Genomic DNA, 142,956 nt, shown 5'->3' with positions numbered 1-142,956 from the left:
GCTGGGGGTTGGGGGTTGGAGACTGGGGAATAGGATGCTCTCTCTTGTTCTGTACCACAAACCACCTTGTAGGACCCTTTGGGGACAAGGCTTCTCTCTTTCACAAAATGAGTCCTTACTTATTCTTCCCCACAGTGCTTAGTCTGGTGCCTGGTAATGAGAAGGTGCTCCAGTAACATGGATTCAAATGAATTGTGTTGCATTTGAATGCAATTAGACCAGGTCTCATGAGGGAGAGAGAAAGCAGGGTGATTGAGTGAGGACAAATCCAAATCCTAGGAGGCATGTGTTGAGCAATTAGAGATGTTTAATTTGTGGCAGAAAAGGCTAGTGGACTGCAAACAGGAAAAGGGAATCTGATGTTCTTTGTGGCTAAGAGAATCAAGTGTGGCATCATACTAGGAACATTGTGTCAGACCAGCTCACAGACATACTGGGTTGTTTGTAAGGCTCCCTGTTTGGGAGGTGTGCAAGCAGTGACCAGGGGCCACACAGTTGCTGTTCAGGCATCGTATGAGGGGGTTGGGCTAGATGACCTGCAAAACTTGCAGCTGGGAATGTCTAAGTCTATGCTGTTATTTATTGGTGCAAACTAGATAAAAATGTTAGTCAAAGTTCTAGATATTAATGAGACCTCTCAGAAACCTTGGCCATGTGTTCTGAAATAAATATCAGACAAAGCGCATCCATGGAATAACTGTTATGATTTATCATTTCAGTTTTTATTATACAGTTTTATTAATGTTGGATGGAGTTTTAAGAAAAGCTTTTTTTGTCCTAAAAAATGTTAATGGGTTGCCTGTCAGCTTCAAAAGAAGAAAAATCGCTAACAAGAAAATTGTGCAGTTACAGGGTTGACCCGGAAGTGGAAAGAAGCAGCAAAGTTCCAGCAGAGGGTCTGGCATGTGCTCAACACATGGACATGTCCTGTTCTTTCCCTTTTTACAGCCTGCCCAAAGTCACCAAGAGGATAAAATCAAGATGACACCAGGCCAGCTTGAAGAATCCAGTGGGAGCTTGTTGTCTGCGTGATACCAGCTAACTGAAGAGAGAGACACAATTTTCCAAAGTTGTGTGTGGAATAAGAAGTCCCTCTGCCCCATATTGATGTCTCCACTGGTCCCCTGCCAGTGCTTCCACCACCATAACAATCTGTGCCCTGAATAAGCAAGCTGATCTCAGAAGAGGCAGAAGAAAGTGAAGAGCTGAAGGGCTCTTTGGGGGTTTCATCCTGCTTCTATCTTCTTCTTGGGCATTATGGCATCTTGGTGTTTGCCAGTAAGCCAACCCCAGGTAAACCCAGCCATCAAGCAGGCATGTAATTCCATGTATTCAGCTTCCAAGGGCCATATATCAAAGTCAGAGAAGCATCTACATGGCAAACAAATGATTAAGGATCCTATCCCCAGACAAATACCTACAACTATAGGTTTTTTTTTTGTTTTTTGTTTTTTAACCTGGGCTATAGGAGCTTTTAAAAACCCATTACCCTACATCTAAAACCATTAGAATCAGAATCTCTGGGGGTAGGACATACATATCAGGATTTTTACCTTTAAAAAAATAAGATATACTTTACATACCTCTGAAATATATAGATCTTAACTACACATCTTAATGTATTTTAGCAAATGCTTAGACCCATGGAGCTGCCCCTATCAAGATAGGGAACATTTCCATCACTTCAGAAAGTTCCCTCCCGTCCCTTCCTAATCAATCCCTATCCTCAGACCTCAGGGTGAAACTATTGTTCTTATTTTCCAGCCCTGGATTATTTTTGCTCATTCCAGAATTGGAATTCTATGTTATGTCTATCTATCTATCGATCGATCTATCCATCCATCTATATGATGGAATTCTATATTTTATATATACACACACATATGTTGGAATTCCAGAATTGGAATCATTCTATAGATAGAATGATACAGTATGAACCCCTTTGTGTCTGGCTTCTTTTAATTAGCATAATGCTTTTTAGATTCATCCATATTTTCTAAGTATCAGTAGTACATTCCTTTGTCATTACTTATATTCCATTATATAGATTTATACAATTCATTTCTCCATTCAGCATTTGATTTTGGTTGTTTCAGGTTTCACATACAAGTCTTTGTGACGACATGTTTTTCTTTCTCCTGGTTAAATTAAGTATTCAGGAGTGAGATTGCTGGGTTATATCGTAACTATATGTTAAGTTTATAAGAAACTTCCAAACTGTTTTCCAAGGTATCCCATTTGACATTCCTACCAGCGATGGAAGAGAGTTCCAATTGCTCCACATTCATGCCAGCACTTGTTATGTCACTTGTTTTAGATCTACAGAAAAATCCAAAGGTAGTAAAAGACAGTTCTTGGGTATCCTGCATCTAGTTTCCCTTATTATTAACACCTTACATTGGTATGACATATTTGTTACAATGAGTGAACATTATTAGTACATTTTTATTAACTAAAGTCCATTCTTTACTGAGATTTCTTTAGTTTTTACCTAATGTCTTTCTTCTATTCCAGAATTCCACCCATAATACCGCATTACATCTAGTTATCATGTCTTCTTAGGCTTGCTTCCCTTGGCTGTGATGACAAACTTGAGTTTGAGTTTGATGACAAACTTTGAGTTTGATGACAAACTTGAGTCTCAAGTTTGACAAACTTGAGAAGTATTAGTTATTTTCTAAGATGTCCTCAGTTGGGATTTGTATGATTTTTCCTCAGTATTAGACTAAGGATTTTGGAAAAGAGGACCACAGTGGTAAAGTATCATTCTCATCACATTGTATCAAGGGCACATACTGTCACCATGATTTATGACTGTTAATGACCTCAATCATCTGGCTAAGGACAGAGAAAAAAAGTATTCAACATAGCCACATATTTATTTACCAATTATTTACCAATTCCTTCTGTAGGGTCCAATCTGCTTTATCCAATCCAGTGAATTTTTAATATTTCAGATGTTTTTCAGTTCTAGAATTTCTATTTGGTTCTTTTTTGTCATTTCCATTTCTCTGTTGAGATTCTCCTATCTGTTCACTCATCATGTCCATTTCTTCCTCTATTTTTAAACCTACAAATTGATTTAAAAATCTAGATTTTTGATTTTGGCAGCCCAGGTGGCTCAGCGGTTTAGCGCTGCCTCCAGCCCAGGGCCTGATCCTGGAGACCAGGGATAGAGTCCCATGGTGGGCTCCCTGCATGGAGCCTGCTTCTCCCTCTGCCTGTGTCTCTGCATCTCTGTGTGTGTGTGTGTGTGTGTGTGTGTGTGTCTCATGAATAAACAAATAAAATCTTTAAAAAATAAATAAAAATAAAAATCTAGATTTTTAAAAAAGATATTTATTTATTTATTTATTTATTCATGAGAGACACATAGAGAGAGAGAAGCAGAGACATAGGCAGAGAGGCAGAGAGAGAGAAGCAGGCTCCATGCAGGGGGCCTGATGTATGACTCTATCCCGGGACTCCAGGATCACACCCTGGGCTGAAGGCAGGCACTTAACTGCTAATCCACCCACGTGTCCCCTAAAAACCTGGATTTCTAAGTGTATTTTTATATCAGAGATACATTCAAAATGTACGTATTGATAATAGCTATGTAAAGATTTTATCTACTAATTCTATCATTTTATCAACTCTAGGCCTGTTCTTACTAAGTGTTCTTCCTTCTAGTCTGGTGCACATTTCCCTGCTTTTTTTATGTTTCCAGTAATTTTTGTTTGTTTGCTAGACACTGTTGATATTATGGTGACAGTCTGGATTGTTACCTTCCTTTAAAGAGTGTCATGTTTTTTGTTTCATTTTGTTTTGTTTGTTTTGTCTGGCAGGGAGTTAGCTTTATTTTAAAGAGAGAAAGGCACAGACTTCCTGGGGTCTCAATTGCCTGTCCAGGGGATTGAGTGAGGGCTCCCTAATACAGCTAGGCAGAAATCCAGTAGCCATGAGCACTGTGAGACTACCAAAATCTCTGTTGACCTCATAGCCCTCTGGGAGCTGTTTCCTGCCAGGTTTCTCAGAATCTCACTCTGTGCATATATAGCTTACTTCTCAGCAAAAGACTTAAAGGGACTCCATGAACATTTCACATTAGTGTTTTTTAAAGTTCCTTTAGTGATTACAACACACAGCCAAGGTTGAGAACATTGACCATTATTAACTCCCTAATTGTGAAGGAAATGGGGGAAAAAAATGCTCTGCTACCAAAGAAAATGCAGGACACCTCAAGGTGAACTGGTCTGGGACGAAGTCCTAAAGGATGGTGATAAAGGAGCTCTACTCTCAAATGACACTAATCTGGGATGCCTGGGTGGCTCAGTGGTTGAGCATCTGCCTTCGGCTCAGGGGGTGATCCTAGAGTCCTACATCGGGTTCCCTGCGGGGAGCCTGCTTCTCCCTCTGCCTGTGTCTTTGCCTCTCTCTCTCTCTCTCTCTCTCTCTCTGTGTGTGTGTGTGTGTCTCATTAATAAATAAATAAATTTTTTTAAAAAATAATAAAATAAAATGATGCTAATCTGGGAGACATAAAAGCACAGAATCTAAGATAAATCAATGAGAAAAGTTCAGTGTACTTCCTGCTCTAATAGGAGTAGCTGTGATACTCTTGCTCTGCCTCAGTAGTCTCCTTTAGGACTTTCCTAATCACCAAAAATGTAGACAGTAAAGTGATATCTGGTTTGTTTCTTTGTTTTTTTATTATTTTTTTCTTTATTTATTTATGATAGTCACACAGAGAGAGAGAGAGAGGCAGAGACACAGGCAGAGGGAGAAGCAGGCTCCACGCACCGGGAGCCCGACGTGGGATTCGATCCCGGGTCTCCAGGATCGCGCCCTGGGCCAAAGGCAGGCGCCAAACCGCTGCGCCACCCAGGGATCCGTGATATCTGGTTAAAATGAATTCTTGATGCACTAAACCCATCAGGTAGAGGAATTTCCATCAACTCTTAGTGAATTCCTATCAGTCACCAGGTTCCAAGCTCAGAGGATATAGAGAAGTCTAAGAGGTCATTCCTGCCCCTAAAGTAGTTCCCAATCTAGTTGAAATCCCAGTATAGGGGATCCCTGGGTGGCGCAGCGGTTTAGCGCCTGCCTTTGGCCCAGGGCGCGATCCTGGAGACCCGGATCGAATCCCACGTCGGGCTCCCGGTGCATGGAGCCTGCTTCTAACCTCTGCCTGTGTCTCTGCCTCTCTCTCTCTCTCTCTCTCTCTCTCTCTCTCTCTCTCTCTCTGTATGTGTGTGTGACTATCATAAATAAATAAAAATTAAAAAAAAATAAATCCAAGAAATCCCAGTATATAGAGAAGTACATTTCAGACTGTGATATATCCGTGGCACGGTAGAGATACATTCAAAGCACTTTTAGGAGTGTAGGTTTCTAGCTCTGGGTCTGAAAGTCTTCACAAAGGAAATGGTTTTAAGCTGAGTTCCATTAAGGACAAGAAGGATGAAGAAGGTGGGGAAGCAGGGAAGGGAAGGATATTCTAGGCAAAGAGAACATAACATATTCAAGGGAGAATAAATAGAACATTAGGGGAAATTTGGGAAGTTCCGAGTAGAAGCATAGTTTATAGAAAGGCAGAAAGAAGATGCCATCACCCTCCCCATGGGGTGAAATGAATCAAATTTAGGAAGTCAAAAATAACTTAAAAAGAGTTCCTGCTGATTTATAATGAATCACACCTCACTTAGCAGATCCTTAGTAGAAGTTTCACAAAGGTCTGTTGTAGCGGGGGACATCTGAACAGTGTACACAGAACCAGAGGTGTCTGACCATGTGAATCTCATCCGAAGAATGTAACCTCACTGAAGCCACACATCACATTTTAGCCTAAAACTGGAGAGCGATCATTACACCTGGCTGGTGCTCCATGTGTATTGGCAGAGGCAAAATCTCTGGGTGGACTGGGAGGCTCAAGGATCAAAGACACTGGGCCATCGTGCCTCGGAGAACTCTCCTGGTCAGTGATTGGGAGTCTGAGGCCTGCGGCTCCCATCTACTGCAAGTCGTAAAGTCCTGGGGTTCCTCCAAGCCTCAGTCCCCTCCTCCGTGAAATGGGCACATTAAGGCCTGCTCATTTGCTGTCTCATGGGATTCCCAGGAAAGACCAAAAGACCTTCTTTGTGTGGAAAGGCCTTGTAAGGTTTAGAGCCCAATTGTGATGCAAGGAGTTATTATTACTAATAATAAACAAGAAGAATGTGTGACAATGACCAGAACTTCCTGTTGAGACAACAACTCCATGAAACCATTAAGAGAGGTAGGATGTTTGTCGATTCCACAAAGAGAGTTATGCGCTGGTATTGTTTCAACGTCTCCAGGGAATAAAGGGTTTGACAGCAATAAAGAATGAGCCACTTTGTCCCAAAGATTCTTGTCCTCTTTGCAATCATTTCAATAGCTTTCGGTGCCTCCCCCGGCCTTCCCCAGGCCTGTGCTGCCATGACTGAAGAGAATTGAGCAGTACTCAATTAATTTTTTTCTTAACATTTTGTCTTTCCTTGGGCTGGTACTCACATAATTCAAGTCTGTGGCTACTCCTCCCCTCCCCCAGGCAGCCCTCAGACACAGTGCTGGGGCCCTGCAGAACATCGGGTTCCTCAATGGCCTCCCAAGCTGCTTCTACTTACCAAGAAGAGGGAAATGCGTGCCTGACACCAAACCAGTTTGCCAGAACCCCATCATTCCCTTCTATCAGCTCAAGATGAGATGCTTTCATGTGGATCCCAGTTGGCATTTTCAATTTGTTAAAGAAAAGAGTGTGGACAAAGCCTCCTGGGGAACACACGCTGCCCTTCAGAAATACAACAGAAAGATTCTTTCTTGTTGGTCTAATGATGCCTGGTGGTGATTTTGATGACCTTTGGGATGTCTTTTTCATGTCATGGATTCTTTTTTTTTTTTCCTAAGATTTTATTTATTTATTCATGAGAGAGAGACACACACAGACACAGGCAGAGACATATGTCACGGATTCATACACAGTAGCTGACTGCCTTCCCCTACACCCTGTTGTTGAGGGAGCAGAAGGCTAGCTGAGGACAAAACAAACTGACACCCTGCAACCTACCCATCCTTCCACCCACCCACCCCACTCCTGGGTGGGATATGTGTGACATTTCTCCAGGAAGCTCCCAACTGTCTCAATGCTAATGCCTTGCTAGAGGGAAAAACAACCTTAACTTGACAAAGGCAAGGCCTCCAGTGTCTTGTAGGTCCTCTTTAGCACATGAAAGTTCTTTTGAGGGGCACTTGGGTGGCTCAGTGGTTGAGGTGTTGCCTTCTTTGGCTCAGGTCATGATCCTGGGATGAATCCTGCATCAGGCTCCCTGCAGGGAGCCTGCTTCTCCCTCTGCCTATGTCTCTGCCTCTCTCTGTGTGTCTCTCATGAATATATAAAAAAATATTTTAAAACAGAAAGAAAACTCTTGTGAAAATCTCCCTTTTCCTTACCTCTTCCAATTCCCAAGTATCTAATCAGCCACACCTCACAACTCCAGGGCAGCAGCTCTTTCTGTCCACAGGTCCTGTCCTAATAAACCACCTTTTTGCACAAAAGACGTCTCAAGAAATCTTTCCTGGTCTCAAGAAATCTTTCCTGGTTCTAGACCTCATCCACCCCAAACCTCACCTATATTCCAAAACTACATCACTGTTACAAAGAGTTGGTGGGTTCTGGTCCCATATGGTTGATATAGGAAATAAAGGCAGAAGGAACTATAGATAAAATTAAATGTCCTTATAATATACAGCCCATTGACAAAAACTCGAGGCAAGCAGAATATAATGTTCTTCCTGGAAGTTCCCACTGTCTTATTGTAAATGCCTTGCTAGAGGGAAAACAACCTTGGTTTAACAACAGGAGGACCTCTGGTATCCTGTGAGTAATCTTTAGCAAATTAAAATCCTTTTGAAATTTCCCATATCTTTACTTCCCCCAACCTCAAAGTGTATAATTAGTTGCCCCTCAATTCCAGGGCAGCAGTTCCTACAGCCCACAAGTCCTGTTCCCTGTGCTTTAATAAGACAACCTTTTCACATCGAAGACATCTCAAGAATTCTTTCTTGGCCATCAGCTCCAGACCGCACTCCACCAATACCCACACACCAACATTCAAAATCTACATCATGGTGATCCAAAGCCTTTTCCTGAACTTCTTCCAAATTGACACTAAAATAATCAAACTCCTATAATAATGGGGAAAGTCTGTATCACCACTAAGTATTTAGAAAGCGTTCCCTCCTGGCTAGAATTTTATGACACTTCTCAAATTTTAATGGGCCTGCGAATCATCTGGGAATCTTTTAAAAAGCATTTTCTGGGGATGCCTGGCTCCATCATTAAGCATCTGCCTTCAGCTCAGGTCATGATCTCAGGGTCGGTGGGATCGAGGCCAGGTGTTGGGCTCTCTGCTCAGCAGGGCATCTGCTCCTCCCTCTCCTGTGCTCTCTCTCTTAAATAAATAAAATCTTTTTTAAAAATACAGACTCTGACTCAGTAGGCCTGGGATGGGGCCCAAGATTTTGCATTTATAACAAACTCCTGGATGATGCTCATACTGCTGGGCTCTGGACCACGCTGTGAAGAGCCAGAAGTCAGAAGACAAATTCTGAGCAGCTCTCTCAGAACTCAAAGGAAGTGGTTTAAGAGACACACATGATGAAAGAAGAATTGAAAAGGGAGCCAAGAACTACAACGGATCTTCTACATATAGAAAAGAACAGAGGAGATTGAGAAGAAGGATGGAAGTTGCACGTATGCTTCCACTGCAGAAAAACTTACTCATGTAATTCCGCATATTACTCTAGCAAAGCAGAAATACCACACAATTATTTTGATAAATGACCAAAATCATTTGAGATTTTTCAACACTCCATCCTCCTCTTCCTCTCCCTCCTCCTCATCATCATCACTGCCAGAGGATGAATTATTAGAGGTTAGAGGAGAATTTATTTATTTATTTATTTACTTGTTTGTTTATTTATTTGTGAGAGGCACAGAAAGAGAGAGAGGCAGAGGGAGAAGCAGGCTCCCCACAAGGAACCTGATGCGGGACTCGATCCCAGGACCCCGGGATCATGCCCTGAGCCAAAAGCAGACACTCAACCAGCTGAGCCACCCAGGCGTCCCAAGGAGAATGTTTTCTTAAAGTGATAAATGTACTCTGGGTAAAATCAAGTCCAGCAGGATGCTTACTGGTGAGATCCTAGAGCCATTCCCATTCACGTCAGTAATCAAAAAGATGTCCGTGCCCTTCGGTGTGATTAACATTATTCTGCAAATCCTAATCCAGAGAGCCAAATATGAAACTGAAATTAGGTGTGATATTATGGGGGTGATACTCAGTTTCATGTGATCATGGCTTGAACAAAATAGAAGTGTCTTCCTCTCTTGCCTAAATTGGAGGGAACAGAGCAGGATGGCATAGCTGCAATCCTAAGACTCCAGAGACCCAGGCCTTTCTGGTTCTCTGTTCAGTCTCCAACAGAAGAGGCTCTCCCACTGCAGCTCTGCTCTAGTTGGCACACATATTTAATATCTAGACCTCATGAATATGTAGTGCTTCCTTGGTCCTTCCAGCTCTCTTATGCTCTGCCTACTTTACCTAGAATGTGTCACACAGCTACTTGGTTCTATTGTTCTCTAAGGCAGAACACAATTTTTTAAATAACATAGAAATACATGTCACATGAAATCTATTACCTTAACAGATAAAGCTACACAAAAATAAGAAACATATGATAATAACCAGGCCTTTTTTTAAATGAGTGATAATATAAAATTATCCTAACAAATATGAAATTGTATCATAAAAGAATAAGAAATTTACCAGTGTGCTAGACAGATCCATACAGAAAAGAAAGGTCAGAAATAGTCTTGACTATAATTAGAAAGTAGGAGATGCTAAGGCTATTGTTTTCAAATCAATGAGAAACTGCACGGAAAAAAAACAAAATTAGGTGCTTACCTCACACCATTTATAGATTCCAGATGAATAAAAGCTATAAATGTAAAAATGAAACTATGAAGATAGGGCAGGAAAATCTGTGTATGTCTTTAAAAAATCTTGGGTTGAAAAATGATTTTTAAATCTGCCAGCAAAGATGGAACAAAAAATGAAAATGTCAATTGATTTGATTCCTAAACTTCTGGTTTTTTTAAGATTTTATTTTTACGTAATCTCTACACCCAATGTGACCCCAAGATCCAGAGTCATGTGCTCCATTAACTGAGCCAGCCAGTCTCCTGGATTCTTAATTTTAAAGATGTGCATGATTCTTGTAAAGGGCCAAAATTGAACTGGAGTAATGATGTAAAAAGGATCTGGAACAGTCCTTTCTAGACTAGGCTAGTGCTTCACCAAGTCCATGAAGAAGTGTGGATAGGTCACACCAAATGGACACTCTAGTTTTTTCTGTATACTAGCTGAAAGTTGATACACATATATAATTTTTAATTGTTCAAAAAGTATATGATCAGCATGGGTGAATCTTGAAAACAGTACTCTAAATGAAAGTCAAACCTGATAGGCCACAGGTCATGGGATTATTTTTTTAATGAAAATTCCAAAATAAGCAAAACCATAGAGACAGAAAGCTGATTAGTGTTTGCTGAGACTGAGGAGGGAGGGAGTGGGATGGGGTGTGATGCTAATGTATGTGGGGTGCCTTGAGTATGATGAAAACGTTCTGGAATTAGTGGCGATGGTTGCATTAACTTGGTGAATATACTAAAAACCATGAATTGTATACTTTAAAAGGGCACGTTTTATGCTATGAGAATGATATCTCAATAAAAAAAAATGTATATGCTACAATTCACTACCAAGAGTGGATTCGGTTCCTCTTGACTGATCCTCTCACCTCTATAATACAGTGAGTTAAAATAACTCCCTTACATTTACTAAGACTTGGTGCCTGAGCAAGGCTCGCTGAATTTCAGAATTTCAGAATTTCAGAATTTCGCTGAATTTGGCTTGATGGCCAGGGTGGCTAGCTGGGGACATGCCTCCTCACTTGATGATGTGGGCCTCATATAAGATGAGCCAATCCATAAACCCACTAAATCCAATAAACCCACTGGCCAGGTAGATCTAGCCATACATCCACTAAACAACTCAAAAAACTCTGCTTTTAGTTTACACATTTGAGTAATTATGTCTGAACTTCCAGTGGGTGGATTTGGCCATCTGTGGTTTCAGAGCATTTCTGAACTTTTGGTTCCAAAACCATGGCCTTGAACTCATGAGGATTGGGATCCACTCCCAGAATTCCATCCACATCATTGTCCAGCAACTCCATGTCAGTGGGCCTTTTGTCCGTCGGATATTGTGTAAGTTACAGACGTGGCTTATCAGAGCCGGAAGGAAACTCAGACATAATCAGTCTGACTACTCTAAATCCCGCCTCCTACAATTACATTGAATGGATGAGGTCCAGAAAGGAGAAGGAGCCATCCACAGTTTACCCCCACAAATAAGTGAGGAAACTAGAATTAAGTTAAATTTCTGTGTCCCAGTCCCCAAAGCCCATGTGGTTGTATATCCAATTATTTCTGTTGCAATATTGGCCTCAGTAACTCTAATTGCAATTAAATAGTCTCCCACACAGTGAAAAGCAAATGGAATGGCACAAGCCCAGCATCAAGACAAGGGTCTTAACCCTTTCAGGATGCTCTTGACAATATAGCAATGTGAAATCCAGGCTCAGGACACGCCCCCTTACACAAACACTGTGAGAACATATACCTTCTCCAAGTTCCTAGGACTCAGTAAAAATATCCTTGTTCATAGCTACAGATGGTATTAATAGGAGGGACCCAAGTACCTGCAGAGCACATCTGATAGTCTCATAAAATCCTACTATAGAAAGGAAGCATTTTCCTCCATCTCCCCCATCAATGTAGAGGTTTCTTCTATGATGCCAGATATCCATTCATTCATCCATTCCACCAACACACATTTTCTAAACATCCACAGTGTGCCTGGCCCCATGTTGGACACTGAGACATGGAAATGGATCAAGCATAAGCCTGCCTTCAAGGAGCTCCCAATCTATTGGGAGATGCTCCTATATGACCAGCCCTGATAGAAGGGAAAGGCAAGAATCAGAGAGTTTACACAAAACACCATAGAGACACAGGAGAGGTCATGATTTTGACTCACGGGTCAGGAAAGCTTCACAATTTGGATGACATTTAAGACGCGTCTAGAAAGTCTTCAAATGACAGAGTTGGGGGAAGCTCTTATGACATAGGGAACAGATGAGCCAAGGCACAAACATGGGGAATATGGGGAGCTCAAGAAAGGGGAAGAGACTGGGGTCCCTGGAGCTGTGGTATGCTGACCTGTTCCCAGTGAGTCTCTATCACTAAAATATGGGTTTCTTGGGGTCAGCCAGGGACTACACATTATCCCCTGCCAAATCTCCAACACCTGGCATAGTTTCTAGTACCTAATCAAAACTCAGCAAACTTTTTCCAAGTGAGTAAGAGCAAAGAAGAGGTAATATGCATTAGCCACTAACTATATGGCAGGCATTGCAGCAAACGCTTTACATACATGAAATAAACCTTATGAACTTGTATTTCTATTATTACCCCCTTTTAACACAGAACATGATAAAGACACAGAGGTTCCCAAAGCTAGTGAGAGGACTGTCTGGTCTTCAGATCCAGGTATCTGCTAGATGAATGTCCCCTCCTGCTTTGGGTCTGTCTCTATACTACCCCACAGACAAGGCTGCATCTAGTTCTTGGACTTCTCTCTCTTAAATGCTGCTCTCTCACTGTAGGGGGGATGAATGGTAGAAGAGGCAGGCAGGGGCCAGGTCATAAACAGCCTTGACTGCCAAGTACAGTGGGAGCTTGGATTGGACCTTAGAGATGGTGGAAGGTTCAACACAAGCCAATACACGTGCCCAGTCGTTTCAGTACTTAGCATGAGTCTTGCCTTGGACTCTGAAGCCAGTACAGATTTCCTAGGAAGAAGGAAATGAAACCCTAAATTCCTTTGTTCTGTGTCATGGCAACACAACCAGATATCCGAGAAGTGGTGAGTGGGACAAAAGCTCCCATGGGTTAAGGCTTTCTCCGCGTGATAGTCTCAAACATCTGGCTCTTTCCTATGCTTTAAATTTAGAACGACTAGATATCTACTTCCTCCTAATCAAGATAAGCCCAGGGCTGAGAATCCAGACAATTGTGCTAGGTCATTTAATTGCCTTCCTTTTGGAAACCTTGAGCCAGCCATAGGGAAATTCTCTGGTCAAAGCAAAGAATAAAGGTCAACACCATGTCGTATCCTGATGTCTTTTACAGACCCCAGGAGCCACGGGAGAAATAAATTCCAGTCAAACGAGTTTTGAATTTTTGTTGTTTTCTTTTTTTTTTTTTTTTTTGAGTGGAGCCAATATCTTAAGATTCTCCAGGTAATGGAAAAATAGACACTAAGAACATGAGAACAACACTGTCTCCAACAGCACAAGGTTTACTTCTCATTGTTGTCTAAAGAAAACCAGGCCAATTCCATCAGGGGGCTGTGTTCCTGAACCCACCATTAAATGATGTGTTATGAAACACTAATGGAAAAAATAGTATTACAAGTTATTCCTACTTTTCCTGGCCGCCCACAATTTTGTTATTAACCGTGCTTGCTTTCGTAAAGCTTTTTTTTTTTTTTTTTTTTGTACTATGAAAGTAATAGATACTTATTGTTGAAATTCTGGAAAATAAAGAGAAAACCAAAAAAATACAAATCACTGCAACCCTCTATTAACAAGTTGTTTTTTATTTTTATTTATTTATTTTTTAACAAGTTATTTTTTTAAACAAAAATTGAGGTCACCCTGTATATAAAATCTGAAGTACTTTTTTCATTTGTCTTTTATAAGAAACATAATCCTACACATCCAGTATTGTTCAAATACATCATTTTTAGCAGTTCTGTGAGATCGCTCAGTGCAGAAGTGCCATAATTAATTTAACTAATTACCACCCTAGGGATACTCAGGTTGCTTCTAGTCTTTTGATTTTTACAAATGAGTGTGTGAATGTTCTTATATAAATGGCTTCATCCTTCTCTTCAAGGGTTTCTTTAGGAAGTAGAATTCCTAAACCGAGGGGTATGACAAACCTAAGGTTCTTGACAGATATTGCCAAATTGCCTCCCATTCATTCATTCGACACATATCCATTGGGTGTTTAAATGCCAAGCGTGTTTCTGGGCATGAAGTGAACGGGAAACCTAACTTCCTGCCCTCAGGATCTATATTCTAGTGAGGTACCAACTTAGCTTCCCACCTATGAGTAAACCTGGGGTAATTGGATAGTCTAAAAATGTTCTTTTTTAATTATGGATTTAATTTGCTAGCTTTTAATTAACATGCTTTCCCATCTAGATGGCAATTATCTTCATTCACATGTGTGAATCGCGTGCTCATGCTCATTTTGTATGAAGATGTTTGCCTCCTCTCATTGGCCAAAGCTTGTCATAAATTCTAGACATTAACTTGCTGCCTACCATTTTGTACAAATACTTTTATCTGCATTCTGGATATTTATAGTGCTAATTTTCACTCATTTGGCAAATCCTGAGTGCCTACCAGCATGAGGGATGGAGAGGTGGGCAGACATAGACATGGTCTCACTGGGGAAGACAAACTGCTTCATGAGAGAGTAAGGCAAAGGACTGAGGGAAGGCCTCCTCTTATGATTGAGGGCATGAATCTTGGGGACAACTCCTGAGAAGCAGACGCTGAGACATGGGGCTGGGGGTATCCAGGGAGCACTCTTGGAGGAGGGGGTATCTAGAGGGACAGAGGAAGGCAGAAAGGGAAGGGAAACACTGGCACAAGAATGTGTTGGCCTGTGAAGTCACTCTTGGTTGGTCCTGATCCCTGTGGGCTCCATAGTAAAACCTGCACAATAGAGATTGTCTCCCTGAGGTGAGGGTGGGTGGTCTTTTGTGAATCCAGCCACCAAGTCAGACACTTGGTAATGAGATGCTTCTGAAGGAAGAGAAAGTGGCCTCCTGGGTAGGTAGCCCCAGAAGCAGCAGCTGGGAGCACCAGTGGTCAAGGCTGCTACAGCTGGAAATGGGTGCAGGGGCCTGGAGAGGGGGATCTGGGTGGGGCGCCGTGGTATGTTCCACATGTGTCAGAGAAGCTGAAAGTTCTGGGTGGCAGGAAGGGTGTGACATGGGCAACAAGATCAGTGTTGCAGTTCATAGAGATCAGTTTGGCTTCAGTGTAAAGAATGGGCTGGGAGAGAGGGCAGAGACGGACTGCAGGGTGCAGTGAGTTTGGGGCTTGCACAATACACAAGCCTCCCCACCAATGCCTGGAGTCACTGGGCCCATGATTAGCATGCCAAAGCCTCCAAGAAACCCACAAAACCAAAACTTGATTAACTTCGCTCAAACCCACAATTCTCAAGAAATCACAGAGGAACAGATGAACAGAAAGGACAGCATGACAATACAAGGGGTCAACCCCAATATAAAGAGACTGTGGCCTGGACTACAGGAGGCCAGAACTACAGAGAAGTGGGTGTGGTGAAAGCATATTTAGGAATTAAAGACCACAGCACTTAACTGAAGATTGGATATGGAACAAGAGGGAGAGAAATGTCAAGGATGACTCCTATGTTTCTAATTTGAGCATCTGGATGGTGATGACACATCACTCTTGGAGAAGGTTCGGGTCTGAGATCGAGTGGTAGGGGGGAGGACCGTGCATTTGCAGAGAGATGTTACCCTTAATGTTTAAGTTAGTAAATTCCAGCAAAATGTGGCACATGGGCAGAGCCCTGTATGCAAGACTTGGGTTCTCCATCCAGCTCTACCAACAAATGACTCTATAACCCTGAGCAGGTCCCTTCACCTCAATGAGTCTCAGTTTTCCCGCCCAAAAAAATGGAAAAAAGCCCTATTCTAACTATCTCATACTGCTGTCATTTTGATCAAATAAAAAAATAGATATAAAAATATGCCCTAACTTGTAGAATGCAACCCAAACAGGAGTGGTGTTATGATTGCTACTAGCAATCTTTAGAGGGCACCCCAGCTGTAACACCCCAAGGAATTAAGTCAGAGCAAGCCATGAGGTCAACAGACCCAAAGACATAAATCTAGGAGGTGGTTAAGTTATAAAACTAATTACATAGATTGACTTAGAATCATCCTCACCATTTTGTCAGGCAGGAAACAATTTTCTCCTCTGTCACTAATGTCTCTCCCTCTCTCATTCTCACTCAACCAGTCCTTTCAAGCAGGGTCACCTACACCATGCCCTCCCCGCCATCAAAACCTGTTCTCAAGGAATCACCCACTGACTGGAGTTAAACAGAGAGTGCCAGTACAACCCGGAGCGTGTTCTTCCCCACGGATGCTTGCCCCTCCTCAGCAGAGAAGCAAATTCTCTGACAAAGGCCGGGTTCTGAATAATGGAATTGGGGCCCAGGCAGCCCACTCAAAGAAGTCCTGAGGGTGCAGTGAGCTATCACAAAGGACAAACACTGGAGGAGTCCCCTTATATGACATATCTAGAGCAGTCAAATTCATAGAGACAGAAATTTGAAGGGTGGCTGTGGGGTGAGGGTGGGGGAAGTGCGAAGAATAGAGGGTCAGCGTTTAATGGGGACAGAGCTCTGGATGTGGATGGTGGTGATGGTTGCACAATAACACGAATGTATAACTATCGCTGAGCTGTACACTTAAGAATGGTTAGGATGGTAGATTTTGTGTGTATTTTGCCATAATAATAATAATAATAATAATAATAATAATAATAATGTATTGAGGAGGTTCAGGGTCACATCATTATAAACTTGTCAAACCCATCGAATGTACGATAGAAAGAGAGAAGCCTCATGTAAGCTAGGGACTTTGGGCTATGGAGGTCTCCCAGTTGCAACAAATGTCACGCTATGGAGCAGGAGAGGCTGCGAAGGCGTGGAGGCGTGAGGTTTATGGGAAATCTCGATTCCTTCTGCTCAATTTTGCTGTGAACCAAAAACTACTCTAAAAAATAAAAGTATTTTTAAAATTAATAATAATAATAATAGAGAGGCACGAGGCAGTTTGTCCTGGTACTGAAGCAATCATTAGGCAGAGGGAGCTGCTACCACACATGCACACATGCACACACACACACACACACACACACACACACACACACACATACATCACGGACATGCACACAGCCCTGCCCAGCCTTCTCCCTCAGCTGGGTGAGGGGAGCTGGTCACAGTCATTTGGACTCAGTTTGGGGCTCACTCTGGACCTTTGAATATTCAAAGGAATCTTTGTTCTCGCCGTGGAGCCATTCCTCATCCTCTTTCACTCTTACATTAGACATGCTTTGGATCTGATATATGGGGGAAAAAACCATTACCCATTTTACTCATTTTGAATAAACTAAAAATAACGATCCTCCCTAAAAGGAGCCAATAAGGACTCCTTGGAAAGAACAGAGGAAAAAAAGACATGGAATATGAAAAAGAACCCAAGGCTGCACATACAGAAGCCTGGGTTCAAAACCTGGCTCTGCCCCTCATCTGCTGTGTAAGTCGGGCAAGTCCCTGTCCTTCTCTGGGCCACAGGTGCCTCATCTACCGAATGAGGGGATTGTGCTGGAACCTCTGGCCTTTGAGATTCCCTTGGTTCTGACCTACTTTTCTGTGAAAAGTAAGATGGAGAGTTGAGGCATCTTATTTTGCTAGCCATCCAGCAGATGAATCATTTTTATTATTCAGAAACTTTTCCAAATTAATTTTGACGCGATCCTGTGTGGTAAGAAACAGCCAATGTCATCTCTCCTCCCATTCCTGTTCTCATGTCTAGAAATAGCCATTAATACTCACAGTCTCCACTTCCTCCACTCCCGCTACCCACCCTGCAGTCCAGCTCTTGACTCCCCAGCCCTTTGAAACTGCTCTCGTCAAGGTCACCATAACCTCCTGTGGTGGAATCAACACGCATGTCCCAGGTCTTCACTTCCTCCCTCGACCTCTCAGAAACACTTCGCCCTAAGTGCCCACCTCTCTTTCTTGAGATCCTCTCCTCCCTGGGACTGAGAGGGAAAACTCCCTCCGGAGCCCTGAGAGCCAATGCCAGGGTTGGAACCCATGTTATTACCGAAGCCTGGGCCTCCAAGGGGTACATACCACGTCAGTGTTTGTAGGGATTTGCTATCCCCCGGGATTATTTTACCACCAGATTCGGATTCTCTGGGCGATTCATTCATTTACTCATCTTTCAATTATTTGTCAAGAGCCAACTCTTTTCCAGACACTATATAATACAATGGGGGTAGAGCAAGGCTAGCATGACCCCTACCCTCTCAGCATTTATACCTCAGTGCAAGAGTCAGTCATTCAACAGGTAAGTACAAGAGACATGTATGGCTCCAAACACGGTGAGTTCTCTGAAGGAAAATACCAAATGCTGTGAGCAATGGGAACAAGGTGCACCGATAGGAGGTGGGCAAATGCCATCTGGAGAGAGTGCCAATGACAGGAGAAGGAAATGGCAGGATAGAATGGGTGGGAGGGTGGGAGCACTCCAGGCAGAGGGAACAGCACACCCCTCATTGGGGTCTGGCTAGGGGTGGCATCTCAAAAGTGGTACCCAGGGGACTTGACCTTGTCATGTACCAACAACCTCCTGCTTTTACTTACATGGAGGTTTCTGGGGTCACTTGGGGAATCAAATGAAGACTCTGGAGGGATGCCTGGGTGGGTCAGTGGTTGAACATCTGCCTTCCACCCAGGGTGTGATCTGGAGTCCCAGGATCGAGTCCCACGTTGGGCTCCATGCATGGAGCCTGCTTCTCCCTCTGCCTATGTCCCTGCCTCTCTCTGTGTGCCTCTCATGAATGAATAAATAAAATCTTAAAAAAAAAGAAGAAGAAGAAGAAGAAGAAGAAGAAGAAGAAGAAGAAGAAGAAGAAGAAGAAGAAGAAGAAGAAGAAGAAGAAGAAGAAAACTCTGGAGGACCTATACCCCCATCACCACCCCACCCGAGCCCTCCCTTGGCATCGCCGCTGGGGCCAGGTCCAAAGGAGACTGCGGCTGGACCATCTCAGGGCCAACCAGGGGCCGGAGTGAGTGAGAGGGCAGAGCCATGGACGGGGGGCAGGCAGGGCTGGATCCCACACAGCCCGGGGGACACCCTGAGGAGCAACCAGTTCCTGCTTCAGAAAAAATACTCTGCTGATCTGTGGAGACTCTGTGGGGAGGTGAGGGAGCGGTGGGGGCAGAAGGGTAACTTGTAGAGGCCAGTTCTTTTATAGGATCCTGCTTATTCCCAACAGGTGTAGAATCAGAAATATTTTGCCATGGAGGGAGGAACAAAGGCCTTTTCCTCAGCTCCCTTGTGGAGGGCAAGCACTCCTATCGTTCGGAAGCCCCACAGGACCCGAGGAGGTGCCCTGGTCCCCCTCCTTAGTGCATAGATAAGGAAACTGAGGCCAGGCAGCCACAGGGACTCCCAGGAAGGATCCTCCCCCTTGGAAGCCACCTGGAGTGGCTGGCTCTGTCCTACAGACCAGGAAGGGGACAGTCACGGGCTGGAGCCCCAACCCCAGAGGTCTGACCCTGCTCTTGCCCGTGCTCCAAGCTGCCTCCTTTGGGATGGCCAGAAGAGTAGAGGCCAAAAGCACGCAGTTGTGGACAAAGCGTGTCCCCAGCAGTGTCCCTGTGGCGGGGAGCAGCCCATGACCCATGCAGAGAGCTGCCTTCCCCCCCAGCAGCTGGCGTGGGAGCTGGAGCCACGGCCAGTGGGCCCTTCTCCCAGGAACATCCAGCTCAGGAAGGTGGGGGGAGCCCGTGGGAACTGTCCTGCACTCCCCCTCTCCTGAGCCCACAGCCACTGCTGATGCTCCTGGAGAAATTCTGGCCCAACATCGGTGGTGGTAGTGGGGTGCAGGGAGCTGGAGCCACCAGGGGCCCACCACGAGTCCCCCCGGGGCCGGGGCAGGGCCCTGCACCCATAACCTTGTGGAGACGGCAGTGCCCGGAGTGCACGTTCCGAACCTGGAAATCTGGAGCGAGTTCTAGGGGAATTTTTTTTTTTAAGATTCTATTTATTTATTTATTTATTTATTTATTTATTTATTTATCTATCTATCTATCTATTCATTCATTCATTCATTCATTCATTCATTCATTCATGAGACACACAGAGAGAAGCAACAGAGACACAGAGGGAGAAGCAGGCTCCCTGCAGGGAGCCCGATGCGGACTTGATCCTGCAACCCCTGGGATCACACCCTGAGCCAAAGGCAGAGGCTCAACCACTGAGCCACCCAGGTGTCCCAAGTTGGGGGAATTTAGACAGATGTTGCTCTTTCCACTTTCCTGCAGAAATTCAGCAAAACCAGGAGGCATCTCACTCTGGGGAGGAGATGAGACATGAGAGGTACAGGAAGAGAAGAAAGACAGGAGGCGTTTGTTTGCAAAGCAGTTGTCCCTCCCTTGCCGGGGGCTCCCCAGGAGGAAGTGGGCCTCCAGGAGGGCGCTGGGCAGCGAAGCTAGCCCTCGGCCAGCCCCGGCTTCCAGCCTCACCCCCGGGTGCCCACAGCGGGGAGCCAGCTCCGCACACGTGGTGCTGGCCCACTGCCGAGCCCTCCCACAGGCCGTTCCTCTGTTTGCAATGCCCTTCCCTCCCTTCTCCCTCTGGAGAGCCTCTACTCAGCCCTCATGGACTGAGCCGGGCTCCCTGCCTCCCACCTGGCCAGGCCACCTGTCACCGGGAAACACCTCCACAGCACAATCCGGCCATGCCACTTGGCTTGGGAGGCAATTAGCATGTCCTCTTCCCCCCCCCCCCCCCCGAGCCCGTGACAAGTGCTCTACCTCAACTGTCTCCCATCCACTGGGCCAAGCAGAGGGCCCGGTGCAGAAGAACCCTCTAAGTCTTGGAGGATAGATGTGGGGAGAAAGAGATGGAAGGAGGGAAGGAAAGACGTAGGAAGGAAGAAGGAGGAAATATGGATTTCTTCAGGAAATTTGCCAATGCCTAATGCTTCCCGATGGACTTGAGCCAACAACACCTGCTTCTCAGAATTAACATGCCTCCAGAAAATTCCTCCATGAGGCTGGAATAAGGCTGAGCTGAGCACCACAAATCATAATGGCTTAAAGGAGACAGGAGATCATTTCTCACTCACATGAAAGTTGTCCTGAGCATGGAGAGGCTGTTCCTTGAAGTCATCATGCGCCCAAGCCCCTCCGTCCTGTTGCTCCAGGGGTGTTGCACTCGTACTGGTGGTTCAAGACGGTGCACTACCACGTCCCCAGTTGGAGGGGCAGAGGGCAAGGAAGGCACACTCCGCCTTGCAGAGCACGACTGGATTTTGAGTGCCTGGCTCCCCTCACTTCCCAGGGTCACACCTTGTGCAAGAGAGGCTGGGATTTGTGGTCCTGCGTGGAGCATCTGTGTGCTGAGGTGAAAGTTCTATTTCAGTGTAAGAGAGGGGAAATGGATTTTGGAAACAACCAGAAATTTTTTCCAAAATAATAATTGACAGAAAGGGTTTTATTTTTTTTATTTTTTTTTATTCTACACATTTCAAAAAATGCCCCAGCATTTTCATTCTATATTTGTCCATCCCAACAAACCTGGGAGGAAACTGCAGGTCAGGGGTGGAAATGCCTTTGGGTGAGGGCGCTTTGAGCAGTGAAGGAATGGGACCAAACCTGAATATAGGCTCTAACATGGCATTTCAGTTCACAACCGCCCAGATACTAGAAGGGAGAAAACGAAGTTATGGCTGGGCAGATGCTTAGAAGGAGGCGATCTGGGGGTCTGAGGTCAACCCCAGTTCAGTGAATCTGCTGTTACATGTCTGTCCTCAGAGCTACTTTAATTGAGGCTAATGTCAGAACAAATAGGTGGGTGGTCATTCTTCCCCGACCTGGTCAAACTGTACCTGGAATGCTGTGTTCCAGAAGCCAGCCCTCAGTGGGAACACTGAGTTACAGAAAGACGTCTGGGTGCTAGACAGACTGCAAAGGGTCTGGACACCCTGTCCCGTGAAGAAAGAATCATAGCGGAACACCATGGAGAAGAGCAAAATCTGGGGGATGTAATTCCTTATCTTCTCATCTCACCACAGTGAGATGCCTTCTGGGTGGCTCTGAGGAGCAGGACAAGGATCAGGGGGAGAAGGTCACTAGGAGGCAGAGCCCGTGCAAAGAAAAGGAGGTAAAGAGAATGGAGCAGCAGTGCAGGTGGGGCAGGTGGGCCTGGTGTGGCAGGTGTAGCAGGTATGGCTGGTGTGGCAGGTGGTGAGGCCTCACTGTCAGAAGGCTCTCGACCAGGGATGGAGATACTACAGAAAGGATTCTTCTAAGGCAGGAGTTTATACCTGGAAGCTCCGGAGGGCATGTACAGTCAGGTGTGTACATGTGCAGGGCAGTCGCATGCATGCACACATGTGTGCTTGTCATGGACAGGGGTCATAGCTCGCTTGAGATTCCCTAGTCTATGACCCAAGTAAGATTCAGCAGGCTGGACCACGAGGCACCTCCGGGGCCCCTGCCTGCTGTAAGATCCCCTACCCTGATGTCAGTGCACAGACATCCCCAGTGAGGAGGGATAAAGAATTCAGTGGCAGGGACGCCTGGGTGGCTCAGAGGTTGAGCATCTGTCTTTGGTTCAGGGCGTGATCCTCGGGTCCTGGGATCGAGTCCCATATCGGGCTCCCTGCATGGAGCCTGCTTCTCCTTCTGCCTGTGTCTCTGCCTCTCTCTGTATGTGTCTCTCATGAATAAATAAATAAAATTAAAAAAAATAAATAGAACCAAGACAACAGAAATGGGGAGGGGAGGAGATTGCCCTGGAAAATGGCCAGCAGGACTGAGGGCCTTTTGATACTCCTCAGATGTGGGGAGTGGATCTGGAGGTGACCCTTTTTTCTTTTAAGATTTTATTTATTTATTAGAGACAGAGAGAGAGACAGAGACATAGGCAGAGGGAGAAACAGGCTCCCCACAGGGAGCCCAATATGGAACTCGATCCCAGATCCCGAGATCACGCCTGAGCCTAAGGCAGATGCTCAACTGCTGAGCCACCCAGGTGTCCCAAGTTTTCTGGCTTAAGTGGCTGAATAAGTGGTACTGCCATTCAGTGAGACAGGTGTAGCAGAACACTTGGTAACACCTGGCTGACCTTGGTGATAATCAAACTGACCATTACGAAAAGTAACAGGGGCAGCACTGGCTCCTACGCCTGAACGATGTGAGGGTAGATTTCACTCACTTAAGTCACACCTGGATCCAGGGCCCAAATCATATCATCAAGTATATTCTCTCTCCTCTTGGCTCAGGCACTCCGTGCTGACTGTTCTTGATGGCTCTTCTTGCATTGTCACAGGCTGACCACCAGCCTCACGGTCACAAGAGGGCTGCCAACACCTCTCTGAGCTATATCCCTCTAGGTTTAAATCAAAAAGAAATCAAGCATGGGCTTGCGTGTAGCATCTCCCTGAAAGTGCTGAGAGTCACTCTGGTTGGACCAGCTGAGATCACATGCTCGCCCCGAACCAGTCCCTGCGGTTGTGCTCACTGGCTGAGACCTAGGACATGAGCTCTGCTTGGAACCACATGGACCACAGAAACAAAGAGGGGAAGGGGTAGATCCCAAAGAGACACTGTGGCTCTTGCCAGAGTAAAGGGAAACAGATGTCAAGAAGACAAACCACATCTAGCTTTGTGAACAGCAGGGGAAGAATAGGATATGAGTCTGGGCCAGAATGAGTTGTGTAGCAGCACTGGTGCAACCAGAGAGAAACGCTCCCCAGGCGGCAGGGTGGGGGAAGACCCAGGCCGCAGAGACCTGCAAGATCCCGGGGTGCGGGGGGGTGAGAGACGGGCTGAAGAGGGCAAATAATGCCTTGGACTCTGGAGTCATTCTGGACTCCCTGCCTCAGGAACAACAAGCCCAGCCCTAGTGAAGGCCTCCTCTCCCTCCCTGGCGCGTCAGGACCTGGCACTGGAGCAGCCCCTGACGTCCTGCTCCGAGCCACACCCCAGCTCCATCTTTCAACACTAGATTGCCTTGCACCTTCCTCTGCCCTAGTCGTTATCAGGACACGAACATATTTGCCAGTGATAGGAGCCACGGATGCTGCAGAGGAACAAGACCCGCGCCAGGCCCTGGTGGGAGGCCGAGACGTGACACAGCCAGGGTCCTTAAGGGGTGCGAGCGTGTGCTGGGAATGGCAGGCCAACACCTCACTAGGAGTCAGAGGGACAAGTGACCGCGAAGGCGGACAGTGTTGGGGACTCCTCCAGCCTCTCATCAGCAGGAAGGTCTTTTACTCCTTCTCTTGACCCTTCTTTTCCCCTTGAATGAAGACAGGCCAAACGCGGTGGTGAGATGCAGGGACACCGGGAGGAAACTCTGCAAGGGATTTAGTATATGAGAGGCCCTTGACCTTGGCAGGAGAGGTTCAGTGCAGCGTTGGGGACAGAAGCCAAACCACACAGTGTGATAGAATCCCAGCCCTCTCGTGGGGGTTGGGTGCCTGGGGAGGGATGATGCAACGGGAGGAAGTGGCTCTGCGGCCAGCTGCCGTCCTGTCTGTCCTGCCTGCAGAGACCATTCCCCTTCCTCGCCTGCAGGATGAAGTCTCATCTCTTCAGCTTGGCATCCAAGCCCGCCGAGATAGGGCCCCAGCCAGGGCGAGCCTCACCCTCCCAGCCTCCCTTCCCCCGCATTCCAGCAACACCACTACCCACCATTCCTGGCCCTGCCACCCTCCCCTTGGAGCACCCCCCTCACCAATCCATGGCCTGCTCAGCCTCTCAAGGTGGCACAGATGTCACCCTTCTCTGACAAAGATGGGATCATTCCTTTTTTAGGCTCCTTCCTTCTTTCTGCGTCCACCTTGAATCATAATCGCCTGGGTCCGGGTGGGTTTTGCCCACCCAGGTAGGGATGGTGTCTGGTTGTCTGGTGCATGGAGGGGCGAGTAGCCTTGGTGAGTTGTTCTGGGCCGGTGACCGTACGCCTTCTATGGAGCTCCCAGGTCAAGGGGCACATGTGGGCATTCTCAGGTCGCCATCTGTCCCTTCCACTCCCACAGAGCTGGCTTGGGAGAGCTCAGGAAGGAAGCAGAGCAATCAGCAGAGAAGCACAGAGCTTTCTTCCCTTCTCCTCTCTGGAGACTTCCCAGAGGGCAGCTGCATCCTTTCTCTCATTTTAGAACAAGAAGATGCGATTGTGACCAAATTTAGAAAATAACCAAAAATTAAAATAAAATACAACCCATATTTTAAAATCCATTTTGACAGCTCCACCCTGCTACAAGGAGTGTCTCTTCGGAGCCACATGGGTGAGGCATCAGCAGCAGAAGTAGCAGCAAGGCAGGCTGTGATGTCATGGGCTTGGAGGCTGCTGGGGAGCAGAGGGTCTTCTCACCAAAGACACACAGGCTGCCTCACCAGCCCATGGGTGGGATGGGGAGACCCCAGGGGAAGGTGGGGCCCGGCATAGGGCAGAAGCACCCCCACTCAAGGAAGCATCTTCTTGGCTTCTTATTTCTGCTAATAGCTGGGGAGGAAGGATGCTTCTGGAAGCCACCTCAGAGACCAACCACAGTGGATGGGCCCCTCCTTAGCACAATGCTACTTTTAGCACATTCTTCTGCTGTGTTTTGTGGGGAACAGAGGGGAACCCAGGGAACCAAACAAATAGTGTCACTTACCTCATATAATAATAATAGCAACCAGGTATTGGGTGAATAGTATGTGCTAGGAGCTGAACTAGGAGGTTGGTTGGTTGGTTGTTGTTGGTTTGGGTTTTTTTTAAACATTGTTGCCAGGAATTCTACATGAGTTATGTTGCCCCAGACTGATTGTTATAAGGAAAAACAGGTCTTCGTGAGACAATGAAGATGAATTTGTCAGGAACAACGGTAAGTCTTGCTTTGCATGGATAGCATTCCAAAGGCAGTTTCAGTATGGTTGTCAGGAAAGCTACTGTGTCCTCTGGGTATATTAATAAAGACAAAGAGGCCAGATTAAGGGAGGTGATAATCTGAATTTAGTTCCCATCAGCCCAAATGAGACCCATAATCTCTGAGCCTCAGTTTCTTCCCCGATAAATTGGACCTAGAAGTTATCTCCTTTGAAAGGTTGTTGTAAAGTTTTAACAGAGTAATGTATGAAAAGCAACTAGTATAATGCCTTGCAAGCAGCTCACACTTAATAAATGGCAATGATCATACTTGTAATTATAAACCCTGGCATTTCAAAATGGAGTTTAGGTTTTCTCCCAGAGGTAGGGAGAATCTGTGGCTACATGCTGTCTTCACACATCTGAACTCTGGTATAGACAGAGGAAGGAGACTAATTTTGCATTTCCTCAAAAGACAGAACCGTGTTCACTTGGCAAAAGCGAATATTGAGCCAATTTCAACCTAATAAAAGGGACGATGGTAACAAAAAAAGAACTGCAAGGAAATAGTTCAAATGGTACTGTCTCTGGGTAGTGAGAATTGAAGCAATTTATTTTTTTTTTAATTATTTATTCATGAGAGATACAGAGAGAGAGAGAGAGAGAGGCAGAGACACAGAGGGAGAAGCAGGCTCCGTGCAGGGAGCCCGATGTGGGACTCGATCCTGGGACTCCAGGATCACGCCCTGGGCCAAAGACAGATGCTCGACCACTGAGCCACCTAGGCATCCCTAAGCAATTTCTTTATATTCTTGCATAGTTTCTAAATTTTCAGCTAAGCATATATCTTTCTAATAAAATGGAAAAAGTGAAATGTTGGGGGAAGAGACATTGCATGTCAGGAATACGATAGCAGAGAAGGGAGCCTAGACTTCATTTGAGATTCTACCAAATATGAATCTCATTTCCAGGCCGCAAAAACCTGAAATCCTTTCCCAGCGGGGGCAATGCAGCAGGGGAGCATCCTCTCGTGCTCTCATCCTGTGGCACAGAGACACCACTGAGTCCGGCTACAGGAGTGTAGGGCCCAATGGCTCCAAGGGAAGGTCCCAGAGGCCCATGTGGTGGGGAGGGAGCTCTTCACTCCAGCATTCTGGTGGGTCCGCTAGGTCTCCCTTTGGGGCAAGTCACCATCAGAGTGCGGCAGGGTGGAGCCTTCCCTCAACTGGCAATTAAGGAAGCAGCCTGAGTTGGATCTAAAAGGCAAGTGAGCAAGTGCTGGTGATGGGACAGGCATTGGAGCTCGCAGCAACAGATGTGGGTTCCGGCCCCAGTCTCCTCTCCTCTCGCTGTGTGATGCTGGGTAAGCCCCTTCCCTCCCTGGCCCTTGGGGTCCCCATCTACAGTTTCGAGAGGCTGGACACAATGGGTTCTAAACTGTTTTTCAGCTCAGAATCGGCAGCTGGAAGCCCCAGGCTCTTGGCCACACTTTCTCGAAGTCTCCATGGCCCAATGGACCTCAGAAAGTCTTTCAACCCCACTGTTCTATCCCTGCCTTTAATAAAGCCACATCTGGAGTGTATCTCCTCTGATCCGTGTTTTGTACAGTTCTTCACAGCTGGATCCCCATAAATCAATTTGTTCTGCAGACGAGTTCCCAGAACTGTCCAGAATCTTACCCAGAAAGGGCAGTTTTATTTCCCTTTAGCTTCTGGTTCCAAAAGGAGTTTGCTCAGTCCACTCCATGTCAGGACAGGCTCCCCAGGTCTCCCTAGTCCCATGGCCTGCTGGGGTTTTGCAGAGCGGCCCAGGCTCACACTTCTGTCCCCTACCTGTGGGCACAGAGGATGAACCAGCCTGGGGGCTCCCTTCCCAGCCCCTCTTAGGAAGCGGTGCTCTGACTATACAGTGAAAAGACTGGACTAAAATGACCCCCCCAAGTCTCCTGCAGTTCTTGAGTTCAAAGTTTTCCCACAGATGAATAATTACAAGAAGAGACAAGTTGAAAAGTTAACTTCCCTACAGATGGAGAAGGAAGGAGCCTGGGAAGCCTCCAAGGACTTCTTTTGCTCATTTGTTCAGCCACAAGGCCGCAAACAACACAGAATCTGACTTTTATGAAGAGCAACTGTTCCACAGGCAGAGGTCTGAGATGCTCCTTGTTTCTGATGGCTGCCCTGGTACCCAGGATATCTCTTCGCACAGGCAACTCTGAATCTTTGGTCTGTTCTACTGTTCTGAGCACCTGTTCTACTGGATGCTCTATGCTCCCAGCTTTGGCCACTTCATCTCATGTAATGTTCACAACCCCTTAGAATCATGTATTAGGATTGCCTCTATCTTACAGAAGAGGGCTTGCAGTTCAGAGGGGTTAGGTATTTTGCCCAAAGTCACACAGCTGGCAAATGACCAATCAGAATTTATATCCAGATCTGTCCTACAAATTCCAACCTCTTTTAAATCTGGCCTGCTAAATAAAGCCGAATCTAGGTCCCTAATTATTTCCCTCCTAACAAGAATTTGGACTGAGACTCCACTTGGAGGAATTTTTAAAGATAATTTTTACCAAATGTACTTAGTTAGCTTAAGTACATGTATTTTGCTTAAAAAGCCTAATAACATTCAAGGTTTATAATAAAATCAGTGGTCCCCTGCCCACCCATCCCCATCCCATCTAGATCTGGCTCCCAGGAGAGCCTCTACTCAACATTTCAAGTTATTTTTTCCAGTATTTGCTTCTGTATTTCAAATAATATGTCAATCCTGAAATTTTCTGTGATTTTTTTTTTTTTTTTTTAGATCATCATTACTGACTTTCTATTATGGAAAACGAAGTTTCCCTCACTACGTCTCTCCCAGTCTGGCTCCCATACAGATACACACAGACACACAGGTACACACATGCATGCACGGAGATACACTGCCCCTTCCTGCCCCTCAGCCCCCCAGGGCCATTTTATTGCCCTCAGAGCATCTGGGAGTAGCCTAAACTAGCTTTGACCTCTCTGCAGCAATGAGGAATGGAGTCATTAACGGAATGACCTTTGGTTAATGGAGTAGATTTTTTTTTTTTTTTTTTAAGATTTTATGTATTCATGAGAGACACACAGAGAGAGGCAGAAACACAGGCAGAGGGAGAAGCAGGCTCCATGCAGGAAGCCCGACATGGGAGTCCATCCCGGGTCTCCAGGATCAGGCCCTGGGTTTAAGGCAGGCACCAAACCACTGAGCCACCCAGGGATCCCCTAATGGAGTAGATTTAGTGCAAATTTCTATCTTCCCTGCTCCCAGAGCTCCAGTGAAAACCATATTCCCTAAGAATGGTTTGAAGAAATGAAGCTGGCTGGCAGAGAAGGCTCAGACGCGTATTCCCTCTCGAGTCTCTGAGGGGCAGGGCAAACACACTGGGTGGCCTCCTGGGGGGATCCAGAGCAATGAGGGAGGCTTCAGGGAGATGAATTCCAGCTTCACCAGCCATTCGAGAACAGAACAGACCGCCTAAAAAGGGAGGAGCATCCCTCCCAGTGGTAGTGGACAAGCTGGGGTCCCCTGACCATAGATTGGGGACAAGGAAGGATTCCTGCCTCAGGAGCAAGTTGAATATATGACTTCTAAAGTCCCTTCCAATTCCATAACTCAGTAGTTTGCTTCCTTTTATAACAGTTGGCAGACTCCAGTGCTGCTTTGCAATCACTCTTGAGTTAAAAACCAGAGCTGCCCAATAGACACACCCTTCTGGCAATTTCTTTTGGGGATACTGAAACAACTGTCTTAATTCTAATGAGCAATCAGTTCCACTGACCCTTGCCTTGTAAAAGAAGGTTCGAGATGATTCACAGAGGAGTCATGACATGGCAGATGGGACAAAATTCTTTGTCCCACGGGTTTTAAACACTCTGAAGGCAGATAAATGCTGGATGAAGCAATGGCAATTGACCTGGCCAAGGCCTGTGGGCCTCCCTGGCTCCGCAGCAAGAATCTCGAGGGAGAGACAGCAGAACTAGATCCCAAGCCCTGCCTTCTCATTCTTGCCTCGTTTGGAAGAAAGAGGGCAGACTGTGGGTGTGGGCAAAAGGGGACTGTGCCCGGACAGCTGCCCATCAGGGAACAGGTCAGAACCTTCGGCCATTCTGCACTTGGGGCACTGCCCCCAGTTGTGCTCCGGACTTGGCGCTTTGGAAAGAAATGTGCCTGCCCGGAGACAGGAGGAGCCCACCGGGGCCTGCCGCACCTCCAAGCGGGCCTGGCTCAGAAACCCCCGGGCCCTAACTGGCAGTGTGGCTAAACCAGACTAAGAGTGAGGGGCCGCTGCGGGCAGGGGGGTGCACTGTAGGCCTGGGCGGTGGTCCCCGGCCCTCCAGGAGGTGGGGCGGACGGAGCCCTTATCCCTGAGCTCTGGCTAAGACCGGCTGCGCTCAGATCCCAGCCCTGCCATCGATTAGCTGAGTTCCCTAAGCTCTGAGTCTCCTTGTCCTGCCTTTAAAACGGTGGGGTAGAGGGGGTGGGGAGGAGGATTAACACCTTCCTCACTGGGTGTTTTGAGAATTAAATTAGATCATTTACATGAATGCCTAGAGCACTGCCCAACTCATGGAATAATAATAATGATAGTAATAATAATAATAATTATATATTGTTTTATATATTACCATTATATTTATGTATATTATATATTGTATATTATATATAATATTATACTATACTAGTAATAATAGCAGTATTATACTATACTTTTTTTAAAGATTTTATTTATTTATTCATGAGAGGCACATAGAGAGAGAGGCAGAGACACAGGCAGAGGGAGAAGCAGGCATCATGCAGGGAGCTTGATGTGGGACTCGATCCCGGGTCTTCAGGATCATGCCCTGAGCCGAAGGCAGATACCAAACTGCTGAGCCACCCAGGCGTCCCTATACTATACTATTATATATATTGCTATTATATTACATAATATAATAGCAATATTATACTATAACTATTAATATTAGTAATATACTATACTATTAATTTTTATATTTTTAAGATATTTTATTTATTTATTTATGAGGGACACAGAGAGAGGCAGAGACACATGCAGAGGGAGAAGCAGGCTCCCTGCAGGGAGCCCGATGTGGGACTCAAATCTGGGACTCTGGGATCACACCCTGAGCCAAAGGCAGACACTCAACCACTGAGCTACCCAGGCGTCCCTATACTATACTATTAATGATAATATTATTATACTATACTATTATATATACTATTATATTACATAAATGTAATTATTATAATATAGTAATAATAATTATATATTACAATTATTATACATACTTATACAATTACAATTATTATTATTAGCAGCAGCAGCAGCAACAGCAGAGAGGAGATAGCAATCCTCATCTGGTTGACTTCACAGGATCAAACAATATAAAACCCTTGAAAACAAAACTAAAGTTGTGTAGAAGTATGAGAGATGTACTGCATCGTGTATTATCCCTCACAGATATCAGGAGACTGAAGAGGCCAGTATTTCCCACCCCACTTGTTAAATAAACACTGTGACCGTGATACAACAAGCCATGTGGCCAGTCTTTAAAACTTTCTATCAAGGTTGGTAACTCATTTTATTTCATGATTTTAAGGAAGATAGAAAAGCCAAATTTTGAAGATATAAGAATACTCTCAAGTATCACTTCCAGATCTGCCTCCTGTGGACCCATTTTGGAGGATTATTTAGACCAGTAGACTTGGCCTCAGTGAAAGCCCTATTGTGTTTTCTGAGCTGACAACACCATCTGCCGTGAGTGTGAGGGTAAGACACCAGTCACTAGCCAACCTGGAGCCTACTTCTTTTTCCCACTTGAATATCTGGCCACTCAAAATACAGTCCACAGACCAGCAGCATTGGCATCATCTGGGAGCTCGTGAGAAATGCATAATCTCAGTCTCCACCCTGGACCTACCAAACATGAATCTGCCAGGTGATCCTATGCACATTCAAGTGTCAGAAGCACTGCTCTCATAGGAGGGAAAAAGGAAGCTAGTTGGTGTGAGCAATTTAAGTTTCACACATACTCAACACATAAAGAAATTCAGAATTGACTCATATGAATAAAACAAATCCTTCCCAGTTGATATCTAAGGAGCTCTTAATGTGACAAAGGTTTCATTTCTCGGGAATTTTTACAAGTTTTTGAAAAGGAACCTTCTTGAATGGTAAGTAGACCTCTGATGACAATGGTGGCATCCCTGAACTTGATTTTCAAATGCACTTGCATTGTCTACATTGTCGTTGAGGTAATAATCACACTGAGGAGCACGCTTCTAGAAATTCAACATGAACTCTGTCACTCTCTCCTTCTGCCCCTCTCTCACTCATGCTCTCGCTCTTTCTCAAATAAATAAATCTTTTAAAAAAGGGAAGGGGGGTGCCTGGGTGGTTCAGTGGTTAAGCGTCTGCCTTTGGCTCAGTTGTGATCCTGGGGTTCTGGGATCAAGTCCCACAGAGAACTCAGCCAAGCAATGCTCAGGCTAATGACCTACAGGTAAATAAGGGCTATTGTAAGCTACTACGTTTGTGGCTATTTGTTTACACAGCAATAGGAAACTAATACGGATTTTGGTACCTGGAAGTGAAATGCTGCTGTAACAAATACCTAGCATGGGGAGTGGCTTTGACATTGAACAGTGGGAGAAAGCTGGAGGAATTTTGCAGAACATGAGAGGAAAGGTTAAATTTCCTTGAACAGACTATTTATAGAAATGTAGATGTTGAGGACACTGTTGGTGAAGCATTAGAAGGATTGTTTTGGAGAAAGTGAGGACCACGTTATTGGAAGCAAGAGTGAGGGGACCCTTGTTCCCTGTGGCAGAAAGCTTCGCAAAACTGCCTCCAGTTATGTAGAATTAATAAAGGCTGACCCTGTTCTATAGTGGAGGAGATATCCAGGCAGTGCCCAAAATCGGCCGGTGCCTCCCCGCTGGTCACAGTAGAATGCAAGAGAAGACAGATAAATAGTGGGAGAGTGCCCACTGCTGATTCTTATGAAGAAGTAAGACTGAAGTAGAAAATGAAGTAGGACTAAATGATCTAGAAAATTCTCAGCCTCTCTAGATGACAAAAGATGCTAAAACTCAGAATGGCTGCAGAATGTGTGGCACAGAGAAAAGGCCACATGTGTGACTGCACTACCTTTTGTTAGAACCTCAAAGTGATCAAAAGGTCAAACTGTCCAGTCACCCCGAGAGCCCTTTCAAGAGTTGAGGGTGTGGGCTTTTCAAACATCTCCTCAACTGAACCAGGGGCATCTAAGGAAGTTTGCAGTCATTATCCTTCAGGCATTTTTAAAAATTTATTTATTCATGAGAGACACAGAGAGAGAGAGGCAGAGACACAGTCAGAGGAAGAAGCAGGCTCCATGCAGGGAGCCCGATGTGGGACTCGATCCCAGGACCCCGAGGATCATGACCTGAGCCGAAGGCAGATGCTCAACCACTGAGTCACTCAGGAGTCCCTCCTTCAGGCATCTTAAGTGGAGTCTAACAGAGAAAAGAGATTCGTTTGAAAAGATCTATGGATGTGGCTTCTGTCTAGTGGAATGAAAAGCAGTGATTTCATACAAGATGCCCAAAGTTCTCGAGAAAACTATTTCAGCAGAAATCCTGCCAACCTGGACTTATAAAGGGACAGAGAGAGTATGAAATGAAAGGAGACTCTTAGATCCCCTCCCTCAAAACTCCACTGCAGGAAGCTGACTGGTAAAACCACTCAGTTGCAGCCATGTTACCCTTTGTAAAAAAAAAAGGGGGGGAGGAAGGAGTGTAAAAAAAAAAAAGGAAGGAAGGGGTGAGGAGAGCTGTGCGCCTGGAAGAAAGAGGCAAGAATCCCAGAGGATCATTCCCAGGTCTTGAAACTGAATTCAGAGAAGTGAAAATTCACCTGGCTAGATTTCGAAAGTAATATGGACCCAGGGCTCCATCTGACCTTCATTTCCCCCTTTCGGAGATGGAATGTCTGTACCCCTCACCCAGGTCCACAGCTGGAGGGGAGCTGTGTCCTTGCAGCCCCAGCTGCTGGAGGACACCCAGGAGCCTCCGGCTGGACCTGCACCTGCCTCAGGCTTTGGACTTTTAGCTGATGAGATTTAGATTTAGATGATGAACTTTGGACTTCGAACTCATACTGGAATGAGATGAGACACAGGAACCTGGGGGAGGCCCTGAATGTATTTTCCATGTGGTAGGAGTGTACGCTGGGGAGGGGGGCTTGCAGAATGCTAAGATGAGCTCCAAGTGTCCCACCTCCTGGCGAACATGCTCGGTGCCACCGCCTCCCTTTGAGCCTGGGCAGGACCTGGGAATATGACGGGGTAACGCTCCACTGAAGAAATTGTGTGGATGTAATTAAAGTCCTGAATTAGATGACTTTCAAGTTATGGGATGGGCCATTATCCTGGGTCAACCTGACCTAATCAGGTGAGCCCTTAAAAGAGATGAGAATCAGCAACAGGCACTCCCCTACGGGCCTTAAAGAAGCAAATGGTCCTGTTGTGGAGAAGGCCACACTGCAGGGAACAGTGACCTTCTAGAACTGAAGTCCTCTGTTCTCTGGCCCCAGGGAATTGAATTCCACCAACAACCAGTGAGCTTGGAGTGAAGTGGGAGAGCTAGGTTCTTGTCTCACGGAGTCAAAGAATGGATCTCGTGGACAAAGGAGAGTGAAGCAATAGAAGTTTACTAAGCAAAGATACAGAGAAGTTCTCAGGAGTAAGCGGGGTCCCGACAGGGTTGCCACTGGGAGCCTGTAGGGTTGGTCTTTTATGGAAAGCCACCCAAGGAACCTAAATCCTTTTAACATCTCTAGTGATAGCACCACTGAGTAAGGACCAGTGATGATAACACCTTCAATGGCTTATTTCCTTTTAAGGGTCCCGTAATTCTCTGTTGGTACAGGTAACTATTATAACAAGACCCCACCTCTGACACCTGGGACAGGATGATCTGGTTTGTTCATCTCTGGTTTCATCTCCATTTTTTGGGATTTTTGTGAGCCTGATTCCGTGGGCCCCTACCTAACCCTGTCTGTCCCTTACTCAGGAGGAGGACCCTGAGTCTCAGATGAGATCCCAGCCACGGTGAACACCTTGACTGCAGCCTTGGGAGCCCCTGAGCAGAGAATCTAGTCAAGGAATCTAACCTACAGAAACTGTAAGATGATGTATTTAAAGTTTTAAGTAGCTACAGTACAAAGGCTTCAAAGCAGTTAATAAAAATACATTCAAAAACCTTTAAAAACTATATTCAAAGAACTAAAGGAAAATGTGTTTGTAACAATGAATCAATATACTGGAAATCATTATTTCTTCACATTATTTTTTTCTGCCCCTCTCTTCTTCAAATTGGATAATGTCTGATAATGTGTCTTCTTTCACTTTATTTGATTTCTGCTGCCATCTCAAACTTGCTACTGAGCTTACAGTCATTTTTATTTCGGTTATTATACTTCTCACCTCTGAATATCCATTTGGTTCTTTTCTGTAGTGTCTGAGTGTCTGTAGTGTCTAAGATCCATCTTAGATGAAATATCAAAGAAAGTCCCCTAAAGAAAGACACCAGAGGGGACTCAGATTCATAGATAGTAATGAACAGCATGGAAATGACACAGATGTGGGTAAATAGGAAATATAAGAGACTGTGTGTGTGTGTGTGTGTGTATTTCTCTTTTATTCTCTTTAAATAATTAAAATAATTTAAAGTAATAATTATACCATTCGATTGAGTTTATAAGATATACGTATGTCCACAATAGCACAGAGGAGGGGATAGGAAAGGGAGCTATATGAATACAAATTTGTTAAATTTTACTGGCATTAACTCGAAACTCTGCTGAAGAAAATTGTGCTAAATTCAGGAAGCATCCTGTAAGCCTTAGGGTAACCACTAAAAGCATAACTAAAAAATGAAGCTAAGAAATCAATATTCTTAAGGACATTCTTAGTCCCACGATGCAGAGGAGGAAGTGCGTCCAGGAAGATGAAAGGCGCTGCCATAGCTAGGGCTGGCCCCCAGGACTCCTGGCTCCACGCACCAGGAGTGGGGGCCAATTCACACCTTCCAGTGGGTCAGGTGGAGACACCCAGGCTCAGATTCCCCACCCATCAGTGAAGGGAAATGTTCCTCAAAATGCCAATCACCTCCTGAGCCATAAAAATCTTTCTCTTGACACCCTAAAAAATACTATTTTTAGGGGCGCCTGGCTGGTTCAGTCATTTAACATCTGCCTTTGGCTTGGGTCATGATCCTAGAGTCTGGGGATCAAGCTCCCTGCTCAGCGGGGAGTCTGCTTCTCCCTCTGCCTCTGCCCCCGCCCTCTCCCCTGCTTGTGTTTTTTCTCTCTCACTCGTACACACACACATTCTCTCAAATAAATAAATAAAATCTTTAAAAAATATTTTATTTTTATTAGTCATTCTACTTTAAAAATGACTCTAAGTTAATAGGAGTAAGAGGGGTGACTTCTCAAGCCAAACTAATTAGTGGCCTAATTAGTTGCAAAAAAGCACATGCAGCCTCCTTGCACGATTTTTAGGGATTTGGTCAGCATCCATTTTACGCCTGCCTGAATTTTCTCCTCATGCCCTGGGAGGGGCTGACACCCCTTCATCCAGCTCAGACTGACACGCAGAAAGGGTAAAAGATGCAGAACATAAAATATCTCACTTTAACCACTTATGAGAGAACTGAGCATTGCTGGAAGGGGTTCATACCATAGTCCTGCCTGCCTATGAGCTATTAAATTCCATAAAGATAAAATAACTAAATTATTTAATATTCATTTTTGAATAAACACTCACTGATGTTTACTGTGCTTCACATTTTTTAACGCATTATTTATGAAGCTAAAAATTTAATGAGCCCATACTGCACACCAGAGACTTAAACTAAGCCCACATTTGTTATTTTATTCTCATGCTCCCCTCCACACCTGGTTTCATTACTTTCATTCTGCAGAAGAAGAAACCGAAGTTCAGAGTGGCATCAGACTGATGCTATATCCAGGTCAGTTGGAGTCCTTCTGGGTAATTGTTAAACTGGAGCCCTCAGAGAAGGCCGGATGCTTTTAAAAAAAAGAGACTAAAGGTGACAGGCACTAAGGAGGGCACTTGATGGGATGAGCACTGGGTGTTATGCTATATGTTGGCAAATTGAATTTAAATTTTAAAAAATTAATTTAAAAAATTTTAAAAAAAGAGCCTGAGGCTCTTATCAACATAAGTTGATACTTTTTAATCAAGTGCACCCGTGTCTTCATCACTCACATCTGTCTATATTGCTCACATTACAAAACCAAAAGTCCACCTTGTCCTCATAGTTTTCATTTAATCGTTTACATTGATGTCATCGGGTTGCCAAGATCCCAGAAGTGGATCTGAGATAGTTCACAAATCAGAATTGCTGACACAAACATTAGCAGCAGGGCCCCTGGGTGGCTCAGTGGTTGAGCCTTTGCTCAGGCCATGATCCCGGGGTCCTGGTGAAGGGGGAACAGAGGACTAGCTGAGGACAAAGCATGAGCCCGGGAGGAACACTGACAAGTCCTTGACACAGACAGTGTGACCTTCCTCTAGGGACTCAACTGCCTCGATGTTAATACTTTGCTAAGGGCAAAAGGCAATCTTTGCCTGACCCCCAGGATCCTGTCAGGCTACTTTAACATATAAAAATTTCTTTAGGATGGGGATCCCTGGGTGGCGCAGCGGTTTGGCGCCTGCCTTTGGCCCAGGGCGCGGTCCTGGAGACCCGGGATCGAATCCCACGTCGGGCTCCCGGTGCATGGAGCCTGCTTCTCCCTCTGCCTATGTCTCTGCCTCTCTCTCTCTCTCTGTGTGACTATCATAAATAAATAAATTTTAAAAAAAATTTTTCTTTAGGAAATTCCCTTTATCTCTAAACCGCCAAGGTATGTGTTGGTGATCATCCCCCAAGCACATAGCCCACCAATATACATCTGAAGGGTCTCATGACTCAGGTTTTATTAGAAGGTAGTAAATGCCTTTTTTCCCAACAAGAGCCAGCCCCCTCAAGGTCCTGGGAACCTTGCTTCCAAAATTCCTTAGAGCCTTATGCTATCCTCAAACCCTCAAACCCCTCGCAGCTCCCAGATATATCTTCAGCCACCCCTCACAAGCTGACAGCAGCCGCTTTTCTTGCCCACAGATCCTGTCCCTGTGCTTTAATAAGATCACCATTTTGCACCAAAGATGTCTCAAGAATTTTCTTGGAAAAAAAAAGAAGAAAAAAAAAGAATTCTTCCTGGGTCATCGGCTCCAGACCTCACCCCCTCAAACCTCACCTATATTGCAAAACTTCATCACTGGGATCAAGTCCCACATCAGGCCCTCTGCAGGGAACCTGCTTCTTTCTCCCTCTGCCTGTCTATGCCTCTCCTTCTGTGTCTCTCATGAATAAGTAAAATCCTTTAAAAAAAAAAAAAAAGAAATGTCAGTAGCAGCTGCTATAGCTCAGATCTGAACATGGGTTTAAGGACCAAATATTATTAATGAACCAATTTGAAAACTGCATTTCACAGAACACATTAAACTTCCCCCTGATGCTAATGTGTGATTAAAACGTAAAATGACATAAATGTGTTTTAAAGTCACAGAGGTAATTACTGAAAGCAGCCAGCCATAGCGCGGTAGGCACTGTCAGAAGGCCACCCTTGTGTGTGCTGGAGACTGACGGTGGCTCCTTAAGTCATGCTGTTCCTTCGGGATTTCAGCTTTGGTTGGTCCTCTTTAGCTAACATAGTAATTCACTGGGGTATGGACTATGGTGGCGACATAGAACCAAATAGCATTCTTTATCTAAATAAATGTGGAGGGGCACTGGGTGGCTCAGCAGTTGAGCGTCTGCCTTCCGCTCAGGGTGTGATCCCGGGATCTGGGATCGAATCCCACATTGGGCTCCTGCAGGCAGCCTGCTTCTCCCTCTGCCTGTGTCTCTCATGAATAAATAAATAGATAAATAAATAAATAAATCTTAGAAAGAGAAAGAAGAAAGAAGAAAAAGAAAGAAAGAAAGAAAGAGAAAGAAAGAGAAAGAAAGAAAGAAAGAGAGAAAGAAAGAAAGAAAGAAGAAAGAAAGAAAAGAAAGAAAGCAAGAAAGAAAGAAAGAAAGAAAGAAAGAAAGAAAGAAGAAAATTTCAATGATATGAAATGATATGACTCAATACAAAGTTCCTAGTGTCCATCTGTCTACCCTGAGAAAAACCTAACCCAATGTTTGAGGTGTTAATCAGTTTATGCAGAGTACGCTACGTGAGTCTAATTTCCACACATGCTAGGAATCCTTGCAAATGCTGAAAACAGAATATTTAGTTTTTTGCTAGGAGTAACAGAAAAGCATGACAGTAGAACATACCTCTTGTTAGAAAAATATTTAAAGGTTTTTAATTCTCTGAATACCAAGAGTTAACATTTTATGATCACCCTTTGAAAACAGGGCACTTGGGAGCAATTTTGAAGTTTTCAAAATCAGTACAGAGCTTATTAAATCCAACATCACCTTCACAGATTGTAAAGTGACTTCCTTATCAAAGTAGAGCAGCCAGGTTTCAGGTGGGTCCGTCACTGTCGTCAGCCAAGTCTCTGCTGGGCAGAGTCCAGGGGCCTTCCGTACCTTCAGTGAGCTCCTCGGTACAGTGACACTTCATTACATGTGTTCCTTGAAGAGCCATTTCTGATGTTCTGAGTCGATGCAGTCCCGCAAAAGTGGTACGAAACTGTCACTTAACGCCTTCCTCTCAGCCTGAACGCATTTTTTGGACTGTACGTGAAATAGAGAACCATCCTACAAGAGATAACCAACACTGGATGCTTAAGAGAAAGATAAATAATTCCCCCAGAAAATATCTTTTTCCTTAAAATGTGTTCTTAAGAGCTCAGGTGATTTTTGTCATTTCAGAGATAGTTTACTGAGCGCTAAGTGTCTGCCCTGTGCTAAGGGGACCCAGGACCACACGTGCATAGGGAAGGCCAGGTGGGTAACAGGTGCGCAGGCTCGCCTCTCCTGGAAGCTCCGCACCAGGGTCTCCAACTCCACGGTCAGGCCTGGTGGCGCCACCTGCTGGCCGCTCTGGGGACCTGTCAGACCCTCGGTCTCATTCCTACCTGTTACCTTCAGGGAAATCAGGATCAAAGATCCTTCATTAACCTCTCTCACTTCCCTTAGGTCAACTAATTCCATCCCTGGTGATGTCTTTCTCTTAGATTTTTTTTTAATTTCATTTATTTATTTATGAGAGACACAGAGAGAGGCAGAGACATAGGAAAAGAGAGAAGCAGACTCCTTGTGGGGAGCCTCATGTGGGACTTGATCCCGGGACTCCAGGATCATGACCTGAGCCAAAGACAGGTGGCTCAACCGCTGAGCCACCCAGGTGCTCAGATTTTTAAATGCAGAATCAGGAAACTTGGCTGTAGTCCCAGATCGGCCGGAGAACAGCTGGGTGAGGAGGCACGTCACCTGCGAGGACACGGGTTCTACAGGGACCGTGCCAATTTCCACAATCCCAAAAGATCACAGTCCTCTTTAATGCCTCCCTCTTCTCTTCTTTCTCCCAACTGTTGCTGGCTGCAGCAAGTCTCTCCCCAGTCCCGTAGTTTGTCTTTTCCCTCCACCTCTCTCTGCTGAAGCTGTACACCCCCAGGGAACTTAATCGTGGCCAAGGAGCAAATGGACACAACAAGTGATGTACCTGTTCTACAGAGAGAGAAACTTTGGGAATAAAATTATATGTAGAAGAATCTCAAAAATCTTAACCTTTGGGGATCCCTGGGTGGCCCAGTGGTTGAGCATCTGCCTTTGGCCCAGGGCGTGATCCTGGAGACCCAGGATCAAGTCCCATATCGGGCTCCCTGCATGGAGCCTGCTTCTCCCTCTGCCTATGTCTCTGCTTCTCTCTCTGTGTGTCTCTCATGAATAAATAAATAAAATCTTAAAAAAAAAACAATAAAATCTTAACCTTCAAAACACTTAAAGGAGCTCGCAAGCTGCCTTCAGAGTACCATGAAAGGAAATGATTAAGTACAGCATCCCTTTTCCTCCCCTTCCAAGGAAACTTACTTTTCCTTAAATGGAAAATCTAAGATAAAATTTTAATGACATTTCAAACCAATTTTACGATTTCTAGCTTTCATTACTATTCCTTAAGGACTTACAAACAGGTTCTTGTTAGAAGAAAGAAGAGAAGGGGCCGGGGGTGGGGGTGGCAGAGAAACAGACCTGGGGAGTCTTCCCTCTTGTTTTTTATATCATGGATAGCACCATGGTGCAAGGCTTGTCCAGGAGCCTGCAGATTTCACTGCTAACCGTAATACTGTCTACAGGAAAATGTACTCCAGCTTCTAATCATACTTAGAATTAACCCATTTATAAGCAACAGAGACCAATCCTTCCATCCCTGGGGGGCAGGTTGGGAAAGAAAGCTTCCTATGGAGATAAAAGAGAACTAATTTTTTTCTTTTGAATTATTTTCTTTGGATTTCTTCCCTGCTTTTTAGTGAGTCAAAGGATTTGACAGATTCACGAGCCCCCTTACAGCTTATAACAAGTGTGGTGGGGCTAGCCTTTCAGGCCTGAAATAATACCCAGTCCCACACTTGATCTTAGCCAAAAGGCCAAGAGCGATAATACCCAGTTCCAAATCAACAATAACTTCTGATGGAGAGCCAACTCCCTCAGAGAGATGTTTTCTTAGTGATTATCCTGCAAGTAACAATTGATCTCTGCAGAGCCTCGTGGTTTCCGAGGATATTTCTGCTTCACATCTAATCCGCACTAGGGGTGGACAGGCTGCTACTACTGTTCCCATTTTACAGCTGGGAAAGACGAGGCCTTAAGAAATGGAGTAGCTTTTACCCGGGTCTAAGCTCACATCCTTACACTTTGGCTATTTGTTTCACTCATTTAAACCCCATTTCATCTTCAAATGTGTTTGCAACAGCTCGTCTTTCCATTACTGTGGCTACAGGTCTCGGGAGGGTGGGACTACTGGAGGGAAGCCAAAGCACTACTGATGCCTGGTGCTGATGCTGGATGCTGGACTCCAACCACGCTGGGGGAAGCCCCTGGTCTCCCCATATGTGGCCACATCCCCAAGACAAGGACTATGCCAGGGGGCATGCTTTACTTTCACTCCCCCTTGGTGGCCCACGGGCCGACAGCAAGGAAGGCAGGAGACAGCTCGCTTACCTCTTGCAAGATGAACTTCTGATTCTCTGGGGTGATCTCCTGGCAGAGATGCATGACGAGAACATCCGTTCCTGCGTCCACAGCAATGCAGGCCTCTGGCTGGTGGGTGTTATAGCGTATTTCATTCTGGGACGTGTACTCAAAAAACTAAAAACAGAGAGGCCAACGAGCACCAGTTACTCTCTGATGTGGAAAGACGGAAATCGCTGGACAGGAACCTGAGGAGACTCCAGGCTAGAAGAAACTCAAATCGCACCCCTTTGTCTAGGTGTCTGACACCTCGTCTCCTATTTCCCCCATGGGGCCTGTCCTGATGGTTTATCTCCCTTCCTGGGCTGGGATCCTGTTCCAGTCTACAGACCTTCGAGGACTTGCTCCCCTGCTCAGCCTGAAGCTCAGCACTTCACCCAGACAGGCCTGCCCAGGCCACCAGCAATTGCCCTAAACACTGCTTTGCATGGCACTGTGCATCCAAACGTATAATTCTGTTTAAGCATTCATTCTAAGGAAGTTATTTGAAATACAGATCTATTGCTTTTTTTCTTCTTTTTTTTTTTTCTGACAAGAAGTCAGTGGCAGGGTTACATACAATCACAAAGACAGGCAGGCAGGGACTCAGTTATAACTAAATAGTAATATAGCCGTATAAAGGATTATTAAGAGGCCATTAGAACTGATATTCTCAAAGGATGTCTAATAACACATGAAAAGTATGATGAAGTAGAAATAATGGGATAGAAAACATATAGACATTATGATAATAACTATATAAAACAATAATCCAAAGGCCTTGCCTACAAAAAGATGGAAAATAAGTATGTCTTCATTCTAATGGCAGTTGCTGGGTCCTGTCATTTTCTTACTGCTTCTATTTTTTTGTATTTTCCAAATGTTCTGCAATAAGCATATATTACCTTGATAATGCAAAAATAAATCAAATGTTTAATTTTTTTTAAACAGAGAGATTTCCCCCTCATTTCCCTCTTCAAAGACCCATACCAATAGCCCTTGAGAAAAGATCCTCCTGCTGCCTGCTGCCCTTGGCCCAGGAATGTGAAGCTATAGAGAAGCAGCACCTACCTGGTTCTGACCCATTCCATGACAGATGTACAGAAGGACCTGGTATCCCACGACCTGGTTTTCATTGGGTGGGTTGTAGTCAAAGCAGTAATCTTTCAGTCCTTTGTTCTGGAGCTAAACAAAACATAAAGGTGGCATTTTGGTCCAGGTCCCGATTTATATGTAACACAGATCCCACCCCAGGCTCTGAGGGTAATCACTCCATCGGAGAGGATTGCCTGCTTTAAGAACTGGACTCAATGGGCAGCCCGGGTGGCCCAGCGGTTTAGCACCACCTTCAGCCCAGGGCCTGATCCTGGAGACTCGGGATCGAGTCCCACGTCAGGCTCCCTGCATGGAGCCTGCTTCTCCCTCTGCCTCTCTCTCTCTCTCTCTTTCTCATGAATAAATAAATAAAATCTTAAAAAAAAAAAACTGGACTCAATGGTAATAGCCTCTTACATTTTGAGTTTTGAAAACGCTTTCCCATTCTATACTACAGGCAAGAATCATAACCTCAGTTTTCAGATGATAAATCTGAGTTGCAGAGAGTTTAACTCTTTTAAAAATATATTTTATTTATTTATTTGAGAGAGAGAGCACAAGGGGAGGGAAGGACAGAGAGAGAGGGAGAAGCAGACTCCCTACTGAGCAGGGAGCCCAGGACCCTGGGATCAAGATCTAGCAGAAGGCAGACACTTAACCTCTTAACCACTTAAGAGCCGAGTTACTCAGGTGTCCCAAGTTTAATTCTGTATGGCCTGAAAGCTTCTATCTCTCCAGTTCTCATTAGTGGAGCCTTATTGCTGCACTAGTCCAAGTATAACTGAGTTGTTGCCTCACACATGCACCTAGGCCTCCTGCGAGTGTGCAACTGCAAAAAGATATCCAGACTGAGAGACTCACCATGCCCCAGATCAGAAGTCCACCATTCTAGACCACAAGAACAACATAATACAGAGCCAATGCCTTGCCCAAGGTCACACAAGTGCAGACACCTGTGTCTGAATCCAGGCCCCCAGCTCCAAATTCAGTGCTCTCCCCATGACTCAACACTATCTAATCTAATGTCATCTCTAAGGTACCTTTTAGATCTAAAATGCTTCAAACATTCTAAGAGCAAAAAACCACGCTCCATCATCTTCCCTTTCAAAAGCCTCTAACAAAAGACACATAACTTTCCAAATCCCTTTCTGGAGAGTTCAAAGACTCCCTCAATGAACTCTGTGTGAACCCCACTCTTGCCCTGGCTCTTGTCTACCCTTGACTAGTCTGTTCCTGAAGATAAGATGCAGCCATATAGAAAGAAGGTTGCACAATCCACTAGCTTATAAAGCATAGACTTCCGTGTTCTTGAAGTCTCTGCTTTGTGAAGGAATCTGGGAACAGGAGATGTTTAAAATAATCAGAGCATCTCAGATTTGGAAGGGCTCAAATGTCATCTAGCAAAGTCTTGACCACCAAAGGACCTTGATCTTAAATGAGCTCCCTATGTTCAGAAAGATTTGAAAAGAAACCGCAAAAACATTAAAAGAGGTGGGAACCTCTAAAGATGAAAACTGAGATGAACTAAGGTAGCTGTATCAAGTTGGTGAGGTGTAGAAAAAAATGATATTAAATGACTTTAGAACATTCCGTTTTTTAGAACATCCCATATTTGATTACATTTCCTTAGTGAATTATGTTCTATAAACAAACAGATCTGCAAAGAAATCTTAAACTTCATTCAGTATTACACTGTCAATGGCAATGATGTGTGATTACTTTGAAACTACTTTAAATATAGTTTAAGATAAAGCAAATAAATAATATGCTAATATTTTTTGAAATTAAGATTTTCAGCATAAGAAAAAAGAAATATAAGTATAATATTAAAGAAGAAAAATTTTGTGAGATTGCATTTGAGTTTGAGCATGAGCTCATGATTTGTTTCTCAAAGATATGCAGTTCCTTTCTCTGCTTTCTGAAAAACTATAGTTCCATGCCCTCTCACATGGTCCCCACTGTTCACACGTGGCCACCAGGCACCTGAAATGTGATTAAGTCCACACTGAGATATGCTGTAAGTATAAAATACACAGTAGATTTCAAGATTCAGTATGCACTCAATAAATTTTTACAACAACTACCTGTTGAAATGATGATATTGGGGATATATTGAATTAGATAAAATGTATTATAAACTTCACTTGCTCATTTTAAAAATACGGTTTCTAAAAAATATTCCACTACTTATATGGCTAGCATTATGTTTCTGTTGTAGAGCGTGCTCTAGAGACAAAGACCACTGCTGGCATCCAGACTGTAGGCTCTGACCACTCTTCCCCACTCAAAGGGTCAGGGCTTCTGGGAGGGATGGCAGCAAATGTAGAAGATGAGTGTGGCCAGAATCAAGGAAAGAACAAAATATAAAGAGTCAAGATCACAGAAGCCAAAATAAAGAGATTTTCACTAGCCAAAGATGGGTAACCCAGTTAAGACAAACAACAACAACAACAAATGCACAACAGACTAATTGATCGAAGCACACTGGTCATATAAAAACCCCACTGGTTTACAGTGATGCTCAAGAAAAGAAAAAGCCAAAAAGCAAATGAGCCAACAAACAAAAACAACCCATTCAGTACAATTGGAGGCAGTTAGAGTGCCAACTCTTACTCTGAAAACAGGCAAATAGAAAAGACTTAAAAATGTGTTGTGCCCTTTCTGAATGAACTCAATTTCATGGACACCCAAATGTCCTGGTTAACAAGGGAATGTCCTTCTTTACAGAAGAATCTCAGCTAATAAAGCAGAAGAAATGAAAGCACTAGAAAGAGCACCATTTGGCAATGCCATTTAAAATATGGGTCTAGGGCTCGCTTCAGCAGCACATATGCTAAAACTGGAATGATATGGAGATCAGCATGGCCTCTGCACAAGGATGACATTTCTCTGTGAAGCCTTCCATATTTAAAAAGAAAAAAAAAAGAAATACAAGTTTAGGTAAATGATTATCAACAGCCACCAAAAAAACACAAGAGAGAAGACTGAGGTGACCCCTGATAGCCTGTCCAGGAGAGGCTCCTTGGACCCACTGATCAATCTTATCACCCGAGGCAGGACAACCAGAGGTGAGGTGCTCCTGCTATGACACAAGAGGAGCACAGAGCACGCCCATGAAGTGTTCTCGCCATAAACAGTTGATTCCAACTCCAATCAGACCTTTAGACCTAATTTCCATTTTCAGAACTATGGGTGAGAGAAGCACAATTTAAAAGACACCACAGGGAACCAATTATGTAACTCCAAGGGTGAGATGCTCTACGGGACAACAGATGCTGTTTTTCCAACAAGTATTCGCAAAAGGGCAGAAAATAAAGGGAAGAAATAGGAAGTTATTAACTTATTGATTTATTGTTAATAAGTTATTATTTTGGGTTTTGCTATTTGTGTTGGTGACTTCACTGTTCAAGTTATTAATAACAAAGACAAGACAAAAGACCTTAGGCCTTAGATGAAAGAGTCACGGGAGGAAAGACATGGCAGCCAAACACAACAGGTGGACTGGATTTGGATCCCAGTTGGAATGAGCCAACCACCCCAAGAAAGATGTGAAAAATCGGGCAGATCTGAGTAAAGAGGAGGTAGTAAAGGATATGAAGAAATGACAGCTCATTTGATTGTGTGTGATAATGGTCTGTGGTTCTGTAAGACAATGTCCATACAGACATGCAGGTGGCAGTGAACAGGACTGAAATGACAGGATGCCTGGACAAAGAAAAATATGAGAGGATGGAACAGAGGAGACAGAGAGCAAGACAGGCAAAATCATGATAATTCTAGAATCTCGGGGTCAGGGTTCCTTATACCATTTTCTCTGCTTGAACATTTTCAAGTGAAAATGGAATTTGCTGCATTAATGGTCTGCTTTGTATTTATTTTGTATGTGTATTTAATGTCCATCTCCCTAACTTCTAGAAGGTGGGATAGTGGTTGTCCTTTTGCCATCAAAACTCTGATGCCCAGGGCAGTGCCTAGCACAGGGTAAATTCCATGTAAATATTAAAGTCGGAATATTCTGAAAGTTCTTGATACTCTTGAGGAGCACAAATACGTTGAGTAAGTGAAAATTTCATCAAAAGAGGCGGAGATTTAAAAACAATCAAGAGACCCTGCATATTAGGGAGATCGTTGTTGATGGTGTTTACTTTTTTTTTTTTTTTTTAAGATGCCTGAAGATGTAATTGGTTCTGATTTAGTTCATAGTTGTGGAGAACTTCTGTTCCATGCAATGTGCTCAGAATTCTCTCTCTCTCGCTCTCTTTTTAAAGTTTCAGGGATAGAGTTTAGTGATTCATCAGTTGTATACAACACCCAGTGCTCATTCCATCACATGCCCTCCTTAATGCCCATCACCCGGTTACCACATCCCCCCACCCACCTCCCCTCCAGCGACCCTCCATTTGTTTCCTATGATTAAGAGTCTCTTATAGAATCTCTCCTTCTGTTTTCATCTTACTTTATTTTTCCTTCCCTTCCCCTATGTTCTTGTTTTGTTTCTCAACTTCCACATGAGTGAAATCATATGGTATCTGTCTTTCTTTGATTGACTTATTTTGCTTAGCATAATATCCTCTAGGTCGTCCATCCACGTTGTTGCAAATGGCAAGATTTCATTCTTTCTGATGGCTGAGTAATATTCTATTGTACATATATGCCACATCTTCTTTATCCATTCATCTGTGGATGGACATCAGGGTTCTTTCCATAGTTGGGCTATTGTGGACATTGCTGCTATAAACATTGGGGTGCAAGTGCCCCTTCGAATCACTGTTTGTATCTGGATAAATACCCAGTAGTGCAATTGCTTGCTGGGTCACTGGGTAGCCCTATTTTTAACTTCTTGAGAAACTTCCACACTATCTTCCAGAGTGGCTGCACCAGTTTGCATTCCCACCAACCAGTGTAAGAGGGTTCCCCTTTCTTTGCATCCTCGCCAACATCTGTTGTTTCCTAGGATTTTGATGGATTCCTATCTTACATCTAGATCTTTGATCCATTTTGAGCTTATTTTTGTGTATAGTGTAAGAAAGTGGTCCAGTTTCATTCTTCTGCATGTGGCTGCCCAATTTTCCCAACACTATTTGTTGAAGAGACTGTCTTTTCTCCATTGAATATTCTTTCTGCTTTGTCAAAGATGAGTTGAACATAGAACATCCTGCTTTGTATCTATCAAAGGCTTCCAGAATGGAATACGGGCACCTCTGATCAACAAGACACAGCAGAGGAGACCTCCCTAAGTTGGTGTAGTTCCTCCCAAGAGCCTAGGCACTGGACATTTTAGTTGACTTCATCCCAGAAACATTTCTTTCAGGTTCTTTGAAATAACTTAAGTGGTTCTTCTTCCTCCACTACTGTCTTTATGAATCCCTGAGTTGGGAATTATTAACTGGTCCAGGCATTGAAGCCTGACAATTGGACATGGAAGCAAAAAGTAAGCCTAAGTTTCCTCATCTATAATACGAGACTTATACTCACCAATTTGGAGACGGCTTCTAGTGCTGACATTCTGGACCCAAGGTCCAAATGTGGGGAGAAGGAAAGACAGTGCATGAATGTGGGGAGGGGAGGGGCCACGAGGAAGGCTAGTAGTCCCTCGCCAAGGGGCCTTCCCCAGCCAGGAGTTGTTGATCAGGAACCCCCTGCCTACCAGGGGCAGGGGCCCGCCTCGCTCACCATCCCGAAGAAGCCAGGCCTGTCTTCAGGCACGTGCAATTCTGGGTACACGTTCTCCAAGAACCACCTGAAGTCCTTACACTGGAGCTTTGCACGGAGCTGCTTCCTCTCTGTCACATCCCCAAAGGGTTCCTGAGAAAACAGCAAAAACGGTGAGTCCCTGCGGGTCACATACCTCCTATCAAAGTCCCATCTCCACGGATGCTCCCCTATTCAACAGCGTTTAAAGGACGCAATGTGTCTGGTGATGAAGTCAGGGAGCTGCAGCGCCCTGGGGCTGCACTGGATCCTTGGTCCGGGGGATTGGTGAGTGCATGATCACAGAGCAGCGAACGGAGCACGTACCCCATGACGTTCTGAATTACTGTTGACCCCTGAGCATTCACTTTCAAACAAGGTTAAGTAGCCTCGATGTAATCACACTCACAGACCTTATGTGTTCAATATACTGAAGTCTGAATCTATACTTAACAGTGGTAAGCACAAAACGCTGTGAGGGTAAGTACTTGTGAAAGGTTAGTTTTCTGGACAAAACCAATGATTCAGAACTTCCAAATAGCTGAATAAAAGCAAGCATCTGTTTAGCATGGCCACAGGAGCAATGCCAAGTGCTGACATATGACTGTCCCTGCACTATAATGTTAAAGCAGTTTACTTTGGGGCACCTGGGGGGCTCAGTCGGTTGGGCATCTGCCTTTGGCTCAGGTCATGATCCTGCGGTCCTACGATTGAGCCCAGAGTTGGGCTCCCTGCTCAGCGGCGAGACTGCTTCTCTCTCTTCCCACTACTTGTGCTCTCTCTTATCTTTCTCCCTCTCTCTCACATAAATAAATAAAATCTTAAAAAAGTATTAAAATTTGACAAGCTAAATATTTAAACAAAATGGTTATGATAGGAAAACATCTGAGCTAACTTTCAGATTTTTTTACTTAAATTTCCCAGTGGTTCCTTCTTTGGGGAGTCATGGTGCCCTCATCTTCAATCAAATTCCCATTTTAACATTCAGCCCAGGCATCCAGATAAAAAAGGTGTACAAGGTGGCCTTCTAAACAGGTTATTCTTTGGGAACCCTCGGGAAGAGGAACTGTGGCTTCTAGAGTGGGTAATGGGAAGGAATAGATATTTCCACCCTGCAGCCTTGGACAGGACAGAAAAGCAACAGACCCTGGCACCTAGAGGCAGAGGGGCCAAGGGGTGGCCAGGGGCAGGTCTGCAGGAGGGCACATGCCCCAGGCTCAGCTCTGCGTGATTCGCCCACAAGGCCCTGGACAAAAATCTCTCAACTTCAGTTCTGTCACCTAAAAAATGAGAACTTCATAGCTACCCTGAAGGGCTGCTGGAAGAATTCAGAAAAAGAGATTTTCTTGGTGGCTGGAAAAGAGAGGCTTTAGAGCACACCTCATCTTGCCAAGTGGCCCTCTGAGTTATGCAGATGCAGGGTGGGTGTTCTGTCCCGGGGCCTGCAGAGCTGGCCAGTGCAGAGGCAGTGCACCTATCTGAAGTTTATTTGGAACCCTAAAATCAAGACCTGTGGTTGCACACCTTTGTCGTCATTCGCAAACATGCAGAGAGCGGCCAAAAATCAGAGTCACCCAGTGTGACAGTCCTAACAGAGGTCATGACTCAGGTCCCATACTGTCACCAAGTGTCCTGTTCACGCTCTGTCTCGTGCCCCGTTTTTTGGGTTTTGCTGTTTGTGTTGGTGACTTCACTGTTCAAAAGCCCCCCAAGCACCATGCTGGAGGGCTCCCTAGAGTTCCTAGGTGTGAAAAGGCTGCGCTGTGCCTGATGGAGAAAATACACGAGTTAGACAGGCCCCATTCAGGCACATGTCATAGTGGTATTGGCCACGAGTCCAATGTAAAGGATCAACAATATATCCTTCATCACGTCTTTCAACAGAAATACACACAAACCAAGTTATGTCTTTTTTTTAAAATTTTTATTTATTCATGAGAGACAGAGAGGCAGAGACACAGGCAGAGGGAGAAGTGGGCTCCCCACAGGGAGCCCAATGTGGGACTCAATCCCAGGACTTCAGGATCACGGCCTGAGCCGAAGGCAGATGCTCAACCACTTGAGCCACCCAGGCGTCCCAAAACCAAGTTATGCCTTGCTCAGTTGGCAAAAATGTCAACCTGCGAGAGGCATGCAGGGAGCTAGCCCTGTAGTCCTGGGTTCAGCAGTCTGGAATTCAGGGTTGGCAATGACTGCACAGACTGTAATTACTGTGAATAATGAGAATCAACTGTGTGTATTATTATTATAAGTAGAAGAATAAAGTTTTCCCACACTGGTATCAGGAGTGCCCAATTTATTCTCTATCTCTGGAACCATAGGTCCGCTATGGTGGGGAGGCCAGACTCAGCTGCTTTTGTTTGATGAGGCCAGCCGGGGTGCAGGCCAGCCGGGGTGCAGGCGGGCCAGGGAACTCACCAAGCGGGCATGGGGGTTGCGATGGTAGTAGAGCTCCTTAAAGTCATCCATCCACACTTCAGCTGCTCGGACGCTGTTGGCCAGAGCCTTGTTGCGGGAGTAGGGAGCTTGCTTGGGGAAAACGTGGCCAACGTGAGAGCACGGGTGTGTCTCCAGGGTCCCACCACATTGCCAGATCTGTGCACAGATTAGGGAGGAGGCCGGTGGGTGAATTGGGGGGTGAGCGCTGGCCTACAATGCCCGCAGCAGGCAGACTGGGCACACAGATGACATGAGGAACACTGCCAGGGCCTGGCCCTCCATGGGGCAGGAGGCCACCTCCCTGGCACACACCGAACACAGATGCAGCCCAAGAGCAAGGACACAGCCCCAAAGACAAATAAGCCATCGAAAGCAAGACCCCAATGTCCATGCACTAAAGCTCATGCACTTGACTCACAGGAACACCCATAGCTGACCTCAGTGGGGACCCCTTTACTCATTATGTAAAACACAGGCTCATTACCTGGTCTCCTAGCCACAGAAGATAGGAAAGCAGCAAGGAAGGAGAGAGGTTTGGAAGGGGGAAAGGAAGAGCTTCTAGAGGCAGGCAGAGCAGCCTGACACCTAGGGAAGAGGCAGAAAGACCATTAAGAGCACACCCTGAACCTCAACCTCAGGCTGAGTTGTCTGAGACCATTTCACGCTGGGGCAGATGGCCACGAACACCCCACTGTCCCCAGGATGTGTGACAGGGGAAAGTATCTGGTACTTAGAATGGAAGTGGGTGAGTTTTCCGTGGAGGGCCAATTCGTATTTACTAACCCTGTCTAAGCAGGAAACCACATAAAATATTGTTGAAATTTATAATTTTCTATTAAAAAGTACAGATATTGACGTAGATTTTTGATACATAAAATGCAAGATTTGGGAAAACCCACCGAAATGCTAGAGGTCTCTCAAAGGGACATCTGTGTACCACATGCAGCAAATTAGTAGGTGGGCTGGTCCCAAAAAGCAGGTTCCTGGTCCCGACCAAAAATCTATCAAACCTGACTTTCTGGTGACAGTACCTGTAAGTCAGCCTTTTTGGCAAGTCTCCCTAATGATTCTGACGCGTGGCAAAGTTTGAAAGTCCCTGTGCTAAAGAGGGTACTTCGTAAGTAATTCAGCAAATCAAGGTTCCAAGAGATGGGATCGGGAGGCAGGGGCCTGTGTTTTAGCCCAGTCTCTGCCACTCACTGTTTGGGTGACCTGGACCCTGTTACCTCCCTCTCTGGGACCCAGTCCTGTCCTGTGGCAGCACGAGAATAGAACTAGGTGACTTGTAAGGCCCTCCCCTGCCCCAAATCTGTGAAAAGTACATTTTTTTAGAAAGTTCAAATAAGAAGACAAAGATGTCTATAGGATGTGTGCATCACTACTCTATCATCTTTCAGGACCGTTAGATACAATCTACCAACATGGAGGAAAAATCTACCAGGTTCTCCTGGCAAATCCTATTATGCTCTGAGAGAGAAGGAGAGGGGGAGAAAGAGAAAGAGAGAGAGAGAACAGGTTAAGAATAAGACCAAAGAAAAGACTGGAATACTTACCCTAAAAGAGAATTCCAGGTTTTCTCCGCCCCAAACTTCCATTCCTGTATCATAAGACCCCAGATATTCAAAATATTTCTTACTCACAGCAAACAGCCCTCCAGCCATCGTTGGAGACCTGGAAGAGAGTGATAACCAGATTGCAACGTGAGCGCAGGAACTCATCACAGTTGAACTCCTGCCCACCCATCTCTAGGCACAGCCTGTGTTCCTGCCCTGGGCCAGGGGCTATGCCGGGCCTGGAGGCATAGATGTGTCCCCACAGTCCCTGCCCTGGGGAAGCTCACAGACATCTCAACACACACTGTGCGTGAGATGACTCAGCTCAAGGTGGGGTCCTTGCGCACACATGAGAAGTCATGCGGCAAGTGAGGGAGGGTTCGGCCTGAAGAATACAGGGGAGTTGGCACAGAAGGGGAATGGGATGGTTCTCCAAGAAGACACCAGCATGAGCAAAGGCCTGAGGGTGAGAGAGAATCTCATACTTCTAGATGCATAGATAACAAGGAGAGTCAAGAAGAGAGATGTGCTCCCCAAGATGATGGCTAGTGCTGGGCTGCGGTGGCCTTGGCCATGCAACCACAGCGCGAGCACAGACGCCCTTAGGGCGGCTGAAAGCACATAAGGCAACGCCATCATCTTAAATCTCCCCCAAGGCCCGTTCCTCCCCTGCATGAGTGGCCACCCCTGCACCCCAGGCGGCCAGCTTTGGCCTGCTTCTTCTGCTTCTGTTTTCTCCCCATGAGGTTCCTGTAGAACCAGTACTGGTTCCAGAAAGGGCCCAAGGCTTCCGTCCTACCACAGCAGAAAGCTGGAAAGGTCAACACACCCAGAGATGCAGACTCAAAAGGATGCATTCAGAAATGGAGAACCACATATCAAGAGCCTAACTGTTTTAAAATTGTAAGATCTTCCAGGAGCACTTCTGGGCCTTGGCAATGTATTGGCTTAGCCTGTGCTCCAAGCTCTGGGCCAATGAGAAAAGGGCAACAAGACTCCTTGTGGAAGGGAAGGCTCTAGACTACAAAGCACTTCCATGAGTGTTCACCCTAAAATTCTAGAAGTAGGCAGGGTGGATATGCCTGTATCTATTTCACAGGTGAGGAAACTGAGGCCCAGGGATATTACAGGAAGGGAAGGGGAGCTGGCCATAACATCCCTGAGCACATATGTGTGTATGGGGGGGAATCACGAGAGTTCGTGTCAGCCTCCCAAGCTGAATATGTGACCCTGGATAGGATCCTTCCTACTCTGAGCCTCAGTTTACAAATCTGTTCGGTGAAATGTTGGGAAGGATCTCCTTCAGGACACCTACAGAAGCCTGGGCATCATTCAATCTCTCCCTTCCCCATTCTCATTCGGTCTCTCTCTGTTTTTCCACAGCAGCATTTCTGGAGTCCCCACTTTCCCTCCATCTTCCCCTGCACCATCCTTCCTGACTGGAAGACTACAACACCTCCTAATGATGTCCCTGCCCCCTGCCCCACCCCTGCAGGCCCCTCATCACATTGCATCCAGCAATCTTTATTTTTTATTTTTTTATTTTTTTATTTTTTTCCAGCAATCTTTAAAGACTGCAACAGGCAATGGTCATTTCCCAGCCCCAATCCCTTCAATGGTTCTACCCTCTCAGGGTAAAGTCCCAAGCCCTGTCCTTGGCCTTCCAGACTGGACATGCCTTGGCCCCATTCATCTCTCATCCCCCATTTCTCAACCAATGTCTCCACAGGCATTTCCCTCTAGTCACCAGTGGGTCATCTCAAGGTCAGAACTCAGGTGGCAGATTCAGAAGCCCATCTGCCAAACATGAGTGCAGACCGAAGACACCATTTCCAAATCAATACACCAGCAATATAGCTGATGTCTGACCTCCATCTGCCTGACTCCTATTATCTGCCTCCCATTTGATCCTGAACTTGGAAGGGGAGGAAGAAGCCATACTATTAACTTCTAACACCTCAAAGAATGAGAGCAACTGATCCCTCTTTGAGCCCACTTTACTCAGACTCAGGTTTACCCACTGGCCATAGGTGGCCCATTCACCCCCAGGTCCATCTCTGCCAGTTGAAAAAGGACCTGAAAGTGTGTCTTCAAAATGTTAAGCATGAAATTACCATAGGACCCACCAATTATGCTCCTAGGCATACACCCCCAAAAAACTGATAACAGGGACTCAAACAGATAACAGTATCCTAATATTCACAGCAGCATTGTTTATAATAACCAAATGGTAGAAACAATCCAAGTGTCTATCAGCAGGTGAATGGATAACCAAACATGGATATATATTCAGCCATAAAAAGGAATGGAATTGTAGAAGAATCTTGAAAACATTATGTTAAGTAAAAGAAGACAGACACAAAAGGACAAGTATTGTGTGATTCCACTTATATGAGCTATCTAGACTAGGGAAATTCGTAGAAACAGAACATAGAGCAGAAGTTACCAGGGGCTGGAGAAGGAGAGACATGGGAGTCATTGCTTGATAGGATGATGAAAAAAGTTCTGGAAGAATGCAGAGGTGATGGTTACACGATACTGTGAATGTGCTTGATGTCACTGAATTAAACACTTCAAAATGGCTAAAATGGGAGATTTTACCACAGTTTTTAAAATAAGTAAATAAATAAAATATGCCAAAATGCAATCCATGTGTGTAGCTAAGATTTTTAATAAAAATAAATAAATGCTCTGGAGAAAATGGGAGAGCAACAGCAACCCAGCCCTCCCAAGAGCCCTCCCCAGCACGGCAGCCAGATACAACAAGGCATGCTCACAGAGCGAGCGGCCTGCAAGTCACCCCCTAACCTGATGACATCAATGGGGGACCGCATGCGCATCCTCTCCCTCTCAGGGACCACGTGCCACGTGAACACCAGCCTCCAGTCGAAGCCGCCGATCTGAGGCTCCCTGGGGTTGCCCAGGTACTCAAACGTGTTCCAGTCAATCACATCGATTACAGGGCACACCACAGCCGACTCTTCCTCGTGGATCCTGCAAACACCAGGACACTCCATGTGCCTCACCATGTGGATGGGTGGCAAGAGGACGAGAAGGGAATTTGGGGATGAACTCTCCTCATCCTCTCACTTGGAAGGAGGAGCACCTGTGTGACAAAGGCTTGTGCCTCTTCCTATGGGTCTCTGTAGCCATGGCAGGCCCTGGCAGGTGGTTATCGTAGGGGATGCTCAGGTGACAGGGGAGGCCGAGGAAGCAGGGATTCTGGCCTGAATATGAAGGGTCCCACAGTTTTAATATTCTTATTCCATCTACGGATATTCTGGATAAACTTGAATCTCTCAATGAAAGTCGAGACACGTGAAAATCAAAGATCACTTTTACGACAGATGATCGATTTTCAGTTTCTAAAGATTGCAAGAGGTTTCTTCATTTAATCACAATGAAACATCTTCATGTCAAGAAATAATTACCCCCTTAAAAAACAGAGATGTACCCAGACCAAAGGATCAGCTTTGCAGTTGGAATAAAAATTTGAGTCCTGCCCCTTATTTGCTGTGTGACATTAGCCAAGTCACCTAACCTCTCAGAGCCTGTTTTGTGTGTGGCTAACGCTGGCACAATAATACCTACTCAGAGGGTTCATGGGAGGACTCTCTGAGGGAACATCTATAGAAGATGGCTCGCAGAGCACCTGGTACTATTGCTCTTCTTTTAATTCTTTTTTTTTTTTTTTTTTTTTTTTTTAATTCTTATTATTGTGAGATATAGCGAAAAACCTGGTCCTCTCACTTCCCGCTGCAGATATCAGCCTGCGTGTGTCTGCTTCATCTCTTCTCCACAATCATGATTGCAGACCCGGGCACCCTTCAGCAGGCTGGCGTATCAGTTTTTTGTATCTGATGGCACACCAGGAAAGATGCACTGAGACTGGGCCGTGTCCAAACGCTGAATTTTTCTGGGTTACATTTTGGGAGCTTTTAGCTGGAATTTGAGACCTAAAAATCCTAAGTCACACAGGGCAATGCTGTGAAGAAACGGGGATGAACCAGACTTGAGCTGTAAGTGTCCTTAGAATAATACTAGAACGGACGACTCACTGACCTCCACCTCTGAAAGGAATAATATGCTGAATGTTAATTGAATTTAAATTTAAAAAAAAATTTTTTTTTTTAAAGAATAGGGCAGCCCTGGTGGCTCAGCGGTTTAGCACCACCTTCAGCCCAGGGCGTGATCCTGGAGACCCAGGATCGAGTCCCACGTCGGGCTCCCTGCATGGAGCCTGCTTCTCCTTCTGCCTGTGTCTCTGCCTCTCTCTATATATATCTCTCATGAATAAATAAAGTCTTTAAAAAAAGGAGAAGAAGATATCAGGAAGTCAGGGTGGGGTGATGTGAATACCAAATTTGGGTGAGAATTACAATATTAGGTGAAATTTCACTGTTCGGGATAGATTATATGAATAAAACCTGTGAATTCCCCAAAGTAAGGAAGATGTAGGGTGAGCACCTACCAACACCTAGTTATTAAATAAACTGGGTCCACTCTTAGATGGTTTGAAGGGACCAACAGCAGACCTCTCTGGGTAGGTTCAAAGAAGCTTCTTACTTAGCCCCTGGCAGAGAAAGAACTCGTGACTTGCGATCAAACTGGCTGGAGGCATGGGGAGTCTAATTTTTATAGAAAATTAGGAGGTGCCAGCATTGGAGTAAAGGCCCCTGGATCCTGGTCACACAACAAGCAGACCCTGTAACAGTACATCCCACAGGTGGGGGGCAGGGGCAGGTGTACTACTAGCACCTGGGGCAGAACCACGCTTTGCTGTGTGGGGCTAAGCTGCCTGACATGAGATGTCTGGTATCCCCAGGACAAGGTTTGCAAAAATGCCAGGAGCACTACTTACCTGACTTGAGAACCAAAGTACACCTTCTATTTTCAAAACCCCCTGGAATAATGGGGTACTGTTCCTATTGGACCATCTGAGTGGCCAGTGTGCCAACTCCGGTGCATACCTAGGTCCCTGGAGAGCTTCTGAACCATCCAGAAGCCCAGGCCCACCCCCAGAGATTCAGATCCAAAGAGTCTGTCATGAGAACAGGAGTTGGTATATTTTACAAGTTCCCCAGGTGGGATTCTTTTGTCTAGAGATACGGAACAAGGACTTGTCTATGGGGAGGGCTGCCTTGCTGCCCTCCACAGGATGGGTTAGAGTGGAATTCTGGGCAGCATTAGCACATCAGCTGCCTTTGACCAGCCTAGAGGAGGCCATCTGTGTGCAGGGTGGGGAAGGGGTGAGGGGTGAACCCACTGGTCCAGATTCCAGAGGGAATTCTTTAGCTGTCACCATGTTCTAAATAACCTCAGACTCCATCACAGGCTTGAGGAACCCTGGATGCTTGCTGCCAGTGAAGCTCATCAGAGCTGAGGAGGAGAAAGAGGCAGCTATGGCCTCCATAGGGGACAGGACCAAACATAGCAGAAGTAGCAGAACAGGGGACAGCCTGGTCTCACACAGGAAGAGAAGCAAGTGGGTCCCAGCTCTTCCAGACAGACTCTAGCAACCAAAGTGCTAGAGGCCATAGGAAGGCAGTTTGCCAACTGCAGAGACCCAGATCCTCCGACCCTTTGCCTGGTCCATAGGGAGGAACCAGATGCAGAGCCCCCTCTGGGGGGGAAGGGAGACCCCCCCAGAGCAGTTCCTAGTCTGCCAGCCTGGCTCCTGACTGCTATGATGCACAATTAGGAGAATGGGGAGAGAAAGAGCGAAGAGAACAAAAGTTGGGGCCCAGTGACAGTAGTTTTGGGGGACAGTCAGATTGGAGGGGTCAGGGGAAGACACTGTGGGACAGCAGGAGGTATGTCGTCCTTGAAGACTTTTCATGGCTCCATAAAAAAAAAAATATATATATATATATATATTAAAAACTGTATTTTATGACTATATTGGTAAAAGGACAAACACAATTCAGGCTAGATTCATTATTGTGCAGTCATTATCGATATTCATTTTCTTCCTCTGGTTTAAAAAAAAATGCAGGACATCTGGGTGGCTCAGCGGTTGAGCGTCTGCCTTCAGCTCAGGTCATGATCCCGGGATCCGGGATCGAGTCCCACATCAGGCTCCTTACAGGGAGCCTGCTTCTCCCTCTGCCTCTGTCTCTGTCTCTGCCTGTCTCTGTGTATCTCTCATAAATAAATAAAATCTTTAAAAAAATAAAAACAAATTTAAAAAATGCAAAAACATTTTTGTGGGTCTGTTAACATTTCACGGGCCCTAAGCATTGTAGGCACTGAGTATAACAGATAAGACAGCCTTGCTTGAAAGAAATACACCAAAATATATATTCTTTAGCAGTGTGATTCTATATGATTGATTTTTTTTTCTTGGTTGATCGTACTTTCTAAGTGTTCCACAGCAAAGAGGTAAATAGTAATAAAAGCAAACACTCATACATGCTAGCCTCATACATGCTAGCATGTTCTAAAGACTGCATGTGTATTAATTCATTGAATGGCCTCCACAGCCCTGTGGGGCACGGACTGTTATCATGCCCGGTGACAGACAACTGCCCAGGCAGCATCTGACCCCAGGTGCCCGGCAGCCTCTAATGCCCCAGGTAAGGAGCTTCCGCTTCTGCATGATGTTGGGCCCGCACCCACATGCTCACGCACCTCTGCAGCAGCGGCTCGAGCCACCCCTCGTGGCACTCACAGTGGCAGTCCAGGAAGGTCAGCACTTCGCCCTTAGCCGCAGACGCGCCCAGAAGCCGGGCTCGCACCAGGCCCTCCCTCTTGTTGGCACGGATAAGACGCACCTTGGGCAGCCCAGATAGCTCATTGGCCAAGCGCTCCTTTAGATGCTCTGCGGAGGCAAGTAAGACAAGCAGGGTCACCGCCCCACACCCCAAGTCATGTCCTGCCAGGGCCTCACTATCCCAAAAAAGAACACACATAAGCCTCCTTTGCTCTGCACCTGGGATGTCCTGACCTCACCCAGAACCAGGGCGGGAAGGGTAAGAAGGCCAGGGCAGGCTGGGGCAGAGGAATTCCAGAACCACCGAATGCTCCCCATCAGAACACACATGCACTAAATTGTATGCTTGAAATGGGTGCATGTGGTATTTGGATATATCTCAACAAAGCTGTTACTCTCTCAGAAATATATCATAGCTTGACGTGTGAGCATTTAAAGAGACAAAACATAAAAATTGCCCAACCACAATGTTTCAGAAAAACTGGCTTACTATAAACTTGGTTTATTTACATTAATTAATTATGTAAAATGTTATAAAAATTTAAATTATGTGGAATTATGTTAACAAATAATAACCTCCCATGCCTAATTACTGTCTAGGGGATTTACCTATAAGTCACATGAGTCTTAAAACTATCCCATAAGGTAAAGACAACAATTATCCCCATTTATAGACGAGAACACTAGGGCCAGAGAGGCTAGGTAATATGTCAAGATCTCAGAACAAGTGAGCTAAGGAGCCAGGATTTTAACCTGGTGGCCCTGGTTTGAATCCAACAGGCTTAACACTGCCTCCCAGAGCTTCCTTGTACAATCTCTTATCCTTGTGAAACAAATCCAAAACTTGTCAGGAGGATGTGCTCATTGCATTTTGCGGAAGAGGAAATGAGGCTTTAAAAGTTGAAAAGTCCACAGCAAGGGCTGGCCCCCAGACTTGCAACTCCACACACGATCTGGGACTGGAGGCCCTGATTTGCACCCCTCTGTGGGTCACATGGAGGTGGGTGGGAACCCATCAGGCAACCTAAAAATGAGACAATCTCTCTAGGTCAATGTGGGCTTTGTCTGAAGTCCTCAATCATCAGCAAAAAGGAAAATTTTATGAACTGTTCTAGGTTGCTTCATAGTTTGTAAAAATGTTTCCCTAAATATTCTTGGCACTCAAAAAAAAAGAGCATTCATTGGTTGATTTTTTTTTTCAATCCTAAATATAACTGCAAGTAAGCTGACAGCAGGAATAAGGGAGCTGACTTCCCAAGAAAAGCTAATTAGTGGCAGTGCCCAGTAAACACCCAGGAAAACGCAGGTGCAAAAAAAAAAAAAAAAGGAAAGAAAGAGAAAAAGAAAATGCATGGGTAGCCGCTCTTTATGGATTTGGATTTGGTCAGCATCAAATTTATGTCTGTCTGAAATGTCTCCCCAAACCCTGGGAGGGGCTGACACTGGTTCAACCCGGCTCAGACTGACACACAGAGGGTGGCAGGGAGGAGGGGCAGATCAGGGCTCTGATCTCCTTACAGGCTGGGGGCGGGCATGTGGCCCACGCTACAAGCCACCACTATGGGGAGGGAAGCCTCGGCCCCACAGGGCCTTACACTGACGTCCATGAGAGAACAGAGCTGCGCCGGAAGGGCTTCAAACCATAGTCCTGTCTGTTGAGGTGCTATTCAGTCCCACGAGGATAAAATAATTAATCTGATCCTTGCTTCTAAACGAATACATTTCTGAAATGTTTTCGGCACTCTACAGGTTTTTAATATTTCATAAAAGAATAAGTTACCATTTAACAAATGCTAGCACTACTCCAGGCACTGAGCCAGCACACGATCAGCCTTCATCTCAATCCTCACAATGACCCTACAAGGTAGGAACTGTTACCCCATTTTATGGGGGCCGAGGTCAAGGTTGACGCTGGACTCGCTCAAGATTGTGTAGCCACAAAGCATTGGAGCTGGGCTCCTTGTGCACTATGATCCAGAACCAGTGCCAACGCAGATTTAAAACAGCCCTGGGGGCAGCCCGGGTGGCTCAGTGGTTTAGCGCCGTCTTCAGCCCAGGGCGTGATTCTGGAGACCCGGGATCGAGTCCCACGTCGGGCTCCCTGCGTGGAGCCTGCTTCTCCCTCTGCTTGTGTCTCTGCCTCTCTCTCTCTCTCTCTCTGTCTCTCATGAATAAATAAACAAAATCTTAAAAAAAAAAAAATCCCTGGGAGCAAGGGAGCAAAGGAGCAAAGGAAATAGATGAGTGCCTACTACGTGCCAGTGGACATGGGGTTCTGTCCGGCATAAGATCTCATTTATTCCTTGTCGCTCTTTGACATAAGTATGGATAAACCCATTCACAGATGAGAAACTGAGGCTCAGAAAAGACAAGTGACTTGTCCCAGGTGTCATGATAGGTTCACAGTAAAGCTCACCTCCAGCCCAGATGCCCTGACCCCAGAACTCAGTGCCCAGTAGGCTTCACTCAGCCTCAAGCTCGGGTCTGGCTTACACGGTGTCATAGAGAATGCCAGCTGTCCCCAAACACCCACTCTCCCTGTGGGTACACACAGCTACCCATCATATAGGCTACAGTTCCCAGCCTCCCTTGCAGCGAGGTGTGGTCAAGTGTCCCCGTTCTGCTCAGTGGGATATGAGGGCAACTTCCCGGTCTGGCTCCCCAGCTCCTTGAAACCCTACTACTACCGGGAATGAGCAGGAGGGGAAGAACCAGCCTGGGGCATGCAGACCAAGGCAGCACCACATTCTCGAGAATGTGCAGCTACGGGGCAGAAGGAGCTGGGCCCCAACACTGTGGAGCCCGCCACGCCGGCCCTAAGACTGTTATGCAAGAGGTGTGATGTGAGAGACACCAATTTTTATCCCGTGTAGATCACTGTTATTTTGACTTTCTGTGAGAACACCCAAACACACCCACCAATTAGGACACATCCTCCTGGCTTTGAAGTCAGACAGACCAGGCCCAGAGCCTGAAGCAGCAGAAGCCCACGAAGCAGTAGCTGCCCAGGGATGGTGATTTGGCTCTCCCTGTTGCTGTGGCCTTGACATTTCTCCTCAGTTGAGCTTAGCTGCCCTCACTTCGGCTAGTCACGTGGCATGTGGCATGACGGCAGCAACCCCAACACCCCACCCATGAGGTGTTGAGTCATGGGTGACTGTGACCTTCCTGTTTCCTCCAACAGCCCTCAGATAATTCCCACGAGGTTTATTAAATTGAAGCCTACACCCCTTATCCTGGCCTCCAAGGCCCTACTGGCCTGACCCACCTGTGCAACCTGGTCCCATGTCACCTCCCCACTGACAGTCGGCCCGAAGAATACCTGTTCACCCTCACTTCTTCCTGCACCTGCTACCAGTTTGCCTCCTTCTCTACATCCTAGCTATTGGCTTAAAACCACCTCCTCAGGGAGGCTTCCTGCCCCCCACCAGCTAGAGGAGGGCCTGTCCCCAAGCTCCACGTAGTCTTCTCCCACTTGTTTCATAGCACTTTCCACCTTGCTATATTACATTTGCTATGTCATTGCATTATGCTATGCTATTTTATATTGTGTATTTTATATTGTGTTGTATTACATTATTCTTTACATGTTCATTGACCATCTCCATCCACATCTCCACTCACCAGAATGTGAATTTTATGAGAGCGGGGATTTGTGTTTCCCACAGAATCCCCAGTGCCTAGAACAGTACCTGGCACACAGCAGAAAATCAAAAAACATTCAGTGAATAAATAAGGGCCAGTCCTGGACTGCATGCAAATTGCTGGACCCCAGGTCACACTGGTCGGGCCTATAGGGATGCTGGCCACTCTCTCAATGGAATGTCTCTCCCTGGCTTCAGTTCTCCTGTCTGGGCTGTCCTTTTTCTTTCTTTCTTTCTTGCTTTCTTGCTTTATTGCTTTTTTTTTTTTTTTTTTTAAGAATTGAGAGAGAAAGAGAGGGAAAGAGAGCTAGGTGAAGGGGAGAGGGAGAGACAAAATCTCAAGCAGACTCCTTGCTAAGCATGGAGCCTGATGTGGGACTTGATCTCAGGGCCCTGAGATCATGACCTGAGCCAAAATCAAGAGTAAGATGCCCAACTGACTGAGCCACCAAGCACCCCTGCGCTGCCCCTTTTGGATCTCATCTCAAACTTGACACATCTAAAGCCAAATGCCCCCTTTCCTTTCCTCTCCCAGACCTGTCATTCCTGCCCTGGATGGCTTTTCCAACTCTGGGATAGCACCACCACTCATCCAGAGACCTAAGCCAGGAGCCTGCAGGTCCTCTAGATGTCATGTCTCCAATGTCCCTCCTCCCCTCCCTACCCCTTCCCTCTACCTGCACCTGACTCCAAGCCTCCACCTGTCACCTGGGCCACCTCTACAGCACCTGGCCTCCCCACAGAGCTTCCCTATACACCATTTTCCCACAGGTATCTCTGGCCCAGAGGGATCCCTCAAAGGGCAAAACTGCTCTCCTGTTTAAAATCCTACCTTTGAAAAAAAAAAAATCCTACCTTTGCTCTTCCTGCCCCAGGACAAAGTCCCAGGTCGGCCTCATGTCTAATGCTGCTTGTACCCTTCTCATGTCTCATCCCTCTCCTCTGCCTGCCCCCCTGAAGCAGCTGCTCCTTCCTGAACTACCTGCAGGTCCTACGCAATCCAAGCAACACCATGCCTCCGAGCCTTTCCACATTCTGTGCCTCTGTTCAGAACACCCTCCTTCCACCTCTGCTGCCCACAAACCATTCAACCTTCAAGACGTAAGGTCAGGGATCCCTGCGTGGCTCAGCGGTTTAGCACCGCCTTCAGCCCAGGACATGATCCTGGAGACCCGGGATCAAGTCTCACATTGGGCTCCCTGCATGGAGCCTGCTTCTCCCTCTGCCTGTGTCTCTGTCTCCCTCTCTGTGTCTCTCATGAATAAGTAAATAAAATCTTAAAAAGAAACCCCAAAAGACATAAGGTCAGCCACTATTCCTGAGTGTTGTGTGTCCTGTAGCACCATGTGGCAGAGCCGTCAGCACTCCCGCATCCCCAGCCAGCTCTGAGCTCCCCGAAGGCCGGGGCTGGGCACAGGGGGACACAGGAAGCTCTCCCTTCCTGGACCCCTACCACCTCCCATAAGTCACACCTTTGCCTCCCAGACACTACTATGGAAAGCCAGGCCCCTTGGAGAGCCCGTATCCGGGGCTTACCTCTATCACTGTAGTCATCTACAAGGATGACTTCTTCTAGCAGGATGTCTGGGGATGTCTCAAGGACACTGTAAACTGTCCGGAGGAGAGTTGACCAGGCTTCATTATAAAACGCTATGACAACAGAAGTCGTGGGCAAATTCTCATAATCATATTTCTTCTCTTTGCACCTGCAAATACAAGACAGTTTCAGGGATCGAGAACCCGCTGCGGACTGTGTGTACCGGGCCCAGGATGGCGCTGGGGATGGAGGCATGAAGGTGACACAGGTCACGGTTGTGAGGCCTCTTCCTGGAGAGTAGAAAATAATCTGCTGGCACCTTCCAGAGCCCCCCGTGTTCCACTAGGAGCCAGAGCAGATTCTAAGAAGGGCTTTAAAATGATGCCAAGAAGCTTGAACTGTGGGACACTGTTTTTAAGCTTTAAAGCCATTTTCAGATTTGAGCAACAGACAAGCAGACTCCAAAGGGAGGGAGACTGCCAATCCTCCCTCCTCCACAGCTCTCTCACCTTCCAGCCCCACTGCCAATTGGCAGGCCTGTGCTCAGCCATGCCCTCTGCCTGGAGCATCCTTTCCTCATTCCTCTCCCTGGGAAACTCTCTGCCCTCTTTCTGCCCCTAGGCCTGCAGGTGCAGGCTGCTACAGGCTGCAAGAGGGGCCCCTGGCCACGCCTCTCTCAGCAGGTGTCACTCACTGGGCTTGCTCAGGGCTCTGGCCCTGGCTGGAGTCTCACTGCGCTCCCCAGCACCACCCTGGCCACACCTCTGCTTGCAAAGGCGGTGTGCTGGCCGCAGAAACTGAAGCCACCACTAGAACACTAGAACAGTCTAGAAGGGCTCCGGGGAGGACCCTGACTACCCCCTCTTCCAGGAGCCCTGCCACCCCTCGCCTCACTCCGTGGTGGCCTGGAGATGGGGGTGAGGGGATGGGCCTTTGACTGGCAATGAGAGGAACCAATAAGCTTTCTCCTTCTTTCCTAGGGTTTCCTGTTACCTTACAGGGAAGTTTCCCTACTGGACAGAGAACTCTCCTCACAGTGGCTGATGACAAACTCCCAGAAACTGGGCCATGCCTGGAAATCATCAGCAAGACATGGCCAGAGACAGGCAGGCACAGAAACCCAAGAAGGGCACCTGCAGGCCCCTGGGCTGGAATGGTAGGCTGGCAGTGCAAGATGGGCAGACATGCCCAAGACCGGCCACACTGCCTGGGCACAAGGGAAGGCCTTACAGACAGGCCGGGCAGCACGTCACAAGAGACGCAGAATCCAGTAGGATGAGGAGTGAAGCTACTCTGCTGACCATGTGACCACAGGCCAGGCGATGTACCACTGTGCCCTTACCTGTAACCAAATATTTCCCAATCACCTACTATGTGCTCAACTGAAAAAAGAAAAAAAAAGCTCTCCTGCTCCCACAGAGCTTACATACAAGGGGACAATAACCAAATAAGCAAGCATGTCAGTAATTTCTGAAAGTGATGGTGCTATGAAGAAAAGCGGGATGCAAAACAGAGCAACTGTTGAGGGGAGTGGGAACAGGGAAAGGGTACAACCTGCAGAATGGGTAATCAGGGAGGGCCTCTTAGAGGAGGTGACATTGAGGATGAGACCTGAAAATGAGGGGCCTGGTCCTTCAAAAAGCAGAGAAAAAGACCTTTAGGTATGCATTTTATGTCTTTGTGGTTTTTCTCCTCTTATTTTCTCCTTTTTCAAACATTCCTTAAGAAAATTTTCAAACATACAAAAAGTAGAGAGGATATTTTAAGAAATTCCTGGGACCTTGTGCCCGACATTCTCAATGCAAGGTCAATCTTGCTTCATCTATGCCCCCACCCATTCCCTCCATCCCAGACTAGTTTTAAGCAAAACCCAGCATAGCCCAGCATCCATAAATATTTCAATAGATCTCTCTAAGAGATAAGGACTCTTATGATAAAACACAAGAAAACTGAAACACCTTAAAAAACTAGTGACTCCTAAGTGCTTCCATATCTCCAATCTAAAATATTTCATAAAAATTCAGACGGTAACAGTTGGAAGACACACCATTCTTTTAAGAATCTCCATGTTGTGGGGATCCCTGGGTGGCTCAGCGGTTTGGCGCCTGCCTTTGGCCCAGGGCGCTGTCCTGGAGTCCCGGGATCGAGTCCCGTGTCGGGCTCCTGGCATGGAACTTGCTTCTCCCTCTGCCTGTGTCTCTGCCTCTCTCTCTCTCTATGTCTATCATGAATAAATAAATAAAAACTTTAAAAAAAAAAAAAAAGAATCTCTATGTTGCTTAACAGTAGAATGAGTTGATTTTAAGATGCATTCAAATCTCAGAAATGTTTATATATGAAAAAATGACTTAAAATTAATGCAGTGTAATACTTTAACTCCCAAAACACTTCCCATGTTAGCATTTATTGAGACTAGGCTCAGAGAGGTGAACTACTGGGGCAGTTCACAGAATTCCTGCGAGTATGTACCTGCCCAAGGTCCTTATGCCCAGACACCTTCCCTCCAGGATGCTCAGCCAGGATCTAAATATAGATCCCAACATCGTCCCTCCCTGCCCAGCCCTCCTTCTTACAAGACTTGGGCAATTTCTCCTGTCCTTCCTCTCAGGGTCCTGCTCTAGGCCCTCCTTCCTAAACTCCAGAACAGCTTCTGCTGAGAGCTTTGCTGTCACTGGGATGGCTTTTGCACATGAACAGGCTTATCTGGGAGACTCTGTGAGAGGCTGGCTCTTCTCAACCACCTTTATATATCTGCTGCATTTGCAGGCCTTGCTCTGGACACTTGAGGAAAAGCCAGCCAAGGATGGAACATCACAGCTCTGATGTCTTGAAGTGACAGGGCATCCCCAGCAGCAGGACCCGAGTCCTTGGACACCATGGGCTTCCAATTCATGGAAGCAGTTATTTAGCACTGTGCTCCACAGTGGGGAGTCCAGCCCATGCTCAAGGGGAGGAGAAGTAGGCTCCATTCTTTGCAGGGGAAGATAGCAAAGAATGTGTGGATATGTTTTAAAACCACAACACAGGGTCAGAATGCAGCAGAATGTGTCTTCCAAGATCATGTGCTAAGACACTGAAGTTTCCTCTTTGTTTCCTCCCATGGATCATCCATTCTGTCAGAAGCCAGCTCCACTGCAGTGAAATGAGGATACTCAAGCATCCTAGGGGGAGGTTTCTGTCTCGAGGGCCACCAACCAACAGCCTGTCCTAACCAACCAGCATGGACTGAGCCCTCTTGAAAGCAGCTCTTCCAGCCCCAATTAAGCCTTGAGATGATGAAAGCCCCAGGCAGCATTTTGACTGTGATCTCATGAGAGATTCAGAGCCAGAACCACCCAGCTAAGCCACTCCCAAATTCCTGACCCACAGAGATTATGTGAAATCCCAAATGTTTATTGTTGCTTTAGGCCACTAAGTTTATGGTACTGCATAGGCTGAAATAAATCACAAGGAAACTGTCAGCTAAACCCAAACTGAGAGACGTTTTATAAACCAATAGGCCTGTACTCAAAAAATGCCAGTGTCCTAAGGGACAGAGATAGGCCTAAAGAGACACAACTAAATGTCACCCTTGATTCTCAATTAGATAACAGAGCAGGAAGGAAAAGCTGCACCAAAAATTGGCACAGTTGAAAAAATTCAGTATTGTAGAAATGTCCTGAATTCGATAACTACGTCATGGTATTACAAGAGAATGTCCCTGTCCTAGAAAACACATGCAGAAGTAACAAAGGATAAAGGGTGCTTATCGCTGAAATTTATTCTCAAATGTGTATAATACTATAGTACAGAGAGAGGAAAAAAAATAAATGGGGCAAAATAATGAATGGATCTAGGCAAAGGATGTACAGTAGTTTCTTATGCTATTTTTCAATTTCCTCTGGCTTTGAATTTTTCAAAATCAAAAGTTTAATATAATAATAAGGAAAAAAATGTTATGGTTGCCAAGGGTTTATCCAAGCACCAAGCTGATTCTGATTCTAAAAATATGTATGTCAAGGCTAATGGCCCTGACAAAGGCCCTGTTCTATCTCACTCTTTCTCAGTTCCACCAAAATAGCTGCCCTCCTCCAAATATGTTACAATAAATGGAAAACATATATATGTATAAAAATATTAATAAGTGTATCTGCATTTTAAAAGCCCCTGACGAGTAGTCAGAGTGCATGAAGAAGCCAGAGCCCACGAGAAGCTTGAGATAGAATTGCTTGGACTCCATGAAAAAAAAAAATGTGTTTCTGTGCAACCTAAAGATTTTATTTAAAAAAAAAAAGGCAAAAATTTAGTTTCTCCACAGGCCCAAGGAGGAATGAATGGGAAATAAGGACAGTAAACTGAGGTTTTCAAAAATGAAGTTTATTCAATTTAAGCAATTGTCCTAATGTGTGAAATCACATCCTTACTGTTCAGTATTAAAATGTATTTCTTGCAGGATGGGAAATAAGTAGGAGGGCAGAAAAAGCTCTGCATGACCAAATAACGTCTGTCCCTCCTCAGTATCTTTGCTTATGTGTTTTCACTGCTCTGCAAAACCCCAAAGCCCATGACCACTGTTCTCGAATGTCTAGGTATGCTCTCTATTTGCCTCCCTTTAAATCACAAGAGTTCTGGGTACCAGTTGGCAAAACATACTTAGAGCTTCAAAATGTTCCTCTTCTCTTTAATCTCATATCAATATATCTAAGACCTTCTTACAGACACCCCTAAGGAAGTCTGCAGTAACAATCTTTCTTTGTAACATTATTTATAACAGTGAAAAGCTATAAAAAATTTGAACATCGGACAAGAAAATGCGAAACAGTGCAGCTGCATGAAGAAAGGCTACAAGACCATCCAAAACCACGTTTTCAGAGACTATTTGACAGTAAAGGAGAACAGCCTCACTGTAACGGTAAATCAAAAAAGCAGGGTACAAATCTATACACAGCAGTGTGTGTGCCGTGCTCACGTGCTCACATGCAAACAATAAACAATAGAAAGAAATATGCCAAAAATGTTAACAATGGAGATCTCTGAGCAGCAGAATTATTACGGATTCTTTCTTCTTTACAGTTTTCTGCATTTTAAGATTGTTCTACAATGAACATGCATGATTTTTATAATCACAAAGATTATTTTTAAAAGATTGGATCATATTTCTTTAGCTTCCCATAGCAAATGTCCTCACTGAATGATAATTTCACACTCTGACCACTCCTTTTCTCTTGGCCTGGTAGAGTTTCTCCTTCTTTCTTTAAACATACCTTAAAGGCATTCTCCTTCACAAAGTTCAATATATCCTTCTGGAATGTCTAAGTTTGTTTCCAGGAAAAATACTTTCCCCCCCTTTTCCTTTTTTTTTTTTTTTTTAAAGCAAAATCCCAAAAGTTCAAATTGCAAAATAAACGCTGCTGAAAAAGAATATGCAATTCACTTTCATTGCGTGATCAAAACAAATTGAAAGGCTTTTACAAATGTACAAGTCTGACCTTCTAGAACTGTGAATTAACTAAGTCTTTGACTCAGTGACCCAACTTTTCATTTACATCAGTTAACCAAAAAAATTATTTAATAACTCTGATGTGCCTATCCCTATCTTAGGTGCTTTGATGGAATATAAAATAATTATATGGCATCCTTCTCCTGGCTGATAAAAAGCGGTGCATCCTCTAATTAAATAAAAACAGCTATGCATCCATCACTCAGGGTTCCACTTTTGCCTAGGGGACAATAGGAAGCTCAGAGCCAAATTCACTGCTAAATCATAGTGAGCCATCCTTTCCTTAACTTTCTGGTATAATCCGTGTGTTTTGTAAGGGCAGTGGCTGAACTGCGGTTTTTGCTATATTTTCCGCATGCTTTGTATTGTACTGGTAATAATAATATTTATTGAGTGCTGACCACATCATGGGCAGTGTGCTAAGCACTTATGTGTTATTCCACTTTCCCTCCACAACAACCCTCTTGGGTGGAGAATATCATAATCTCCATTAACACAATACAGGTCTATTATAAGGATGTGAATGAATGGATGCAGTAAATGCCTCCTCATTTTCTTTTATGTTTATATTCATGTTATCACATAAATGTCTTTAAAAAGAAAAAAAGAAAAGAAAACTTGGGGCACCTAGGTGGCTCAGTCTGTTGGGCATCTGCCTTCAGTTCGTGTCATGGTCCTATAGTCCTGGGATCGAGTCCCATGCTAGACTCCCTGCTCACCTGGAAACCTCCTTCTCCCTCCCTCTCTCTCTGCGTGCCTCTCCCTCTGTTTTGCTCTCTCTCATATCCTTTCTTCATGTTACTGCATTTTCTCTTTCAGGAACCATGTCTCCCAGACTCTCAGTTTGCGTGGTCTGTGCAAGGCTACACACAAGTACACGCACATACACAGATGTATATACACACACACCCCTAGGAAGGTCACATGCTCCCCAGGCCTGACCAAGGAACATTTTCCTGATGACATCAGGTGGGTCCCTGAATCCAGGGCCCAGAATAATCCAAACTTTGTCCTTATCCCACACTTTTCTGTTACAGAAGTCAATATATTTTCTTTTATATTCAAGTCAGTTTGCATTGGGCTTTCAGTCGCTTTCAACCAAAAGAACTACAGCTAATAGAGAAATAGAGGGTTTTTTGGTTTGTTTTTTGTTTTGTTTTGTTTAAGTGAATGTAGGACTCTCACTTCTGGCAATATGGAAGAGTACAATGCTTGGGAAACCCTGTTGGAAAATTCTTGATAAGATACTGAAAAAAAGAATTAAATGGATGGCTCAGCTTACAGAAAAAGAAAAAAAGTCATCAGAGTTCAGGAAAATATAAAGATACAAATCTAGATATTAGAGTTATGAGACAAAGAGCATTAAATGAATAGGCTTAAGATGCTTAAATAAATAAAAGAGGCTATCAAAAGAATGCCAAAGAAACAAGAATGATAGGCAAATTTCACTTAATATCGACATCTCACAGCAATGGTGCAAGTCAGGGGACCATAAAAAACTATCTTCAAATGCCAAACTACCTATCTAGAATGATATACCCAAATAAAATTATCTTTCAAGAACAAGAGCAAAATAAGAATATTTAAAAAAAAAAAAAAGAATATTTTCAGATAAGTAAAACTGAGAGTTTACAGCAATGGCTTTTCTCTACAGTAATGAATATATGATATGCTTCAAGAAGGAAAAGAACCCCAGAAAGTTCTCTGAGATCCAAAGATCACCCAGCATTCAGGAATGAATGAAGGGCAGAGACAATAATAACCTCAAGGTAAATGTAAACAAAATAATGCAGCATTTTAAAAATGTTTTAACGTGTTAGTTTAAAAAGCAAGACAGAAAAATAAATAAATAAATAAATAAATAAATAAATAAATAAATAAATAAATAAATAAAAGCAAGACAGGGCAGCCCTAGTGGCCCAGCGGTTTAGCACCGCCTTTGGCCCAGGGTGTGATCCTGGAGACCCGGGATTGGGTCCCACGTCAGGCTCCCTGCATGGAGCCTGCTTCTCACTTTGCCTGTGTCTCTGCCTCTCTCTCTCTCTCTCTCTCTCTCTCTCTCTCTCTCTCCCATCAATAAATAAATAAAATCTTTAAAGAAATAAATAAAAAGTAAGACAGAGGAGTGCCTGGATGGTTCAGTAGACTAAGCCCCTGCCTTCAGCTCAGGTCATGATCTTCGGGTCCTGGGCTCAAGCCCAGCATCCTCACATCGGGCTCCCTGTTCAGCAAGGAGTCTGCTTCTCCCTCTCTCTCTGCCCCTTCTGCTCTCTCTCTCTTATTTGCTCTCTCAAATAAATAAATAAAATCTTTGAAAAAAATAAAAAGCAAGACAGAATTAAAATCCTGCAGTAAAATGGCATATAAGTTGGGAAAGAAGGTGATCAACGTTAAAACATCCTAAGGCCCATAGTTAGTGATTAACTTTAGATCCTGCTGAGTCGAATACGTTTTTAAATTTACCACTCACGATGAGAAATAACAGAACTGCCAAATTAGTAGAGAAGAAAAAGTGGAATGAGAAGAGGAGAGAAAGACTTCTATTGACTCAAAAAGGCAGCATTTTAAAAAAAGGAAAAAGCAAAACATTTAGAAAGTATAAAATAGGATGGCATAATCAAAATAATCAAACCTTAAGTGTCTTGTAAGCATGAGAAATATATATACACATATACATATAGACATTTTATATATATATATATACACACACATATATACATATATATATATATATATACACATATGGACATAATTAGTTAAAAGTCAAAGATTGTCAGTCTGGATGTTTTCTTTAATGATCACACTAAATCTAGCAACATGCTATTTAGAGACAAGCCTGAAACATAAGGACATAGAATGAATGAGCGTAAAAGGATGGAAAAAGGTATCATGAAAATACTAACTAAACCTGAACACCGTTCTGCAGACCAAAAGCAGTGGCTCAAAGAAAGGATGCTACTCGGACAACCACAGATGGCTCTGGGAAAGATTAATAAAATAACCTGTGGTTTACAACCTTGTTGGGGAAGCAAAGAAACATCAGTCTGACCTCTGCACCATGTGTGATGTTGCTCGAAAGATACCGTTGTGATGACAACAGTCAAGCAGGCTGCCTCTCTGCAAGAACGGAAATCCTAACCAATTCCTTCCTGCCAACCCCAGTAAGGTGAACTTTTCTTTTGCTGAATTACCTATTTAGACTTATTCTGAAACTCTTCACCATCCCAGCACCCAAGTCCTGATCCCTGAACTCAGATGCACATCTGCAATTACCACATTAATGAGGCTAACACCAGAGCAAGCATCCAAGGAACACCTATGTATTGTCGGCACGCTTTCCTCAACAGCAGTTCAAAATTCTTCTTCTACAGCAGAGAACGTCTGATGCTCGCATATGGCATGTCCCTCCCCGTGCCTGTAGAAATGCCCAGGGCACTGTCCCTCCACCACAGTTTTCTCATCTCCTAAATAGGTCAGAATGCAAACAAGAATGACATTATAGTGATTATCTTAAGGCTTCTCTGATCTACAAAAACTGACGTCCTTTGCAAATATTGGTACATCAGCCACTATTTACTCATGACACATCTTACAAGTGATTGTAATGTCATCACAGTTTCAGGTGCAGTCAGTCTGTTTTGAATCCCTATTTTGCCTACATTCTGGTATTCTCCCGCTTGCTCAAAAGCACCCACCCTTAATCTTCTGAGTAATTAAAACCCCGAAGACCCTAAGACAGTAGTTTGCAACCCTATGTACACATTAACCTCAACCTAGGCCCTACCTACAGAAATTTCTATTTAATTATTCTGAGGAAGGTCCCTGGCATCAAAATTTCTCAAAGTTCCCCAAGGCCACAAATCCAGTTTTCTGGCTCCCCACTTTGGCCTGCTGCCATCTCAGACAGAAAGTTCTGTTTCCTTGCTCGGCTCAGAGGAGATGGTGTTTGTGAGTCTTGCAACAGAAATAAATAACAGGAACAGAAATAAAGCTGTGCTCTAATCCACCGGCATGTGCATTATCAGACTTACAAAAAAGCTGGGGTCTACACCAAATTTTAAGGAATTAGAGCTCACGCTGAAGCATCTCTACAGGTCTGGCCCATCCAAGAGAGGACACGCAGTATCAAGGCTTGCAGACACCAAGAGTCCCTGTGTAGTTCCCAACTCCTTGCCTATGGTAGCAGGTTCACCCGCTGTAGTGTAAAAGGCAGGCTAAAAATGTGTGTGAACCTATGTACATACTCACGTTTGAATATATTCTCACTCACATACCCATAGGTATATTTTTCAAAATCTATTTCTTTTTCTCCAAGATTTTATTTATTTATGAGAGAGAGAGAGAGAGAGAGAGAGAGAGAATGAACAGGGAAGAGGGGCAGAGGGAGAGGGAGAAGCAGACTCCCCACTGTGCAGGAAACCCCATGTGAGGCTCCATCCCAGGACCCTGAGATCATGACGCAGATGCTTAATCAACTGAGCCACCCAGGTGTCCCTCAAAATCTATTCCTATACCTGGAAAAGTCTAAAAGGATACACAGCAAAACGTTAACAGCAGTTCTCCTGGGGCAGTAGGTTTATAGATAATTTTTATTTATTTATTTTCCTTCTATGTATACACCAACATTTCTAGAGTGAACATGTATTGCTTTTATAATTAAAATAGATAAGTAATTGCTTGTACCCCAAAAGGGAGGAGGGAATAAAAGATCTGGGTTCTAGATCAGCTCTGCCCCAGATCTGCAAATTACCTTGGGAGCACGGCTTCTCCTCTCTGGTTAGACTGGATGCTCCCTGGGGGCCTTTCCCTTTGTGACACTCAAGGATCTTAACCATCCCTAAGCAGAGGCTTATCAGTTAGAGTCCCAAGGGACTCCCCCACCTGCACCTCCACTCCAATCGCAAATTTATATTCTGCTGTTCTAGTTTCTGAGGCTAAAACCACAGGCCCTGATTAGGTGCCTACCTTTGTATGAACTATAATAAAAGTGAGTCTCCATAAAAGGCCCTGACCTTTCAGGCCACACTGAAGTTATGGCTCAAGGCCTGGCCTGGCTGAGACCAACACAGATCAAGCTCACCTTTCTCTCCAGCTAGGCGAGAATAATCCAACAAGCCTTGCTGCAGGAATTAAAGGCAGGAGGCATTCATACTTCTTATCATGCTGGGTTTGGATTAACTTCCCAGAGTCCATGCAAAAGCAGGATCTATAAGCAAATCCTGATAGGACGCAGGGCAGCTGTGTCACCATGGAGACGGGATACCATAAGCCCCGCAGGTTATCCACAGTGCTTGAAAGAGGTTTCTCAACCTGGGACAATAAAGCAAGTTGGAACCAGGAAAAGAAAAACTTTACCACCGATCCCTGGATGACTCTTAAAAAGCAACCTCCTGACTACATTGTTGGCAACCGGGAAGGGAGGAAATGTAGCTAAGAATTGAGCGCACGGTGTGTTAAATGTTTTGTTTTATTAACTCATCGGTTGTTTTATTTCTACTCATTCCTCATTTTGCAGACAGGGAAAGTAGGGGGAACTGCACCAACACTAACAAAGTTCTAATCAAAAAGATTAACAGTGAAAACGCCTCAGGCCAAAGCACCAGGCTACACATGAACAGATACCGCAAAATAGGAAGGACAGTGAAGTGCAAGTCCATCACAATTCTGCCAAAGGTGGGTGGGGAGCCACTTCTAAAGAAAGTACCCATGCTTTCTCTGGCCAAGGATTCACCCACCCCCAAATCCTGCAATCGGCACAGTGCCAAGGGGGCCAGGAGGGTCATATCCCCCACAGCCAGCTGCACCACTTCCTACCTGTGGGGCCTTAGGTGAGTCACCTGTCCTCCATGAAACCTCTGCCACACCTCTAAAGCTGGAATGCCAGAAAACAGGGAGCAGCAGCAGGTGCCTGGTGCACACAGGAGGCTGCCCCATTGGCTACTCGCCAATCTCTGAGGTCTCTTTTCCTCAAAGCTTTTAAGAATGGGCTCAAGAGGGGACCTGGAAGATCCCCACCAACGAGGGAAGGAGAGAGAAAGCCAGGAGGTCTTGCTCCCTTTTCTTAGGCAGTGGGCACAACCTGCTGGGCCAGCAACTCCAATAGGAATTAGGCGTCTGGCCACACAGGCTTGGGGCCTGCCGGGTGCACAGGAGTATGCTGAGCTGGCCCTCAGCCAGAGGGAGACTTTCCCACCACCTCCTCCCTGCCTTCCTCTGCCTAAAGCTCAGCAATCCAGCTCCCAGTGAGGGGGAACCCTGGACTTGGCCTTCCAGGGCGACCTTTCAACTCTCCAGCTGGAGTGCCCTCCCTTCCTGGTTCATTCAAGGGCCTGGCACACCCAGATAAGTGAAAGGGGAGCCTATCTCCAACTCTAAGAGTTCTGAGTTTCACCAAGGTAGGGACATACTGGCAGAGCTGGGGGTACGGCGAAACCAGGAAGCACCCTTAGACCTGCCTGCCTAGCTCCAAGCCCCCGGCCACTTTTTCAGGGCCGAAAGACAGACAGACCTTCTTTCTCAAGGGGGAAGGAGACAAGAGACCACCTAGTGAAAGATCCATCAATTTCTGAGGCTTTGGGGAATCCCTGAGTGGCTCAGCGGTTTAGCACCTGCCTTCAGCCCGGGGTGTGATCCTGGAGTTCCGGGATCGAGTCCCGCATCGGGCTCCCTGCGTGGAGCCTGCTTCTCCCTCTGCCTGTGTCTCTGCCTCTCTCTCTCTGCCTTTCATGAATAAATAAATAAAATCTTAAAAAAAAAAAAAAGGAAGCTCTATAATTAAAAAAAATATTCTGGGACTTTGCTATTTTCATTTTTTAAAAAACTCTCTTGTCCCGTCCCCCTCCTCGCACAGGAGCCCTTCCACTGCGCACTTCCGAGGAAGGCTCAGCAAGACGCGCGATCCCCAGGCATTCCGAGACCCTGGTTCCACCCTGCCCCTTCAGGTAGAGAAACTGAGGCCGAGGCCCCCGCGGGCCGCGTGCTCCGCCCCCAGCCTCCGCCGCGCCAGCCCCCGCGGACTCACAGCGGGTTCCAGCGCTCGGGCAGGCGGCGGTGCAGCGAGATGCGGTCGCTAAGGTAGATGTTGATCTGGTGCAGCCGCACGCTCTCCTCCTGCAGCCGCAGCTCCTCGCCCTGCAGCTGCAGCCGCACCGCCTCGCCCCGCGCGCCCAGGGCGTCGCTGGGCACCGGCGGCCGCGGCAGGACCGGGGCGCGCCGCCCGGGGCGCGGGGCGCGCGGGGGTCCCGGCTCGGCCGCCCCGGCCCCGCGCCGCGCCCGCAGCACCGAGCCCAGCCCGGCCAGCGCCAGCAGCGCCAGCAGCGCCTCCCGGCCGCGCCGCAGCCCCCGCGGGCAGCGCCTCCGCGCCGCGCGCCCCCACATGCGCCCGCCAGCTGGGGCCAGCGCTCGGCTCGCCCGGAGGCGGCGGCGCAGACCCGGACCCGGATCCCGGAACCGCAGCCCCGCGCCGCCCCGCCCCCGGCCCGCCCCACCTGCGGGCCGCCCCTTCCCCGCCCCCCGCGGGCGCCGGGCCTCCCCGGGGGCCCCGCGGGCTGGCCGGGCCTCGCCCCTCCCCGGGGCCGCGTGCGTTGGGAAGGCGGTGGCGGCCGGTCAAAGCCTGAGCTCAGCGCCCCGCACGTCGTCCGCGCGGAGTAGCGGCTGAGTGCACCCTGCAGGATGCTGTGAATTTTACTCCCTTATCCCCTCTGACCCTAACAGGGGTAGTAGTAGCATTATCGACTCCGTTTTACAGATGAGGAGACTGAGGCATAGTGAGGCTGATACACCCCAGATGGCCCCGGGGGGCGGGGGGGGATCCCTGGGTGGCTCAGCGGTTTGGCACCTGCCTTGGGCCCAGGGGCTGATCTTTTTTTTTTTTTTTTTTTTTTTTTTCCCCCAGGGCCTGATCTTGGAGACCCTGGATCGAGTCCCACATCGGGCTCCCTGCATGGAGCCTGCTTCTCCCTCTGCCTGTGTCTGTGTCTCTCATGAATAAATAAAATCTTTATATAAAAAAAAAAGATGGTCCCTGGGGGCCTGTCGGCCTAATTATAAATTAATTTTTTATTGGTGTTCAATTTGCCAACATACAGAATAACACCCAGTGCTCATCCCAAGTGCCCCCCTCAGTGCCCGTCACCCAGTCACCCCCACCCGCCCGCCCACCTCCCTTCCACCACCCCTAGTTCGTTTCCCAGAGTTAGGAGTCTCTCATGTTCTGTCTCCCTTTCTGATATTTCCCACTCATTTTTTCTCCTTTCCCCTTTATTCCCTTCCACTGTTTTTTTATATTCCCCAAATGAATAAGACCATATAATGTTTGTCCTTCTCCGCGGAAAGTGCAATACTGCTTAGATCCCTTAAATAACACACCTTCCCCTGGCACCCTGTTGGTCAATCTCGGTGTTTTTTACTCCTCACTTTACAAAAGCCTCCAAGATACTGATCACGGGAATGAGCTCCCTCAGAGAAACATATGCAGAGGCACCCATCATATGATCGCACACCACCCCAGGCCATTCATTCCCCTGACCTTGGTCAGAAGTTTCCTTTGAGGGGATTGAACAAATGAAGGAGCCACCAGGCTGCTGGAAATACTTAACAGTTTCAAGACTAGAGTGAGGCATGAGGCTGTCTCCAAGGCAGAAGATTGTAGGATGGGCAAGGCAAAACAAAATCAGTGATCAAAATAAACAGTATTTCAAAAAAAAAAAATCAAAATGAAAGCAAAAAAAAAAAATCTCTGATGAACAAAACACAAAAATTTTAAATAAAGGTAGAATCTGATGCTGTGCTCGCATGGCTCATCTCACTGGCCTCACTCACGCTAAACACAGCCCTGATTCCATGTCTTGATTTTGGTGGGGATTACAAGGATATATAAGTAAAAAAATATCAAGTTTTTCTTCTTTTTTAAGATTTTATTTATTTATTCATGAGAGACACAGAGAGAAGCAGAGATGTAGGCAGAGGGAGAGGCTCCCTACAGGGAGCCTGATGAGGAACTCGATCCCAGGATCCTTGGGATCGCGACCTGAGCCAAAGGCAGACATTCAACTACTGAACCACCCAGGCGTCTCCAAGTTCTTCTTTTAAAAATAAGCACTTGACTTATGAAAGTTGTAAGTCAATTCAAAACATAAAGAATAAATAAAAAGACAGAACTAACAGAAATGAAAAAAGGGAGAAGCCCTGGCCTCCAGCACAAATGCTGAAGTCCTCAACTTGACAGGAAGAGGCCCTCAGAATGTGACTCCAAACTCTGCAAGGTCTACCCCATACCACTCTGGAAGAAGGGAGAGGAGTCTCGCTGTTCCATATTTTTGCACATGCTGTTCTCCCTGCTTGGAATGCCCTGGCCCACCTGGCCCACCTCTATCCACCCTTCGAGGCCAAGCCAAAAGTCACCTCTTCTGTGAGGCCTTCAGCAACTTCCACGGCCTTATAGGCAAGTACGTTTCAAGATTTCATCATCCTTGTGTGTATGGGTTCCACCAGAGAAACAGAACCAGGAGGAAATATGTTAAGAGATTTATAGAAAGGAATTGACTTACACAATTGCCCGGGCTGGCTAAGCAAGTCCAAAATCTGTAGGGCAGGCCATCAGGAAGTGAAGCAAGAATCTGCATGAGCTGAATCTGCAGTCCATGGGCAGAATTTCTTCTTTTCTAAGGCAGTCTCAGTTCTGCTGTTAAGGCCTTTCAACTGATTGGGTCAGGCCCATATAGATAATTTCCATTAGTTAACATCAACTGATTACAGACGTCAGTTATACCTGCAAAATATCTTCATGGCAACATCTAGGTTAGTGTTTGATCCAACACACTGGGGATTAAAGCCTAGCTAAGCTGACGCATCAAACTGACCATCTCTATTAGTTTCCCAGGGTGGCCATAACAAAGTACCACAATCTGGGTGGCTGTATTCCCTTTCAGTTCTGGAGGCTAGAAGTCTAAAATCAATCTGTCCTACCAGCAAGGCCATGCCTTCTTGGAAGGCTCTAGGGGGGATTGCATTCCATACTTTTCTCTTAGTTTCTGGTGTTGCTTGAAATCTTTGCCATTGCTTGGTTTATGCAAGCATCACTCCAATCTCTGCCACCATTGTCATTCTTCTGATGTGCATCTGTCTCTATGTGTCTTCTATTCTTTTTCTAAGGACACCAGTCAAATTGGATTTGGGCCCACTCTAATGACCTCATCTTAACTTAATTATGTCTGTAAAGACCCTATTTCCAAATAAGGTCACATTCCTGGGTACCAAGACTTAGGACTTCAACATATCTTGTTGGGGGACTCAATTCAATCGGTAACACCATCATACTTTGTTACAATGCTTGGTATGCTGGATCGTGTTTAATTTAACCATAGCCTGTAACAACAACAACAACAACAACAAACAACAACAACAAAAAGTAAGGGACTTAGAGTACAGGCTGTGGTCACTTCATGATCACAGAGCTTAGTATAGTATCAGACACAGAGAAAGCACTCAATTAATGGCTGCTTTTGTGTCCCCTGCTCCCTTCCGTAGGCATTTGTTTGAATTCCCCAGAGAGGTATCTGATGGAAGGCACAACCTGGTGAAGTGCAGGGAGGAGTTACTCCCAAAATGTAACGAACATAAATTCTTCAGGTCTTGTTGGAAGGGCCTGGGTGGTAACCAAATATGGGAATTTTCAAAAGTCTGCTCCTAGAAACCCCAGGGGACCACCCAGGAAGGTTAAAAAAAAAAAAAAGGCTGGTTGGGTGGGGCTCGAGTTCCCTTCCTTAAAACCAGAGTGTTGACACTTTTATCTGCTTAATGCTTTGAGCTTCCTTCTTAGATTATAGCACCCTCCTTCCCAATGACCAGAAGAACCTGTAACAACACCAAATGAATTGTGCCACTCAAGCCACAGCAGGTCAGTGGCAGAACAGGAAATAAAACGGAGTAAAGGTGTGGCAGACACAGGTGGATGTCTGCCAACACCCATTCTCCTCTCCTTCCTTAACAGTAGAATCATGGGTTTTTGTTTGTTCCTCTGGGCCCATGGTCTTCAAACATAAAGACTAGAATCTCCAGCCTCGTTTGCAGGCAGGGCATGGCCATGGGACTGAGCATGCAGCCAATGGGCTGTAAGTGGGGTTGGTGCTTCTGAGCAATGTCCTTAAAGGAAACTTCCTTACCTTCCCTCTTCCTGCTGGCTGGACTGTGGATATGAAGACTAGAGTTCAAGCAACCACCTCAGGTCATGAGGTCAAAGTCATGCAAGGAGGGTGGTGAAACAACAGACCAGAAGGAACCCAGGTCCCTAACACTGTGGACAGTGAACCAGTCCTGATGGGCTCCTTCCAGGCTTTGCGTGTGTGAGGGAGAAAGAAGCTTCAGTCTTGTCTGAGCCACTGTTTTTATGGGGTTTCTGTCCCACCCAGCCAAATCTAATCGCAAGTGATATGCAGGATAAACTGCATAAGAATTCCTCCCAAATCTGGCTCTGACAGATGTCAGATGTGTGGCTGGTTTTAAAACAAGGCTGCAAATTATTTGACACTCCCTTGCCTCCAATTGGGGCATACCTGTAACTGCTTCAACCATTAGATGATGATAGAAGTGAAGCTCTGTGACCTCACTGGCTAGGAATAAGAAGCCAGGAAGCTTCCATCTTGTTTAGAGGATCACTGTTCTTGGAGCCTTGAGCTTCCAGAGAAGAAGTCCAACTATATTGGTATCATCCAGTTGTGCCCAAACCTCTGCTGACCCAGCCAGTCCTGGCATCGAACAGGTGAGTGAAGAAGCCATCTTGGAAGTGGCACCCTAGCCATTCAAGTCACCCTGGCCATTCAGGTCACCTCATCTGTGACCCCAGACATCATGGAATGGAGAACAGAGGTGCCCTTTTCAAATTCTTGACCCACAGGATCCATGAGTACAATATAAGGTAGTTGTCATTTTATACCATGAAGTTTGGGGATGATCTGTTATTGAGCAATAGATAACTAGAACAAATGGATGATTTTAGTCAATGGGATTTATTTATTTATTTATTTATTTATTTATTTATTTATTATTCATGAGAGACAGAGGGAGAGGTAGAGACACAGGCAGAGGGAGAAGCAGGCTCCCTGCAGGAAGCCCGATGAGGGACTTGATCCTAAGACCCCAGGATCACGACCTGAGCCAAAGGCAGACACTCAACAACTGAGCCACCCAGGCGCCCCTAGTAAACAGTTTTTTAATTCAGGAAATATTTATTAATCATCCACTATGTGCCAGGCACCATGCTAGGGTCTAGGCATGCTATAAAGAGCAAGTTTCAAAGAGAAACAAAACCAAATACTAGTTAAAGTGATGAGGACAGATCTTAATCAGTAATGCACTATTGCAGTAGGGAAGAGGGCCCAGCACTAACTGATCCAACTTTGATTTATACACAATGACTGAACATTCTAAATAGAGTCAGGGAAGTGAAAAATTACAAAGGAATGATCAGTGTAAATGCTGATAATGCCAGCTGTGTCTGTGGCTGGCACGTATCAAAGTTAGGATTCTATTCTCACGCAAAACCTGGGAGGCAAGAGGCCCTATCCTTCCCAATGATTACATTTGTAAAGGAAAGGCTTTTAGTCCTCGGAAAAGACATTCTAGATTTATAGGAAATACACATACATCTCAAAGGGCTAGAGAAAGGATTTATAATTGTAAGCCCTTCTTACTAAACTCTCTAAGAAAGGGTAGTTGGGGCCGACAGTTAGCTGTTGGCTATGATAAACAGTCAATTCTTTGGATAGCCGTGAGCTTCTTCCAGCAGATACTTAAGGGGGGCTGGGGTCATGCTGCCAGTTCAGTCTTGAGCTGTTAAAAACTCTGTTGCCGTTTAAGTCTTTAATATGAAAGCAGGTAGGTATATAAAACCGTCTGCGTTCAGAGCCTTTCCTCTTTATAGGCCAAGCTTGAGGCCTAGATGAGAAATGGGCTCACGGGAGCCTGGCTAGGGTTTGATCAAGAAGAGAGTCTTTGTCACAAGAGAGATTTTTGACATCATGGTGCTTAGAATGCAATGGAATAGACAGGTATTAAAAAGGTAACCTTCTAGAGTTGTGGTTAGCATGTTGAAGAGGAATTACAGGTGCTAAAAGGGCTTATAATAGATTAGTTGAGGATTTTAGAAAGGCCCCTCTGAGAAAGTAATGTTTACATGGATATCTGAATGTTAAAGTGATATCAGGGATTTGAAATCATATTTTAGGTTAACGTGGAACTCCCTTTGCTAGTTCCCAGCTCAGGGCAATGAATAAGCTGTTTTTTTGTTTTTTAATTTTTTACATCCTGGGAAGCTACTTCCAAAGCTTTTTTTTATCAAATATTCTCTATTCTCAAGACGACCACAGCCAAAAAAAGTTAAGAGGCATAAATCTGGTCCAATGCTTTCATTTTATGGATGGGGAGCCTGAGACACAGAGTAGGGAAAGGGCCCTCCAATAATCTGGTGTCTCAGGTACAGGTATGATCTCACCTGCTGCCCTTGTAGATTCATAGCTGCCCTGGAGGAAAGTGGCCTGCCCACCAGCTGGAGGAGAATGGGCTTAGAGTGAACCTACAAAGCAGCTCCCACGTAGGACAACCTGCTGCAGACACCAACTGGTAGGAGGTGATTCCACCCATGGGACAGAGTCTGCCAGTTGGTACTAGAAGGCAGGTGTGAGAGGAAAGGCCTGGAGCTGTGCCTTCTGGACTCCGTCCAGACGCTCAACACAATTAAGATCTGCGGTCAGATTAGAAAACAGACAAGGATTACAACTCATAATGTCTTGGATCACCTTACCAAATTGGAATGCTTCCTAATACAAGCTCGGCTGCAGAGAAGGAAGTGACGGGCCTGACACGACACGGGTTCAAGTCCCAGCTCATAGTAAGAGCTGTCATTTACTGAGCATCTGTGTGTGCCGTAAAACACCAGACCTTATTCTTCATGTCCCATCTCATTTCACTGTCCTGACAACATTGCATGGTAGACAGAAAAGGAAGTTTTGGCTCAGGGAGGGGAGATGATTTTAGCCAGGGCTGAAGGACATGGCAGTGGCAGAGCAATGATCTGAGTCCAGGCCCCTTGATTCTGAATTCAGGATTTTCCACCACACAGGATTTACTGGTAGACTGCTATGAGATCAAAAGGCAACTTAGCTTCATGTGTAGACGCACAACTTCACAGCTCCCTTGCCTGACATCATACCTCAGCCCCATCACATTGCTCTGTGACCCTATGCAAGTCACTTAACCTCTCTTGACTCAGTTTGCTCATCTGTAAAATGGTGGTAATAAAAATAGCACCTCTCAAGTAGGATTTTGGGAGGACTGAGTGATGTAGTCCACACAGCCAGCCTCCCCAGGCTCAAAGCAGGGTGGGAAGAATTTCTGGAAGGGCAAACGGAAGGAGTCCAGCACTTTGCCATTCAAAGAGTGGTCCATAGACCAGCAGCACTGGAACCACCTGGGAGCAATTGGAAATAGTACAGCTTGTTAGTACAGGTAAAGTACTAGGGGTGGTCAACAGTGACAAGCTGGCACCCACAGACAGCCAATTCAGCTGGGACCTTAATTCTTTTTGCTCCACTTCCCAAATTGAGTACCTTTCCTTTCCTTGGGTTTGTTGTTCTTTTGGAGAGCTTATTTGTTTTTTTGGCTACACCATATCATTTCATCAGCTGTTCAACCAACAAGCAGACTTCTCTAGAAGGCACTTGTGATTTGTTGTATTAGCTCCCTTCAAAGGGGTCATTACATCCCTTTTAGAGTTTAACCTGATGTACGGTAGATGTGGTGTTTCAAACATTGGTGGAGCAAAGATGGCTGATTCAATCAATGATTAGGGCAACTTGATAGCCATTTGGAAAAAAATAAACTTACATCCCAACCTCACACCCTACACCAAAACGAATTCCAAATGATCTAAAGATGTTAAAATAAAATAATAAAAAAAATCCAACAAGTATTGGATGCAAAATCCCAGAGACCATTGTAGAAAAGATATATAAAGTTGACTACATAAAAATCTTAGTATTCTGTAAGGCCCAAAATAATATAAACTCAAGAGACAAAAGACAAATCAGAAAGAGATATTCGCAGATGGCATTTATCCAACAAAGCAACAGGGAAATAAAAAGAACAGAAATAAAAATGGCTGAATGATTTAAATAGACAGTTCCCCCAATAAAGAAATGAAAATGGTCTAGAAACGTATCACCATGTGTTCAATTTCTCTATTTAAAATGAATGCAAATTAAACTTACTCTGAAATATTTTTTCACTTATCAGATTGACAAAGATTTAAAAGGTTATTCATTCCAGTGTTGGCAAGGATGTGAATAAACAGGCTGTATATTCCTAACACTGTTGGTAGGAATGCAAACTGGTATAACCTTTTAGAAAGCAATTAGGCAACATTTATTAGAAGTGTTAATGTTCGGGCAGCTCTGGTGGCCCAGCGGTTTAGGGCCACCCTTGGCCCAGGGTGTGATCCTGGAGATTCGGTCGGGCTCCCTGCATGGAGCCTGCTTCTCCTGTGTCTCTGCCTCTCTCTGTGTCTGTCATGAATAAATAAATAAAATATTTTTTTAAAAAAAGAAGTGTTAATGTTCATATCCTTTTGTTTTTTGCTTTTTCAAGAATTTTATTTAAATTCAATTTGCCAATATATAGCATAACACCCCGTGCTCATCCCATCAAGTGCCCTCCTTAGTGCCCATCACCCACTTACCCCATCCCCACCACCCACCTCCCCTTCTGCAACCCTTTGTTTCCCAGAGTTAGGAGTCTCTCATGCTTTGTCTTCCTCTTTAATTTTCCCCCACTCAGTTTCCCCCCTTTCCTTATGGTCCCTTTCACTATTTCTTATATTCCACATATGAGTGAGACCATGTTAATATCCTTTTGATTCTGCATGTCACATCAACAGAAATAGATTCACAAGTGCTCAAGAGATGGGCTTACAGGAAGCTTATTGCTGTATTGTGTATAAAAACAAGAAGTTGTTAATAACCCAAATGCCCATTAATACGAGATTATAAAATAAAGTATTGCACATTCATACACTAATATACCACAGTATCCCTAACAAGAATAACACTAATTCTAGGTGTTCAACATACAAATGTGTTTAAGATGCAGTGTCAAGAAAAGCAAGCTATAGAACTGTATAGATGGTATGATCCTATGTTAATAAAATATGTTAACATATATAAAGGAAAAATCTCTAAAGAAATATTCACCAAACTATTAACTATTATATTTATTTCTGGTGAATGAGATTCTGTGGGACTTTCCTTTTCATTCAACTTATTCATTTTTTTCAAATATTTGTTAATTACTTACCACCTATGTATCATTGATCTCAAGGTGCTCACATTCTATATTTGCACAACATTGGAATTCTTCTCAACGAACATTATTGTCATATTAGGGAAAACAAATTAGACATTTAAAAGTAAATAAATACTCTAGAGATTATTTTACTTCCTGGCCCTTCCTACCTCCTCTCTAATCCACTGCACAGATCTCTGGAATTCAGTACCCCTGCTCCCTCACTTTTCCTACCACTACCCAGATCTTGCCCAGTCTTTCTGCCCAACTGGTGGCCAAGCTCTCTCATGAAGCTGTCAGTGATACCTCCAAATTGAGACACCTTCTTCTGAATTGACAGTGAAAGCTCATAAACTATCCGCTCTGCAATCATGTGGAATTCCCTGGGATCCAGGGGCCATCCCTATCATCCCTAATATGCCATCACACACACAATGCCTAGTGCACAGAAGGCACTCAATAAGCGTTGATTGGATGAGGACTGTGTTGGTGATGGAGGTGCACGCCTCAGATCACCCTTCAAGAGAACCTGCTGGGGGGAGCACAGCTGATAGAGCCTCCAGCTGCTATGCCTTCCAATCCTTTATGAATTTCTTGCTGAGGCTATGTTTCCCCTGGTTTCTCTCAGCCAGTGACTTAAGCATGGGTGGTACAAGAACCCAACTGCTACTGTCTGATGCAAGACACCCTAGTAGGCCATCTTTACCTGGGGACTCCCCATTGGCTTGGCCAAGACATTTCCAAAACTGCAGAGCACTCTGGAGCCATCCTACCCCAGCCTCTCCCATTCCCCTCTCCCAGTTGTAGCATCTGCATTAAGGTCTGAAGGCCCTCCTTTCCTTTTCCTCCTTCTTCCTCCTTTATCCAAGCATTTCTCTTAGGTAAAAGACAAACAAACCCACCTTGGCATTTGGTTCTCAGAGGACCCAAAACAACACAGGGATCAATGAAAAAATACTGGAAGAGAGTTCATACATAATAAGACTACAGATACACTTGCATAAGAGATTTATGTACAAAGATGTGCTGGATCCATGCTTCAAAACCTATGTGCATGTGAATCATCTGGGGATCAGGTTGATGTGCCAACACCATCTGGTTCAAAAGGTCTGGGGTGGATGTAAGATGCCATGTTTTTAAGAAGCTTTCAGGTGGTATGGAGGCTGCTGGTCCAAAGACCACATTTTGAGCAGCAAGGTACTGGAATAAGTATATGCACCACTGGATCTCTCTCATCTGATGACTGTGGGGATCATAGCAGCAGGCTTCAACCTCTCTCTGGGTAACAGTTGGGTTCAGCCAAGGAGGAGCACTAGAGGGCAGGAGGAGGGTGAGGGCAAAGATTTTATTCCTCTGGGGACTGTTCCCTACGAGGTTATTGTAGGTTGGCTGCGTCTCTCTACCCCAGGTCCTAACTCCTATCAGCTAGATCTCTCCATTTTCTCTCTTACAGAATTTCAGTAACTGTTCCCTTCCTTCCTCCTTCAGGCCTGGGGTGGCAATGGCTCCCTACTGTTAGCAGCTTTGGACGACTGCACCAGTTCTTGGGGCACTTAGTAAACTCTGCCCGCAGTTCTGTAATTAGTCCTTTAATAAATGTTCCTCATTTCTTCAGCCAAGTGTACCATCTGTCTCCTGCTGGGACCCTGACTGCTGTAAGCACTGTCAGCGCAAGATTTTTTATAACAAGCAGAGCACAAGGTAACTGTGCATCATTTAAAAATGATTAAATAAATTATGGTACATCTTCTTAATGGTGTTACATGCTACCACTAAAAAGGATACATTAGATCTGTATTCATATTCACCTACCTATGGAAAGTTGCCCAAGCCATTTGTTAAATTTTTTTAAAAAGCAAGATTCTGAATAGTCTGCATAGTATGAATTCATTCATTCAAAAAGTAAAATATGCATTTGTTAAGGCAGAGATTGCAGGGGGTGACAACCCTGCCTCTAAACGAACCAAACAAAAAGAAGGGTACAGTGGCAGGGGGAGTGGTGAGGATTTTCCAACTCCCATCTCTTTCCATCACTTATTTCTGCTTTCCTGTGCAGTAGCTTCATTCCCAGGCAGACTGTCTTCAAGTGGCGGCAGAGCAAACACCAGCATGGCTTACAACATCTGGACATCCTGACAGCTGACAACCTCAGCAGAGAGGTCTTGTTCCCAACTGCTTTAGCAAAAAAAATCCTGGGCTGAAGCAATCAGGGTAGGCTTGGGCATATGCTAACCACTGAATCATTCTTACAGAGTGGGTAGGGAGGCTCCCTAAAAGAAAGAGGACATTTCTTCCGGAGTGGGAGAAGCAGGGCAGGTGTAACAGCAGATATTCACTCTTAAGGGAATATTTGTAGTAGACATTTTTAAAAAAATATTTTATTCTTCCATTCATGAGAGATAGAGAGAGAGGCAGAGACACAGGCAGAGGGAGAAGCAGGCTCCCTGCTGGGAGCCCGATGTGGGACTCATCCCAGGACCCCAGGAACACACCCTGAGCAGAAGGCAGATGCCTAACCGCTGAGTCACCCAGGTGTCTCGGTGGTAGACTTTGTTATTCTTTTTGGCCGCCCAGCATCTGAAACCCCTTCCTATCCAGGAGAGTCTCCTACCTTCTAGGGCACCTATACTAGAGCCTACCTCCGGCTATACATGCTGAAAATGCCAGAAATGCACTTTCTCAGCCTCCCATTTTATCAGGCAAAACACAGGACCCAGGCTGAGCCATTGACATGCTCTAATCTCAGGCTGGAGATTGTAATTCTGGAGCTGGTAATTCCAGAAAGGGCCTGTGCAGACTTCATCCTGGTATAGGGAGCAGCCATGGCATGATGTGAAGCATCGTTCTTGGTTGTGGGGCTTCCAAGATTGGCCCTCATGGGATCTGTGAGCTACAAAAAGAACCTGGTATTAAATCCCCTTTCTACTTAAATTATCCAGAGGGGGGATCCCTGGGTGGCGCAGCGGTTTGGCGCCTGCCTTTGGCCCAGGGCGCGATCCTGGAGATCCGGGATCGAGTCCCGCGTCGGGCTCCCGGTGCGTGGAGCCTGCTTCTCCCTCTGCCTGTGTCTCTGCCTCTCTCTCTCTCACTGTGTGCCTATCATGAATAAATAAAAAAAAAATTAAAAAAAAATTATCCAGAGGGTTAATTTCTACAGCTTGCCATCAAGACGGTTGATCGATGCCTATATGTACGTATACATGTTTGTATACGTGTGAAATATCCTTGGAAAGATGAGACAAATGTGAATATTACCTATGGGGAGGAGCACTAGGAAAGTGGGAAGAGTTGGAAAGGGGCTTTTTACTTTTGTCTTATGCCCTCTGTACCGTTGGAATTTACATTTTACCACACATATAACTTTATAATGAAATAACTAGTTAGTAAAAAGATACCTGAATAAATAGAATAAAAGGATGAGGTTATTCAGGATTATCACAGAAACAAATGTATTCATTCGACCTTCGAAAGGAAATCATCCTCACCTCTGCTGTGGATGGAGCCAAATCTGGAAGCGAGTGAGCGAGCGTGTACCACCTCAGACACTTGGCCTACGTGATTAGCTCTAGCCCTGTCCCTCCCTGCTCACTTTCCACGGCTCCTCATTACTCTCAGAATAAATCCCACAGTCATCCTGGCACTGAAGCCCTCAGCAATGTGAGCCCTGTGTACTTTCGAGACTTCTCATCTTTAAACTTTTGCTTAGAAGACTTTTTCTTCCAGTCCTGCTGGCCCACCCAGATCCTAAGGGTATTACCACCTTCTCTGATGGGCCAATGCCATGACCCTTTTTCTGGCCCTCATCAAGTGTTGATCTGTGTTATAATTCTATGTGTACAGGACTTAGTCATTTACACATTATGTACCCTGCACATCTGGCCTTCTGCTAGGCTTTCAGACCACAGCTCAGAGTCTCTGGAAACGGGTTACCCCATATCAGAATGTTAATGTTATCACAATGAGCAGGCGGTGTAGGCGTTTGCAAACAGGGCGCTCTTGTTAGAAGTTATTGTTCCCCCTGCCTGGATTGCACTCTCCCCCAAATGTCACCATGGCTCCATTTTTCAATTTCCTTGGATCTCTCTACAAGTGTCACATTCTCAGCGACACCTCTACCCACCCTATTATAACATCCCATCCTCTATCCGATTTACTTGGACTTACGCTCTAATTTATTGTTTCAATAGCACTCAAGTTACTTGTTTGTGTATTTACAGTTTGTCTTTTTCTACCGTCATCTCCAGCTTCTCCAGCACCTAGAACAGTGTGCATAGTTGGCACTCCAATTTTTGTCGAGCCCAGAGCATTGGATTGGATGTCGGAAGACCAGGGTCCCAGTCACAGCGCTCCTGGAGGGTGTCATGTGCCTCAGTCTCCCTTAAGCTCAGGTGTCTCCTCTGTAAATTGGGGGTGGTCACCTGAGCCCTGGTTGGTGGCTGACAGTATGCTGCGAGGATCAAACACAGGTCTCAAACTTCAGTAGGTATCAGAATCACGGGGGAGGGGGGGTTGAGGGGAGGCTTGTTAAAATACAGGTGCCGCCCCCTCTCCCCCAATATAATTTCTGATCCCGTAGGTGTGGGGTAGGGTCAGGAAATCTGCATTTGTGGCAACGTCCCAGAGGGAGCTGATTCAAGAATCAGTGGTTAAAAGCGAGAGGCACAGGAGGCGCTTGTAGCCTCAATCCTCAGGTGAAGGCCCCGCAGGACGTCCCGGGGCGGGGGGCGGGGAGTGTGGGGTACAGGGTGGACCACCCGAGCCTCACTTCAGCCAACCACTATTTGGGAAGCCGCAGCGAAGCGCAGGCGCCGGCGGACCCAGACCCGGGGGCTCTGAGCTCCCAGCGCGAGCGGGCTGCAGCAGCCGCCCCGACCTCCGACCTCCGCGCCCGGCAGAAGTCCCCGGAGCAGCCGGGCAGGGCCGCACCCGCAGAGGCGCACCCGCCGCCGGAACTCGCGGTCCCTCCCCGCGCGGCGAGGACGCGTGGCCCCGGCCCTGGCGCGCGCCCGGCACACAGTAGGGGCGCGGCTCCCACGCGCGCCCGGCACACAGTAGGGGCGCGGCCCTGGCCCCCGCGCGTGCCCGGCACACAGTAGGCACACAGTAGGGGCGCGGGCCAGCCCCCCACCCCCGCGCGCCCAGCACGCAGTAGGACCGCGGCCCCCCCCACCCCCCCCGCGCGCCCGGCACACAGTAGACGCGCGGCCCCGGCTCCCACCCCCCCGCCCCCCGCGCTCCCGGCACACAGTAGACGCGCGGCCCCGGCTCCCCCCCCCCCCGCCCCACCTCCCCGCGCTCCCGGCACACAGTAGACGCGCGGCCCCGGCTCCCCCCCCCCACCTCCCCGCGCTCCCGGCACACAGTAGACGCGCGGCCCCGGCTCCCCCCCCCCCGCCCCGCGCTCCAGGCACACAGTAGACGCGCGGTCCCGGCTCCCCCCCCCCCCCCACCTCCCCGCGCTCCCGGCACACAGTAGACGCGCGGCCCCGGCTCCCCCCACCTCCCCGCGCTCCCGGCACACAGTAGACGCGCGGTCCCGGCTCCCCCCCCCCCCACCTCCCCGCGCTCCCGGCACACAGTAGACGCGCGGCCCCGGCTCCCCCCACCTCCCCGCGCTCCCGGCACACAGTAGACGCGCGGTCCCGGCTCCCCCCCCCCCCCACCTCCCCGCGCTCCAGGCACACAGTAGACGCGCGGCCCCGGCTCCCCCCACCTCCCCGCGCTCCCGGCACACAGTAGACGCGCGGCCCCGGCTCCACCCCCCCCCCCCCCCCCCGCCCCGCGCTCCCGGCACACAGTAGACGCGCGGCCCCGGCTCCCCCCCCCCCAACCTCCCCGCGCTCCCGGCACGCAGTAGGCGCGCGGCCCCGGCTCCCCCCCCCCCACCTCCCCGCGCTCCCGGCACACAGTAGACGCGCGGCCCCGGCTCCCCCCACCTCCCCGCGCTCCCGGCACACAGTAGACGCGCGGCCCCGGCTCCCCCCACCTCCCCGCGCTCCCGGCACACAGTAGGCGCGCGGCCCCGGCTCCCCCCCCCCCACCTCCCCGCGCTCCCGGCACACAGTAGACGCGCGGCCCCGGCTCCCCCCACCTCCCCGCGCTCCCGGCACGCAGTAGGCGCGCGGGCGGCGGGCGGAAGGGGGCGCTGGCGCGCGGTATCCGGGGGCGGAGCCGGCGCGGCGGGCCGGGCGGACGGGCGCGGGCCGCGGGCCGCGATGGGCGAGGGCGGGCTGCCCCCGGCCTTCCAGCTGCTGCTGCGCGCCTGCGACCAGGGCGACACGGAGACGGCGCGGCGGCTGCTGGAGCCGGGGGCGGCGGAGCCGGCGGAGCGCAGCGCGGAGCCCGAGGCGGGCGCGGAGCCCGCGGGGGCCGAGGCGGCCGGGCCCGGGGCGGCGGCGGCGGCCGGGGCGCCGGTGCCCGTGGACTGCTCGGACGAGGCGGGCAACACGGCGCTGCAGTTCGCCGCGGCCGGGGGCCACGAGCCGCTCGTGCGCTTCTTGCTGCGCCGCGGCGCCTCGGTCAACAGCCGCAACCACTACGGCTGGAGCGCGCTCATGCAGGCAGCCAGGTGAGCTCGGGTCGGGCCCCCAGGGCTGGCGTCGGGCCGACCCCGGGGCGAGCGGGCTCAGGTGGCCGCCCCGCCCGGAGCCCCTCCCGCAGACGCCCCGGGAGCTAAAGAGTCAGGGACTCGTTCGAGAGAGCTGGACTGGTGAACTTGGAGCAGCTCGGGATCCTAGAAGAAGTGGAAGCGCTTTTTAATGATAAAACCAGAATCTTTTTTTTTTTTAAAGATTTTATTTATTCATGAGACAGAGAGAGAGAAAGAGATAGAGAGAGAGAGACAGGCAGAGGGAGAAGCAGGCTCCATGCAGGAGCCCAACGTGGGACTCGATCCCAGGTCTCCAGGATCAGGCCCTGGGCTGAAGGCGGTGCTAAGCAGCTGAGCCACCCGGGCTGCCCTAAAATCAGAATCCTACGAACAGTGGGCCTTTCGAGAAACAATCTGAAGACCTCGTCGAATAGAATCTTAGAGACACATGATCTTAGGGGTGTTCATTCATGCCTTCTTGCAACCTAGGTTTCCTAAGAACCTACCTACTCCTCTCCCTAGCCTAAGAGAGGGGGACCCTGCTGGATCCGGGGAGTCCCACCGACAGCAGCTCGCGCACGCGTGGGCAGGCCAAAGAGATAGGGCTCAATGAGTGGGGAAAGTGCGGGGAGCTCTGGACAGGGCAGACCCAGTTTGGGGAAGTGGAGGAAGGTTTTTGGTAAGGAGGATGCATTTATTCAGGTTGAGACTCTATAGGAATTAACCAGGACAGAAGAAGTGGGAGGTGGGAATGGGGTGATAGGAGGCCCATGCAAAGGTTTGGAAGCAAAAGTGAACGTAAGGCATTGGTAGGACTGCTAGAACCGTGATCAGTACTAGGAGAGGGCTAGAAGTAGTGGGAGATGAGCCTCCCCTGGAGAGGAAGGCAGATGCCATGTGGCTGGGCTGAGAAGGATGTGCTATCCTAAGGGCATTGGGGAGTAATAGATGGTTCTAGGCAGAGTGAGCGACACAATCAGATTTATGTTTTGGAAAGAAAGATCACTTTCACTGCAGTGTGAGGACGGATTGGAGGGATGGGCTAGAGTCGGAGAGCCTGGTTAGCAGCAGTCTAGGGAGAAGTGATGGTAGCCTGGACCCGAGCAGAGACAGCCGTGGGAGAGCAGTGAGGTGTTCGAGATGTATTCAGGAAGCAGGGCGAACAGGACTTGAAGCCCTGGTGGGAAGGAACTCCGGTGTACAGTAAAGTCACTCACCCCTGTTGGCCATCTTTTCAGGCCCCACCCACTCCTCAGTTTGGTCTCTGGTGGATGTTTTAGTAGCAGGAATGGTTACATTCATGTTTTTTCCTCTTCTGGACATGATAAGCTTTATTGAGCACTTTTTGTGTCCAGCACGGTGCTAAGTGCTTTAAGTGAGGTAACTCATTCAATCTGCAGAAACCTCAGGACGTGTAGGTACTGTCGTCATCCCCATTTTACAGATGAGGAATTGAGGCTCAGAGAGTTAACTTGCCCAAGGCCACACAACTCATACTGTGGCAGAGTCACATTCACACTGAGGTGGGTGACCCCAGAGCCTGTGCTCTCAGCCTGTGCTCTCGGCCACCAATCTTGTAACCGACTGTTTCCCCTTAGTGTCGGCCACAGGGAAGCTACTCTCCAAATTGGCCAAATGCTAAAGGGACAGGTTGCATGGTGTTTGCTTTGGCCCCAACTTCACCCTTGGCCTCTTTTGTTCTCCTGCTCTCTCCATTTCTCTACCTGATAGTGAGTGTGGCCTCTGTGCCCAGTGCTTTGGGTGGTAGGCGTTTTTGCCCGGTCTTTAAACACAAGTGTTAATTGCCAAAATTAATTGGTAATCACAGCAGCTGTTCAGAAATTCCCACGCTTCCCTATCCTCAGTAATTACCTATTAGAAGCTTAGCATCCACAAAACTATCTCAGCCTTCCTTGAATTCTTTTAAGTTTCCATCGTAATTGAATGACCTCCCGGGCTACCTGTGAGTTCAGAAATGTCCATCCAAATGTCAGCACTTCTGTTCAGTTCACTTCTTTCCTTTCTGTCTGAACACTTTTTATATCAGAAGAGCTGGGGTTTCAGATTTTCGGGTCTAGGTTCCAAGTTTTGACTCCATCACTTTCAAAAGGAGACACTCTGCTTTCCACTCAAATCTTCAGTTTCCTCATCTGTGAAAAAGGCATTATTAGTTTATTTTAGGGTTTATTAAGATCAAATGAGATAAAAATGTGACAGTACTTTTTAATCTGCTGTAAGGAATTATACTAGATTTTATTTTAAGCTTGATAACTAAATAGTGGGATTTTTAAAAATTCTCTACTTCGGTGCAGGATACATGAGTTCTGTAGTCATTTCCCTGGCCTTCATCCAGACCATCCTCTGCTTGGTGATGCTAGTTATTCATTTGACAGAACCTACTGAGCCCCACTGTAGGTCAGCCACCAGTCCTGTCCTCGGAGAGCGTACAGTCTAACAGGAAGACACAGTGGTAGAGGTGAGGACTGGGAATGGTGGGTGCCCGGATGAAGGGCACCTGAACTCTGGAAGCTGCTCAGAGGAGGTGAGCTCTGAGCTGAATCCTAAAGCAGGATGAAGGGCCTACTGAGATCTGGACAGGAGGGTACTCCGGGCAGGGAGGCAGGATGGCAGAGGTGTGGGAGGAGTAGAATTGGTAGGTACATATAGGCCAGTGAGGAGGGGATGACATGGGGGTTGGGCAGAAATGAAGTTGACCAAGTCCCAGTGGACAGGCCTCTTCGAGCAGTGGGAAGCTGGAGAGTGGCCGTCAGGTTTGGGTTTGGCGAGTATTCTTTTAGGTTTGGGCATCCCCACCACAGGGGATGGGCAGGAAGGACCGAGACTGGAGGCAGGGAGACAGATTGGGGTTGCAGCTTTCTGCATTTGCATTTCTGTCCTTTTGCTCCTTCTCTGCTCTTGGAGAAGAGGAGGGACAGGCCCATCCCCCTACAGCTGGAGGAGCCAGTTCACCCAGCTGTCTCCCTCCAGAGGCTGAGGTGACCTGGTGCCGTTAAGGTTCATGTCCCCAAAGGTATTTACAAGTTCAGGTCAGAGTTTGGCATTGGCTCTGCCTCCACGGGGAGAAGGGAGGCCCTGGGCTTACAGGAGGTACCAAACTCACTTCCGGAAAGGAGGGGAATGCAACCAGAGATTCAGAATGCGGCCTCGCAGATGCAGATGTTCTGCAGGCCTTATGGTCTGGTGCCGCCGGCCCCTCTCGTCATTCTTTCCCGGTTAGTCCTAAGGCTCCTTCCAGCTCTGACGCTGGCCGCGCTGAGCCAAGTGTGCCAGCCCAAACCCTGCAAAACAGATCTTTTCTGCCCTCTGGCGGCAAAAGAAGGTTTGATCTTTGCTGGGAAGAGGCATCTGTTTTCCTGTATTGGAGTTGGTGGTCGCCCAGCTGGCTCCCTGGCAGCTCCAGTTTCCTGGAGGAAAGCCCCGCCCAGGCCCAGTTCCTGCCCCTGGCAGCGGGCATTCCTGCCAGCAGGTGGCAGCAGGCCTCCGGTGAGAGGTGCCTGAGCCCGGCTCTGCTGACCCAGGGGGGCTACACCTCTTGGCGTGGGGTGCACTGGCTCCTCTTGAAGCACCTTCCTTGTGCGTTTGAGGATGGGTAGACAGGAGTCAGACATGAGCCTTGCCCACGGGAATCAGCACAGGCAGAGAAGTAGATGCCAAGGCCACAAAGCAGAATAAAATGAACTCTCTGAGATGTGGAAAGCAGTACGATATAGTGGAAAGGGTGAGGGCCTAAGGTTTCAGACAGCCCTGGGTGCTGACACTGACACGGCCTCTGGCCAGCTGCGTGACTTTGGTACTTGGTGTAAATATAAAAGGTAAAATTAGTATTTTAACATCTGATGCTTAGGCAGCGCTCCTCTGGCCAAGCACCGTGTTGAGTGCTTATCGTATTATGTATTTTTACCTAGTAACTCATTTAATCCTCAACAGCCATTGAAGTAGATACAGTTCTAACACTATTTTTCAGGTGAGGCAGTGAAGGCACGTAGAAGCTGAAGGTCTTTCTCAAGGTGGTACAGCTAGTGATTGGCAGAGCTGGATTTGAACCCAGACAGAGCAGCTGTTCACCTTTGTGATGGTGGATAGGCAGGGCCAGCACAGCACCTGGCACCAGAAGACCTCTTACTATGAGTGGCTATTATGACTTTAATGATGAATGACAAATGAGAATTACATAAGCTGTCTCCCTGTCAGTGTTACATGTTTGTGTCACTAATTCTCCATATTCCTGGCAGATTTGGGCACGTGAGTGTGGCACACCTCCTTTTGGATCACGGAGCTGACGTCAATGCCCAGAACCGGCTCGGAGCCAGTGTGCTCACCGTGGCCTCTCGGGGTGGCCACCTGGGTGTGGTGAAGCTACTCCTGGAAGCTGGTGCCTTTGTGGACCATCCCAACCCCTCAGGCGAGCAGCCAGGGGCAGGGGACAGCAGGGACGAGCTGTTGGACATCACAGCCCTGATGGCCGCCATCCAGCACGGACATGAGGCCGTGGTGCGTCTACTGATGGAGTGGGGCGCAGACCCCAACCACGCAGCCCGAACCGTGGGCTGGAGCCCACTGATGCTGTCGGCTCTCATTGGGAGGCTCAGCATGGCCCAGCAGCTGGTGGAGAAAGGGGCCAACCCTGACCACCTCAGCGTGCTGGAGAAGACCGCCTTCGAGGTTGCACTTGACCGCAAGCACAGGGACCTTGCAGACTACCTGGACCCGCTGACCACTGTCAGGCCCAAGACAGGTCAGGCTGTGCTACTACCAACCCTTCCCTACCCCGTGGCTTCATAGAGTCTCTTAAATTGTGTTTAAATGACAAAAGCTGAGGATTGCCCAACCAGAGGGCAGGTACAAATCAGAATCAGTGGATCTTAAGATGTGCTATGCAGTTGGGAGTGCCCATTGCTTGCAGATTCCTGGGCCTCCAAAGAGCAGTTTGGTATCTGTGGGAAGAGTCTAGAACCCCCACAGCAAGGCCCTTCCTTTTTTTTTTTTTTAAGATTTTATTTATTTGAGACAGAACATGTGCACTTGAGCAGCGGGAGGGGCAGAGGGAGACAGAGAAGCAGACTCCCTGCTGAGCAGGGAGCCTGATGCGGGGCTCAAAGCAGGACCCTGAAATCATGACTTGAGCCGAAGGCAGCTGCTTAACTGACAGCCACACAGGTGCCCCACGGTCCCTTCTTTCTAACCAGATGATTCTGATGCAGGAAGTTCTAGAGTCTAGACTCTAGAACAAGAATCAGCAGACTTTTTCTATAAAGGACCAGATAGTAAATATTTTAGACTTTGAGGGCCAGCCTCTGTCAGAACCACTCAGTTCCACAAGAGTGAAAGCAGCCATACATTATATGTCAACGAGTGGGTATGGCTGTGTTCCAATAAAACTATAATTACCAAAACAAGCTGAGGAGCCGATTTGACCAAGACTATAGTTTGTGGACCTCTGCTCTAGAACAGTGTGCCCTCTGCCTGTGAAGACCGTGGCCTTATAGGGGAGACAGGGAAGATATAGGAAGTAAGCATATTAAATGTGATAAGTTACATAGTACGTTTGGTGGGCGTACCATGGTGGGGGGAACGGGCAAGGTTGAGGTGTGGGATGGGGGTTGGGACGGTGCAGGCTGTGGTGTGGTGGGTGGCCTGGAGCACAGGAGATTGCAGCTGACTTGCAGGAGCTGAGTGAGCACTCCAAATAGGCTCTCAGGGAAGAGCCTCTGGGTAGGCCAGCAGCAAGGGCAAAGGCTGTGTTATTACAGATAGGTTATTAAATACATAATCATTAGCCCGTAGCTGTTTTTGTGAGATGCCAGGAAATTTGCCTGGAAGACACCTCAGTTCTCTCCCTCATGTTAGCTGCAGGACAGGGTGTCCCCCTACCCCCACTATGGTTGTTCCTTGGGCTGGGCAGGGTCCGCAGAACTGCTCTGCTATCGATGCCAACCCTGGCATCCGGAACGAGGGAGGGACAAGTCCAGGGTCACGTGACGTCAATGGCACAGCTGCCCCAGCCTCCTGGGGTCAGGCTAGAGGGTCAGTGATTCTTTTGTATCAGATGGTTGCTTAGCAACTAACAAGAAGGCCAAGTGACACAGTTTTTCAACCAAGGGTCCTGGCATGAGAGGGCCCCGCCCACAGCAAATTAGACTCTGAGACACCTAAAGGAATGTGACATATTTAAAACAAAGATGCAGAATCTTTCTTAATAGTATTACACAAGGAGAATTAGACATTTGGTTCCATGGCCTGTCTGTACTTCTCTGTAAGAACTCTGGAGTTAGGGGATCCCTCCTGGAGACCCGGGATCGAATCCCACGTTGGGCTCCCGGTGCTTGGAGCCTGCTTCTCCCTCTGCCTGTGTCTCTGCCTCTCTCTCTCTCTCTCTCTCTGTGTGACTATCATAAATAAATAAAGAAAAAAAAATTAAAAAAAAAAGAACTCTGGGGTTAATGTCATTTCTGGGGTTGATGCTAGTTCTAGTAAAGAGAACAAAAATTGCTGTTTGGGTGAGGCCTAAGGCTTTCTTTTTTTTTAATATTTAAATTTTTTTATTTTTATTTATTTATGATAGTCACAGAGAGAGAGAGAGAGAGAGGCAGAGACACAGGCAGAGGGAGAAGCAGGCTCCATGCACCGGGAGCCCGACGTGGGATTTGATCCCGGGTCTCCAGGATCGTGCCCTGGGCCAAAGGCAGGCGCTAAACCACTGCGCCACCCAGGGATCCCAGGCCTAAGGCTTTCTGAAGCATTTCCCATATGTATTATTGATCCCTGCAACCACCACATGGTCCCCATATTAACGTGTTATCCTCATCATCAGCATGCTGCTGATGAGGAGACTGATCATTCTGGAAACAAACACACACTCAAATTCTGATATGCTCACTCCAGACTTGGTGATCCCTGCATTGGGCTGCAGCTTCTTCCCAGCTGCCTGAGGGGGCTGACCTGGATCAGAGATTTAGCCCAGAGTTACAGTTCCTCTCCCAGCCACTCCATCTCTAGAGTTAGTCAAAGATTGCAGGAAGTCTTGCATTTGGCCACCTGCGAGGGGATGATGGGTCCTGAGGATGTCTGCTTTCTGACAGTAGCACAGTACCTACTAGCCCAAGCTTGGAGGAAGGTAACAGATGAGCAGATGAGGGAGGGGCGAGCACGGGGTGGGTGCAGCAAGGCAAGGTTTGGGGGTAGACATGGCTCCCGTACCAGCTGGGCTGAAGGGACCAGCATGAAAACATCAGGTGGGCAGTGGTCTGCAGGGGGCCATGTCTGCAAGTCTGGGGCAGGGGTAACTTGCCGTCATTCAGATTGCTTCTTCTTTGGGAAAAACAAAAATTAACATTGGCTTTTCTGGTGGCCACATCCACGACCTCCCACTGGCTCAGCTGTTCAGTGTCTCAAGGGCCCTCTCTGGAATTATTTCATGGTTGTACATTTAGTTTTTACTAGAAAAGAATTGCTTTTTAAAAAAATTTTCATAGGAATCCAAATGTTTTCCAAGACTATACTTTTCCATTACATCTAAGAGGGGACATCCCAAAGTTTGGAATGCCCCAAAATGATTGCTTTGGGTGTGGGATGAGGAAATGTTCTACTTATTTATGTTTTTTTGGCCAGATGACTTCCCAAGATCTACCTCTGGAGCATTTGCAGGCACTCTCTGATAATGACTCTTCCAGCAACGGCCACCGGATTCGTCTGTTACATGGGTCTCTGATCAGATTGCTTTTGGAACGTAGATCTCTTTTAAAACTAGGCTGTATTGTTACATGCATGTGACTTTTTCTGTTCTATGAAACCTTTTTTGGTTCACTTTTAAAATCTTTCTTTACCTAGATGAGGAGAAAAGGCGGCCTGATATTTTCCACGCATTGAAAATGGGTAAGCGCTTTAGAAAATATTTTTGGAGATTTATGAATATAGGGACACATCCTCCCAACCTAGTATTTGTAGTGCTTTTCAAGGCCACCCAGGGTGTTTGAGAAAGAAACAAGTGTTTTGTTATTTCCTGACTCGGTAGTTTCACACAGGGAGGTTCAGCCCCTGGAGACTGGTAGTTATTATGGTGCTTTATACACAAGTTCCAGACTACCCTCCCTGCCACTCCCATCCCCAGCCAAACCCTGTGGCTATGTTCTGGCTTTTCCCTACCTATGAAATGCCTCACTGCATACCTACCCACTCCACTATCTTTGTGATGAAGCCTAAAATCTCCTCTCCTGATTTAGACCCTACCTCTGGGAAGCCCTCCTTGATCTCACCCCCCAGGGAGCTCTGAGCTCTCTGCATGTACGTTGCCTTTCATGTTTCCTTCATCTGTTCTCTTAGGATATCAATAACACTGTTCTCTTTTAGTAAAACTATCTGGGTGCTTGCCTCCAACCCTCATAGATTGAGAGATGTGCGCATTGGGACTACCTCTTCTTCACTTTTGTAGCCCTTGTGATGCCCAGCACAGAGGCAGGCTGAGCACCTGTTTGTTACATAAACCTGCTGGATAAGTAAATCCAGGCCCACAGATCACCAGGTCTCCTGCTTCTGTTTGCAGGAAACTTCCAGCTGGTCAAAGAGATTGCAGATGAAGACCCCAACTATGTGAACCTGGTCAACGGGGATGGGGCAACCCCATTGATGCTGGCAGCTGTCATGGGGCAGCTGCCTCTGGTGCAGCTGCTGGTGGAGAGGCATGCTGACGTCGACAAGCAGGACAGCGTGCACGGCTGGACGGCCCTCATGCAGGCCACCTACCATGGGTCAGTGCCAGCTCCACGCCCTCAGAGGGAGGCTGCGGATGCCCTGAGCCGAGATAGGGTTCTTGATGGGGGCTTTTTGGTCCTGAGACACTGCAGACAAACTCTAGGGCTGTAAAGACCTTGAGGCACACACAAAAAATCAAAGCCACGCAGGCTCATTCTATCCTGCATTCCTCCTCTGCTGTGTCCTGATTCCTGTTACCTCATCACCCCATTTACCAGTGACTATAAAGACCCCATGCAGCAGGAACATTTTATGCAGGAAGAGAAGTTTCTGTAGGTTGATTTCAGTTGAACACAGTAATGGGTCTGTTTGGAGTGTTCACACTGATGTCCTTAAGTCTGTGTCCTTTTGGAAATGCACATTGGCCATTCATACCATTGGCTCCTCGGCGACCGGTGGTGAGACTTGTCTTAACCCTCTCCTTTGGAAGAGGTCCACCATTGGCTGGTGCTTCTGAATCCCTTCTCATCCTGTCCTCCTGGAGGCTGCCTTTTCCAGGTAGACTGACCCAGGGGCTGGGAGCTACAGACAGTCTTACAGTGACTAGGTGGTCTGAATCCAGATTACCAGCCCTTTCCTTGCCCTCTTTCAGGTTATCACAGCACTTTCCTATGTCATCTCGAAAGGGTTTGTCTTTCAGTTTGGTGAGCCTCAGACTTCTGCATTAGACACCTTGGCCTATGTGAGGCTTCCACGGAGGGGCGGGGGGAAGGATTGGGGGCAGAAGGAGTAGGGACCTGCGTGTGGTAATGGTGACCCTGTGGTTTTCCTTTTGTTTGTGGAAGGAATACCTAGGCTTTGGATTGCATCACGTTCAAGGCCGATCTGCCCATAGGGGATGGGGACAAGGAGTATGAGACTGTTTGCAGCTTTTCAGAGCCTCCTTTCAGGCTTGAAGATGGGCCAGCAGTTAATATCATCAGCTTCTTGCCCAGGAGCAAAGCCAGGCTTTTGCCTTCAGTGCATCTAACTCCAGCTTTTTCTTTCCTCCCCAGGAATAAGGAAATTGTCAAATATCTGCTAAACCAAGGGGCTGATGTCACTCTTCGTGCAAAAAACGGGTACACGGCCTTTGACCTAGTGATGCTGCTGAGCGATCCTGGTGGGTTGTTTCAGGGAAAGTGTCGTAAACCTGCGTGGCCTCTCTCTGGCTAGGAAAGGAATTAATTGCTTTTGTTTTAAGCCCTTGCTTACTGTTGGGGGAAGTCACTCTCAAGCTCCAAGGGCTCACCACGTGTCCTCAGGCAAGTCCCTTCCCTCCTCAGCAAAGGCTTGGCTGGTCCCAGGTAGTCCCTTAGGCTCCTCCAGCGCCACCCTTTGGAGAGTCTCCCAGGAGGGAAGCCAGTGAGACATACATCTGCCCTAGCAGTCCACACAAGTCCTAGAAAGGTAACTGGGCTCATAGCTGGAAACCCTGACTCAGGGGGAAATAAAAATACCCCTTTGATGAGCAGAATCAGAGCTGGAGCAGTGGCCTCCTCTGCTGCATTGTGTAGGTGGAGGCCGCTGGGTCAAGGGCACCATGCTAGGAGTGTGGCTGTCACTAGTCCCACCTTTCTTGGTCCCCACTGGCACCTGCTGCTCCCCTTGAGCCCCAACCCGTGTGACAGGCCCTCCTCTGGCACCTGAGGCATCCAGTTAGGCAGCTCAAGAGTTAGCGTCTGTCTGTCTGTTTATCCTCTCTCCCATTGCCTTGGAGTTTCAGCCCAGGGAGGTTGAGAGGCTGGAAGGCCTTTCTGATCCACAGACTTTGAACCCGGAGCCAGATCCCGACCTGCTGGCTGTGGGAGAGGACTACTTCCGCAGTCCCAAGTGGATTTATTTACTCCTGCCTCTCGGCAGGCTGGTGGCAGGCTGGAGTGCCCTACCTCATCACCAGCATTGCTGCCCTCCTCACCCCTGCTGCAGGCATTGCCACCCTTACCCCATCCCTGCTCAGGCCCCACATGTCTCAGATGCATACTTGGTTCCATTTCATCCTCACAGGGCATGTGAAGGGAAGCAGAACTGCATATCCCCTTGTGGAGGGGAGGTGACGAGGGCCAGGGGAAATGACCTGACCCAGCTGGCGAGGCGGGGTCTCTGCCCAAGCTCAGTGAACTCACTCTGCCTCACTGGAGACCCTCCTGGTATGCCAAGAGTTGGTGTCATCAGAACCCGTCTCCTGCATCACACATGCTTTTCTTTTCTTTTCATTTCTTTTTTTTTTTTTTCTTAGATTTTATTTATTAATGAGAAAGAGAGAGAGAGGCAGAGGGAGAAGCAGGCTCCATGCAGGGAGCCTGATGCGGGACTCGATCCCAGGTCTCCAGGATCACACCCCGGGCTGAAAGCGGCGCTAAACCGCTGAGCCACCGGGGCTGCCCCACGCATGCTTTTCTTGAACAAACTCCTGTCTCGCTGTGCCTCTTCTCTGTTACCCCCTCCCCCCGACCACTTCCCCACCCCTTGCACAGTAAGACAGTCTCTCCCTAGTTGATTTTTTTTCTAGTGGGTTTTTTAATGAAGTTTTTGCCTGAAATTTTGAAGAAACACATGCATATTATTGAACACTGGGAGAGAAAAAAGTCAACAAGAGGAAAACACCGTTAATAGTTTGTAGCATTTTCTTCTCAGTTTTGTTTATTGTGAGGTTTTTTGGTAAAAATAATAACAGTTAATAATAATAACAATAATAATAATAATAGCAATACTTAACCTTTTTTAAGTACTTACCTTATGCCAGAAATCCCCTCGGATCCTCCAGACACCTTTATGTGATGCCTACTGTCACCCCTTTTACAGAGACATGGAGAGGTTCCCTCATTTACCTGCAGTTAATGCAGCCAGGGAGGGGCAGAGGGAAAATCGAAGCCCCTGCCATCTGGCTGCAGAGTCTGTATTTTTAAAACACTACTCCTCTTTCTGTGGGGAGAGAGCTTCTGGGTTTTCCTTCTGGTTAAGGAAGGTTTTCCTTCTGAGCCCTGCTGGCCTGTGCGCCGGCATCTGAAGACCAGACTCTGGAGCGCAGGGTTGAGTTCGAAGGCCGAGGGGGTCGTCTTGAGCCCTCTCTCCATGGCCCAACAGACGTATTTGCAGGTAAAGCGCTGCCTTTTATGTCCATAGACACAGAACTTGTTCGACTGCTGGCGTCTGTCTGCATGCAGGTGAATAGAGACAAGGGCCGGCCCAGCCACCCACCACCTCCACCTCACTCGAAGACCCGACAGCCCTGGAGTGTCCCAGTGCTGCCCGATGACAAAGGCGGGCTTAAGGTTAGCCTTTTCCCATCCTCAAGGGCTATAGAGAGAGCCTGGCTGATGGGGTGGGGGATGCCTGCTGCTTTCTGCTGACCCAGGGCTGGTTTAGGCTAGAGTGAAGGTGGCCCAGCAGGAGCAGGAAGTGAGCAGGGGGTGGGCATCGGGGGAAACGGAGGTGATCCTAACGCATTATGGTTGCTTTGCAAAATGTGGGTTCATGTTGTCAGATTGTCCCATTATTGCAGGAGAAGCTAGAAAACCATATTTTGATGTGGAGACTGAATTTATAGATGTCGGGAACTAAGAATTTTGCCTGATATAGTACTGAGCCGGCTGAACCAAATGCCTCTCCTCCCAGGCCACGTGTGTGTGGCATCTGCATCTGCACGTGGGATACTGCTGCTGGCACAGTTCTCGGGTCTCCCCGCAGCCCACGGGCCTCCAGCCACTGCTTTCTGGAAATAACAGAACAACCTCCAGTTGCTCGTTTCTAACTGCAAGCCAAGTATCTTTCTTTGAATTTCTCAGCCTCCCCATTCTGTTCTACTTGCCTGAAGTCAAACTTACCTCTCCATCCTGTCTGGGGTCCCAGTGCCTCCACAGGTCTGCAGACTTTATATTCCTTTCCTATTCATAACTCACGCAAGCCCCAGGTCTTCCTTTCAGTGTTGTTTGCATGGGTCCCTGCAGTCCTGCCCTCCCTGCCATCTCCCTCGGCCAGGCCCTCACAGCCTCCCCTCCCACTGTGTCATAGCCTCCGAGCTGTCACGGGGCTAGGGGACACCCTGGGGGGTGGCACTAGTCCTCTATCTAAGTGGGGAGGCATCAGCTGGTGGAGCAGATGGCCCAGGCCTTGCCATGGACACCCAATACCTCTCACACTGTCACGGGAATGGGGGGAAGAGGTGACTGATGTTACGGTGTTCGTCATTGCCTCTTGTCCATCTGTGTGTCTCTGACTCACTGTAAGACTGAACAAGTTGGCACCCCACCTGGGTCTCCATTTCTCAATCTGTGCAATGCAGAGATTGATGAGATGAAGGGTGGCAGGTAGGGTCCACTGTCAGAGGTGGGCTCCCAAGGCTGAGTCAGGAACGATTTAGAGAGAACCGTGGCTTTGTGGGAGAGGGTGTGGTGGCTGATTGGTAGAACTTGTCTCGTGCCCAGGAGAGCAGAGGGGAAGGGTGAATAAAGTGTAGTCAGCATCCCTAGGATGGGTGCTCTGGATCATGACCTCTGCTCTGTGTTCCCTTGGCAGTCCTGGTGGAACCGAATGTCCAATCGGTTCCGGAAGCTCAAACTGATGCAGACCCTGCCCCGTGGGCTCTCCAGCAACCAGCCTTTGCCTTTCTGTGATGAGCCAGAGTCAGCGCTGGACTCCACAATGAGGGCGGCCCCCCAGGATAAGACAAGCCGCCCGGGGCTTCATGATGTGGCCCCCACAGTGAAAGAGAATGGTGAGAAAAAACTGCATGTGCTGTAGTATTTCCAGAATGGTCAAACCCAAATTCTCTGCCCTTTGTCCTACCTCCTGGGCTGATGTCAGAGCTGAGATGATATTGGAATGGGACACTGGAGTAAAGTGGCTGGTCTGGGGAAGGACAGACAGGGACACAAATACGGTGTGGTAGAATGGGGACATAAGTGTCAAGAGTCCCTGGTTTCTGTCCCCCACACCATGCTGAGGGACCTGAGGCTAGTCACGGCCTCTCTCTTGCCTTCGATAGGCGATTTTAGCAGCTATCAAACGTGATTGGTCTCTGGCACTGGAAGTGTTTTGAAATAGAATGAGTTATCCAGGGTGAGGATTTGGGGGGGTGGATGGTGAGCTTCGCACCACTGGAGGTATTCAACAAATGGGATGACTTTGCCAGGGCATGAAAGGAGATTTCCATGCTGATTCGACAGTTGATTAGATCATAGCCCTCTGACAGACCCCACACCCAGACTAGCTCCTTCAGCACCACTGTTTGAGACAGACTATTGAGCTGGATGCACCACTGTCTGACCCGGCATGGCAGTGGCTTATGGAAAAGTTGAGAACATGCTTTGAGAGATACATTTTAAATGCTTTCCTTCTATTCAAATATTGAATACCAATTATCATTAAATATTTAATCACCCAGGAGAGTTGATTTTCCAGGATGAAGGCTGACCTGGTCACTCATCCTCATGCCGTGAACTTGTTGGGAGGGTCATTTCAGGAAATTTCCATTTGTCTCTCAGGTCCTGGGAGCACAAGAGGAGACAAAGAAGATGTGTTATTGACAACCATGGTGAGTGTGGGGCTTTCCTAAAAGCATTTCAGGTCTCTCACAATCATTAGTTGATTGATTTACAAGGCTAGATGTAGACATGTCTGTCTGTGGTGGTCACACATGGGGCTGATAGCCAAACGTGTAACAGTGGAACAGCTCTGGCACTGAGGAATCAGAACCAGCCCTAAACTGTGGGTCAGGCTGTGCTGGTGCTTAGTGGCCAGATGTAGGCCCTGGTGGTGTTTGCAGGGAGGCAGCAATGAGGACAGGGCTCTGAAGAGTAGGACTTGATGGGTGATGTTGGACTCACCATTTTGGTTATAGGGAGTCGAGGGGAGAAGAGTCACGGAGGAGGCTGTGTTTCCAGCCTGAGAAGCCTCAGTCTCCTCATCTGTGAACTAGAGATGTGTCTGGATTAGGTTTTGCTACGAGTAACAGAAGGTCCTCAAATAACAATGGCATGAATGAAACAGCAGCTTATTTTTCTCAAATGCAGTTCAGGACTGATACGTTGACCCAGGTAGGGACCTGGTTGGTTCCTTCTACCCGTGCTTGGCTTCTGTTACCAAGATGACTCCCAGAGCTGTGGCCATTGCTGCCTTATTCCAGCCAGCAGGAGCGATGAGGGGAGAAACAAGTGGCCACAGGCGGCACATACCAGGTGTCAAGTTTCCTGGGAACTCCCACATCACTTCTGCTTATATCCATTCAGCCAACGTCCGGTCACATGGCCACATCCCACTGCACCTGAGGCCGAGAAATGAAGTCTCTGTTACAGGTGCTTGTGTCCCATCTCAATGCCAGGGGTGTCTACTAAGGAAGCTGTGGAAGATGGATACTGGGGGACAGCTAGCAGTCTCTGACAAGGGATGCTCTCCCTCACGGTTGTTCCTTTGAATAAGATTATCCCCAGGAACTTCTTAGCGTAGTGCCTGGCCAGAATGAGCTCTCTGTTATCTGCTCTGTGACCTTAGACGTGTGACTTCACCTCCCTGGGCCTCACGTTCCTCAAATTTTAAAATGAGAGCCTCCTGGTTGGGGTTGAACTCGTCCATTTAGCTCGGAGATCCTGACGTGGGGGCCGGCCAGGAGAGGGCAGTATTGGAGAAGAGAAGGGAGCAGAGGCTGGGGAAGGCCGCCTTCCTGCTGCCTCGGTCCCGAGTTGCCAGTGCTGAGCGCTCCAGGGATCCACTCCCTCCGCCCCGCCCGGCTGTGCAGTAGGTGTGCACCCGCCTCTAGGCCAGTTTACCAAGGTGGGAGCTTGGGCTGCGTGACGTTTGATAATCTCATTAAGTAGCGGTAATTACTCCAGTGAAGACAAGGGCTGTTACTGAAATTTGGGAAGATGCGGTGAACTGTAAAGAAGAAGCATAAAATCACCCTTGCTGACACATACATGATCATGACACGTCGTGTGCTATTTATCTCTTGAATATTTTGCTGACCCTGTTTTAGCACCTACGAGCGTATCTGTCATATATAACGACGGCAAATACGTCCCGGCACTAAGTGCCAGCCGCTACTCAGAGCACGTAACATACATTCACTCCTGCAGTCTCCCCGGCAGCCCTGCGAGGTCGGCCCTGTCCTCTTCCCCATGCTGTGCCGAGCCGGCCTTATTACCGGTTTGTCTGACCATCTGTTGCATGTCATTAAACACTCTTTAGCCACGTCACGTCCAGTGGCTGTGCGATACGACATTCCATCAAGGGAACGTGCCTCACTGACCGGTGGAGCCTCACCTGTTTGGACTTTTTGGGAGTTTTAGTTTTTCGTTATTGTTTTCACAGATCTGATGAATATTCTTATGCCTCAATTTCCCCCGCTTGCCTGACGGTTTCCTTGGGGTAAATATCTAGGAATAGAATTTCTGGGTCAGTGGGTGTGAATGTCATTGGCTTGCAGAAAGTTTGCAACGATTTAGACCCTGTCCCCGAGGAGTGAAAATGCCCATCTGTGGTGGGTTTGCAGCTGCGAGCGTCCCTAGTGCTCGCCCGGCCCAGCCCCCATTGCTGGAGGAGGTTGCTGAGGTCCACACGGGACAGCACCATTCCCAGACTCGCAGAAAAGCTCGGGATGGCCAGGGTGGGACCCAGGATGGCCACACGCCTGCCTTGGCACTTGCTGTCCTACCTCCCCGTGCCCTGTGGAAGGCACCAGCATGCTGGCCTGCCCCTCGGCAGATGGAGGATGGCCAGGGAGCCCTGCCGAGTGGGCGTTTGCAGCCATCCTTGTGGAGACGCAAGCCTGCCCGGCTCCCGAGGCAGGTTTAGCTGTGGGATGCCCTTCCCTGCAAAGCACCATCTGGCACCAAGTCCACTGTCTTTTCTTAATTAAAGTTAGTGTGGACCGTGTGGATGCTTTTCCTTGACAATCCACCAGTCGCCATTGTATGGATTTTATACTAGTCCTAAGTCACATTTCCAAAATATAAAATTACAGTTAAAAATGTCAGCAGTGGGAGGTGTGGCTGGAGTAGGAAGGGTGTGGTGGGATGGGGAAGGGAGTGAGTGCTGGGCTCACAGGGAGCCGGCCTGGGCCGCCCGCCCCCCATCCCCACCCCACCCCACCCCACCGTGCCCTGCCTCCTCCTCCTGAGACCCCTGGCTCTGCATGCATATCCTGCTCCTCTGGCTGCCAGACCTGGCCCATGCTGTTCCCTGGGCCTGCAGCGCCCTTCCCCCAACCCCCTCAGGGTCCCTGTCACAGCACACTCAGCCTCCCTTGGGCCCACCTCAGCCCCCCATCCCCTCTGTCTCCATTTTAACTGCTGTGATGGACCCAAAAGACTGAGGGCTGGAGCAGAGTAAACAAGGGTATTGCTCACTTGCTGGGAAGAGAGCAGAGGAGACCACATGGGTTCTGGCCGGGTGTGTGTTGGGGATGACGGGGTAACTGATGGTGCCATTCTCTGAGAAGCAGCAGAAACCTGGAATCTTCTGTGTAGAGCTGGGAGCCCCCGTGGGGCTCATCTAACCCACAGCCTGTCTTTTTCAGCTGCGCAATGGAGCCCCCTTCCCCAGACTCCCGAGTGACAAGCTGAAGGCAGTCATCCCCCCTTTCTTACCCCCTTCCAGCTTTGAGCTGTGGAGCTCCGATCGGTCCCGGACATGTCACAGCGGGAAAGCAGAGCCTATGAAGACTGTGCTGTCCCAGAGAGCCGGCCGGGGCGCCCCCGTGGGCGTGGCTGGTGGGAGCACAGACGCTGTAAGTCGCCCAGCGGACGTGCTTTGACATGTCACTCACTGAAGTTGGGGTGTGTTGCAGGCAGAAGGGACATCAGACCTGCTAATCCAGCAAGGCCAAAGCTTTTCTTTTCTTTTTTTTTAAAGATTTAATTTATTTATTTGAGAGAGAGCAAGAGTACATGAGCAGGGAGAGGGGCAAAGAGAGGGAGAAGCAGACTCCCCGCTGAGCAGGGAGCTCGATGGTGTTTTCTCATACCCACAAGGAGTGTGACTTTAACTTTTTGCCCTTAGCGGTCTGGACTTTGTGACCCTTGGTGTGTCTCGGTAATGTCCTGAGGTAGTCCCTCTTGATGTGGGAGATTATCTCCACGTGTGTAGACTGTCTACACCATAGATACGGTAAATGGCAAACCAAAGGTGAGGATTTAGGACCTTGCGCTGCCACTGTGTGATGAATGACTGGAACTCCGAGCCTCCATCTCTCTGTAAAATGGGGTTGACCTTTGCTTGCTTGCTGCTGCCTCTTGGGGCTGTTGCAACAGCAAATCTCTAGTGGGAGAGTGAGAGCCTGGCCTCTGAAGGTGCTCGAAACAGGCAGGGCTGGTTTGCATCTAGTGTGCATTGTGGGAGGGGTTGAGTGATCGTGAAAGTGGGGTGAGTTGGGGAATGTTACATCACAGGATCTCAGCCTGAGCTAATAGTCTGGTTGCCAGCAGATAGAAATGAACTCTCCTCTTTTGGGGGGCTCCTGGCAGGCTGAGCACGAGTTGGCAGGGGTGTGCCGGGCATGCAGGCATCAGCTAGGGTGAGCCAGTGGAATCTGGGTTCCTCCCCACTGTGATGATGTGTGTCCAGAGAAGGGAATAACAAACCCTAACCACAACACACAACACCCACCTTCTTCTTGCAGACTCCTGGCAGGCCGGTTAAATTTCCATCTCTCTCCAGAAGCCCTGCCTCTCCTGCCAATTCTGGAAACTTCAACCACTCACCTCATTCCTCAGGTGGCTCCAGTGGGGCAGGGGGCTCAAGCAGGCACGGTGGGGAGCTGCATAACCGCTCAGGTGGGTACCAGGCAGGGCCACTCAGGGAAGCCCCTTGGGGCTGCGGGTGTGACCTGCCCTCTGCACTTGCTCGGTGGGCAATCCCAGGAACAACTGCATGCGCCCTGTTTTCCTCCTCCATGTGGCTCAGGGCTTTTTCAGTGAATTCAGTTTTGCCCTTTGCCCTCCAGAATGGCACTGCTCCTACATGTGAAATATTTACAGCAGTATGTGGTACCTAGTTATTGCTTTACTGATGTTGGTTATCGGTGTTCTCCCTGGGATCCTGTCTGGCCCTTGATATTATCATTTCTCCCTCTTCTTTCATAGTAATGCAAGGTTACTGGTGGGTTTGGGGCACCTGGGAGAGGGAACAGGGCAATCTAGTCTGAGAATTATGGGATGAGGAAGTTATTGACAGCTGTGGGAGTGGGCTTGGTAAAGCTCTGGAGAGGGTGGGGGTGGGGGCGGGGGCGGTCAGAGGCCACACAAGCTGGCTGCAGCGTGGGAAAAGCGAGGATTGTACCTGCACTGCCTCTTTTAACACCTGTCACCATGATGCCTTCAGAACACAAGGGCTGCTGTGTCCTGATGTCCTGATTAACTGATGCCTGTTAATGCATTATATAAAAAGAAATTTTTTGTGAAAAGAACTCTTTAGAAAAAAGAAAGCAAAGCATCACATTCCTTTCTTTTTATTTTTACAAATATTTTCTTTGTAATATATCTGATGGGTTTGGCCTGGAGAGTCTGCCTTCAGTTTTCATGCGCAGTCCTCTTGTGGTCAGCCCTGACCCCCAGCCACACGGGGTCAGGGGGCGTCTGGGAAACACGTTTCCATCTCAGCAAGGGCAGCACACAAGGTCCACCATGCTTACGTTGCTGGACCCTGGGTCCCTGGCCATCATTTCTCTTCCTTTTTCCTCAGGTGGCAGCATAGACAGCGTCCTGTCACAAATCGCTGCCCAGAGGAAAAAAGCAGCCGGATTATCAGAACAGAAGCCCAGCCACCCATCAGGTCCTGTTGGGCCAGCGCCAGGGTCCAGCTCATCTGAACTCCCAGTCTCCCCAGCAGGCAGCGGAGGTCCTGGTGGCAAGGTGCGTGTTCTGGTTCCATCTCCTCCTGTTTGACTCCCAGGTTCTGTCCTCACAGGGCCCACGTACTAGGGAGCCCGGGCAGTGCTGCCGCAGTCATAGGATGGCCCTAAAGACAGGGCCCTTGCAGCGGGCTGCTCCGGAACTTTTTGGGGAGGGCCGATCATGCAGGTGGCTGCCAGGATCCCAGCCGGTGCCCTCGGGCCCTGCACACGTGGGTCTACCTCCCACCTGCTCTGGAGGGCACCTCTGGGTGCCTCGTTCAGCCTCACACTGTGTACGTTTATTCATTGTCTAGAGCGAAGAGGTGTGGAGTGTGGGATCAGGAGCAGACTGCCTGGGATCAGATCTCAGCCCCACACCTGAGCGTTTCCGGGGTGAGGGGTGGGCGGCACCTGCTGAGCCTGCGTCAGCTGTAAGTGCTGACGTGAGCAGCAGTAGTAGTCATGCTTTGACGTCATTCCTTCACTGTGCACACTTCTGGGGTGTCTGCTTTGAGCCTAGCACTGCTAGCAGTAAGGGTGTAGCAGTGAACCGGGGGTGACTGCTCTCGGACTATCACTGCAGACTCCGGCAGTGAGAAGGGGGGATGCTGCAGGAGCACAGATGGGGACCACTACCCAAGCTTAAGGGCATCAGTGACACCTAAAGGAGGTCTGAAGGATGAGGAGCCAGATAAGGGGGCAGGAGGCAGGGATGAGGCTGCTCCAGAGTGAGGAGTAGCACGTGTGGCACTTTAGCCGGGGAAGAGCTGAAAGAATGTTGGAAGACAGGCCACCTCCCTGCTCTGGCACCATTCCTCCATTAATGCAGCCCAAGAGCCATCCACACGTTGTTAATCTCTATGGAGTTTGCAACAGACAGGAAACTGCAAATGCCTCTCTGGAGTGGGAAGTTGTTTAGTGTCTTTAGATCTGCCCCTCCACTTTCCGAGCCCCTCCACCTGAGTTGTTACTGGAGAGAGTCCCCCCAACTCCAGTGTGGATTCCTGGTAGTGAGTATAAATGGACTCTTCCACCAGGTGGCCCACCAGGTGCCTTCCTCCAGTGGTGCCATGTAGCCCATTTCATCCTCTGAGAGGACGTCCAGGCACTATTCCGCTCTTCATATTTTTTAGATGTCTTAAGCTTTTTTCCCTGAGAAAAGTTAGATCATCTGAAAGCCTCACCCCTGGCCCCTTGCCCAGAAATGTCTCCAGAGATTATGTTTTAATGGATGTATGAGAAATAGACTTTATTTTCTGCCCACTCCTGTTGGTTACATAACTTTTTGTTACTCAAAGCCCCTTTTGCAATCAGACCTACATAATTAGATTCCCTTTACAATATAGCTCCAGAGAAAGTTTCTTTTTCCCTACGCATTAGCATGGTTTCCATTATATTGAAAATTACTCGTGTAATAGGATCTATGTAATCCTTGTAGAATTCAGCTCTAAAAAATGTCTCTACTGTTACTTTCCTACATTTTCTTTCCTCAGATAAAAAGAATTATATAACTATTGTATTTCTCTTTTTGCGTTTGCTGCTAGGAAACTCAGAGCTACTAATTAAAGTAAGTCTTCTGATCTGGGCTTTGACATAGTTTTCCTCTTCTCTGTTGTTTAAAATTAACTTTTTCTATTTTGATGATTTTATGATATGTTAGACATTAATGGTTTCCTTTAACCAGTGTTCAAAATAGGTAAGCGTCTAAATTATAAGTTAACTATTATCTCACTTGGCTGCATCTTGTCAAATAATATAACCTATGTACAAGCATATTCTAATGAAAGGAGATTGTGTCAAAAAATACATTCAGGAAACGAACTGGGGAAACCATTCGGTTCAGTAATCACCTGATATTCTTTAAAAAAAAAAAAAGATTTTATTTATTCATTTGAGAGAGATACACAGAGAGAGACAGAGACAGAAAGAGCAGGGGGTGGAGAGGGACAAGCAGACTTTCTGCTGAGCAAGGAGCCGGACTTGAGACTCAATCCCAGGACCCTGGGATCATGACCCGTGCCAAAAGCAAATGCTTAACTGACTGAGCCATCCAGGTGCCCTGATCACCTGATATTCTTAACAATATGCTGTAGTCTTGGGGAGCTATCTAAAAATTCAGATTTCTGGGTTCCTCACAGCAAAACTGAATGAGATGCTTCAAGACAGGGTCTGAGGACTCTGATTTTTCCCCTAGAGGATATTGCAGCCAACCCCATCCAGGTCTCTTAGAAACCACTGCCCTAAATCAAAGGACACAAGAGTGGGCTTTCTGTCAAAGGCTCCAGCAGGAAAATGGAGACATGAAGTGCTTTTCAAAGACTCCCCTAGGAAGAATTAGAAATTAGTATTCAAAATAGGAGCCTCCTGAATCTGGTTTTTGTACTTTGCTGAAGACAAGCACCACCACAATGGTGGAATATTCACAAAGTATGGCTTCTATCATGTTTATGAATCAGCCTAAAGTGAATCTGAGGAGGAACAGAATCGGCGGGGGTGGTCAGAGTGTGTCCATGCTTCCCAGACCTCTAGAAGCCCAAAGTCCCACTGAATAGATCAGATCTCTGTTTCCACCCTAAAGCTTAGTGGTTTAAAACAAAAAGCATTTCTTTAGCTCATGAACCTGTAGGTCAGCATTTCAGTCTGGACTTAGCTAGTCAGTCCTTCTGGTCTGGAGTGAGGGGGATCACTTACACATTTAGCTGTTGGCTGGGGTGACCAGGATGACTGGGCCATGTGTGCCCACAACAAGCTTAGATGTGTTCTTATGGCAACAACCAAAGACATGAGTTGAAAACCAACCATGTTGTTTAAGCAAGTCAGCACACCCACTGCAGGAAAACACACAGAGTTACATGGGAGGAGTTGAGATGACACCATTAACATAGTTAGTCTGCTATACTGAGAACATAGGGAATAGTTCAGATACTTCTGAGCATCTCAAATAATCATATTAATCTGTCCCCAACCCCCAACAAATATTGCTGCCCATAAGGTCAAGAGTATCATGTTTCTTTGCTTTGATATATCTGTTTAGTAGGGATTTACTAAGTGTCTCCTGTTTTAATCAGAAGCTTTATTATTGAATGTCTTTCTTTATAAAAAAGCAGAAAGAAGAATTTATTAACAATATAGGGAACTAATTGACAAAGTCTTTCAAAATCTAAGAGAGGGGACTTCTTGTTCCACTCTGGGACGTAGTTAGAAGTAGCATTAAAGGGTTAGCAGAAGGAGAGGTGTACCCATTTCCTAGCATTAGAACTGTTTCTCTTAGCTTCTACTATCCAATCAAGATGTCCAGTCTTACCAAAAATTACAAGACATACAAAAGGGCACGAAAATCTGCACTCTCAAGAAACACAGTGTCATCAGGATCTGACTCAGATATGACACAGGAGTGGGAATTACCTGACAGTGTATTTAAAAAAAACTACAATTAATTGTTAAATACTCTAATGGAAAATTTGAGCATGAAACGTCATAAATTGTTTCAGCAGATAGGTGGAAACTCTAAGAAAGAATCAAATGAAAACTCTAGAAATAGAAAACATGTAACAGAGATAAGGCATGTTCTTCAGTACACTAGACACAGCCAAGGTAAGAATCCACGAAGTTGAAGACAGGGAAATAGAAGTCACTTGAACTGAAACACAGAGGAAAAAAGAAGTTAAGAACAACAACCAAAAACAGTTGTGGGGGGGATCCCTGGGTGGCGCAGCGGTTTGGCGCCTGCCTTTGGCCCAGGGCGCGATCCTGGAGACCCGGGATCGAATCCCACGTCAGGCTCCCGGTGCATGGAGCCTGCTTCTCCCTCCTCCTGTGTCTCTGCCTCTTTGTCTCTCTCTATGTCTATCATGAATAAATAAATAAATCTTTAAAAAAAAAAAAAAAAAAAACAGTTGTGGGATAATATCAAGTGCTCCCACATACAAGTAGTAAGGGTCCCTGAAGAAAAAGAGAGAAAGATAGAAGGAATATCTTAAAATAATGCCTGAAAGTTTCCCCAAATTAATGATAGATGCCACATCACAGATCCAAGAAGTTCAGAAAACACTATAGGATAAATGTCATAAAGAATACACCTAGCCATATTCTAGTTAAGCTACCAAATAACTCTCAAAATTCAACAATAAGAGGAACATCTGGGTAGCTTAGTTGGTTATGTGTCCGACTCTTATTCTTAGCTCAGGTCTTGATCTCAGGGTCATGAGTTCAAGCTCTGCTTTAGGCTCCACCCTGGACATGAAGCCTACTTAAAAAAATATTTTTTAAAACTCAACAAGAAAACAATCAACAAATTATAAAAATATATTGTGCAAAGTGTTTGGATATTTCATCAAAAATATGCAAATGGTGAAACATACGAAAAAATGTTGAACATTAGCTATTGGGGAAAATGCAAATTAAAATCACAGCAGGGGCACCTGGATGGCACAGTCGGTAAAGCATCTGCCTTTGGCTCAGGTCATGATCCCAGGGTCCTGGGATCCAGCCCCACATGGTTCCCTGCTCAGTGGGGAGTCTGCTTCTCCCTCTCCCGCTCCTCCTGCTTGTGCATGCTCTTTCTCTTTCTCTGTCAAATAAATAAATAAAATCTTTAAAAAAATAATAAAACCCACAAAAAGATATCAGTATAAATTGGAAAAAAATGGGAAAAAATATATAGTTATAGGTGCTAGTGAGCACATGGAGCTACTGGCATTCAGTTGCCAGTGGGAATGCAAAACAGTATGGCCACCTTGAAAAAGTTTGGCAGTTTCCATCAGGCTCCAGCTCAGTGAGGAGTCTACTTGTCCTTCTCCCTCTGCCCCTCAACCATGCTCGTGTTCTCTCTCTCGCTCTGCTTTCTCTTTCAAATAAATAAATAAAAATTTTTTTTAAAAAAAGGGAAAAAGTTTTACAATTTCTTATAAAACTAAATATACACTTATCATACGAACTGGCTATCTCCCTTTCTCCTAGGTACTTACCCAAGTGTATTTCCAAAGATTTATTTTATTTTTTACTTTGAGAAAGAGAGAGAGAGCACAAGCATTGGGGAGGGAAAATCAGGCCCAGGACCCTGGGGATCATGACCTGAGCCAAAGGCAGACACTTAATCAACTGAGCCACCCAGGCGCCCCTCAGATGCATTTTCAAAAACCATTTGTGCCAAAATCTATTTGTGAATGTTTAGAGCAATTTTCTCCATCATGATGCCAGACTGGAGACATGTCATCAACAGGCAAATGGATAAACTAACTGTGGCACATCCATATGATGGGACATTGCTCAGTAGTGGAAAGCAGCTTGAACAGATCTTCAAGGCAGTTTGCTGCACCAGACCCAAAAATCTACAGATTGTATAATTCCATTTATGTGATGTTTTAGAAAGGACAAGACCGTAGGGATGGAACATAGATCATTTATTTCCATGGTTTGGGATGAGGAGGAGATTGACTAGAAAAGAATAGGCCAAGGGAATCTCAGTGGTGATGGAACTGAACTGTTCAGTATGCACAGCTCAGCATTTATCAAAACCCAGAGAATTATACATGACAGAGTTATTTTTGTGGTATACAAATTTTAAAAAATAGTATCAACCAGGAACCAAAGATGGAAGCAGACCATGACAACAGATCTAGCTATATTACAGATGACTGACACCACCACACGTTGGGGAGTGGGGCGGGGGAGAGACTATGTCGGGTGGATATGGTAAGGCCAAATAAAGACAAATAACCATACCCAAACTCTGTATTCTAGTTGATATATTTTTTTCTCATAGGATATGGGTTAAATTTTGAAACCATTTTACATGTAGATACTTTTTGTATACGTATATATGCTTTACATATATACTGGGGCTGAACAAATAAGTAAATAAAATGAGCCCCGTTTTTAACTGTAAGAGATTTAATCAAAGAAGAAATGCTAGAACAAACCCCATGGATGTTGGACTGTTGTCAGAGGTGTCAGTGTGAATCAGTATGAATGCATGCTTGTCAATATGTGTGCTTATATGTATACAGATATAGTAGTAAGTGTGGCTACATATATACTTGGCTTACTGTGCTTTATTTCCTTGCTCTGTCCACTGAGAGCACCTAGAAGCAGTGACATCCCAGTAGCCATGAGCAACCTAGTACCCAGATTTTGGTTTCTAAATACCACTCTCCAATAAAAGGGACCACAGCCTTGGAGAAGTGCTTTATTCCAGTACTGGATCAGTGAAAATATAGGATGAGCCTGAGGCATTTTTATGGTGTCAGAAAGAATTTTAAAAAGGTGGGCATGTCAAAAGGACATAGGAGCCAACCTGAAAGATCTCAGTGGCCAAAACTGGAACAATTTGAACAATAAAATAAATAGCAAGCTATTAGATTATAGCCCAAAGAATAAAATAAATATCCATGAGCCCATACTGATAAGGAATAAATAACTGAATAAACAGGGAAAAGGAACAACTCTTCCTTACAGAATTCCAAATAATAAATGGGAAAGAAAGAAGGGAAATAGCAGATCTTGTATCATTAGAACATCACAGTAGTAATTGTTATAGACAAGATCAACTGAAGAATGCTAAAATTACTGGGAGAAACATGGTTTAGCTCAAAGCCTCCTGCTCCCCAAATACTTTTTCATTATAGAGTGCAAAGGTCATAGCTTCATCATGGAGAAACTGGACAGATGCCACCTTAACTAAGTGATGAAAGGCAACATTATCAGTAATAAGAAAGGGGTGCTTGGAGACTCCTGGCATGATGCAGTAAGAATGGCTCATTCCCCCTAGGGCCATTAACCCCCAAGTCCACAAGCAAATCTAGTTATGAGAAAATAGAAAACAGACCCAAACTGAGGGACACTCTGTGAGCACCCCGACTCTCCGACAGCATCGAGGTCCTGAAAGATAAGAGGGAGCTGTCACAGGTTGGAGGAGGTCAAGGGGACACGATAAGTCAGTGCAACATGGGATCCTGGACCAGAATTGGGCCGTTAAGTGGAACAACCAGTGAGATCTGAGTGAAGTCCGCAGGTTAGCCAGTAGTATTATAAGACTGTTAATTTCTTAGTTTTGATGATTGTGCTACGGTTATGTAAGCTATTAACGTCAGGGGAAAGGATACACAGGAATGCTCTGTTCTATCTTTGCAACTCTTCTAAAATCTAAAATTATTTAAAAATCAAAAGGCGCCTTTTTTTTTTTTTTTTTAAAGCTAAATGACACACATACAAAGAAGGGAAAAATGATGTGTTCTTTGGTGAAAGGTTGGCAATGACTGGTTTAGATGAAGGAACGTTAGGAGCAGAAAGGGACTTCATGTATTTATGAGCCACACTTGCACTGAGAGCTGGGTTAGCTGAGAGGTAAGGGGACTTGGCCAAGGACACAGCACCGGTAGCTGTATGGGCAGGACCAGCACCTGGTGTCCTGGCTCCTCACGTGCCACGTTTTCCACCTCACCCCCTGCCTCTCTGCTCCAGGGGAGGATCTTCCTGTGACTGTTCTGACAGTCCTATTCCTGCTTTGCATGGGTTTTGCAGTAGATTTCATAGTCCTGGTTAGAAATCTTGCTGAGTCAGATGTCGCTCGTGTTCCCTGTCGGTGTCTGTCTTAATCGCTTCTACCCTCCAGGTGATGGCTTACATTATTTGTCTTGTTCTTTTCAGCAGAAACTGGAGACGAGCAAAAGGCCTCCGTCTGGAACTTCCACTACCTCCAAAAGCACCTCCCCTACACTCACACCCTCCCCTTCACCCAAGGGGCACACGGCTGAGTCCTCGGTGTCGTCCTCTTCATCCCATCGGCAGTCCAAGAGCAGCGGGGGCTCCAGCAGTGGCACCATCACTGATGAGGGTGAGTCCCCCAAAATCCTGAAATGCCACGCCTTCCTCTTTACCATTGTGACCTGGCAGGTACTCTTAATTCTACAGCCATCCTCAGTCAGGTTTTTAAAATTTCCAACAAAAATACCTATCCCTTTTCTTCCCTGAATCTGCCTTGTATTTTTATCTTTACTGTGCTGACGGTATGGTAAGCTCCCTTAAATAGTTTTTGAACTATATGTTCAAGGTGAATTTTGTTTGTTTACACAAACATGTACTTGTAGAAATACATCTCCAAGACCAGTTATGGACCTTTCCCTGGACCTTGTATAAGTCAGAAGTCTATCATTTGCAAGTAATGCAGTCTTCACTCAAACTGGTTTAAACAAAAGCAAACAACAGAATTTGTTGGCTCTCATAATGGAAGTGTCTAGGGTGTACTTCAGGCATGTGTAGGTCCAGGTACTTTGGGAGTGTTTCTCTCCGTATCTCAGGTAGGCTGTCTCTAAGCGGTGGCAAAGTTGTCCCCCAGAAACTTCAAGCTTGCTTACTTTTGCTGCTAACTTGGCAACACCAGCAGAAAGAGTGCTACTTTCTTAGCAGGTCCAGCGAACTTCTGGGGTAAACGTAGTTGGCCTGCCTTGGCTCTATTTACAATGACGGGTCATTTGCCCATGCTCGATGTGTGTCCATGGCAGTGGAATGTGTCGATTGGTCAGGCACAGGTCATGTGTCTGCTTTTGTAGCTGGGGTCAGAGTCTATGGAGAGAAGTGGCTCCTCAGAGGAAAATCACAGTGCTATTTCCAGAAGGAGGAGAGGATGAATGGTGGGCAAGCAGAAGCAGTAACTATCCCCTATAACCAGAACTTTGGAACTTAGGAGTGTGAATTGGCAGTCTCTTCCGTGGGGATGATGCAAAAGGGAAGATTGACTGGACCAGGGCAGGAGTGGAGGCTCAGCTGCAAGGCCCCAGATAAAGATAGGAAGAGATAAAGACAAAGGGAGAGGAAGAAGCCTGTCCTTTAAACTGCCCTCTGTGGTCCAGGGGTAGGAATAGAGCGGGGAGAGAGAGTAGAGCTTTGGTGAGAGATGGAGCCCAGGCAGGTGCCAATCGAGTAGTATGTCAGAGAAGGGAGAGAAATTTCAGGTGTGCGAGGGCCTCACGCTCCTGCAAGGGCACCTGGCTGCAGCTGCCAGGAGAAGGGGGCTGAGCACGCTCTGCCCAGCAGGTTAGATAAGCTGAGAGCAACTACCCAGGCTGTGGTCTGGACTGAGTTGATAAATGCATGCTGCCATTGGCATCTTCTTTATTTGGGGGTTGCTTTTATTGTTTTGTGATATCTAATGCAATCATTAATAACAGCTTCAGAGAGTCACTAGCAAACCACATTCTCCCCTAACTGTGTTTTCTATGTGGAGTGTAAGGTTCCCTGCCCATGAATTCTCCTACCTTGGAGGCTTTTAGGAATGTAAACTCCTAGAGGTTCAGTTAGGTACTCATACCCCACCTTTGAGACTGTATCTGTATGCACTGTCTGTGCCCATGCTTTTCCTTCTCCTTCATTTTTTTTTAAAGATTTTATTTATTTATTCATGAGAGAGAGAGAGGCAGAGACACAGGCAGAGGGAGATGCAGGCTCCATGCAGGGAGCCTGATATGGGACTCGATCCCGGGACTCCAGGATCAGGCCCTGGGCCGAAGGCAGCACTAAACCACTGAGCCACCCAGGGATCCCCTCCTTCATTGTTTAAAAAAGGATTGCAAAGCCCTAGTTGAGATAAAAATAAAAGAGGACCTGACAGCAATTTCTTTTTAATTTCTCTGGCGTAGAAAGCCTAGTTTTCTCTTCGAGTTCTGTGTCCTGAAGCAACAAGACCTCTGTCCTATGGGCATGAGATTGTCACTGGAACTGGACAGAGCTGCAACCTGTACCCCAAACATTTACAACATTCTTGTGGGAAACATGTGGCCCCAGTCAAGGACCGCCTACAGGCCTCTGCCTGCCCCATCTTCCACCTGCTGCCCTCTCTAGACTCTCTAAGTAGTGGTGAAGCCTATGCACTGGGTGCCTTAACTTGTGCTGGGTGTTAGCATAGCTCACAGTCAGGCCAGGGATTCGGACGCATGCAACATAATAGCCTTATATGATTTTGACACAAATAGGATCAAATCTGTGTTATCAGCAAACACGGAGTTGCCATGGCAGACTTCACCGAAGAACAAGCATTCAGGCCAGGCCAGAGGGCTGAGAAGAGGCAGGGCAGTGGCTGGCCAGAGTCAGTTGTTGAATTTACAGGAAATGTACAAGCCAGCGATTAAACACAACTATTAAAAGTCATTACACGAAAACACTACCACCTAGATATAGAATAATTACAGGTATTATATGTGTAATATCTGTATATTACATATAAACATATTCACTTATATATAATATATAAAAATACATAAGTTATATATTTACATATTATGTAAAATATATAAAATATATTATATAATATAAATATACCTGAAAACAAAATATACATAAAGCGTATGTAAATATACATAAAATCAATATAAAACATAAAGCAGGGCAGCCCAGGTGGCCCAGCAGTTTAGCACTGCCTTCAGCCCAGGGCATGATCCTGGAGACCTGGGATCGAGTCCCACATCAGGCACCCTGCATGGAGCCTGCTTCTCCCTCTGCCTGTGTCTCTGCCTCTCTCTCTCTCTCTCTCTCTCTCTGTCTCTCTCTCTCTGTCTCTCATGAATAAATAAATAAAAATCTTAAAAAAAAACATAAAGCATATATAACATAAAATCTATAAATATAAAAATGTAATATATAATATATAAATTATATATAAATGTACATAAGCAAACGTATATTAAAAACATATATAAAAGAATCCAAGAAAAGAAATAAAAAGTCAAATTATGTGAATTTACATAATGACACTAATCATATTAAATTAGGGGTATGTGGTATTTAAAACAAATTGTATTATTAACTACTTTAGTACATTTTACTAATATCTGTGCTCTTTATGCGATAGGAATACTATATAATGGTACATTACTATGCACATCCCTTCCCAGTTCCACTTCCAGGAACATGGGTTGTGTTGGCATCTTGAAATCAGCCAGGAAGGGGTATTGACTCCATGACGTCAGCAAGTGCCACTGATCAGGGTTTGGTTTATTGTTTCAAAGACCATTATGATGTAATCTAGACAATGATGGAGAGAATGTGCATTTTGCAGGCGAAGGTTAAAAGTGTGTCTGTTATATTGTGACTAACACAAAAAAATTGAGAAAATCTTCTCCCAGGATTTTAAAACCATTATCTCACTCGGCAGAGTTGCTCACGTGTAGGTCCAATTTGCGTCTTCATTGTTCCATTTCATCTTACATGTTCCCATAAACAAAACTATCCGCCAACACCCATGTTGGAACGATACTCACTGGCGAGGGATTCAAGAGGAGGGCAAAAATCAGTGAGAGCATTCAATGAGGTGCCTGGAATGCCATGCAAGCATTGGCCAGATGGAATTTATAAGAAACGATATCATGTAGTATATTCTGATACGTAAATTGTGTGCTACACACCCCTTATCTCAATAAAATCTGCAACAAACTTATGCACCTACCTATCTACCTACCTATGTACATACATATATTTTCCCTCGGAGAGCCAGTTGTTAGCCATTTACCAGCATGCTGCTGTGGAGGGAGCCCCAGGAGCAAAGGTTGGGCATCATGCAACTGTCAGCGGATTCTGTGTGGACTGGGACTCCATTCATCTCATACATCCTAGCTCAGTAGCACTCTTCTGTGAGTCCTCACCCAGTCCTTCAAGCTGGTTGGCCGTCCCCCCTGTCCCCACACCCCCTTGGTGATACCCCTCATCATGCAGTTGTCACCAGTGATGACAGAGAGAGGTGTCAGAAGGGGTCGGGTGCATAGCACAGGCCTGGGAGCTGGACCACTTGGTGTGAATTCCTGCTCTGCCACAGACTGGCAGTATGATCTCATCCAAGATGTGGTAGCCAGCCTTGTGACGCCTGGCTTCCCCATCTGTAAATGGGGACAATGATAGGATGGATCTCAGGGGGTTGTTGGAAAGAGCAAATGGGTTATCCATGTGCAGGGTGCCTGATGGTGCATCAGCCTCATCATTTTTATCTTCCCAGCCACTGAGCTCCTTCACAGCACAGACCTTTCCATCTGTGCACTCCCAACATGTAGTAGGCATGTTGCTAGCTGCTGTTGAATGAATGAATTACAAAAGGAACTCAGGCCCCCTAACCTCCAGTCCACTCTTCTGTGAATTGCACCCACTGCCCCAGGACCTTTGCACTTGCTGTTCCTTCTGCCTAAATACTGCCTGGTGATCTTTCCCTTGGTATTGCACAGTTCACTCCTTCATTTACTGCTCAAATGGTACTTTATAAAGGAGACCTTCGTTATCCGCCCTCTATAATAAACAACATTCTCCCATTCCCTGTCATCTACCCGTACCCTTCCTTGCTGCCTTTGGCCTGGCAGCCTGCTTATCTGTTTTGGTCTCTGTTGAGTCCCTAATGCCTCGTCTGGTAAATCCCTGTCGAATGTGTGAATGGATATTTTTTCAAGCCAGCCACCCCCCCCCCCTTTCTTGCTGATGCTATTCTTGTCTCCTTTCTTCACCCTCCTCCTCTGAAATCTTGCTATCCAGAATCTTCTGTTTTCCCCTGCTCTGGGCCCCTCTGGCTCTGCTGTTCCACTCGGGTGTATCCATCCTTCCTTTGGGAAGCCCACAGCCTCCTCACACTGGGCCAAACTCCAGTTCTGGTCTGAAGCCACCTACTTGTTCTCTTAAGTTTTTTCTCCGCCTCGCTGACAACTTGCTGGCATTAGCATTTGCCACAGGTGCGGCCACCAGCATCAAGAAATCACAATTAGGGATCCCTGGGTGGCGCAGCGGTTTGGCGCCTGCCTTTGGCCCAGGGCACGATCCTGGAGACCCAGGATCGAATCCCACATCAGGCTCCCGGTGCATGGAGCCTGCTTCTCCCTCTGCTTCTCCCTCTGCCTGTGTCTCTGCCTCTCTCTCTCTCTCTCTCTGTGACTATCATAAATAAAAAAAAAAAAAAAAAAAAAGAAATCACAATTAAAAGCCATTCTTGGACAGAAAGTAGAGTTTTAGTACCAGCAGCTAGAACTCGGAGAACTTGGGGGTTGTAGCCGTTGGAGGGTCACCTGGCCACGGACCTCCCCATCTTCTGTTTCCACCACCCAGTTTGGGATTTGGGGAGATGCCAAGGGCGTGCACGGAGGGGAAGTGTGGCTGACAGGTGGCTCAGACCCACCCCCAGCTGCATCCCCATGAGCGGAGCTTAGATCTGCTTTCTGTGTTGGGGTTTCTTGTGACATTTCATTTGAAATAAGACTGCCACTGCTTTATGAGTTTGAAGACCACTGTTCTGATGCATTTTGCCAAATTCTAAAATATCTTTTCACATCTTTCCCTCTCAAAGATGAACTGACTGGAATCCTTAAGAAATTATCCCTTGAGAAATATCAGCCCATTTTTGAGGAGCAAGAGGTAAGGGTGTTATTTTTGAATGTCCATCTGAATGTTACTGTAAAAAAATATCTTAAATATATGGGTTTTCATCCTGCAAGCTTCGATTGATCTTTTTCACTGAGACAGCTGAGGAAATGGAGTTTGTGTTCAGCACATTTAGTTCAGTTCATCATAGTGAAATCCTGGGGGCCTTATGGCTTGTTTTGTTGTAATAGAATTTTGTAATTTTGAGCACTTCTCTCCCTAGTAAAGTTTGTGTCTGTCCTGCACACACTTTTGTTGAAGGGGATCAACTGGCAGGCTTTTAGATTTAAAGTGGGTCAAAAGCAAATCCTAATGAATCTGTGCTAAGTGTCTGGATGTAGGGTCTGTGTTAATCCAACAGAGTTCCTTTGGCTTAAAAGCGCTCACAATCACATTTAAAAAAAAAAAAATTACCGTTCTGCAGTTTGGCAGTTTCTCAAATGTTAAACATAGAATTACCATGTAACCCAGCAAGCCCACTCCTGGGTATATGCCCAAGAGAACTGAAAACATATGTCCCCACAAAAAACTTATACACGAATGTTCACAGCAGCATTATTCACAATAGCCAACAAGTGGGAAACAACCCAAATGTCCATCAATTGATGAATGGCCAGATGCGTTATCACTGTACCATGGAATATAATTCGGCCATAAAAATGAATGAAGTGCTGACACGCGCTACAACACGGATGAACCTGGAACACATTATGCCAAGTGGAAGAAGCCAGACACAAAAGGCCACATATGGTATGATTCCATTTATATAAATGTCCAGAATAAGCAAATCTGTAGAGACAGAAAGTAATTAGTGGTTGCCAGGGAGTGGGGGGAGGAGTGACTGCTTATATGGGTGTGGGTTTCTTTTTGGAGTGATGAAAATGTTCTAAAATTGAGTGTGATGGTTGCACAACTCTGAATATACTAAAAATCACTGAATTGTACACTTTATTTAATTAAACATTTTTTTTCATTTGCATAGAGTTGACCCACGATGTCACATTAATTTTAGGTGTACAACTCAGTGATTCGACAGGCTAATCTTTCATACTGTGTTCACCACAAGCAGAGCCACCCTCCTTCCTGTTACATCACTATTGCAATACCACTGACTGTGTTCCTTGTGAGTTGTACACTCTAAATGAGTGGACATTGTCGTTAGGTGAATTATATCTCAATAAGTTTTTGAAAAACTTACCATTTTGGCCAAATAAAGCTCCTCTGCAGGGCCACTAGCCACCAGGGTATAATTACTGGTTTAGAATATTCTGGTGCCTGGTCAAGTATATGACAACTGTCATAATTACGATAGCAATCCTGAGAATCACTCACTGTCCCTGACAAGCTTGAGATGCTACTGAAGAGTTTGTATTTTGTTTTCAGCAGCAGAGTGCAGTGGCTTTCTTCCTCTTTTGCTTTCTTGCTGTGTCCAGCATGTCCTTCTTGCCTCTTTGGCATTTTCAACCTTAGCAGTGATGTTTCTCGTTGCCAAGAAATCTTTCCTGTGTGCTACTGGCAGCCTGCTTTTGTTTGCTGTGTCCTGTGCCCTCTTGGAGTACACAGAGAACACATCTCAAGGTGTGCCTCTGTTTCTTGAGGTGTCTTTGTTTCACAAGGCAGCATTTGTCCTGAGTTCTTGGCTGCATCCCCGTTTTGCAGCTGGCATGCCTGGGGGCACACCTGCCCTTCGCCATTCTCTTTTTCTCACAGTTGTCCCTTGTAGTGAAATGAAGTATGTTCCAGATGAAATTTGATGCTTTTGGAGGTTTTTTTTTTGGGGGGGGGAGGGTGTTTTTGTTTTTGGTTTTTTTGGGTTTTTTTTGCTTTTGCAATTTTGAAGGGAAGGGAGACCATGCAGATTTGCTGTGGTCTTCACTCACCCACTTGAAAGTCTCCATAGCCTTTGGGATCAGGGAGGGTGCTAAGGCCTCAGGCAGCACTTGGGGAGGGTTGGGAGCCCTGGCTGGAGGATTTCTGAGTGTATTGGGTGGTGTGAGGTTTAGCAGATGCAGTGCCCTGGTCAGGAGCCAGCTCAGCTGTCATGCCTCCCCAACCCCCCCCCAGCCCCACCCAAGTGCTTAGCTCCTCTCTGGACAACATATAAGCTAGGGTAGCAGTGTGTGAGAGTTGCTGTCTATCCATACAGAGATCCTGTGTGCCCTCGAAGGCTTTCATGGGACTCGGGTTTTTTGTTTTTGTTTTTTTTTTGGGGGGGATTCAGGTTTTAACACCATTGATTGCCCCTGCCCTCACCTCCACACCCATCCCCACAGGTACAGAGCACTGGTTAGTCCCTTAAGAAACTCCTTAAAATACCTGACATGCAGTTAGTGCTTTTCCCTCATTTCCAGGGCTCATAAATATTTCTCCCTATTATTTTATGCTTTTAGTCCTTGCTGAGAATTTGAAGAATAATGAAGTTAATACATTTTCTCATCTTGCCATACTGAAACTAAAGACAGACTACTTTAAATTTTCAACTCTCTACCTGCATCAGGATGGATTTGGTTACATATATTGAAAAATCCCCAAATAATAGTATCTTGAACAGAAGAGAAGGTTATTTTCCCCACAGCAAGTATTCAGGGGAGTCATCTAAACTCTGTCTAGCTCTGTGCTCCACCATCACTAAAGTGTATGGTTCATCCTCCAAGTCTAGTATGGCTGCTAGCGCTCCAGCCATTACATCCATATTCCAGGCAGCAGGATGGAAGGAGACAGTGGGAAGACACATGCTCTCCTTTTTAAGAGACTTCCTCAAAGTATCATAAACCCTCTTATATCTCATTAGCCGGAAGTCTGTCCGTTGCCATACTCCTATGCAAGGGAAACTCAGAAATACAGTGCCTTAGCTTCATGGAAATGTGCCTGGCTGGCAACTAGGATGCTTTACTAAAAAAAAAAAAGAAGAAGAAGAAGAAGAAAGAAAGAAAAGAAAAAAAGTAGGACATGAATATTGAAAGGACACAGATGTTTCTGCCTCATTCTGCTAACCCTTCAGAAGTACTCACGTGAGGAGAATTTCGTCTCTGGTGCTCTCCACCTAAAACGAGCTGTGAGGATTTGGCAGCCCCCAGGGGTGACAAAGGTCAGGGTTGAGAAGGCCAGTGCAGGTGGGGAAGCAACAGAACACTGGTGGACGCGCTCGTTCAGCCAGCCAGGTCCCTGCCCCCTCCCAGGCCCCCTCCCAGAGCCTGACCCCAGCAGAGCAGAAATACCCAGAGCATTCTGGGAGCGCAGGGAAGGGGGTCTGCGGAGTGAGGGCCAGGGGACACCTCAGCCAAGCCTCGGCTGAGCTTTGAGGGGCGGGAGCAGGGCTGGCGGGCCCCTGGGAAGGGGGGCAGACGTGCGCAGAGACCACCAGCCCTGGCCTGGCCGCGGCCCCCCGGACGCTGGCTCGTCTGAGCGGAGAGAGAGCCCGCGTAGGCGGGGCCGGCCGGCCTGGCCGCGCTCCTGTGTGGACGGTCTGGGGGCAGCCGAGGGCCGGCAAGGCCCGTGGCCTGTGTGGGTGGCGGGCCAGGCTCGTGGGGCAGTGAGGGGCAGACTCGGGGACAGACCCCGGTTCCTGGGCAAGAGGGCAGAGAGGTGCTGAGGAGCTGGCCGTGGGGGCGGGGGCGGGGGGAGGCGCAGGCCGTGTCGGTCAAAGCCCTGTCGTCTGTTCTTCCAGCCCCGCAGCCCCGGGTGAGCCGTGAAGTCCCGGAGCCGGGAGGCACCTCAGGGGCTTGGGGCGGGGGGAGCGGCCCCTACCCACCGGCTCAGCCTGCTTCAGGTTCTTTCAATCCGGGAAGGTAAAATGACTATTAAAACACAGAGGGAATGATAGGGGACATGTTTCCAGAAAAAAAAATACCTCTACCTCCATCAATTGTTTTGAAGACATTTTTTTTTTTTTAATTTACTGATGAGAGACAGAGACACGGAGAGAGGCAGAGACACAGGCAGAGGGAGAAGCCAGCTCCGTGCAGGGAGCCCGACGTGGGACTCGATCCTGGGTCTCCAGGATCACGCCCTGGGCCAAAGACAGTGCTAAACCGCTGGGCCACCCGGGCTGCCCTGAATGCCTACTTTTAAAGTGAAGAACTGAGGATTTCCAATAAGTTACAAAAGATTTCTTTTAAATTGTTGCAATATTATGTCACGTAAAACTATCATGTTTTTATAATTTAGCTTGTAAAGCTCCAGGTAGAACCTACAACCACCCGTAAGTTAGGTTGGGGGAGGGTTCGTACATTTCAGGTGGGAGACTGAGGCAAGGCCCCTGCCCTGGTGCCCAGGTGCAGGCGGGGCCTGAGGCCCTGTCCGGCTGTGTCCACGCAGCACCGTGGGGGGCAGCGCCACCTCCTCTCCCGAGCCCAGGCCGGACGGGGGGCTGTGGGCAGCCCAGCTCACTTCCACCTCTCCCAGGTGACTGCCCTTTGGGGGTCTAATTTGCGAGGACCCATACGGGGGACACAACTGCTTAATTCTTAGGGAACGTCAAGTCGCATTAGCACGGAGGCCGCTGCCCTGCGGAAACGGCGAGAGGGCGGCCGAGCAGCCGCGGCACCGAGGGGTGATGTGGCCCCGCAGGGAAGAGCAGGGGCTCTGGGACCCGCTGCCCGGGCTCCAGGCTTGGCTTCCACGGACCGGCCCCTCCACTTTGCAGACTGAATCTCTCCGTACCTCAGTTTCCCTGTCCCCCAACAGGGGAGAGTAGCAATCACACCTTCTGTCATCAGGTTTGAACGACTCAGTCTGTAAAATACTCATGGCGTGAGCTTCCGCATCCTCCCCTCGTCACCTCGCGGTGAGGCCCTAGGACAGACGTGGGGTGCACACCGCAGCGTGAGGCCGGCACCGGCCACGTCTGACCCTCAGAGGACGGGCGCCGCCACCCACCAGCCACACAGCCGGGCGGCCCGTGCACCCTTCGCCCGGAGCCGAGGCCAAGCTGGGACAGAAACGTTAGGGTCTCTCCTGTAGCAGCCGAGGCCCGCGCGGCTTTGAGGCGCCCTTGTTCTCAGCCCTTCTCCGCTTCCGTTCTCCGTGGCCCTTCTTCCTTTATCGCTTCTGCTTATTGATTTGCTCACTGCGTCCTCCCACAGTCTGCCCCGCCCTTGTCCTGTGGGGGGAGCGTGCCGAGTCCTGCCACATACGCACATTTGCTGTGAGGTTTCCAGGATTGCTGGAAACGCAGCAGCACTGGGATCAACTATCTATCTTCCTTCTTTCCTTTCTTTTCTTTCCTTCTTTCTTTCTTTCTTTCTAAAGATTGTATTTATTATTTACTTATTTATTTATTAGAGCAAGTGTAAGCAGGGGGAGCAGCAGAGGAAGAGGGAGCAGCAGACTCCCCGGTGAGCAGGGAGCCGGATGCAGGGCTCCACCCCAGGACCCTGGGGTTATGACCGGAGCCCAAGGCAGGCACCCCTGGGATCAGCTTTCTACTAGCAGACTTGGATTTGCAGCACGCCGGCCACCCGGACTATGGTCTCCGAGACTCCTCTCCCTTGCTCAGTGGTCAGGGTCTTTCCACAATGCACCTGTCCTGGAATTCCTGGGCCTAGAGCCGAGGAGAGTTAGTTCTTAATAATACTTTAAACCAAACTCGTGGTAAAATCAGGAATTGGAAGTAGTAAGTCATAATTAATTCACTGCTAATAAGCACGCATGGCCCATAATCATATTTCCATTGTGGTTGGGAAGAAAGAGGTGTGGCGTCAAGCCGACGGCAGCGAGCCCCCCTTCTGTTTTCCCAGGTGGATATGGAGGCATTCCTCACGCTCACGGACGGCGACCTGAAGGAGCTGGGTATTAAGACCGACGGGTCCAGGCAGCAGATTTTGGCAGCGATTTCTGAACTGAATGCAGGCAAGGTACTGTTCTCCGTCTTCTTCTCCTGTTTCAGACGGCAGAGAGCGTCACTAGGATCCTGAGCGCTCTGTGATCCCAGGGACATTTGGGGTCCGATTGCATCTCCTCTGGCACATCTGGCAGAGGACGGCACACTTCTCCACACTGAGCGCTCACTACCCCCGCCCCCACCCCCCCACCCCCCCACCCCCCGCTCCTTTTCCAGACCTCTCCTCCCTTAGGTGCCGCTAAAACCCTCCCTGTGGTACTTTCAGTCCACGTGGCTGAGTGTTGCCCTCCAGTGACAGTGGAAGCAGAGCTCGTGGTGAGGAGGGGCCTTGGAGTCAGGCCCTCCTGGGCGTGAGCCCCCTCCTCCCCTTACTCACCGTGTCCCCTACGAGCCATCACCTACCCTTGCTCTCCTCATCCACTGCGGATGGTGGGGAGGCGACGGGGTCGTTGCCAGGACCAAAATGCCTACAGCGCCCCTGGCACGCACAGACCCGTCAATCACTGTTGTTATTGTTGGCGCCCCGCATTCCTGTCTAATGTGAAGTTTCTGTTTCATCAGCTTTAAACCAAAGATTAACAACGCACCCCCCACCAAGGGCACACATGCGAGAAACAATTGGAAAAAAATGCACAAGAAGCAAACCACCACTCACTTTGCAAACCTTAGAGCACGGCTGGGGTTGGGCTATTCCAGCTCCTTTGCTTTCTCCTTTTTTCCCTAACGTGGGATGGACTTTTCTGCCTCACTGCCACAACCTAGAGGACTTGCTTACCTGTTGCGTTTTCACGCTTTGCCTGACAGCCCCCGTCTGGGGAGGCAATCACGCCCTGCGTCCGGGGATTTGCCATTACAAATAGCGCCTTAACGGCTCTCTCTGCCTCGTTCCTTTTTCCTCTGTTGTTTTGTTCCTCAGGCTGTGCTCCTTGATACGAGGTTATGTCAGAGAGCATGACCGGTCCTACGGTTCTGTGTATTGCCGGGTATGCACAGAAATATCGAACAGACTTAGAGTGCCAGCAGCAAATAAATATTCATGTAGCACTTCATCATTCACAAGACACTTCACATACGTTTCCCCAGTTAATCCGAGGAGGCCGCATCCTCACCGTTCCCATGTCCAGCTGGTGAGGGAGCAGAGCCTCAGGGTGGGAGGCGGGCCGGCAAGTGAGGCAGGACCTGCACCCTGGTCTTCTTCATATGTTCCCACACGCCGTGCTATGTGGAGGTGGCTCCTGCCAGCCCCACTGGGGCTGGGGGTCGTTGTGTCTGTTGCTGTCACCATTATGATCATTTTATCTGTTGATCGGCTATAAGGTGGTCCTTCAGGGTGATTTAATTGGCAGTGCTTCCAACACGTGTGTTTTATCTTGAGTTTTTACTGTCTGTTCTTTTTCTTCTGTTAGTGGCCTGTTGCTAAACACTGCTCATCTGTTCCGTGGGCCCGGGCTGCTTCACTTTACAGACAGGGAAGCTGAGGCTCAGAGATGGAGAGTGAGCCCTGACACCCAGACCAGACCATTTCTGCTCTGCTATCAGATGTGAGGGGCAGGGGAGGGGGTGAGGCAGGCATGGGGGTTGCTGGAAGTTGCTGGAAATGGACCAGTCTTGGCTGGTAGTGAAGCCCCAGGGTGGCTCATGGGGCCTCAATCAACCAGAACAAGCCGTACAGTCTTTGGAGCGTTAGATCTAGTCATGAAAAATAGCCCTTGGAAAAATAGTCTTGGAAAAATATCCATGTCCCAAGCATTATAGGGGTGTTGAGCACCGAGGATACCTTGTGCCCAGCACTGCTCTGAGCATGTCACATCTACTCATTCATTTAACTTCACAAAAGCCACTGAGGCCAGGTCCAGTTTGTAGGTGGAGGAACTGCGGCACAGAGAGATTAAGGAACTTGACTGAGATCACACAACTGGTAAGTGGCAGAGTCAGAATTGGAACCCAGAGTTTGTATGCTGACCACTATGCTGCCCTGCCTCAGTGTGAGCCACAAGTGCATATAAAGGAGAGCTCCTGACCTTGAGTGGGGACTGGCAAGGCAAGGTTCTGGAGACATCCCCAAGGAGGTGGCAGGAGGGCTGGGATCTAAAGAAAGATGGAAACCTTCAGGTAGAAAGGTAGAAGAGTGCAGACTAGGCAGGAGGAAGCACATGTGCAAAGGCCCTGTGGTGAGATGATGTGCCATGCATTTCAAGAACTAAGGAAGTGCTGGACCTGAGAGCAAGAGGTATGGTGTGAGGGAAGGCCAGAGGAGACAGATGAGGGCCCCCGGTGGTTGAGGGTGACCCAGTCAAGTAAGGGCAAGGGCTTTGCAGAGGGAGTAGGTGAGTGATGGTAGAGAGATTTGGCTCAAGGGTTACAGGACCCTTTCTGCTCTTGTCCTCCAGAGGCTAGACATGTGAGCCAAGGAGAAGATGGAGGTGGGGGAAGCCAAGCCAGTCAAGGAAAGACAGGAAAGGTTCTAGTTGTAGGGCCAGTGAGGATCATGGAGGGCGTGAGAAGACTGGCCAGGAGCTGGGCGCCACTAGAGTGTGACTAGATGGTAGGGAGTGGGGCAGGTTGTGGTAGATGGTAGCTGCTAATGCTTCCAGAACCTCTCCTCTGCCCTCAGTGGCCATGGCCTTTGTGGCCCAGGATCACAGAAAGAAGACAGACTGGGCTGGTTTGCAAATCTTAGGAAACTTAACTGCCATGATCAGAGTGGATGATGTGCCATCTCAAGCCCACTCCAAAGGAGAACATTTTTCTTAACATTTGCACAAACTGGGACCTTTTTTCATTTTCTCTCAAATTCATTGCCCCATACTCTGTTTCTGTAACAGTCTGTCTCCTGTACCAAACAAGGCCCAGCATAGAGAAGCAGAAGCGTCGACAGCTACTGGTTCTTAGTTCAGGCTGCATACCAGAGGACCATCTACCGGGTGGCTTGTGGGCAACAGGAATTGGTTCTCACTGCACGGAGGCTGACCATTTCAGATCAGGGTCCCGGCGTGGTTGAGATCTGTGAGGGTCCTCTTCCAAGCTGCAGACTGCCCACTTCTCATTGTGTCCTCACACGGCGGAGAGCAGGGAAGCAAGGTGTCCCCTCTGTCGTCCTAGAAGGACTCTGCTGCCGTCACAAGAGTCCCACCCTGGTGACCTCATCCAAGCTTCGTCACCTCCCAAATGCCCTCACCCCTCACACCATCACATTGGGGGCAGGGTTTCCACATACGAATGCGAGGTGTGGGGACACATTCCTCCGTAGCAGTGGTCTTCTTCGGGGGCACCGGATGACTAGCTCCCAACCAAGAGACCTGGATGCTTCTGACCTGCTAGATCGAGGGGACAGCTCTGTCCCACTCCCATCCCTCCCACAGGCTGCATCCACCCTCAAAGTCAGGCCGTTCCACATGGAAGCATCCAGAGGGAGGGTCTGAACTACAAAAGTCCTGTGGAAGTGAGGACCGTGCATCACAGTGTGCCATGGAGCAAAAGCATGATCGGGAGAAGCTAAATATTACAAAAGCAGTTTATCTTCTGCACTACTTGGGGTTACCATTGCAGCTATTTGCAGCTATTTGCTACTTTTTAAGGCAAAGTTCTCAGGCCGAGCGTGGCTTCCAGGAGCCCTTTGGATGGCCTTTGGATGGCCTGAGCCTCAGCTGTTCTGGGCCAGACCCGCTGGCCAGATTTTAGGGCATCCTGCCTCTTTCTTGATTGCCTTAGGACACCCACTCCCCCTTCAGCATTCACACTCTTTTGCAACCCAACCTCAGCCAGTGGAGTGCCCAATGGCTCAAATGCTCTGGACATATTCAAGAACCCAGACCAGGACCCATGAGAGAGGGGAGGCCCAGCTTTCCTTGTCCACCAGTGTCTTCATGGCTGTGGTCCACAGAGCGCTGGGGGCGGCTGTGGACCCAATTTAGGGTTCGCCACCAGCATTTTTTAAAACAATAGCGTAGAAAATATCAATATTCTTTGCGGGTAGGAGGGTAAAATTTGTTTCGGTTGTGTATATTTACACATAGCGAGGTTGTGATCTAAAATGTGTTTCTTACACAATCAAAAATAGTTTGAACATTTTAGCTTAAAACGTTTTGTGTTTTGTTCTGTTTTGTTGGTGAATATGAACCAAAAACCTGGCTCCACCATAAGAATACCAGCAAAGCAGTCCTCTAAGCCATGGGCCTTCCGGCTGAACCTCCCCACTCCAGTATTCCAGCTGTGATGTGTACTCGGGTCCACTTATTAGTTTATTAGTTTCAAACAAGTTTGTATGTTGGAGAAGGTCAACCAGAATTTCACCTTTAGTTGGTCCTAAGCCATCGCTTCTGTGTATTGCCGTTTTGTGTGTGTGTGTGCACGTTCAAAGCAGTGCACGCTCATTTTACTAAATTTGCACAGTGCCAAAAAGGTGAAAAGAGTTTTTAAAGGAATCACGATCCAACCACCCAGAGGCCAGTGCTGTTCACATTTGGGAAGATCACTGCAGTGTTTTGTGCCAAATGTTTTTCTCTCTGTGGCTGAGATAAATTTGGATCTATAATTTTACATCCTACTTTCTTCATTTAACATTAAATATATGCAGTTACCCATGTCATTAAAAACTCTTTTTAATATAATACATTTGCATGGATGTACTAAAATTACCTTATTTTAAATCCCTACTAGTTGGATATGTAGATATCTGAACTTTCTATTAATAGTGCTGCAGTGGGCAACTTTGTGTATAAGTCTAATTATCTCCTCAGAATAGATGTCTAAAAGTGGAATTGTGGAGTCAAAGAGTCTAAATCAAGGTATATGGCACTTCTTCCTGAATTACTTTCCAGAAAGAGCCAGTGAACATCCCCACCAGCTGTGGGCGTGTGACTCCAGTGTCAGTGAATCCCCGCCAGTCCTGAGTACTCTCAGTTTACTTTTAAATTTTTATTAGTTTGGGAGGCTAAATAGTGTGCTTCATTTTAATTTCTATTTCTTTAGGTACTGGATAGACCGAACACTTTTTTTCTACTTTTCATGGCCGTTCGCTTTTTTCCTTTTAAGAATTATCAGGCAGGTCCTTTGAAACTCAGGGGCTTCTAAGGGGCAGATATTGTCATCATCTTCAGTCAGCTGTGGACACGAACAATGATGGTTTTCATTATCTACAGCTCTCTCCTAAGTAGGAGGCATTGCTGGGACCCTGGCTCACCCTGACCCCGTCTCTCAGGCAATTCAGGCTAAGGTAGCATTTAACAGTGACCTTGCCGTCACCCTCCTGTTTATTTGTTAGCCCCCTGCAGTTTGTAGGGTGTCACCCCATTCATGATCTCTGGTGGAGCCCCCTCATGGCCTCAGCGTGTCCTCCTATCCCCATTTTACAGATAGGAAACCCAGCAGCATGGGGTCCTGCCTGGGATGCCACCGCGAGGGAGCTGTAGACTAGGGAGTCACGGTCCTCTGACCCCACATCCAGTGCTCTGCCCTCTGCCCTGTTGGACTCCAGGGGAGGCCTTTTTCTGGCTTATTTAACTTACTTGGGAGGATTGGCATGCCGGAAGGTCTTACTGCCTGTTCAGGTGTCCAGGAGGCCTTGATGGGAGATGAGGTCCCCGCTCTCAGGGTTCATGGAGGAGCCATCTGGGGTCTGGAGAGTCCACCCATGGAGAGTCCACAAATTGTACAAAGAAGAGACAATTTGTAATCCGAGCTCATTCTGTGGACTTCTTTTTTCCCTGTCTACTCTTAGAGAACAATCTGCCAGAGATTATTCATTTTTAATCTGCTTTACATTTGGAGTGCATTTGTTGGTTTTAAAAAATATGTGTTTAGTCCACACTGCTGTCCTCTGAGGACAGGACCTGTCAGCCTCCTGCTGCTCACACAGGGTCTGATGTCACCAGCCACCTTTTGAGTACTATTATTATCCCCATTTTATAGATAAGGAAATGAAGGCTCAGAGAGATAAAGGGTCTTGCCTCAGGGTCACCCAGATAGCAAATGGGAGGAATGGGATTTGAACCCAGGCTGTTTGATTCCAGTCTCTGCTCTTCACCTCTGTGTGTCATTGCCTCGCAGCCAGGCATTCAGTGAAGATGTTCTCTGGGCTGAAAGAAACATCCACCCTCTCCCTCTTTTCCCATCTCAAAACATGTGCGTTGAGGGGGTAGGGATGGGGGGAATGTTGCAGGGATAGAGTGAGAAGTGAATCACTGTGAAGAGCAACCTGACATCTTTTGGGCAAGAGGGAGTAAGGCAGTTCAAACTCTCCCTGTGTAGCAGAAAGAAGTTCAGCTCCCACTCAAATTCCCTGGAAATCGGAGAGCTAGAAAGACACACAGAGTGAGTCTGGAGGAAACCTCCCTTGCAGGCCATGTGACCTGGGGCAAGTCGGTCCTGCTCCCTGGGCTCTGTGTCCTGTCCTTGTCTGAGGGATTGGACCCCTGCATCTTAGGGGCCCTCTCCAGCCTTGACGTGCTGTGACCGTGGGTGGTGGGGGACATTCTGAGTCAGCATGTTTTTATTAAACTCAGTACTCTTATAATTAGATAATTTATTTTCCCCAAGACACCCATGGGTTTCTCAAGTATGAGTCGAGCATTAACAATACTATGTCAATTGAACTAATAGTTAAAAGATTTAACAAGACTTTGTGTCTGTTTTCAATTTCCTCCACAGGGACGCGAGAGACAAATTTTACAGGAAACCATTCACAACTTCCACTCTTCCTTTGAGAGCAGCGCCAGCAATACCAGGGCCCCTGGAAACAATCCCTGTACATGATCTTCCCTCCCGTGGTCACCAGCCTGAGCTTTCTGAATCCCAGTATTGTCCTGTCATAGCAGTGCTCCAGCCACCATCAGCTCTTCCCCATTCCCTGAAACATGCCACACTTGGACACACCACCATGCCTGTGTCACATTCCCTCGAATGCCTGTCTTCTCTTGCCTGCTGTAGTAGTTGGTGACCCTTGCTGCTGTCACGCAAACGCAGTAGACTTAGCCTCACATGAAGTCCTGTATGGCTGCTTCTGCTTGGCAGGTGGCTTCCCGCTATGATTTGGGGACCCACTTCCTTCCACCTCATGGCCCTGTCATCCCCAGGGGCCTCAGCATCTGGCTGGCAGTTTCTGGCTGGCAGAAATGGGAAATGCATGGTGGAGAAGGCACAGCCATTCTTAACTACCTTCCTCTTGACTGCTAGTGTTCCATCCACTCCTGTTCACGTTCCATTGGCCACCAGTAGTCACAGGGCCCCACCTGGCTGCAGAGGAGGCTGGGAAATGCAATCTTTGTTCAGGCAGTGGCTGCCCAGCTGCAAGTCTGCACTTAGCTGGGGCAGCACATGTTCTAGAGGAATCTTAGCCTTCCCTGGCATGTCTTCCTGTAAAACTTCTAACTTGTTCTTTGGTATACAAGTCACCTACCCAGTGAAGCCTTTCTTGACTCCCTTACATAGAACTAACTTTTCAGCCCACACGGTCCCTTACTGCTTGTTTGTAACTCTGTTCTAATGCTTGGCTGCGCCTACAGCATACAACATACAAGTGTTCAGGACATGTATGTTGAATGCATTTTTCTTCATTGCAACAGCAACCTTTTCTGTAGGAAAAAAGAGTAGGTCCACTGTGTGATCTTGGATTCCCTTCTCCTCTCTGGCCTTCAGTGTCCTCACCTGCAAGATCAGGGGTTGGGCAGGATGATGCTGTGATAGTCTACGCACCTCACCCCATGTCACTGTAGGGCTTCCTGCACTTCAAGTGGGAGCAGAAGACCCTAATACATTACGTTGTGGAAGGATTTTGGTGCTCAAACTTTCTAGACAAAGGAACCAAGTGTTTGGAATTTCTTGTACACCCCATTAATGCTGTTCCTCAGAAGGGAATTGGTGCTTATAGTTCTCTGCGGTGTCATATTACTTTAGTGGGCTCTGACTTCTAAAACCCAGTAGCTTTTGGAAGTGTTTTCAAATGAGTAATTTGGCCAACACTTGCTGCATTTCTGTAATGTGCTGGGTGCCGGGGGTACAGAGACAAACTAGAGCCAGCCCACCCTTGGGGACCTTGATAGGCACGAGAAGACGTGAGTGGACAGTCCCAACCTTGAGAGACAGCATGGCACAGGGGAGCTTGTGCTCTAGACTCGGGCTCCAAGTTCACCTGCAGCCCCATGCCTGGCCAGCTGCGTGGCCTGGGACAGGTCACTTAACCTCTTGCTCGGAGCTGAGAGCCACCGTGCAGAAAGCATTGGGTCTGCACAAAGTCTGCAGTTGACCACAGCCTTCACAGAGTTCCCATCTTTGCCACGAGCCCCGCCAGGCCACATGATGACCTCCTTGGGAGGTATGGTCTCTCGTGTCCCTCCCCAGCCACGAAGGTCTGCTCCCCCTCCACGGCTTCTCGAGGCAGCCATGACCACGTCGCCCAGAGCCACCTCATGCTCACCCTCCACCTGTTGAGCCAGCTCGTCCTCCATCCTCTCAGCCTCCCACCAGCCCCAGCCGACTTGCACCGTGACTGGAGAGGGCGGTTTCTCTCTAGCCGTCACTGACAGGCTTCTTTATAAAGGTCCCTCAAGGCCAGGCCTTTAAGGAGACGTGGTCATTGGACACCTACTGCGTGCATCAGCCTGACCTCCCCACCACCCCAGGGAATCCTGCGCACCCGGGAGACCCAGAGGGAAGCTGCGTGCTGGTTACACAGCCCGGGTGGGCAGAGCTGGCCAAGAGCTGGACTGGCGGGCTCCCGGGCCCACGCCTCTTCCACTGATCCACGTAGCCTCCTGGAGCTGGAAGCGCCCGGGGTTCTCACTGTTGTACTCGTGGCTTCGGGGGTTGGTTATCAATAGGCCGTGGGTTGTTTGCCCCTGAAATACATTGGCCCCTGAGTTATGTGCTTTGAGTTCTTGTGTCTGCTGCTTGCTGCTGTCCTGTTTTTTTTTCCTTTTTTTGTTTTTTCATGAGCCCGATATTTGTGCAGCTTCCTTTCAGGTAAGTTTATTTGAACATCCATCATACACAAAGAGCTATGCTGGAGGGGGTCCGCTTTCCACAGTGCAAGCTCCCCTGATCTCATCCGATGACCCGAGATGACCAGCAGGGCTGATTCCCATTTTGCAGATGGAAAAACTGAGGCTCAGGGAGGCACCTCTCTTGTCTTTTTCACTGGACTCAAGTGGTTCTTTCCTTCCAGGCAGTTTGTGTGCTGCCTGGTGAGATTCCTGGCACCCTTTCCAGGCCGTGTTCTCTCCCCTTCCTGGTGACCCCCCACCACCCCACGTGTACCTTCCTCCTGCCTGCAAGAGGCTGTTCTCCATAGTGTTTCCCTTGCTCAGTGACCTTAGCCAGCATTCCCAAAGTGTGTTCCTTGGAACACTAGTTCCATAGGATATTAATGGGTTTTTCATCAAGAAAAAGGCAGCATATATGTGAAAGTGCGGTGAGGCTTTGTGATCAAATAGGTTTGATGGGCACGTCGGTTAAAGCCCGGTCACATGATTGTCCAGGTGCAGGACATCTCCCAACCTTCAGCATGCCCACGTGTGCTGGGCCTCTTCATGGGGGCCATGTAGCAGGTGGCACTTCCCGTATGTTCGCTCACAGAGCGCTGCTTCACTGTGCTCTTACAAGACAGGTTCCTTGGACACTGTCAGGGAAATCTGCTTTGACTGTGGCAGCCGTGAGGACTCACAGCCCCTGGGAGCAGGGGAGGGGACACTGAAGGGCCATGGCTGGGTCAGGGGTCCTTGGTCCTCCTGTGTCCCCAGCATCTCTTGGCAGAGGTGCCCTGGTTGGCAGTAGGACGTCAGGGTAGGGGAGTCTCCTGACTGAGGTGATTGGGACCCCGCTCAGAGGACTCCGCATGTGTTGCAGGGTGTCTTCGGCAGGGTAGAGGGCCCTCTCTCCCGGCCTTAGTGCAGTATCCCGCCTGCTGTGTGCTAGCTGTCCAGCCACGCTTCCCCAGGGGATGCTCCCACCTTTCCCCAGACCGTTACATGGAGGCCAGCTAGTTTTGCAAGGAGAGCGTTTACTCTTGCATCCCTTCACTCGCCAGACATGCACTGAGCATCCAGCCTGTGCCTGCCTCTGCTTGTGTTTTGGATCCAGGGGTGAAAATACACTCAATCCAGCCCTTAAGTAACCCCCAGTGTCTTCAGAGGTGTAGATAAAACTCTGCAGTGCCGTGTGAGGAGTCTTGTAATGAAGGGCTGTGCCAGGTCCGTGGCTCCAAGAGCATCGTCCGTGATGGCTCAGGTTTGACCCCATAGGAGAGCGCTGGCGGATGAGGAAGCCAACGGGCCCCCAGACCGCGGGGGGGGGGGGGGGTACAGCCTGTGTGAAGTGAGTCCACATGTGACATTTGTGGATTACATATTGCTGGCGTTGAGTTAAATACCTGTTTTTCTGACTTGGGTTGGTTTTGTTTTGTTTTTGATTTGGGTTCTTTTCTTTGCATAGAAGCGATCTGTCCCCCTGGAAAGAGCACTGAATCTAGAGTCAACTCCAGCACCTGGTTTTGGCTCAGCCACTTATATTGAGTAACAGTGGGCTTGTTTCTTCCTGAATCTCAGTTTCCCTTTTGGTTAAGAGGAGTTAGTGCTCCCCAAGGTGCTAAAGATCAGATGCAAGTGAGAAAGCCCTTTTCACACTGTGTGAAGCTGTGCACATTTGAGAAATCGCCACTGTGGTTGCACATCTGAAATCAATCTCCATCTCCCTCCCTCTGGCTCCCCATCCCCATCTCCCCGTCCCCTTGTCCTCCCTCCACCACCTCCCACTTGCCCAGATGTAGCAGCAGCTGGGGTGGGGAGCAGGGAGTAAGGCCAGAAGAAGAGGCCTCCTGCCAGAGGGAGCAGCAGCTTAGATGGCTTGTGCTGGCATCGGAGCCCGAGGAAGCAAGGCTTGACAGCGGATCCCCACGCTCCAGCAGTCCTAACTCGGGGTGTTCATGTCTTTGGGATTCCCAGCAAGGTGGACAGA

The 142,956-nt window shown here is 47.3% G+C and overlaps 2 protein-coding genes, 1 long non-coding RNA gene and 1 other non-coding gene across 11 annotated transcripts; 2 read left to right on the top strand and 2 right to left on the bottom strand.

Moving 5' to 3' along the window:
* Positions 1–39,300: 39,300 nt before the first annotated feature.
* GALNT12 (polypeptide N-acetylgalactosaminyltransferase 12) lies at positions 39,301–77,682 on the bottom strand. 2 transcript variants are annotated; one of them, XM_025432535.3, is made up of 10 exons: positions 77,312–77,682; positions 64,811–64,980; positions 59,549–59,738; positions 55,727–55,912; positions 52,919–53,036; positions 51,345–51,521; positions 48,909–49,040; positions 43,212–43,325; positions 42,132–42,278; positions 39,301–39,728 (listed from the first exon to the last, which is right to left on the bottom strand). In XM_025432535.3, exons 1-10 carry the CDS (start codon positions 77,665–77,667, stop codon positions 39,591–39,593), a joined length of 1,728 nt encoding a protein of 575 aa, XP_025288320.3. In that variant the 5' UTR covers positions 77,668–77,682; the 3' UTR covers positions 39,301–39,590. The 2 variants fall into 2 exon arrangements, with proteins under 2 accessions (XP_025288320.3, XP_025288321.1); XM_025432536.3 differs by lacking the exon at positions 77,312–77,682 and adding an exon at positions 75,371–75,555.
* On the top strand, positions 46,045–46,146 carry LOC112650658 (U6 spliceosomal RNA). The gene has a single exon (XR_003130350.1). It is a non-coding gene; the product is annotated as a U6 spliceosomal RNA (small nuclear RNA).
* Positions 77,683–92,788: 15,106 nt separating the features above from the next.
* ANKS6 (ankyrin repeat and sterile alpha motif domain containing 6) lies at positions 92,789–140,868 on the top strand. 6 transcript variants are annotated; one of them, XR_007414092.1, is made up of 16 exons: positions 92,789–93,190; positions 97,465–97,967; positions 101,060–101,104; positions 101,772–101,976; positions 102,976–103,082; positions 105,086–105,234; positions 106,478–106,676; positions 107,446–107,495; positions 110,475–110,684; positions 111,576–111,729; positions 112,637–112,806; positions 120,435–120,621; positions 126,094–126,161; positions 126,736–126,917; positions 131,906–132,022; positions 138,658–138,679. XR_007414092.1 is itself a non-coding variant. In XM_025432149.3 (15 exons), exons 1-15 carry the CDS (start codon positions 92,838–92,840, stop codon positions 138,760–138,762), a joined length of 2,619 nt encoding a protein of 872 aa, XP_025287934.1. In that variant the 5' UTR covers positions 92,789–92,837; the 3' UTR covers positions 138,763–140,868. The 6 variants fall into 6 exon arrangements, 4 of the variants coding, with proteins under 4 accessions (XP_025287934.1, XP_048972258.1, XP_048972259.1 ...); XR_007414091.1 differs by lacking the exons at positions 126,736–126,917; positions 138,658–138,679 and adding exons at positions 133,416–133,550; positions 134,835–138,651; XM_025432149.3 differs by lacking the exon at positions 126,736–126,917 and having other exon boundaries at positions 120,438–120,621; positions 138,658–140,868.
* Positions 107,277–111,800, bottom strand: LOC112649748 (uncharacterized). Of its 2 annotated transcripts, XR_004803570.2 has the most exons (6): positions 111,658–111,788; positions 109,220–109,332; positions 108,727–108,832; positions 108,136–108,224; positions 107,788–107,875; positions 107,277–107,448 (listed from the first exon to the last, which is right to left on the bottom strand). It is a non-coding gene; the product is annotated as an uncharacterized LOC112649748 (long non-coding RNA). The 2 variants fall into 2 exon arrangements; XR_003129721.3 differs by lacking the exon at positions 109,220–109,332 and having other exon boundaries at positions 111,658–111,800.
* Positions 140,869–142,956: the final 2,088 nt, after the last annotated feature.

Source organism: Canis lupus, chromosome 11, assembly GCF_003254725.2.
Source record: "Canis lupus dingo isolate Sandy chromosome 11, ASM325472v2, whole genome shotgun sequence".
Classification (NCBI taxonomy): domain Eukaryota; kingdom Metazoa; phylum Chordata; class Mammalia; order Carnivora; family Canidae; genus Canis; species Canis lupus.
Note: the sequence above shows the minus strand (reverse complement) of the source record. Positions and strands in the feature narration are given on the sequence as shown.

Excerpts from the sequence above, each read along its gene's own strand:
- GALNT12 (XM_025432535.3), bottom strand. The coding sequence starts at position 77,667 with ATGTGGGGGCGCGCGGCGCGGAGGCGCTGCCCGCGGGGGCTGCGGCGC. Across the intron at positions 53,037-55,726 it reads TCCCCCATTGATGTCATCAG|GTCTCCAACGATGGCTGGAG; the intron begins GTTAGGGGGTGA and ends ACTCTCTTCCAG. Across the intron at positions 39,729-42,131 it reads AGAAGTTCATCTTGCAAGAG|GATGGTTCTCTATTTCACGT; the intron begins GTAAGCGAGCTG and ends TATCTCTTGTAG.
- ANKS6 (XM_049116301.1), top strand. The coding sequence starts at position 92,838 with ATGGGCGAGGGCGGGCTGCCCCCGGCCTTCCAGCTGCTGCTGCGCGCC. Across the intron at positions 101,977-102,975 it reads ATGCAGGCCACCTACCATGG|GAATAAGGAAATTGTCAAAT; the intron begins GTCAGTGCCAGC and ends TTTCCTCCCCAG. Across the intron at positions 107,496-110,474 it reads ATGTGTTATTGACAACCATG|CTGCGCAATGGAGCCCCCTT; the intron begins GTGAGTGTGGGG and ends TGTCTTTTTCAG.